The following is a 144179-nucleotide window of genomic DNA, read 5'->3' on the forward strand; positions in this document are numbered from 1 at the left end:
GTGTCTCTTTGGGGAAAGGTTGAGAGAAAGATTTACAAATACTTTTGATGTTATCACAAGATCTTCTCTCAAAGATACCTAGTGTACTCTGTATTCAAGAGCCTCTGGGTCTGCAAACTTCCCAGGACTAGGAAATAAGTGAAGGCTGATACTCTTAGCAGTGTCTCTAATCAGGCCTCTGTTTTTCCAACCAACAATTTGTTCAGTTACATAAATATTTTAAGTCCTTAGTGAGCTACCCATCTATTTTAGTACTAGAAACTCTATGATCAATTAACCACCAAAAATCTCTGTAGTTCAAACATTTCAATTACCACTCTGATACCACTTTGCTTTGGTAATTGTGCCCACTATGTCTATGGTAGTCATGTTCTGCTGTCTGGCCTCTGCCATCTCAGGGTCCATCATCTTTATTGAAATTAGAAATCCCATTTTAATGGCAACACATGCAACCTTTTTCCAGAGAGAACAGCCATTACATTAATGTTTAGGGATGCTTGCACTATTCTCATCAATCTTTCTTCATGCTATACAATGATGAAAAGGTGTGCTCTAGGCACTTAGGGGGAACATTGGAGTGGAGAATCCAATACAAGTAACAACCCTCTTCAGTGTTTCTTTCCTCACAAACCTTTGGGACTTGTCTTCAACATCTACATTATATGGAGAAATGTATGGCAACCCAACTTGATTTACTTTCATTCGCCAGTTGAGTCGTTTCTAACTAACCACCTGAGCATAATCAGACCATTCCTAGATACCTAAACTCCTATGTTGACTCCAAAACATCTGGTACGTGTTCTTATCAATAAATTCTTCTTTCCTTGGTCTTACACCATCAGAATCTATTCCTATACATCCCCCAGCTTTTTGGTAATGCATTTGAGCAAAATCTTTTCGTTTTTCTGGCATATAATCCTTTTTCCTCCAGATTTACTTTGTGATTGGTCCCCTAAAGCATGCCAGGACCTGACTCTATAGGTTTGGAGTTAGTAAGAGGAGCCAAGGGGGGAAAGGAGAAAAATTGATAACCCTGTGCAAAATGAGACCTGCATTATTTATTATTGTATAACTGCCCCAAACTTAGCAGCTAAAAATGACAAGCATTTCAGATAGATTCTGTAGACCAGAAATCTGGAAATTGTATAGCTGGGTGGTTCTGGCTCAATTTCTCTCATGAGCTTGGTATCAAGATGTCAGCTGAGGTCACAGTTATCTTAAGGCTTGATGAAATTGTAGAATCTACTTCTAAGATGGCTCACTCACATCCCAGGCAAGTTAGTTCTAGTTATTGGCTGAAGATCTCAATTCCCCATCATGTGGGATTTTCTATGGTACTGCTTGAGTGGCCTCACAACATGGCATCTGGCTTTCCCTGGACCTAAAGTAGCAAAGTACAAAGTACAATATATTTTATGACCTAGCCTCAGCAGTCACACACCATCGTTTCTACAGTGTTCTGTAGGTTAAACAAGTCAGCCCTATTCATTGTAGGAGGGTACTGCATGGGGGCATTTAATACTAAGAGATGTGAATCACTAGGGCCCTCTTAGAGACTAGTTGCCATAAGGTCTCTGGGGTTTTCAGGAAAGGTAAGACCAGACTCACAAGGAAAATGAGGGAGCTGCTTCTGCTGAGTTTGGCAGCACAGGATACCATTTCTGTAGTATCATTCTTTTGTAGTCAGTATCTTCATATCCACATCAGAGATCAAATGAAGCTGTTAATTCTACCTCTAATAATTCATTGTTTTACTTAAGATTCTACTTCTAGTTTTTGGTGTGTTGGACTTGTGGCTACAAGATAGGCTTTTAGGGCAGTAATAGAAAATTCCTGGTTTTCTAAAATTGTCCTGTATTAAAAATTTGCAACCTTGAGTCTATAAGTTTTCTAGCACAATTAGAAGTAACCAATACAATCCTTGCCCTTATATTCCTTGTGCTATTTATATGGTCTGACTCAGTAACCAGTTGGTTCACCAAAGCCTTCCCTTTAATAGGCACTTCATTCCAGGTTACCCCACATAAAAAAAATTTAAACAAAAATTAGTTATTTCTCATGTAACTGAAAAGTCAATGGACAGACCTGGATCCAAAGACACAACACATGTAAATAAGAGTCCATTCCTTGCTATTTCTTGGCTCTGCCTTCCTCTGTTGTCTTTATTCCTAGGAGGACTCTCCGTGTGATAGCAGAGATGGTCTCTGGGTTACATTTTACTAATTTAGGAGTTTACAGGTGATGATTTAAATACTGCTTCTCCAATAAGTATCATGGGCTACCAATCTCTACTAATAGTAACCAGATCTTCATTTCCTTTAGATATATATCCAGGTCAGATAATTCATCCCACATTCTCATCTCCTGGAAAGACAGTTGTTTACAACGTTTCTTATTACTGCATCAGTAAGTGTTCAGTTGGGTAACAAAATCCCGTCTAGTTTAGGTTAAAATATTTAAAATAAGGAATCAAATGCTTACAAAATTATCAAAATGACTAGAGGAGCAAGCTATAGGTCCAACTTTTTGGAACCACCTCCAGCCCTCACAACCACTCTATTTCTGCCATGATTAGAAACGTTCCCACACCATTGCTGCTGGAAGTTGCTGCCATTGTTGGCCACCACAGAACCACATTCCTGTTGCTGCTGCCACTGTTACAGAAAACTGCTAGCTCCAGAATCTCACACATCACCTCTGCCAAATCCATGCAAGCTAATTGGGTACCATATATCTTTCCTAGCTCTTCACATGGCTCTGTTCTGAATTCATTTCTCACAAGATCCATCAAACTGAATTATGTCTAGAGTCCTAACTGAAAAAGAAGTCTGGAAAATGTCACTGTTAGCCTTGTAACTCTCAGATTAGAAAAGGTTTTAGCCTCAACCAACAGTTCCCATATCATTTTGTTCACATCAAACATTATACTATAGAATTTAGTTGTATCTGCTATATTAGATTGAGAGTTCTTTAAGAACAGGGACAAAATTTTATTCATGTTTAGGCTATATGGCATTCATTAAAGCATTAAAATGTCTTCTCTTACCTCATACTGTGACTTTGGAGTTGGAAGCATTATCTACTCCAGCTCTCTAATACTTATAAATATGCTAAAGCAAAAAGAAGTGAAGTTTTACATCTGCTTCTATCTACTGCAGCTCCTCATGGCTCAACCTGCTCATCTGTTTGTTGACATAATTGTACCTTAGATTCCTGCTAGATACTTGATTGGATTTTTATCTTCCCTGTAAACCTTAATATGGAATTATCTTCCCTGATCAATTGGCCCAGAAATAGTTATCTATTTCCTGATCATTGGACATTTAGCCTCAAGGACAACTCACCCCTTATGTCTCATACTAAAAGGGAAGTTTTTGCCTGGCATTTTTTAAGTCCAAGAATCTCCTTCCAGATACCAAATATATAGTAATCTTGATGCCAACCATTTTTCTTATCATTAGTGTAGATTGACCCATCTTTGGCTGCTGAATCTCCCCTATATGGCTGAACCTTCCTCTGCATCAGCTAGGCTCAACATAGTGGCAGGGTGTAATGCAGTGGTTCTCAACCAACGGGTGATTTTTGCCTCTCAGGGGACAATTGGTAATAGCAGGAAACATTTTTGGTTGTCACAATTGGGGAGTTTTGCAATGGGATGTAGTGGATAGAGAAGCCAGGGATGCTGCTAAATATGCACAAGATGGCCTCCTACAACAAAGAATTTTTTGGCCCAAGATGTCAATAGTGATGAAGTTGATAAATCCTGATCTAAGTTTAAATCCTAGTCTTGTACACTAAGCCCTGTGTTGGGGTGTCATAACTCACCAATAAATTCCAAAATAGGACATCATCATGACACCATCCCTTATCGTTCCTGCATATAACAACTTCTTCCTATGCCTTCTCTAAGGCTTTATTCATTTATAGACTCCTAACAGCCCTCTTTTCTTCTGTTTATATGTTACCTCTCCAGGACTATGAGTTCTTCAGGACAATAGCTCCATATCCCACATACTGTAATCCTGCTGTGTATAACAATTTTCATTAATCCCTAAAAATAATAAAAGAGCCTGGATGCAGACCAATTTTTCAGAATATTCCCACTCTCTGGACAAAGGCTGAGAAAAAAAAAGTATAGAGTTCTTACCTAACTGAAATATTCAACCTAGTTGAAGTTAAGTAAATAAAATCTTGGATTCACAATCTCCATCTATTTCCACTCATTCTTGAGAGTTCTTAGTTTTTATCTTGGCTTTTTATTGTTTATGTCTAATTGCTCTTTCCAATAATAACCAAGGCAACTTGCACTTCCTCTTTCATTACACATCCAGTTTTAATCACTTTTTCAATGTCTATTCTTCCCCCCACAAAAATTTTAGTTAAAAGAAAACAGAGACCATTTCTGACTTACTCATTACAATACCCCCAGCACCATATCACAATGCCAGGCACATAGTAGGTAATTTCCCTTGTCATTAGTGCATATGACTTTTTTTTTCCAAAGTGAGTTTTATTCAAACATAATTGGGGACTCCCAGTAAGGATACTGGTGTAGGCAAACATAGCTCACCTCTTCAAAACCACATCAAAATTACTACTAAAAAATAGAACAGCCTTTACTCAGAACTGTCAGAAATTGAGTTGAATGGAAGTCTGACAATTTTGGAATTAAAGAAACCACATCTACCCAGACTGGTAGGAAGGGTAGAGATGTGGAATGGGCTGGTCCCACACCCACATGTGGTGGATAGAAATTTGGGAGAGATATCTTGGGAACTAGGAGTCCCAGCCTCACACTAGGGTCCCCAGCCCCAGGGTTCCAGTGCCAGGAAGATAAGTCCCACAACTTCTGGCTGCAAAAACCAGTAGAAATTGAGTTGGTGGAAGAAACTTCTGGAGCCCCAAGCAGTTCCTCCTAAAGAACCCACACATGGACTCACCTACTCAGACTCACTCCCTCTGAGCTCCAGCACTGGGGTAGCAGCTTGAAAGTCACCAGTGGTATATACAGAGAAACTGAAGTGTGTGGCATCAAGGTAAGCAGAGGCCATTGTCCCTTTTTTAAACCCTCCCCCCCAACAGAGCCACTGAGCCAGCATGCCGGTACCATATCTGAGACTCCATGAACCTAACATGGTTTGCCCTATACTTGAATACCCCATGAGACTCCACCCCACCCAATTTATGAGCCCACCCAAGCTGCTCTCCCGTACGAATGGCTGCTCTTCGCTTGTGCTTCACAACTTCCTAAATCCTCTCAAATCAGCAAAAGCCAGTCTCAGGTCCAGCACTAGCAGCAGCCAGCCTAGATTTGCAGCTTGGCTTCACCAGGAATCTCCAAGCCCAGCACAAGCAGCGGGCATCTGAGGTTGCTTTATAGTTTAGGCAGGGTGGCCCAGGGTGGCCCACAGGTGGGGACTGACTTTGGCCTGCACCACCCAGAAAACCCCAGGACCAGAGCATCCAGTGGAAAGCTACAGAATACATCAGAGCACCACCACACTGCCCCTGCATAGCTGATTCTCCATGGAGGGGGGAGATTGTTAGTAAGTGGTCACAGCCAATCCTTGCATCTGACTGCCTTGGGTAAATCCATCTTATTGATTTGCCAACAACAACCAAGACTCAACTGCAAAAGAAGAGTGTACTCAGCCTACACAAAGGCATAACTCAAGTACCCAGCTTGGGTGATATCAGAGGCTGTGTCACCAGACCCTACAGGACATCTATTACATTAGGCCACACTACCAAGACATGGAGTCAAAAGCAACTCTACTTAATACACAGAAACAAACACAGGGAGGCTGCCAAAATGAGGAGACAAAGAAGCATGGCCCAAATGAAAGAACAGATCAAAATCCCAGAAAACTTTACGAAGAGCTAAACAAAATGGAGGTAAGCAATCTATTAGATGTAGAGTTAAAAAACACTGCAAGGATGCTCATACAACTCAGTGAGGATCTCAATTGCATAAAAAACATCCAGTCAGAAGTGAATGATAATTGAAATAAAGAATAATTTATAGGGAAACGACAGTAGAGTAGACGAAGCTGAGAAATCAGTGATTTGGTACATAAGGAACCAAAAACAACCAATCCGAACAACAAGAAGAAAAAAATTTTAATGAGAATAGTATAAGCAGCCTCTGGGACAATTTCAAAAGGTTCAACATTTATATCATAGGGATTCCAGAAGGAGAAGAGAAAGAGCAAGAACTTGGGAATCTATTTGAAAAGATAGTGAAAGAAAACTTCCCTAATTTGGTGAAGGAAATAGACATGCACGTCCAGGAAGCACAGAGAATCCCAAACAAGAGAAATGGAAAGAAGCCTACTCTAAGACACATCACTAGTTAAAATTCCAAAGGTTAAAGATGAAGAGAGAATTTTAAAAGCAGTAACAGAAAGGCAGTTAATTACAGGCAAGTTCCCATAAGACTGTCAACTGATTTCTCAAAGGAACTGTGCAGGCTAGAAAGGATTGGCAAGAAATATTCAGTCATCCAAAGGAGACACCAACAGCCAAGATTGCTCTACCACTCAAAGCTATCATTTAGAAGGAAAAACTAAAGGAGTTCATCCTCACCAAACCATTATTATATGAAATGTTAAAGGGATTTATTTAAGAAAAAGATCAAAACTATGAAAAATAGAATGGTAATAAATACATGTCTATCAACAATTAACTCTAAAAACAAACTACGCAGCCCTGGCAGGTGTGGCTCAGTGGATTAAGTGCCAGCCTATAAACCAATAGGTCACCAGCTCAATTCCCAGTCTAGGACACATGCCTTGGTAGTGGGTCAGGCCCCCTGTAGTGGGCATGCAAAAGACAACTGCATATTAATGTTTCTCTCCCTCTCTTTCTCCCTCCCCCTCTCCAAAAATAAACAAATAAAATCTTTAAAAATAAAAAAAAAAGAAGCAAACAAGAAGAACAGAGACAGAAACATAGACATAGAAAAACTGTTGATGGTTGCCAGATGGGAGGGTAGTGGGGAAGAATGGGTGAAGAGGTAAGAGGATTAAGAAGTACAAATAGGTAGTTAGCAGAATAGCCATGGGGATGTACACTACAGTATAGGAAATGGGGTAGCCAAAGAACTTATACACATGACCTATGGACATGAACAATAGTTTGGGAATTGTGTGTGGGAGTGGGAGTGCTAGGTAGAGCGGGGGAAAGGGGGAAAAATCAGGACAACTGTAATAACATAATCAATAGATTACAATGAAAAAAAATAGGTTCCAAAAAAGTTCTTTTGAAAAAATTCCAAAGAAACTACAAAAAAGAAAATTCAAATTAAGAAACCATCCTTCTGTTCTTACACAGGCTAATTGATACCCAGGCTCATAAGATCTTTTCAAAATCCTACTTGAGAGTGCCACTCACTTAAAGTGACTCCTAGGTGCCACTCCCTTCATTTGTGCCCTTCTTTGAGGTGTCTGACATATAAGCTCTGGGGAGAACCACACATCAATGGTATAACAGACCATTTTGGATAAACTGCTGCTCTTACTCTTTGCTTGATGCCTATCAGCAGTTTATCTGTGCATCTACATGTGTCAATGGGACCAAGAGTGATGGCAGCCTCTTCCATCATTGAGAAAAAATACTGTGTTCTACTCTTGTGTACCTATGCTCTTTCTTCCTAATTGTCTCCCTTAGAGTGTTATGCTGTATAGAAACAAAAACTCCATTTAAGTCAAACTAAATTCCATATATCATTTCCCCTTATAGCCTTTCTGTCATAAAGGGTTGAATTAACAGAAGTGGTTTTTGTAAAAAAAAAAATGTTCATTATTATTTATTAGCATTTATATTGTTCCTCTAATCGAAAGAAACAAGGCTCTTAAGGAGCAGAATTTGAGAGTGGTGGAATCAAGGGAAATCTATAAAACTCCCTGAGTTCAAGCATGCTTCCACAACAGTGGATTCATCACTTCTGAATCTTGGCCTTCTGAATCCCATGGGGCCAGTTGGCCCCATGCCAGTTTTTGCCCTTAGCCTTTTTTTAAAAGATTTTTATTTATTTATTTTTTTAGAACGAGGAAGGGAGGGAGAAAGAGAGAGAGAGAAACATCAATGTGTGGTTGCCTCTCATGTGTCCCCCACTGGGAACTGGCCTGCAACCCAGGCATGTGCCCTGACTGGGAATCAAACCTGAGACCCTTTGGTTCGCAGCCCGTGCTCAATCCACTGAGCTATGCCAGCCAGGGCCTGTCCTTAGCTTTTAATGCTTCTCTCTCTCTCTCTCTCCCTCTCCCTCCCTCCCTCTCGTTTTGCAATTTCTCCACAACTTAAAGATGCCCAGACAAGAGGTCAAGATGTTCTAAAATCCACTGTTCCACTACACACTAAGAGTGAGTGTGTTTGCCTCACTCTGTTAGCTAGCAGAGGCTTCTTCTGATTCCTGTCAGCCAGCTCCTGATATCTGTAGTAATTGTCTAACCTAGTGGCACACTTCTTGGTTCTTAGGTCAGGCAGACAGGATTCCAGCTCTGGTTTAAAGAGCCTGTGCTCATGAGTGGTTAACCTGAGGCAGTATAAATGGTGGTATGGCCCTGGCTGGTGTAGCTCAGTGGATTGAGCGTGGGCCTGCGAACCAGAGGATCGTGGTTCAGTTCCCAGTCAGGGCACATGCCTGGGTTGCAGGCCAGTTCCCAGCAGGGGACGCATGAGAGGCAACCATACATTGATATTTCTCTCCCTCTCCCCTTCCCTTCCCCTCTAAAAATAAATAAATAAAATCTTTAAAAATAAATAAATAAATAGTGGTATATCTTTTGGGCTCTAGAATCCATACTGTCTAGCCTCAAATCTTAGTTCTGACACATATTTCTCTGTCCCTCATCTTCTGTCTCTGTAAATGAGAAAACAGTATCAAGCACCTCCTTGGGTTGGTGTACATAGGTAAAAAAACATTTAAAGTATAGTAAGCACTTAGTGTTTATTATTATGACTTAACTATGACCTTCTGTTACTTTTGCTATATTGTCAATTCAGCAAATTTTTTGAATGACTACAGTGTACCAGACTCTGTACTAGGATAAGCATAGAGATGACACAGAAACTAATGTTGCATTCATTTTTCAGTGGATTGTCTGTGATCTATAGCCAGTAATGACGGCAAAAGAGTAGCTGTTTATCTAGACAGCCCTCCAGAGTTGTCTTCATGAGTCTCTAATACAACCCGGACTCTTTAATATAAGAAAAAATGAAGCCCTGGCTGGCATAGCTCAGTGGATTGAGCACAGGCCTGCGAACCAGAGGATCGCGGTTCGATTCCCAGTCAGGGCACATTCCTGGGTTGCAGGCCAGTTCCCTGCAGGCCAACTCCCAGCAGGGGATGCGCAAAAGGCAACCATACATTGATGTTTCTCTCCCTCTCTCCTTCCCCTCTAAAGATAAATAAATTTTTAAAAAAAGAAAGAAAAAATGTTTACCCTTTGACTTCTACTATATTATATTCTGGGGCTTCTTTTTCAGAGGTCAGAAACACATTTAATAAATAATAATAATAAATCATGATCCCCTTGCCTCTCTCTTAAATTTACCAGGGGTTGTAAAAATTAGATCTTTTCCCATTTTCCTATAATTAAAAATAAACAATACTTTGTCTCTTGCCCAAATTCTCAGTTCTCTGAATTATCAGAAATCATAACTTTGGACCTTGAAATGATTCTAGTTTTTTTCCCCCTCTGTGGCTTTGATTTGGTAGTATGTCATTATATGGTCATGCATAATTATGTTTCAGTCAGTGTGGACCACATATATGACAGTGGCGTACCATATAGAATAACTGTGGTAGGCTATACCCTCTAGGTTTGTGTGAGTATACTTTATGATGTTCACACAACAATGAAATCACCTAACAATACATTTCTTAGAACATATCCCTGTGGTTAAACAGTGCATGACTGAAGCTAAACAGTGCATATGTGTTTGCCTTTTGGCTATAGTGAGATGTAGAAAGGTGAGTTGTACTATAAAAGGTGACAGTGAGTTTACTATTGAATATATGTAGTACCAATTTAATTCTCTTTCTCACCAGTTATTTCCTAGATCCAGCTGGATTTTATCTCTGTCTCACAGTCATAATGAAAGATGCAGAAAGGAGATAAACTTTTAAAATGTTCTGTCCAGAGAGAATAAGAACCCTTTTAAAACAAAATATGAAGTTCTAGTATAAATGATGCTTGAAAGGGGAAAAGCATATAGTGAATTAACTAAAGGACAATCCTTGGTTCTGGTTTATCATTCTACATTAGAAACCAAGATATTTTATTGATTTGTATACTCTGATAGGTACTTTCTCTTCTACGGGAGGGCAGGAGTTATGGACAGGCTCTGAGCTCAGTGTACAGATGTGAAAATGAAGGTGTGCAGTGCTCTGGGACAAAGATTAAAGTCTCTGAGACAGCATTGGGTATCTGGATTAGCGCTGGTTCACCATGGTATCCTTGCTTTATATATTGAATTCCTTGGTGGTTCATAAATGTTCTCTCTTCACCCTTTATCTAATTGGCCACAATAAAATGTAACGATCAACCAGAGTCCACTTAAAATAAGGAAAAGTAAATATTTGGTACTTCACAGCAAGAAAAACTCTGCCTAAATCTGGAGGAGAATCAGAGATCCCAAATTCTCAGCCCAGGAAACATATGAGACAAATTTAAAAGGAAGGAGGATACTTGGGCAGGGAATTGGTATCCTAGTTTCTATACCCTGCCTTTTGCAACTTCAGGGGCAAGACCCTAATTATAGATCTCAGAGTGCCCCGGCTGCATCATCTGGAATTGTGACACTACTACCTGCACCTTACCATCCCCTCCTAAAGACAGTGTGATCTGACAAGAGAAAGTGTTTTGGACTATTTTATAAAACTCAAAGATTTTATAAAAAAGAAATATATACTCATAAAGCATATCTCTACAAAATTTCTAGAATTCTAATATACAAAATAAGTAACTTACTTAAGTTTTCAAACAAGTTGGTAGACAATCCAGAGCCAGAATTCTATTCCAGTACATATGAGTGTATATACTGGTTGTCAGAGCAACAGCATAAATAACCCATCCCCTGGCATTTTAAACGTGTCCCTTAGTAATTGTATAAATGTCTTGCATACCTGTACTTCTACTTTAAAAATTACTTAAGACAGGCATTCTTTTTAAATGATTGCCTTATTAAATTAAATTTCAACCTTCTGAAGGTAGTGAGAGAATGAGATCAATCCTGATGACAATAGATTTCCAAATAGCTGCTGTATTAGTCAGGGTTCTCCAGAGAATCAGACCCAACAGGATGGATGTATATATGCAGAGAGGTAGAGATAGAGATAGATAGATGATACAAAAATAGATAGATATGGATTTATTTCTTCTAAAGAACTGGCTCACATGATTGTTGAAGTTTGGTGAGTCCCAAATTGAATGGGGTAGGCTTTCATGCTGGAGACTCAGGAAAAAGTTGCAGTTGAGTCCAAAGCCAGCTGCAGAATTCCTTCTTGTTTGACATAAGTCAGCCTTTGTTCTATTAAAGCTTTCAGCTGATTGGATGAGGCCCACCCACATCACAGAGAGTAATCTGCTTTACTCAAAATCCACCAGTTTAAATGTTAATATCATTCTGCATATATGAAAACATTCTTTAAAGTATAAACTGGAGCACTTTACAAATTATTATTAATGCATATAATCTATGCTCTGAACATTTGTACTTTTTGCCCTCCAAAACATGATTAAATACTTTGTTTATTGTACTTAAGTAGCTCTATTTCAGTTCAATAATTTGCATATTCAAGAACAATTATTCTTTTAACTGCTTTGTTGTAAGATATATTTTAAATAAGTATTGTCACTAATATAAGTTACAAAGTATCAAAGTTTGAAAATGATTTTATGTGTAGTAAATTAGAGTAAATGCAATATAATTCCTATAATAATATTCTTTGTAACTTTGTAACATAAATATTCATTTATGCTTTATTATCTTGGAAAGAAAGGAATACTAGGAATTGCACAAAACTAGAAGACAACATCATCTAAGTTGCTGCCAGTAGTTTTGATCACCTTTCAGGAATGTTTTTTGCAGATGAACATTACCCATTCTCTAACTTGTTTTTCTTAAAAATTCTGAAATACAGTGAACCAAAAGTATCATCTGTCCTCCTCTACTTAGGACTCATCTGTACCCTGTCTAGTATAGAAAATTTTTCCCTAAAATGGGCATCCCACTTTAAGAACTTTAAAAACTAAACACTACATTTGATTCAGCAGGAAGGATCTTGATTTGTTTCATTCTGTTGGCCTAACAATATGCATTATGAGTACTGTAAGGTGATCATACATCCTGATTTGCCTGGTATAGTCCTCATTTATGCTTGTGGTCTTAATGTAATTATTAATAGCACCCTCTCTCACCCAAAGCATAAAGTGCTTATAATTGTTTATCAATATATACTCAATTTCTATAACGGTATGCATTAAGTGCTCATGAAATATTTATTAAATGAATGAATGTTGATCCAAATAAAGAGAGAGTGGTCCATTAAGTAGAATTCCAAGAATTTAATTCTGTACTAAGATATCAAGAACAGTGTCGTGGGCTGAATGGTGTCCCCCAAAAGATAATGTACATGTCCTAATCCCCAAAACCTGTGAATATTACTTTATATGGCAAAAGATTAATTAAGGATCTTGAGAGAAGGAGTTTATTCTCACAAGAGAGAGTCAGAGGGAGTTTTGTGACACACACGCAGAGGAGAAGGCAATGTGAGGAAAAAAGAGAGATGCAGTCACAAACCAAGAAATGCCAACGGCCAACAGAAGCTGTGAGACAAGGAATGGTTTTTCCTCTAGAGCATTGGCAGGGATTGTGGCCCTGGTGCCAATACCTTGATTTGGACTTTAGACCCTTAAACCTGTGAGAAAATCAATTTCTGTTGTTTCAAGACACCCACTTTAGGATGATTTGCTATGGCAGTTACAGAAAACAATGGAAGCACATTTAACACTGCAAGCAAAAGTGATTTAGAGGAAAAAAAAGAATACCCACATTATGGTTACTCATGTTACTAATAAAAGGGAGCTTGGCACACTTGGAAAGTAGAAGATTCTGCCACATACTGACTGAATTACTTTAAAAAAGTCAGCTATCTTTCAATTTCCCTATCTGTAAAACGGGAGAAATGACACTGCCCTACTTATCCCCAGACGATTTTCACTGAGACTCAAATCAAAGACTGTATATTTTGTATTCAGTAAATATTTACTGATGACTAATATATACCAAGGAGTGTTCTAAGCACTGTGTTTATGGAATTTAATGGTGAACATTACAGAAAAGCCCTACTATCATTGAGCTTACATCCTAATTCAGTAAGCAGGCAATACACAAGAAGGAATGCAAAAAATCATTTTAGATAGTGATAAAACTATGAAAAAATGATGTGGAGTAATGCAATAAAATACCTGGAAAAGAAGACATTACACAGGATGGTCAGGGAAGGTTTTTCTGAAGTCACAGCTCATAAAGCTGTGACTTAAATTATGAAAAAAAAAACAGTCATGTAAAAAATTATTATAGAATAAGAGCTTTTTGGGGTAGTGGAACTTGAAAAAGAAGTAACCATAGCCTTTTCATCTTCCAGAAACAGAAAGCTTTTCTTGAACTTGATATGTTTAAAGAACAGGAAAAATGGCCAGTGCATCTGAAGTACAGAGGTCAAGGAGGAACATGGTAGGAGATAAGGCCAGCCCTCGGATACCATTACATCATTACCCTACATCATTACCATGTAGGGCACAATAAAAATTTTGGATTTTATTGTGGATATTATGTATATTCATGATCAAAGGGTTTTAAACATGGTAATGATATTATTTGATTTACATTTTTAAAAGATGACTGGCTTCTGTGTAGAGAATGTATTGGAGAGCAAGAAATTAAGTTGAGAGACCAGTTAGGAGGCTATTGCAGTAATACAGGCTAGAGATAATGGTGATTAGACTAAGATGATACCAATATACAGGATGGGGTAAAGTGAATCAGAGATGGAGAAAGGAATTTGGCAATCATCATCATATAAATTGTACTTAAAGTCATAGGATAGATGAATTACCTAGGGGGAAAGTATTCAGAGGGAAGAGAAGAAGGTACACATAAATTTTTGGGTACTTTGATATTTAGAGGTCAAGCATAGAAGGAGAAGCCAGCAAAGATAGCTGAATTGGTAAAAAATCTAATCAAGTAGAAGGAAATCCTGAAAATGTAAAGTAATGGAAGCCAAGAGAAAAATGAATAAATAAATGTCAACAAGATAATGCACACAAATATTTTCTCGGTTCCTGCTGTGTGCAAAGAACTCTACTGGAAACACAAGGGAGGACCTTATGATTTTGGAAGGGAGATAAAAATAATACAGGATATAGCTTTCTAACTGATCTCCCTATCTCCACATTTTTATTTCAATTTACACAAGCCAAAAGGTTAATTTTCCTAAAACAACACTCTAGTCAACTAAAACTATCAGCTTTAAACTACAATTCCTCAGAATTCTGTTCAACTCAAGAACTTTCTCTGCCCTTATAGTCAGTCCCAGATCATCATTCTGGCCCTTAAGGAAGGATGGCCACAGCCTCATCTCCTATTATTCCCTTTATGAAACCTTATAGTATTTTTCTTGGTTGTTCAGTTTAGTTCTAATTCTACCCTTTCCTGCCTTTTTATGTAATTGGTGTGTACATCTTGTCTAGATTGTGAGCTCCTTGAAAACAGAGATTAAACTCAAGCTCCTTGCCTAACTGTTAGTATATTAATTCATCAGCTTTATTTTTTTCTGCCAAGTCTCTGACAAAAACCACCAAATTTTAGTCATATGATATAGAACATTGGTATTATAAGACAGCACATTTTGAGTACTGTAGAGCTAGATTATGGATAAGTAGGACTGGAGGCGGTATGTACCTAGGAACAGGGAAGTATTGTGAAACAAAATTGCAAAGGGCCAGACTAAGGAGTTCTGATGTTGTCAGGGGAGACCTGGCATTTTTGAGTAGGGCACTTTTGAGTACTGGCATTTTTGAGTAGGGCGCTTATATATTCGTGTCTGTGCTTCAGGAATAAATAGGTAGAAGGGATAAATGAGGATGGTTTCAAAATTGCAAGCAATAATAGCACACTAGTGGGAGTGAATTCTTTGAGGCAGCAGTACCAGCCTAACTGGCTCTATGAGACAAGATTTGGTGTCTGGGAGTGGTGAAAAATAAGACCAACAGAAGAGGTAGGGTAGGGCCAAAATGTGAAGGACTTTACAGCCAGGCCAAAGTGTATGAGCTAGGATCCTTAAGTTTGAATGCTCGTTTCCCTATTTGAATTTAGTCCCTTTTCTAGAATCCTTTACTAGGGTCTCTCTCTCTCTCTCTCTCTCTCTCTCTGTCTCTGGCTATAATGTTATCATTTTCTATACTATTCTGACTGCCTACTGTGGTTCTCAAACCTTGACTGCACATTGGAATCACTTGGAGAACTTTAAAAGCTGTTGCTGCCTGGATCCCACTCTCAGATATTCAGATTTATCTGTTCTTGGATGTAGCCTAGGCACTCAGAGTTTTAAAAGGTCCCAGGTGATTCTACTGTGCAGCCATGATTGAGATCAACTGATGTAGAAAATAGTGAAGCACTAAGATTCTCAAACATGGCAGTGATATGTTGGGGCAGGGTGGGGGGTGTTTTAAGAACAATATGAGTGGGCAGAGGGGGTGGAGGTGGAAGAGTATGTATATGGGAATATTAATAAAATAAAATTAAAAAAGACTGATATGAGTATCCAGAATAGAGAGTAAGGCTATAGGAGACTACCTATAATTTTTCAATAATCTAGGAGAAAATTTTATACTAAGGCCTAGATTAGCATGCATGCAATGATATTGTAGGGTAAAAGATGAATGTAGGAAGATTATTTAAAGGGAAATAACATCAGGACTCAGTAACTGATTGAATATTAAACTTGATGAAAAGGAAAGAGAAAATGTAGAGTCAAGTTTTTAGTAGAGAATAATGGGATCAACTGTAAAACAGTTGATTAATCAATATTATTGATAATATGGTAATTGACAAATAATTACTGTCAGGGACTATGCTATGTGCTTTACAGACATTATCTTATTTAATCTTTACAACAATTCTATGAATACTATTATTCCTATTTTACAAATATAAGAACTAAGAAGAAAGAGCAGTTACATAACTTGCCCAAAGTTATGTATAAAGAAGATATTTGAACTAACTAGTTTGATTCCTTTTGATTACAATAGGATGATAATCATTTACATATGGAATCTTTTGAATTTGAATAAATAATTCAAAAAAGCAAAATGGCTACTGAGGCCAGATGGGAATGGGAACATAAATGAGTCAAGTGAGATTTAACTATGGTGAAAGAGAAAACATCTAGATGAGGCTGTTGCTACTCAGCTATACTTGAATATCTGTTGCAATTTCAGGCCCTATATTGCCATATTTTAAGATTTTTCCTGAAAAGATGGAAATTTGGATTTCTATGTAAAATTTCTTAAAATTTTAATGTCAACTTTAAAGTTACTCTGTGGCCCAAAGTAATTATGGCTGCAAGTTTGCATCTCTGATCAATAATAGGCTACTAAAAATTCAAAATTGAAGTTAGCTGGAGATGTTCGATTAGGGAATCCTTAAGCACAGAGAAGACAGCAGATGCTCCAGGAGCTGTATATGTTAGAATAATAACCAGCATTTAACATGATTAGTTAAAATAGTGTAAAAATATGAATTAACCAGTCAGGACTCTTAAGAGGCTTTCAATCTTAGAGAAAAATCCCATAAAATGGAAGTGTTAAATCTAGAGGTTTGAAGTGTGTATTATTTAAAATTCAATTTTCTATAAATTGAAAGCTAAATTCCAGACAATGACTTAAATTTTCATACATCCATGATGTGATGAAAGTATATCAAAACTGTGAACCTCTCTCTCTCCCACTAATTGATAGATAATTGAAAGATTATGTTTTATCTATATTTCCACTTTTTCTACCTTGGGTAACTTTCTCCCAGCCCACTTTCTCACATACACTCATACCTGCAAAGCCTATATCAGAAGGATTTACAATTAGCAAAGATTTTTTTAAATTATTTTAAATGTTTTTTAACTTATTGAGTTTCAAGTTCCTCAATTAAAAGTCCACTCAGGTTTTAGGGCTCAGTAAATATTCTAAGTCTAGACTAGAATAGTGTTTTTGAACACTATCTTTCTATCAGATTAATGTATTATTAATCATGGATAATGTAAACCAGCTATGTAAAAATAAAGTATCACATATATGAAAGCATTTTCACAACCCATAAAGCCCTACAGAAAGTATAAAGAAATAGTATTCTGGTATTATTTTGAAAGCTAGAAGGGTCCTGAAGTTATAAAGTGGAAACTTTTGTGTTTGAAACACAGCTTGCACCTTCCCTCCCCCCAAATTTTATTACATGTAGCTAACTCCAAGAGTCAATATCTTTTCCAGTTATTAAAGTTCAAGTGTTGACTTCCAGTTAATAGCAATAACTGGGGTAACATAATGAGGGGGAATAATCAGCCTATATATGGCAAAGATCTAAAGATGCTGGAATTGCGTTTCAAACCTTAAGTCACACCATGCCCTAGGAGTCCTAGGATCAGGTTTAAATATCCTAGGAAAAACTGCAACTTTCTTGAAAATTGTATTAAGGACTAGGTGTTTTCAACTTCAAGAGCTGTTTTGACACGTCAAATAAAAGTTTGGGTCTTTGAGAATTCCGCCCTTTATCTAATGCTTTCTTCAAGTCATGCGTTCTCTCTCTCTCTCTCTCTCACACACACACACACACACACACACGTGCGCGCGCTTTTGATTACACATTATCAAGAACTACATCCAAAATGAAGATGGGGAAATATCTACTGGTTGTTTAGTATATGGAAATATGACTTTTCTGGATTGCTAAAATGTCGATAATCACATAACCCTTCATTTTACAGTATCTATCCCTCTTTTTACCTGAGAAGTATAAATAGTTCATCTTGCCGGCTTTGAAAAGCCTAATCCTATTTGCTACGTCGGACCTTACATAAAATAGAAACACACAGACGAGTCTTTAACGTATTTTGGGGGGGGAAAAACCCAGAAAGTAGCAATTAAAATCCTCCAACGCTCGCGGTCCGCAAACACTTCTTCCAAATTGGCCTGGCATATTCTGTCTGGGTATTCCTCCGTGACCGCCGGCCGGACTTACTCGGGAAAAGATGTTTTTGTGTGGAGTAACAGACAATAGACTTCTCCTTCCAACCCTTTCTCCCTAACTCAGCGGGGGGTGGAATATATAGGGAGCTACATGAAGCTTTCTTTACGTATTGGGGCGTCTTGTCGCCTGAACCTTACTATCCCAGCTCCCCTACCGTAAGGAGCCGAACAGCCGGAGCCCAACAGAGATTCCAGGGGCTGTGCCCCCGGGGCGCCAGGCCCCAATCCTATAGGCCCGTCCCAGGGAAGCTCCGTCTGCGAGGGGCAATCACGGCTCCTTGGAATCGCTAAGAAATCAATGCTGTGACAGGCTACGGATAGGAATCGGATAGGATAGGAAAAGGGCGAGTTTTCCTCCCACAACGCGGTAAGAAATCGAGGTAGAGAGGAAAGAGGGTTTTCTAAGTCCTGCATGGGGTCGGACTCAGGGAACAAAGACAGGAGAAAGATAAGACAGCCACACCAACGCAGACGCAGAAGGGCTCTCGAACTTTACGCAAGTGGCCCGCATCTCGGCAGTGCTCGGTTCCCCTTACGCCACTGGCTTGGCCCCAGAGCCTTCGGGAATACGGATTTGCGCACTGCGGCGGGGCTGCGCCGCAACCGAGCTTGGCCCTAAGGTTCCTCCCCGCCATCCTGCGCGGATTGGTGGCGAATAGCAGTCAGGCTGCTGATTGGGTGGCAAAGGAGCCATTCGGGGCGGCTCCGGTGGGTTCCGCTGCCTTAGAGCGATAAGTTCGGCTTCAGACACGCCTCAGCGCCAGCAGTGAGTCGGAGCTCTATGGAGGTGGCGGCGGGTACCGGGTGGTGGCTGCAGCAGCGACTCCTCTGAGCTGAGAGTTTCCAGCCGTTCCCGACTCCTTCCTCCCCCTTCCCTCCCCCTTTTTTGTTTTCCGTTCCCCTTCCCCCTCCTTTCCCCGTCCCCGACGACCGGATCTCGAAGAGGCAGCTGCAGTGGCAGCTGTTGAGTTCCCGGTGAAGGTGAGTGGAGCCGCCGCTGCTGGCGCCGCCGCCGCGGAGCAGAGCGCTTCAAAATGGCCGCCCTCCACAGGCCACTTCTTCTCGAGTGGTACAAAATGGCGGCCGCAGGCGGACTCGGGCGGGGCGACCCTTTTTAGCGTTTCCTTCGCGCTTCGGGCACCTGGAAATTCTTAGCCTTTGTTCTCCCTTCCTGTTGCCGACGGAGTAGAAGACAGCAACCCTGGTGACCACGGCCGTCCTCGTGGCTGCGGGGTTGGGATCCCGGCCAATCGAGGCGCGGGTGTGTTCGGACCTGGAGAGAGCGTGGCGGGGCCGCACGCGCCGCAGCGGGGAGGGACGCGGGCCGGCGCGAGTTCCCGGCCGTTGGCGCGGGACCATCCGAGCCACAGGCGTCTCGGAGACCGGCCTCCCGGAGGGGAGGTGTGTGAACTCCCGTTGCCGGCCGGGAGCGGCAGGGCCGTTCTTCGTTGGGGTAGTGAAGGACAATCCCCAGCGGGCCATTGCTGAGACAGGAGAGGGGAGAGAGAACAATGATCTGTGTCCTTTTGTCAGTTAGGAAGGGACTGGAGAGGCGACTGTCTGTCCCGTGGGGATTTATGGGGTAGGAGGGAGCCCTTTTGGAGGCTGTGGGTAGTGAGAAGGCCGCCTTCCCTCTGGAGAACAAAGAGACGGTCGCTGCTGGGCCGGCGTGGCCGGCCACCTCGCCTCCCCGAGGCTTGCCCCTGGTGGCTCCGTGGGAAGGCTGTCGGAAACACTTCCCTAACTCAGGCCCGACGGGGAGGAATCCGCTGCTCTTTTGTTCCCAGGAAGGGAAGAAATGGGGCGGAGGTTCTTGCTGCCATGTTGCGGCCCTCGTCTTCCGCCTGTTTAGTGCCAGTACTGTACACCGTTGCCCCTCTCGCCTATCTCCCCTGATGCCCTGTGTGCCGAGGAGTTAAAAATACGGACAGTGAAGAAAACTGCTAGAAAAGCAACAGTCTGGTTGTCCCTGATCTAGTCTGTTTCACTTGTCACTGAGACCTTTTCCACATAATTTGCCCTTTGTTGATAGTTAAAATAGTTAAATTTTCTATATTATTGATTTCATTACTCAGTTTTAAAGGAGGTAGAATGTGGCTTTTTCAAAGATTCGTTCTTAGCAGTTAAGAGATCTCCATGAAAGTTCTTTTTGCATCCTTGAGGAGAGGGGGGTTTCCAGGTAGCTAGACAAAAAAGTATTTTACTGACCGTTTGTTTACTGTATTTTAGTCTTATGAGATCTGCAGTGCAGTGAAAGTTTGGGCAACTGCAGTGCTATGATCTGAAATATAGTTGAAGGAGGGTTTATATATAGATTTGTATGTTAGCAGTGTCTAATTTTGGCATTCCTTTTTTATTCTAGGTTTTTCATTTCTCCCATCCCCATCCCTCCCCACCCCATCCATTAATATTATTCTTTTGAAGACTCTTCATTGTCAAGCCGCCAAAGTGGAGAGTGCGATTGCAGAAGGGGGTGCTTCTCGTTTCAGGTATGCACTGATTTATTTGGGGCGGTCGTTAGAGACCAGTAACAATCAAAAGAATCACCACACCAAATAATTCTGAATAAATGTGCTGTACATTTAATTTTATAATGTGTCGTGGTTGTTTTTATTAAAGCCCTCCAATTTTGACTACTTACTGCTATATAAAAAATAATATGATCAATTATTTGGCTTTTCGTTTGGCCCAAGTTCAGTCTTCATGTGTGGTGTAATTTCTAAAATACAGAATAATTAATGAGATCCTTTCTCTCTCCAAATGGAACATATTTGGGATATAGATTCTTTTAATGTTTCCTTTTAATTAGTGCTTCTTCGGGCGGAGGAGGAAGTAGGGGTGCACCTCAGCACTATCCCAAGACTGCTGGCAACAGGTACTGCAAAGATGTCAAAACCATGAGTTTTTCAAATAACAGACTTGTTTGTCTTTGTCATGTGTAACGATATGGTTATGGCAGTAGACATCAGGAATTCTAACCTTATTGGCATGATTTTCTAGCACATAACCTAAATTTAGGTTAGTCATGCAGCACGGTCATGAGACATTAGAAAATGTTGGTGCCTGAGGTGTGGCAGCATTAGCATCACCTGGGAGTCTATGTTAGAAATGTGAGTTATTGGGCTCTACTCCAGACCCACTGAAGCAGAAGCTGGGAATGGTCCCAGCAATCTGTTCTTTCAAAAGCTCTTGAGGTGATTGAGATGCGCACTATTGTTTGAAAACCACTGATTGTGTGATTAGCTTGTGAGGGAAGTTGGGTGAAATGTCTTTGTTTAGAAGGATTTCTGATCAGTATGACATTTGATTTGTGAGACTGGATGCTGTGTTTTAAATGGTCTTAATTCATTTTTACTAGCGAGTTCCTGGGGAAAACCCCAGGGCAAAACGCTCAGAAATGGATTCCTGCACGAAGCACTAGACGAGATGACAACTCCGCAGCAAACAACTCCGCAAATGAAAAAGAACGCCATGATGCAATCTTCAGGAAAGTAAGAGGGTAAGTTTATAGGTCTATTTGATCCTAAACTAAAAGGCGGGAAGAATGGGTTAGTTCTTTTGTGGGTATGCTATATTACTCAGAAGACAATGTTCATGCACAAAGTATGTATTTTAACAAATGCCAGTGTTGACAGTTTTATCTTAAAAGAACAGTACCGTCAGTATTTGGGGGCTTGGAGTTGCTTTTGGCCTGTTGTGCTGGCATTGTCTGTCTGGTGTATAACCCAGTGAAGCACACAATAGGTCTTAGCTCCTACATCTAGCCTTGATAATGAGGAGGCCCTTGTTCTCTGGGTTTTGAGCATGTGCGAAGAAAGCGTACTTGTCAGACACTTAGGGACCCTCCCCAATCAGGTACAGATACTATAACTAAATAACAGTGATGGCTTTGTTTAAACATCCGTTCAGTTACATGGGTAAGGAGAAATGCCTTGATGTTAAAGGGAGATAATAGAAGAAACATTTAAAAGCTGTTTTTCACCTCAGTTCTTTGTTGGCTGACACTTAAAGTGTGATTCCTTTTTTCCCCAGCATACTAAATAAGCTTACTCCTGAAAAGTTTGACAAGCTATGCCTTGAGCTCCTCAATGTGGGTGTAGAGTCTAAACTCATCCTTAAAGGGGTCATACTGCTGGTAAGTGAACTGTTGCCTTAATTAAAAGGGAGAAAAAAATGTTTAACAAACTCAGGTTGGTTTTTTACACTTACATTTATTGCTTAAAACTTGTGAGGTGTAAGCTAGGTAAGTTTTTCTGAATAATGATTTTTAAAAAGACCAACTACATATGAATGGCATCCAGTTTAAAAAGTGAATTTTAAATTGTTTATACTGTGTGTTCCTGAAAAGTTAACAGACTTATCATTAGCAGGCTGTTTGCATTTTTTCATTTTGTGGGAAACACTGTATTTTGATCTTGAGGATGAATTGTGTGATCATTGATAGAGCATTCCAGTGTCTGTTTACAGTTTTGATTTTCAGCATGTTTTCAACTCCAGGGAATGGGGTGGGTTGTGGCTAGTATGAGATCTGTATAACTGGACTTACTCAATATGCTGTAATAGCTAACATTTAAATATTTGTGTTTTCCTACTTCCTATACATTATCTAATTTAGTCTATATACTAATTTTTGCAAAAGAGGTAGTATTATTTCTAAATTATAAATGAGGCATATAGAGAATTGGTAAGAAACTTGAGATCTAAGATTAATTAAGTCTGCGAGAAACTTAATTTATCAAGTTTCTTGAATAAACTTATTTATTATTAAATAATAAATGAAGGATTCTTTCAGTTGTCATGCTTAGTTTTAAAAAATGGTGTTTCCTATAGATTGTGGACAAAGCCCTAGAAGAGCCAAAGTATAGCTCATTGTATGCTCAGCTATGTCTGCGATTGGCAGAAGATGCACCAAACTTTGATGGCCCAGCAGCAGAGGGTCAGCCAGGACAGAAGCAAAGCACAGTAAGTGATAGTGCTTGCTTGGCCTATTTTAAAGTTTATTTGAAAGATTTCATTCATAAAACTTGCCAAATGTTTTTTATTTCTAATAGACATTCAGACGCCTCCTAATTTCCAAATTACAAGATGAATTTGAAAACCGAACCAGAAATGTTGATGGTAAGAATTATATTTGGTGCTAAGTAGTTCTGTACATTTCCAACTTAATTTTGAATGTTGACTTTATTCTTTTCTGGTTTTTCCAGTCTATGATAAACGTGAAAACCCCCTCCTCCCTGAGGAGGAGGAACAGAGAGCCATTGCTAAGATCAAGATGTTGGGGAACATCAAATTCATTGGAGAACTTGGAAAGCTTGATCTTATTCATGAATCTATCCTTCATAAGTGCATCAAAACAGTAAGTGTACTTGGAAATTTAGGCTTAGATAATAACTGGGTATGCATAATTATTTGGGGGAAAAGAGTTATTTTTTGCTATCTGAGAGAGGTAGTAGGCTAACTGAAGTATTTTAGATGGTCAGCAAAACCTATTTCAGTGTTGTGAATATGGAAGTAAGTATGCAGTATACTAAGGTAGGGGTAGAACTGATTACCTACCTATGTAATTGCTTCATGTGGAAGGATTTTTTCAACACAGACCAAATAGAACTATATTAGATACTTTGGGAACCGTGAGTCAGCGCAGACATATAAAACATTTAAATACAAGATTTTCATCATCATGGGGTATTTCCTTTGGTAGCTTTTGGAAAAGAAGAAGAGAGTCCAACTCAAAGATATGGGAGAAGATTTGGAATGCCTCTGTCAGATAATGAGGACAGTGGGACCTAGATTAGACCATGAACGAGCCAAGGTAGGCATGTTACTAACGGATGATTTAAATAGTTTCTTTTTTTTTTTTGTAAAACTTTTTTTAAAATTTATTTATTTATGTATCTTTAGAGGGGAAGGAGAGAGGGAGAGAAACATCAATGTATGGTTGCCTTTTGTGCATCCCCTGCTGGGAGTTGGCCTGCAGGGAACCAGCCTGCAACCCAGGCATGTGCCCTGACGGGGAATCGAACCGAGATCCTCTGGTTCGCAGGCCCGTGCTCAATCCACTGAGCTACACCAGCCAGGGCCAATAGTTTGTCTTAATATTATTCAAATCAGATGGCTTTTGTGATATAAGGGATTGTTGTATTTGATTATAATCTAGAAGTCTTAAAATTCTTTAGTATACATTTGCCATAGTATTTTGTTTTGACTATTTTTCTTTTTCTTAGTCCTTAATGGATCAGTACTTCGCCCGAATGTGCTCCTTGATGCTAAGTAAGGAATTGCCAGCAAGGATTCGTTTCCTGCTGCAGGTAAAACTGGTTTCTTTAATAATCTTGTGAGCTCACTTTTTCTGTTCAGAATACTAAAAGTGAACTTATTATTAAATTTCAGGATACAGTAGAGTTGCGAGAACACCACTGGGTTCCTCGCAAGGCTTTTCTTGACAATGGACCAAAGACGATCAATCAAATCCGTCAAGATGCAGTAAAAGTAAGATGATTTTTTTTTAATCAAGTGTGCTTTAAGATTATAATGGCCAAAAGACCCCTAAAACTTGTTTGAGACTCTCATCTTACCTGGTGGAGCTCAGAAATTATATAAATAGCACTTTGCTACTCTACAAGTTTTTCTGTTTTCTTCCCCTGATGTAAGAATTTTAGTCTTGCACAAAATTATGTTTAAAACAAGTATTTTATTTACTTTGTTTCTAAAGGATCTAGGAGTGTTTATTCCAGCTCCTATGGCTCAAGGGATGAGGAGTGACTTCTTTCTGGAGGGACCTTTCATGCCACCCAGGATGAAAATGGATAGGGACCCACTTGGAGGACTTGCTGATATGTTTGGACAAATGCCAGGTGATTTTGAACAAAGCAGTGGTTTGGTTAAACTAAAAAATCAGCATAGCATAGTAGTAGATGTGTAAAAAGTTGTCCGTGTATATATTTAAAGGTAGTGGAATTGGTACTGGTCCAGGAGTTATCCAGGATAGATTTTCACCCACCATGGGGCGCCATCGTTCAAATCAACTCTTCAATGGCCATGGGGGACACATCATGCCTCCCACACAGTCACAATTTGGAGAGATGGGAGGCAAGTTTATGAAAAGCCAGGTAAGAAGACACTTATCAATGTTCCAGTAACAAGCACTAAATCCTGTAATGTTTGTGATTTAGTTTTGCTTTTTAAAAAATACAGATAACTGTAGGGTTGTGTATGTTTTTCTAAGCCAAATTTATATCTGTGACACTTATTTTAAACTGGGTGGAATTTTAATTCTTAAGGTTAGTAAAGTATTAGTAAAATCACATCGCTTTATTTGATAGTTAGGTTAGATTTTTTTTTCTTCCCTGTTTCATCTTGTACTTTCTCTGGGCAAATTCAGTTAAGCTTTCTTTATGGCTCGGCTCATCCTTTTGGTACTTTATTACCATAATTTGTGGACGCCTTTTTATCTAGACTTTCTCTCTCCCTTTCTGAAATAGGGGCTAAGCCAGCTCTACCATAACCAGAGTCAGGGACTCTTATCCCAGCTGCAAGGACAGTCGAAGGATATGCCACCTCGGTTTTCTAAGAAAGGACAGCTTAATGCAGATGAGGTACATTTGCCTATGTTACTTAATATACAACAGTTTGTCCATTTAGAAATCTACTGCCCGATGATTACAAAAGGATGCGTTAAGAGGACTTAATGCTGGAGTTCTTTACTTTCTCTCCTGTTTCTGTACTACTTTTCTTTCTTTGTATGTCCAGCGTCCTGTGAGCGGCGATTATGAGATATGAGGGCAAGCCTCTAAATAAAGTCTTTAGTGAGAGCAAGGAGAATGTCAAGGTTTTGATTGTGATTTCCCTCCAAATAGAATGACTTAATTAAGAATAAAGCAAGATATTTTCTAAACTAGTAAAATTTTATGGTTATTTAAGTGATGTTAATCCTAGGACAGTTCTGATGCTAATACAAGATTTAACGATATCTCACTCTTGTGTGGATCAGATCTTTTAACTTTTCCTCCCAGAAGTTAAAACTGTTAACATGGAATACTTTTTTGGTTATTAACTCAATTTATATTCCTGTGTGAGATGATCATGTTTGTATAGGCTGACTTAATTTTAGGACTTGGGAACGTTGCATTTAGATCTTACCCAGCTGCATTTTGTTAACTTGGGTCTCTGTTTAATCTGTGTGCACTTCTAGATCAGTCTGCGGCCTGCTCAGTCGTTCCTAATGAATAAAAACCAAGTGCCAAAGCTTCAGCCCCAGATAACTATGATTCCTCCTAGTGCGCAGCCACCGCGCACTCAGACGCCACCTCTGGGACAGGTATTGGACCTCAGTTTGACAACTGGCTCTGTTTCTGAAGTAGTACTTTCTGAAGGTTTTTTAAAAATTTGGTATTGAACATTAATATTTACGTTGCTGTTTTTTTAGACACCTCAGCTTGGTCTCAAAACTAATCCACCACTTATTCAGGAAAAGCCTGCCAAGACCAGTAAAAAGCCGCCACCCTCAAAGGAAGAACTACTTAAACTAACTGTAAGTTTCAAATAATGCCATAGTCTAATTCATGGAGTACTTTTGAGTCTTTAGGAAAAGCATTGAAAACACTTGGATTGTGTTCTTTTCAGGAAACTGTTGTGACTGAATATCTGAACAGTGGAAATGCAAATGAAGCTGTCAGTGGCGTGAGAGAAATGCGGGCTCCTAAACACTTTCTTCCTGAGATGTTAAGCAGAGTAATCATCCTGTCACTAGATAGAAGTGATGAAGACAAAGAAAAAGCCAGTTCTTTGATCAGTTTACTTAAACAGGAAGGAATAGCTACCAGTGACAACTTCATGCAGGTAGAACAACACTTCCCTGATTCTGTGAGAATTCTTTCCATTTATTGAATTTGACAGCTAATAAACTGACCCTGTGTATGTTCCTTTGAAGGCTTTTTTGAACGTATTGGACCAGTGCCCCAAACTGGAGGTTGACATCCCCTTGGTGAAATCATATTTAGCACAGTTCGCAGCTCGTGCCATCATTTCAGAGCTGGTGAGCATTTCCGAACTAGCTCAACCACTGGAAAGTGGCACCCATTTTCCTCTCTTCTTACTTTGTCTTCAGCAACTAGCTAAGTTACAAGATCGAGAATGGTTGACAGAACTTTTCCAACAAAGCAAGGTCAATATGCAGAAAATGCTCCCAGGTAAGAGAATGCTCAGAATTTTGCTACTTAAAGTCTGGGTTCCTTGGCACCTGAGTGGATTTGTGTGGGGTATACAGCGTGATTGTTCTGTCCAGACAGTGACCCGCATGACCTCCCACAAGTAGATTGCACTTTCTTTAAAAGTTACAGTTTTTCCCTGCCTTAATTTGCTTTAAATGTCAAGAGTTTCATGAATCTTGTACATTTGTGGAATTACTACCTGATGATGTGAATGGTTTTGTCTCTTCAGAAATTGATCAAAATAAGGATCGAATGTTGGAGATTCTGGAAGGAAAGGGACTTAGTTTCTTATTCCCACTCCTCAAATTGGAGAAGGAACTGTTGAAGCAAATAAAGTTGGATCCATCCCCTCAGACCATATATAAGTGGATTAAAGACAACATCTCTCCCAAACTTCATGTAGATAAAGGATTTGTGAACATCTTAATGACTAGGTAAGATAAAGTTGGGTCTGCCACAAAAGGGTCTGTAGGGGAAAGGATCAAGATTGTTTCTTAAAGTAGAAAATTGGCTTTTGGGTTCTAATAAGACCTCTTTCTCTAGCTTCCTACAGTATATTTCTAGTGAAGTAAACCCACCCAGTGATGAAACAGATTCTTCCTCTGCTCCTTCCAAAGAACAGTTAGAGCAGGAAAAACAACTGCTTCTTTCTTTCAAGCCAGTAATGCAGAAATTCCTTCACGATCATGTTGATCTCCAAGTCAGTGCCCTGTATGCTCTCCAGGTGCATTGCTACAACAGCAACTTCCCAAAAGGTGAGCTGGCCCGAGTCAGAAAGAGTGGCAAGTGTGGGGTGCTTTTTTAAACACTATACTAAATAGTGACATTGCGTTTTGTCTTTAGGCATGTTACTCCGCTTTTTTGTTCACTTCTATGACATGGAAATTATTGAAGAGGAAGCTTTCTTGGCTTGGAAGGAAGATATAACCCAAGAGTTTCCGGGGAAAGGCAAGGCTTTGTTCCAGGTAAATCTTTTGCGGGAGATACTTGGTCTACTTTTTCCAGTTCACTTGAGATTACTTGAACGAAGAGCCTTTACAACTGAAATACAAGCAAAGTCATCGTAGTGGTTTATACATACCATTCTGCACTGTTATGTACCACGGTAAAGGATGCCGCAACAGAAGAGCGCCAAGCTGTGGATGAAAGGCTTCATCCTAGTGCTAGTTACGTGTGTAAGGCATTCGAGGTGGCTAACATTTTTTGTTAAAGTCATTTACAAATATTGGGTGATGGTGCAAGATTGGGTGTTTCTTATGCCAATGAAAAGGAGATTGCTCCTAGATTTCTCATAGCTTGATTTTCAAATTTATAAAGTGCAATTTTATAAACCCCAGTGGTTTCTAAAATGGCAAAGCAGGTTCCAGTCCTAATCCCAGAGATTCTGATTTGATAGGTCTGTGGTACACCATCCAGGTGGTTATTAAGACCAGTTTTCCAGGGGGTCAGGCTTTGAGAAACACTGATCTAGCAGTATGTCTTGGAGGCTGTTGGCAATTATAAAATGCATAGAACTTGAGTGGGTTGCTAGTTTGGTCCTCAATCAAAGCTTCTGCTTTGAGGTTTTCTCTGTAAATACTACCTATTTTTTAAAATTACAAATCAATTTACAGGTGAATCAGTGGCTAACCTGGCTAGAAACTGCTGAAGAAGAAGAATCAGAGGAAGAAGCTGACTAAAGAACCAGCCAAAGCCTTAAATTGTGCAAAACATACTGTTGATATGATGTAACTGCATTTGACCTAACCACTGCGAAAATTCATTCCGCCGTAATGTTTTCACAATATTTAAAGCAGAAGCACGTCAGTTAGGATTTCCTTCTGCATAAGGTTTTTTGTAGTGTAATGTCTTAATCATAGTCTACCATCAAATATTTTAGGAGTATCTTTAATGTTTAGATAGTATATTAGCAGCATGCAATACTTACATCCTAAGTTCTCAAGCAGAAGGCAGTCTATTGCAAGGATCTTCTTTGCTGCCAGTTATCATAGGCTGTTTTAAGTTAGAAAACTGAATAGCAACACTGAATACTGTAGAAATGCACTTTGCTCAGTAATACTTGAGTTGTTGCAATATTTGATTATCCATTTGGTTGTTACAGAAAAATTCTTAACTGTAATTGATGGTTGTTGCCGTAATAGTATATTGCCTGTATTTCTACCTCTAGTAATGGGCTTTATGTGCTAGATTTTAATATCCTTGAGCCTGGGCAAGTGCACACGTCTTTTTAAAAGAAACATGGTTTACTTGCACAAAACTGATCAGTTTTGAGAGATCGTTTAATGCCCTTGAAGTGGTTTTTGTGGGTGTGAAACAAATGGTGAGAATTTGAATTGGTCCCTCTTATTATAGTATTGAAATTAAGTCTACTTAATTTATCAAGTCATGTTCATGCCCTGATTTTATATACTTGTATCTATCAATAAACATTGTGATACTTGATGTAGCTGAGTGTGACTAAGCTAGCATCCACCAATCTGTGAGCAAACAAGACTTGGAACGTTTAAAATCTTACCTATTCTAATTCCCTTCCCATGAGGAGAGGGAATTTCTCAGGTCTGGTTACTGGAAGTAACCAATGCTGAGATCCCAAGTCTTGTGAATTTGGAGTACATTGCTAATGCATAGCAACAAACCTGGTGACATTTACCTTTTCATTGTCATGCTGAAATACATGGTAGCCTCAGGCTAATAGCCACCTTCATGGCCAAGCATAGCTGCAACCTGCAGGTATTGCCAGCAGCAGCTGCTGTGGAGTCCTAGGTGCCCTCTCGAGGCAGACAGTGATGAACCCCACAGCGTGTGATAAACCACAGTTGCCTACGCACTGCCATGCTGCACTGCTGTGCCCAGTAGAGCTTTGGTGTCCGAAAGGTCTGTTGGGTTAATCTCCAAGAGGGGTAGAGAGTAGAACCAATATGTCGTATTGGTTCAGAAAAGCTAGCCCTCTGTATTTTAGCAGTCTTCCTCTTCATGGAAGTTCTCACACAAGTATCAGATTCATAGTTTTTGGTGGGTTATCCTGAGTAAAATTCAGGCCAAGCAGAGACTGCTGCAAATACTTCAGATAAAAGAGAACTTAAGGGAAACAGCTAGGTTGTGGAGGTGAGCCATAAATTGCATTATTTCTAGGCTGCCCAACCTCCCTGTCGAGGAGGGGAAGAGTTTAACCCAGGAAATGTGGCATGTGGTTAGAAAAGTAGGTCTTTGCTTCTGTTTACAGCCAGAATTCTCCCAATTCAGCTAGGAAATTGGGCCAAAGAGTCTTGGGGCAGATGTGCATTTGTCCCACTGGTTGCAAAAGCTAGGTTTTCACCAGTCCCCACCCCACCCCCAGCTTCAAGAACAACTCGAATATGAACCCTGGAGTAGCACTCTCATCTTGTTTTAGACACAACTGTATTTTACAACCTACCATACTATGGAATGTTTGTATGTACCCGACATGCACTTTGTATAAATAATAATGCCTTTAGCATCACTATGCAAATATGTAGTGACGTGTCTTAAAAGTAAGAGTCCACATGTTCAGTGCCTCTTGGAAGGAGTTGCCTACTCACGTTACCTGTTCTTCTCTTCATTCTCAAACGAACTGCAAGCCAAAGCTTTCTCAAGATCCATACCCAGTGCTGTAGCCACTAGCTTTTCATTCTATTTGACAGTAAATCACTTCTTGAGACTTTTCTCCAGGACAAACTTTGTTTTCATTCCACCTCATTGGCTGTTTTCTTCTCAGTCTCCAGTGGCAAATGCCTCATCTCAAAAAACAAGACACTTTGACAGTTGCAAGTGTTCTGCAATCCAGAATCAACTCCCCCGAAAACAAGTGTCTCATCTCTCCAACTGCCACTCTTGTAGATGCTACCCTGTCCTTGCCTGGGTCCTCTGCTTAGCCCTTGGCTCCCCTTTCAACACAGCAGCCAGAGGAAGGGGAGTCCTCTAAAAAGGGAAGCAACAGCCCCAAACCCACCAAATGGCTTTCCATCTAGTTAGATTTTTAAGAAAATAGCTTGCCATGGCCTGGTGGCTTGGTTGGAGTACCGTCAAAAGGTGGGTTCAAATCCTGTTGGGACACACCTAGGCTGCAGGTTCACTTCCTGGTTGGGGTGTGTGTAGAAAGCAATGGATCAAAGTTTCTCACATCGATACCTCTCCCCCACACCCCCATTTCTGTCTCTAAAATCAATAAATATATCTGGTGAAGATAAAAAGTGAAAAACACTTAAGTTTGGTCTACAGAGCCCTACATGTGATCTAGTCTTCCCCCACTGCCTGTCCTTACTCCACACCCTATTTCTCTGGTCTGCCAGGACTCATTCCCCTCCCACCACACTGGCCTAGCCTCCATTTGGCTCCTGGGATATGCCAAGCATGGGAGGTTTTCTGTTCCTAGCTAACCCCTGGGTAACTAGATGACTGGCCACCTCTGCTCCATCAGGTCCTGGCTCACATGTCAGATTTACTAGTAAGGTCCCCACTGTCCTACTTAAAATGTAACCCTCTTGTTTGCTTTAGGAATCTCCATGCCTACCATTACTACATGACATACTGCAATATTTGTTTCTGACCCCCTACAGAATGGGAAGAGGTTTAACTTTTTTATTGTTTACTACTGTATCCCCAGCACCTAGAATGGTACTTAGCAGACGGTAAACTCAAATATTTGTTAAACCTAATCACAAATTAAAGTTATCCTACATGGCAGGATTTGGACATAGGACAAGGAAGTGGCTGTCGAAAGAACTTGAGTTCCAGATCTAGGATTCATCCCTACCACTTACTAGCAGTGTGACGTTGGGCAACATACTTCAGTGGAGTCTTGATTTGTTGTAAGTGGGACTGGTCGTGAAGGATTGTCAGGAGAACTAAATAAGGCAACATGTGGGTCACTCAGTTTAGTGCCTCGCCTCCAGTATCCTTCAGTGTACAGGGTGGGCAAAAGTAGGTTGACAGTTGTTGGTATGGAAAAGAATACAATTAAAAAGAATAAACTCTGTTTCATGTACTCACAACTGTAAACCTGCGTTTTCCCATTCTAGTATGTAAATTCACAACTTACCTTCTCAGCTGGTTTTCCAAAATGTCTCTCCTAAGAACTTCCATCCTGACCTTCCAATCACCAGCTAAGATCTAATGGGCATTTCTTGGTCTTCCTGTTTGACTTCTCAGGGCTTCTCAGTCTCCTTTGAAGGCTCTTCTCTAGCCTGGCTCACGAATGTTCTACTTTCCTCCTTTGGCTCTTCTCACGTAACTCTTGGAGCTCCGGTCACCGTCTGTATGGTGATGACATCTGTGTCCTGGATCCAAACCTCTTTGCAGAATGTCCAACTTGCACATCCATCCAGGTCCTGGACGTGCTCCGAATGTGCCCCCAGCGCTTTAAACTGAACATGTCTGTCACAAAACGCTCTGCCCCCAAACCATTCCCTCCTCTCCTGGTTTTCAATGATACCTCATCCAAGCCCAAAACATGAGTCCTCCTTGTCCCTCTCAACCAATCACTGCATTCTACCTGTTTTATTTACATTGTAGCTATTGAAGCAACTTGGCTCCATCTCTCCCCTCCCGCACCACCCCGGTCCCAGCACCATCATCTTGTGCCTGAATTACAACAGCACACTTCGAGTTGGTGTCTTGCCTCTCATCTTGCTCTCCTAGTCCATTCTCCACATGGCAATCAGAGTGGCTCTGCCTTTCAGTGGCTCCTGGTTTTCCTCAGAATAAAACTCAAGTTCCTCTAACAAGGCCTCGAGTCACCTGCTGTTTCCCACTTTTTACATTTTACCTTTTCTTCATCTACTCTCTGGGCCTTTGCACAGGCTGTGTCCTCTGCCTGAATCATTGCTCTTCCTCCTCTTCCCACCTCTTCGCCTCACGTCTTCATCTAACGTATTCTTACTCTCCTCCAGATGTTAGCATAGATGTTCTACACACAGAAAGCTTGCCTTCCTCTGCCAAGGTTGAATTAGAAGTTAGTTCCAGTCAGGGTTCTGGTTGCAAAGAAGAGGAGGAACTTATTCTAGGAAAACCAAGTAGAAGGGGAATTTATTGGAACTCCACTTAAGGGATCCACGAGAAGCCCAGAGAACCAGGTTTAGACATGAACGGGGACTAAGAGAAGCCGGATAGCCTAAACCACAGAAATAACCCAGCTGGGACAGTGATGTAACCACCCCATGAAATCCCAGAGCTTCCCCTGAGTGAGCTGTCCAGTGACATCAGGTCCAGGCTCAGAGTCCCAGGCAGAGGCCCACAGTTAGCTTACATCGTCATATGTCCACCCCAGGCTGCCTTGCTTTTCTTCAGCGAGCATGGATCTGGACCTTTGGGCCTTTGCTGCATCAAGCAGGCCCAGGCTCCCACCAAGACTTACAACAAAATAACAAAAAAAATTTGTAAGGGGTCGTCTGGGTGGACGGCCAAAAAAGACAATTGCCCATTGTGAGACTGCTGTACCTCGCTTCCCCATCTAGCACCCCACTGTGCTGTGACCGCCTGCTCACTGCCCGTCTCTCCACAGCACTGAGAAGAGTTGCAAGAAGGTCGGGAATGTCTCTTATTTGTGGCTTTGTTCCCAGCCCCTCGCACAGTGCTGGGCACATGTTAGGGGCCAAGAAACAGTAATCGAGTGCAACAGTTAATCCAGACTTTGTGGAACCTGAATCGGATACCACTGGGGGAAGAAGGCGTGGCTCCTGAAGAACACAAAATTGGGTTCGGGGTCCAGAGAGTCTGCAAAGAGGGTGGCCTTGACACCTTATCGACTTCTTGGTAACTCTGAAAGACTGACCTTAGTAGATACAGTACATTGTAAAAATTTGCGCACCTACCTGCAGCAGTGCACTGGATGGATGCTTGTTGATGTGACTTGAGTCTTTTCATCTGTGCTGCCCCCACCTCCCATTTTCCAGTTTTTCCATTCCAACTCAATCACAAAGCACCCAGTTTCCTACCTCGAGTTCATTTATTCACTTGTACATGAAAACCTGCCAAGGGCTGGGACACAGCAAGGGTAAGACAGTGTCTCTTCTCCCAAGGAGCCCACTGTTCAGCAGGGGAGACAGAAGCAGATCATGTGGACAGGGGGCAGGTGATGGGACACACTGAGGTGTGAGCAAGGTGTCAGCTTTGAGAGAAGGCAACATCCTGGAGAAGCCGAGACTTGAAGGAAGTCTCTCCCAGCAAACATTCAAGGAAGAGCTTTCCAGGCAGAGCTAGGAACCCAGCTTGCCTTTCTCCCGGCTCCACAGAGCTCCTGTCCCCCTTCTGCTGTACACCAGAAGGACAGGGTCCGAATGAGGGGACACCCTTCATCTTCCACTGGAGGAGGCTGTGCAGAGCGGCTTCAGATGCCAGCTCTAATGGGGCCAGGAGGACTTACAAAGTGTTTGTTACCTATCTCACTAGATTTGGAGACAGACTTCCAAGGGTGGCGGTCCTCCAAGGAAACAGGGCTCTGGCCAAGGAGACACCTGAGCACAGGGCAGAGAGGAGCAGAAACAGGACACTGAAGTCAACCCAGGCTGCCCAGACCCGCAGGCTGTCCTCCCTACCTTGCTGGAATTATTCCAAGAGGGTGGCATGGTGTTTCTTTAGCGCCCTCTGCTGAGAACCCAGGAGCAGACACCCCCACCCCTTCTTGGCAGGAGAATACAAGGGTATCTGTCGAATGCATCCCAAGGGAAAAAAGACCAAGACCTACTGGACATGCTCGTCAGTGAGGGGACAGGAAAGTGAGAATTTTGGCTTCAGCTCAATCCCCCTGTCAACTGTGCATGATGCAAAGATGTGATCAGTAAGCAGTGAATGTTTGAGGACTGCTCGGTTCTGCACGGGACATGCCAAGTCACAGACCAGAGCCCGAATCCCAGCTTCCCCACTACTCAGGGTTCCATGAGCTTAGGCCAATTGCTTCACCTGTCTGCACTTCATTGGCCTTATCTGTGCAAGAACCCTTGGTTTGTCTACTTCCCAGTTGCAAGGAGTCAGCCAGACAAGTAATGAAAAAAACAGTGTTGGACAGGTGTGGGATTGCTTTACAAGTCCCCTCATTTCATAACTATTTACTGAGTACCAACTATATGCCAGGCATCATGTCAGCGCTAGGGATGTGGCAGTGAATGAGACAAAGCTTTCTAATGGAGCAAACATTCTGTGTGGTGGGCGGGTGGGAGGGAGGGAAAGAAGGAAAGAGAGGGGAGAGTAACTACACAAATATAGAGTATTAGGTATTAAAAAGTGTCACATAGAGAAATAAAACAATAAGAGAGTAGGAGAGATGTGAATGCCAGTAGAAATGGGGTGTTCACAGACAGCCTTTGGAGGAAGTCTTGAGGAAGAGCCTTGGGGGCAGAGAAGCAGCAGACAGGAACATGTGACTGTCTGAGAACACTCGGGGGGCCAGTGTGGCTGAGCAAAGAAGAGGGCCTCAGGCTGGTGAGTGGCAGGAGCAACAGGTAGAACTAGTTTGACGTAGTAAGGACTCGGGCTTTTAAAATATATATATATTTCATCAATTACGCTATTACTGCTGTCCAATGTTTCCCCCCTTGCATCCCTCCACCCAGCATCCCCCACTCCCTCAGGCAATCCCCCCACCATTGTTCATGTCCATGGGTCATGCATGTAAAGGTCTGTACACTGTAAGTATACTGTACTTTACATCCCATGGCTATTCCGTAACTACCTATTTGTACTTCTTAATCTCCTCACTTGTCCACCCATCCCCTGCGCTCCCTCCCATCTGCCAACCATCAAAACTCTCTTCACGTCCATGATTCTGTCTCTGCTCTTCTTGTTTGCTTAGTTTGTTTTTTAGATTCAAGTTGATGGGTATGTATTTATTGCCATTTTATTGTTCATAGTTTTGATCCTTCTCTTAAATGAGTCCCTTTAACATTTCATATAATGGTTTGGTGATAATGAACTACTTTAGTTTTTTCTTCTCTGGGAAGCTCTTTATCTGCCTTTTGATTCTAAATAATAGCTTTGCTGGATAGAGCAATCTTGGCTGTAGGTTCCTGCTCTTCATGACTTTGAATATTTCTTGCCAGTCTCTTTTAGCCTACAGAGTTTCTTTTGAGAAATAAGCTAATAGTCTTATGGGAACTCGCTGTAGGTAATAATCTGGTTTCTTTTGCTGCTTTTAAGATTCTCTCTTTAACCTTTGGCATTTTAATTATGATGTGTCTTATAGTGGGCCTCTTTGCATCCATCTTGTTTGGGACTCTCTGTGCTTCCAGGATGGGCATATCTATTTTCTTTACCAAATTAGGGAAGCTGAGGCTATTGCTTAGTTGAGAGAATTTAGGAAGTCATGGAGCATGGGCCAAAACCAGTCATTCATATGAAAAAGCCACTATAAACAGCTTGGGTGGGTCTTTTAAGTTGAGTGAGGCAAAGCTTCACAGGATCTCCAGGGCAATGTAAACAGTATTAGCCAGGTTGAGGGAGTCTCAGATATGGTTCTGTCCTACTGGCTCTGTGTCTCTGTGCGGGGAGGATTCAGAAAAGGAACAGTGGTCTCTGCCACCTTTCTGTCCCCCAGCTTCCACCTTGATGCCAGACACTTCACATCTTCCCTGCACACCCTGGTGCTCAAGCTCAGAGGGAGTGAGTCTGAATAAGTCTGTGTGGGGGTTGTTAAGAGGAACTGCTTCGGAAAAAAAAAAACTGCTTGGGACTCCAGAAGTTTCTTCCACTAACTCAATCCCCACTGGTTTTTGCAGCCAGAGTTCTGGGGATTTATCTTCATGGCACTTGAACCTGGGGCCTCATGTAAGGCTGGGACTCCTCACTTCCGAGATATCCCTCCTGAATTTTTATCCACCACATGTGGGTGTGGGACCAGCCTGTTTCATGTCTGCACCCCTCCCACCAGCCTGGATGGATGTGGTTTCTTTAATTCCATAGTTGTCAAGCTTCTATTCAACTTGATTTCTGAAGGTTCTGAGTGATGGTTGTTCTATAGCTTAGCTGTAATTTTGATGTGGTTGTGCAAGGAGTCAACCCATGTTTAGCAGTGTGCATCCATCTTGACCAGAAGTCTCTTGGGTTTTTATTCAAAGTGGACTGAACAGTCTTTGGAGGATTACAATAATTATTTATTAATCATGTTAATCATTCATTTATCCAGTGTTTTGTTATAGCATATTATTATCATTATTCTAGCTAACATCTTCTGAGCATTTAGTACAAGCCAGGCTAGACTAATTACATTAGTTTAGTCGTCTCATTTAATCTCTCCCCTCTTGTGGAGACACGTATGTTATCTCTATTTTACTGATAAGGATGCTGTGACTCAGAGAAGTTAAGTACCTTGCCCAAGATCTTTCCTTTATTCAACAAGTAGTTATGAACACCTTTTGCGTGTTCTTTTGAAGTGGTAGGCACAGGGTTTTAGGTCATGGGGTCATGATTCCGACCCTGCACTGCATCTCAAGGGCCAGCACTCATCGCCACTATGCCAAACTGCATGCTGGGGAGAGAGTAGGAGAGGGAGGGAGGGAGGGAGGCAGGCAGGCAGGCAGGCAGGCAGGCGAGAGAGAAAGAGAAAGACAGACTCAACCCAGAGGCAGTGAGCTCCTCCTTCCAGGAAGTGTGTGATCAGGGCTGGGTGAGGTGGAGGTGCAGGTGCAGGTGCCTCTGAGGGTTGGCCCCTAGGACTTAAGGTGAGGAACAATCCGGCTCAAAGTCCTCCTGTAACGAGTTGACTTGTGTCTCCTCAAAAGATAGGTTGAAGACCTAACTTCTCATATCTGTGAATATGACCTAGTTGGAAAATCAGGTCTTTTCAGATGTAATCAAGTTAAGATGGGGTCATTAGGTGGATCCTAATCCAATATGATGCTGTCCTTATAAGAAGAGACATGTACAGACACATAGGGAGGAGAAACATCAGATGATGACAGAGACAGAGGCTGGAGTGACGCCTTTGGAAGCCAAGGAACACCAAGGATTGTCAGCAACACTGACAGCTAAGAGAAAGGCTTGGAACTGACTCAGCCCTCCTGCCTTTAGAGTCTGACATCTTGATTTTGGACTTCTAGCCTCCAAAACTATGTGAGAATAAGTTTCTGTTGTTTTTGGGCACCCAGTTTCGGGTGCTTTGCTATAGCAGCCCTAGGAATCTAACATACTGCCCCCATCCCACCCCCCCCACCCCCATCCAGGGCTCCCATGCAGCCTTTCAGTCCCTACAGATGCTTCACCACTCAGTTGGGTGCAAAAGATGAGGGAAGGGTTTGGATGAATGGGTGAATGAATGCATAAATGAATGGATGTGTGGCAGGACTCCATTTAGTTCTGAAAAAAATGAACTCTCAAGAAAATGACTGCACTAGTCATCCACTTTAGCACTGGAAAATTAGAAAATAAGTCAAAAGAAAAGATATAAAGTTAATCGTATTTTAAAATTTCATAATTTGAAAAGGAGTGGCCTTTTTAAGCATGATATCAAGGGCAGTTCCAGATTTCATGGGGCCTCAAGTTTACATACGTTGAGGATCCCTTTTAAGAAAGTGAATACAAAACAACAAATACAAAGTTAGGTGTAGGACCTTGGGAAAGGCTGAAGCACATGGCAAGCCCTGAAGCATAAGCTTCTTTAACTTCACAGAAGAAAAAATCCAGAATAAATATCCAAAATAAATAGAGACAAACTAAGAAAAATGTTTGAGATGCCCACAATAAAGGATTCACCACAAGTCTCTTACAAATTAATAGGAAAAAGGGCTAACTTTTTTGAACCCAAGTACGTGCCTGGCCCATGGCACACATTACGGCATTGGACTCCCAAACAGTCCTGGATACAGGCTTGTTATCCCAGTTTGAACAGCAGGAAAGTGGAGCTGAGGCAGATAAAGCCGCCATTCAAATAAAGCCGGAGCCCAAAGTCATATAGTTTGTCATTAAAAGAACTAAGATTTATAGTCTGAGTAGATCTAAAACTCAAATGTCTTTTATCATACATGGAAATTGAGGCCAATTTCCAAAGGTGGGGAAAATGAAAGAAAACATAGCAACCCATACCATAAATACCCCAAATTACCACCCAAAAGGTAGTGGCCTGACATTTTAGCTCTAACAATTTGTTTCCAATCACATAAGGCCCTCTCACCTACTTTTTTGCACAACGATGTACTATTTATTTGGGGATGACAAATGTGAACCCTGAAAAAAGTGATACCTACTAAGAAGGGCTCCTGGTGGCTAACTGGGCTCAAATTGAACAAACAAACAAACAAACAAACAACAACAAAAACCCCAGAGCCTAGCAGCTGTTTCTGCAAAGGGGCCTCTAATGCAGACTGCACTTCACAGAGAAGCCGGCACTGGACTGCCTGCCTCTGAGCTGAACTGCATGCACTATGTTTCTGCCAACTGAACCAGCCCTTTAAAGGAGTTTCTGGAATCCTATCTCAACTGTAGGACTGAAGCTTTCCCCATCCAATCGAAGCTGTGTAGCTTCAGCTAATCAGAGTAACTCTATTCTGGCTAATCAGGACAAAGCCTTTTGGGCCAATCAAACTGTGAGGATTTCGAGTCCTCATTTGCATGAGGACAGACTAATCAGGAGGCAGGGGCAGGGACTTTTGTCCATATAAGCCAGCCAGTTCACCTCTGGCTCCTAGAATGCATTTTCTCTTTCTACTGAAGACTATCTCTTCCTGACTCAGCTTAAACATAAAAGATGCCTCACCAGAGTGGGACAGACAAGCACAGTGCAAAGCAGACCACTGAGGAGCAGAGCTGTCTAGCCCGAAGAGGGGCCTGGCCCCAGGGCTGTCTGGCACTAGGGCTGCCTCACAGCTGTGCTGTTTTTATAACCATGCTGTATCATAATGGAGCTGTTTTGCACGGACTAAAAAGTTTCCTTCTTCTCCACACCCCAAACAGGGGATTCCTGCTGGCACTGAATTGGTTCCAATGGCCATCTGTCAACGCACACTGACCTACATGGTCCAACCAATGTCAGTTGTTTATGTCTATGGAGGCCACCTGGTAGGCCTAGTGCAAAATGAAACAGATAAAAGTGCAAAGAAATTAAACACAGGTTTGACCATTATTCTTGGAGATGATCACACAATCTAGAGAGTGAGAAAAACTTATAAAACAAGCATTGTAAGGATTGCTTTAAATAATTATACACTAACTGGAGAGTGAGAGCACCCACTTACTGTACAAATCAAAGTGCAAAATGACTTGATGTGATCCAGATGAGCACTTGTGGCTCAGTGTCATATTTCGAGCTGAACAAAGACTCTCAGGCTCTCAGAAAACGCCATGAACGGGAAGCAAATGTTCTCTCGAAAACCATGTTAGATGATTTGGAAAGCGGCTCGAGACCAAGACCCTGGTCAAAGATTTTTGTTATGAATTTGAATAGTTATTTTATGAAATACGAATGTTACTTTATATGTGATTTAAAGTGTGCATTTGTAATTAAATTAATAAATTAAATATTATTAGTAGACATTGGACTACTAATTTTGCCTACATCCTAGAGGTTTATCATTTGAAGGTAATCAAAAGCTTCTCGGGCAGTGAGGGAACTTCTATGGTGAGAAGGGGGTTTTTGATGGTGCCATATTCAGGTCACCTCATCGTCAGGCCTGCATGGTATTTGGGGCTGAAAACAGAACCATCAGTTTGTCTTTGGAAATGCTGAGCAGTGGACGCGAAGTCACTAGTGTAATGTAGACACTGCTCTGTTTGACTACAGTGCTTTAAAAAACCAATGTCAATAACATACCGAGGAGAGACGAGGCTGCACCCATGTGCTTCATGCTCCAGGGCCACAGGGTCCTAGAGAAGGAACGGCCCAGCCTCCTGTTCCAGGAGTGACATCACTCCTGTCGTTCTCATGCCCCCTCCCTTCTGCCTCTGAGAAAAGATGCCTGCCAATGGCCCCTCACTGCAGCCTGAACTTGTCACCCACCTTCCCATAATGCCTCACTCCCACCTCAGACCGCCAGAGCCTAAGTCCCTTGGTCATCCACCCTGGGCCCTTACCCCATAACTTCTCCACATCTATGAATCTGGGCCAATTCCCCACCCCCCTGCTCTCTTGACTCCTTCCTCCACACACTGTCCCACAGTCTATCACCAGCAAACATGCCTGTGTCCTTCATCCTTCTCTGAATATTCCTGTCATCTTCTTGCTCTGAAGGAAACCTGGCTGTTCCCTGATGCCAGCACGTGCTCTGCTGTTTTTCCTTTCATGCCGAAGGCCTCGGTGCGGCCAGTGCTCACCTTGCTTCCCACCAGCGCTGTCCAACCACTCCTGCCCTCCTTTCTCCCGAGGACGCAGACCCTCCAAAGTTCTCCCCACCAGACGGTCCTACTTCCCCGGTATGCTCACCTTCCTGTGCTTCAAAATAACCATTTCACATCTCTTTCCTTCGCCTCCTCTGACTCTTCCCTCCTTCCTCCGTGTCTGCACTTCCTTGTCTCCCCTACCTTATGAAATTGCTTTGTCAGGGCTTTCAGCTACATTGGAAAAAAATGTAGGTGTTCTCCCACCAAGGACACATTTACAGTGATATACATACAACCTTGCTACTCAAAGTGTATCTTAAGACTAGTACCGCCTAGGAGCTTGTTAGAAATACAAAATATCTGGTGCCACTCCAGACTCGCTGGCTCAGAACCTAGGCTGTTCCTTAACCCATTAAAGTTTGATGAGCCCTGACATGGGACCCCTTGCTCACCACCAAGGACTGCACTGTGGACCCAGCCACAGTGTCCTGGGACTCAGCTTCTACTTCATCAAGAATTAGTTCTATCCCCTTCATTTCTTCCTACCATTGAAACTACCAGCTTGCCAACAATCACCCTGATGTGTGACTTCCCTCTATTTTCTATGGATGAAAGGTCCTAGCTCTCTCCAAAGACCCCATTCACTGGGACCAAAAAATTGTAAGGCACTTGCCACCCCCACTGCAGGAAACACGGTGCCACTGGCTAGAACATGATGGCCGTTGGGAACACACTGAAAGCTCAAGGGACAACTGAGAGCTTCAAAGTTGCCTTGGATAGGGGCTGTGGTGATCAGCGGCTTGCCATGTGATAGTCCCAGCAGGAAGAATCCCCGAGTCCTCTTGGATGATCAGAGAGCGGAAACTTGATTTCTGTGGAAGGGAACACGTGGTTCCAACGCCAGCGAGTTCAGACTGGATCAGCAAGAGAGTTGCAGGTCGCTGAAGCAAGGTTTCCATACCCATTAAACTTCCGACCCTCACATAATTGCTCAAGGCCAAGGAATATAGCGGGACTCCCTTCTCCCACATCCTCGGCCCCAGAGCAGTCCCTGGCATTGCCTCAGCTGCCACTCCAAGCCGCAGGAGGAGAGATAAGTGAGGAGTGTGTCTGCACGCAGGCACGAGCACACACACGTGGACCAAGACAATCCAGCAGCAGGCCGAGGCAGGAAATGAAGTCTCCACTTCTTTCCAGTCAAGGAAATTGAAGTACCAGCTCCCATTGGAGAAGTCAAAGCAGCATTGTTTCAAAGAACAAAACAGTCAGCAGAGAACAAAGGTGTTGGCATTGATCCCTCTCTGGAGAAGATGCTATCGGAGAGACTCCACCCCACTCAGTTGAATCCAGCCTGTTAGGGACTGAAGACCAATTTGCAAGTTTGTTTATTAGGATCATGCTCAAGAGTAGTGATCCTTTGGTAATTTGAGTAATGCTCAGTGTCTTCACAGTTGTCAAAAGGAGAACAAAATCTGGTGAGTGGCAAGCAACCTGACGATCTGCAGACACATGGGGAGTCTGGCAGCAGCTCTGAGTGTCACCATGCCTGCGACTCACCGAGTGGCTGCACTGACACAAGTGTACCCCTCACTCCGACCAAATGAATTTGCTCGAACACACTGGAGGCGAGAAGGATGGAGCTACCAGAGTCCACAGTGTGGAGAGGCCAATCTTTTCCTGCAACCTCTATTTTCAGATAAGAAATTTGGTGTTAAGAACAAAACACAAATTAACATCCACTTGCTTGCCAAGTCTTATGCTTGGCCATTGGAAAATAAGCGAAAAAGATAGAATTTGTGTCCTTGAGCTCATTGTCTGGTGGGGACAGAGGAATAGATCGCTTCAATCAATCCACAGTCTGGGGCCCCTTAGGGCAGAGGCGGGGAATCTCACACGCCTCACTTTCTGTAGCACACACAGCAACAACCAGGGTCCCAGGTATGACCCGGAACCATCAAAAGAGGGTTAAAAACTTCACTCAGAAGCATCACAGACGGGGACGGAGAGGGGTGCAACTGAGAAAGGGTACACAGGAAGCTTCTAGGGAGTAGGTGTTGCATTATTGTCACATTTTTTAAATTACATTTTAATTAATTATGCTATTGCGGTTGTCCTGTTTTTCCCCCTTGGCTCCCCGCCACTGTCACATTTTATTACACCACCTATTCTCCTATATGCGTGACAAAAGGAAGGAGTGAGCTGAATGTGACAATGCTGAGTCTTCGGACTGAACTGTACCTTCTCTTCCCCAACTGCCCCCCGCCCCTCCATGTCCAGTGCAGGATCTTTCCAAGTTGTTAGCTCAGTTTGAGACAGTTTTCTGTGATTGCCACCCAAAGCATCTTCATTGTAATAGGGCTATAGAATACAGCATTTGTCTAACCCATGGGGCTATCACATTCCTTTTTAAGGAGTATCTTTTGGGACTAATGTTTCATAGACAACACTGGGGAACACTGGGTTAGAGATCTATTCAGGAGATAGAATTGACAAGAATTCAAAACTTAGTGATTTCTTGATAAGGTACTTGAACATCCAGCCCAATGTTTGCACCTTAATATTCTCGTCACTATTTAGCTGTGGATGAAACAACACAGATTTGCCCCCAGAATGTCGTAGCAATGGCAGCCTATAGTCGTTCAGCCAAATCAAGGAAAACACATAAAAAGTTGAGACATTTTCCAAAACTCAATATTCCCCAAATGACAAATGTTACAATAACATTTTCTCTGTAGTAAGCAGAACAAAGATAAGCAAAGGCAAGACTAAATATATATATTTCATGAGCAAAAATGTAACTTACCTATACCTTTAAAATACTGGGCCTCAAATAACAGACACGGTTTTCAATGACCTGCAACAGCAAGACCTCGAGTTACTAATGCAGTTGAGACAGACCAGACAGTCCGTTTAAAATTCTCTGCAACGGAAACAACAGACTAAAACCACAATCCATGCAGGGGAAGCAGGTGCAGAGGACAGAATGACCTCCAGCAGCACTGGAACCAAAGATCCTCCCCGGGTCCACCCATGGAACCAAAAGACTGGCACAGGAATGGAACTTGAGTACCAGACCCTTTCAGAAGCGAAGAGTCTGTTGTCCCAGAAAAATCCAGTGCCGACGCCCCCTACCACGCACGGCTACGTTCCCGAGTCCTGCCGGGAACTCCCACAGCACCTGGGCGCACCTGCTCCTCCTAACCCCTTAAAAACCCTGAACCCAATCCAACGAGCAAGATGGGGTTGAGGCACCCTCTTCTCGGTTGGTGCCTTCTTGATCAATAAACCTTTTCTTGCTCCCCGCAAATAAATAAGTAAAATAAATAAAATAAAACTCTGCAATGACCCTGAAATGTATAACTTAAAAGCATCTCAAACAACCTTGTTTTATACACAAGGATACTGAGGCTGAACCGTGAAGCGTTTCGTCACTTCAGTGCAAGTGTCGGAGGCCAGGGCAGCCTTCCTGTCATCAGGGCCTGTTGCAAAGTGAGGCTCTGACAACAGGCTGCAGCCTGCTGCCTTGCCCCGCTCAAATCCGAGGACACACTGAGACCTGCACGAACTTGATTCACCTGCGGCGCATACCCTTTCCCGTGTTCCTAATATATGGGGCAAGCACCACAACTGAGGTGAATTACTGCTCTAACGCATCCAAGAAACCAGAGCATCAGACACCTCCTTTAGGAAAAATCTGCACTGGCCTGAGCTCCAAGTTCTACTTTTAGGAGCTCATACTGGTCTCCTTCAAAAGGTCTTTCTTGCCTCTACTGGCTACTTGCTCCCCCAGGGAAGAAATTGTTCATTAGTGGAATCAAAACAAGGGATAAAGAGCCCCAGGAAAGTCATGTTGCCTGGAGATTAAAAATATTCTTCTCAAGTCCTGGCAGAATAGCTCAGTTGGTTAGAGCATTGCCCCCGAAACGCCAAGGTTGCGGGTTTGACCTCCCGTTGGGGCACGCAAAAGAAGCAACCAGTAAATGCATAAATAAGTGGAATCAAATCGATGTTTCTCTCTCCCCCCCTTCCTCTCTCTCTCTCTAAAATCAATCAGTAAATTTTTTTTTCTTAAGAGGAAACAGGAAGAAGCAAGGATGTTTAAAAGAATGACCTATGAAAGAGTAACCGACCCAGTCCTCGGTTGTTCTGAACAAGACTCAGTGAGCTGGCCGACTACTGCCAGACATTCAGAACCGATCTGATCCTGGAGAGGACTTTTCTGGGAACTCACCGTACGCTCCCCACTGAGTCTACCTTCACAATCCTTGCAACAACCCTATGAATTAGGTAGAGACTTCTGCTATAATGGAATAGTCACTCACTTAGGAAAACTTATGTTATAAAAATAGTTTAATGTCAGCGGAGGAAATGATTTAGTTAGAGTCAGAATAACAATGTGGTTTTTCTTGCCTAAATTTAGGCGAAATTTATTTTAGAATTTAATAGTTCTAATTATGCTTGTGGTACATGGTCTAGATCTGAATTAACATCAAAGCCAATGCAATTCACATCCTCTAATTGTGACAGATCCAACTGAGGCTTTCAATACTCACAGTGCAGGGCTCTTCTCAGCACAAATACAAAAACTGGAATGACATAAGAAGATTAGCATGGTCCCTGTGCAAGGAAGACACGCAAATTCATCGTGTTCCATGTTTTTAGTAAGAAACACAAATTGGTAGTTACAAAATAGCCATGGGGAAGTATGTAAAGCATAGGAAATATAGTCAATAATACTGCAGTAAATATATACAGTGCCTGTAGGGGTACTGGAAGTACCAGGGGAACACCACGTATATGATTGTCTAAGCGCTAAGCTGTACACCTGAAACCAGTACAGAATAAAAGGGAAAAAAACGTACAGTGTAGGAGAAATGGCTTGTTTTAGATGAGGAGGTGACTTGTCCAAGGTCACATTGATGCAGCGAGATCTGACCAGGTTATGCGGAGAAGTAGGGAGGGGCCACAGTAGGATTTTGCCTGAGCCAATGGCGAACACTCTAGGATGGGATTGGCTGAGAGCTCAATGCCTCCAGAACACATGGAAATAAAAAGAGGGCTGGCTCTCTGGCTCTCTTCAGTGTGAATGATTGTGCTACAGCTGCCTGCATTTCCCAGAGGGTAGTATTTTGGGTGGGAAGGAACTCCAGGTGCAGCCTAGGATTGGGCTGGCCTGGCAGAGGGTGGCACGGTTATTCTTCTCTGGGTGTCCTAGAGGGGCAAACTCTGAGGCAGAAGCCTGCTGTTTTTCTAAAATTGTGTAGCATTTGTATCTTATGTTGTTTTAATGTGTAAGCTAACCCTATAGAAATAAGATAATTAAAACTAAGAAGGGGAAATGCTAGAACAACTCAGGTGTTAAAGCATTTAGCTTTAATCAATAGGTTTAAGTGATTAAAGCTGTAACTAAAGAGTTACAGAGTTTAGCCTTAATTCATAAGCTTAAGTGATTAATGCCTATGGAGAGCAGTTATTCCAAAATTGTGAAGCTTTTGAATAAAGATGCCTTTATCACCAAAACTTTGCCTCCGGAACTTTGCCTAGAGGGTGGTGGTGGGCAGCAGGCCCCCAACTGTGTTCAGTAACAACAGGGCTTATAGGCATCATGAAGTGAGATTTGGGGACGATTCCAGGGATTTCTGGATTCCAGTGTGTCTGCTCTGAACCAGCTAGTCAGGTGTGGCCACCTTCTCCTGCTCACACCAACTGCACGAGAAGGGGGAGGCTGAGTTTCTGAGTCGAAATGGTGACGTAAGATCCTGGACTCAAGTCCTTGGAGGAGGCACTAACACTACAGCTGTGTATGGAACAATTGCCCCTGACAAAAAAATAAATAAACAAACAAACAAACAAAAACAGCCCTAAAAACTGACTCCTTCAGTTCAGGCAAGTGAGGGGAAAAAAACACATCAAAGGGGGGTAGGAAAGACTGGCATAACCTTCCCATAACCCCACTCCCACCCACAATCAGGAAGCAACTCACACACAGCCCAGAGCTTCTCCGAGGAGCGAAGGGTTTATACCCCACATAGGACACCCCAACTTTTAAGACTTGCACCTGAAAGACAAGCCCCCAAAACATGTAGCTGTGAGAACCAATGGAGCTGGTGCCCAAAGACCCTCGAGCCGTGGCGAACTGAGAAACAGGCTTGCAGGCACTCGCTCACCCAAGGTGCAGCGCAGAAGCAGCCTCTGAAAAGTGCTGGCTCTAGCCCTGACCTGCGTGGCTCAGTTAGCTGAGTGCGCCCCACAAAGCGAAAGGTCACCTGTTGGATCCCAGTCAGGGCAACATGCCTGGCCCTGGGCTGGGTCCAGGGGATTCGTAGGGTTGTTCTCTTTCCCTGTACTCCCCTCTCTGAAATAAATAAATAAACAAACAAACAAATAAATAGCATCTTTTTAAAAAAGGAAAGAAAAGTGCTGACTTGAAGTGAAACAGGCTCACTTGCTAACTTTAAAAATTCGGAGGAGGGGCAGGAGCCTGAGGGGAGACTGTCCTGCAAGCTGGCCCACGGGTGCCGTCTTTATCTCCTGGGGCTGCTGTCTTCACGCTCCAGCCAGCTGGTGCCACCTTCCTGCTCTCTGCCTTTCTGAAGCCAAAAGGTTTTTCTTTTTGCCTTTTGGGGTGGGTGCCATTTTTGCCTTCACCATGTTCATGTGCCCCCAGCCCATCACTGCCCTCCGGAGCCCCAGTATCTTCCAGATGGGAGCTTCTCTATGGCTGGTGCCCTGGTTCTTACGTCTGATGGCCCAGTTTTTGTGGTTGCTGCGCAGGGGACACCCCCGATCCCCTGGCTCCGAGAGAGGGGCTGTTTTCCTTGGTCCCACGAAGCTGTAATGTCAGAGACAGTTCTTGGCCACTAGCAACCCCTGGGCACTGCATGGACAGCAGGACCCCTCACCCCGCCCCAACCCCTTCTTCCTGTGAAAGAGGCCTGTTTGCTTGTCTGGGAGCCTTGACCTGAGGGGGAGGCTTCTGGTTTGGCACGCCTCTAGGGATCCACGGAGCTGGTCTCTGAGAAGAGGCTGGTGCATGAAATCTCTGCATCCTCCCTGACTTGACCCAGGGGTGTCTCACATAGGTGTCACTCTTAGGGCACAGCAAGGGGTATTAGGCCAGGACCTCAGTCTTCCTGTGAAAAAAGCCTATTAGCTTATCACCATAACTGCTGCATGAGAGTTTGCCTGCCGATATGTCTCATGTTTTCTTTAGCCAGACCACTGCCCACAGGCATTTAGGTTTCCATTATTTAGATTGTAAACAATGCTGCAGTAAACACAAGGGTGTAGATAACTTTTTGAGTTAGTGTTTTCTTTCTGACAAACCCCCAGAAGGGGACTTGCTGGGTCGTATGGTAGTTGTTTTTAATTTTTGGAGGAAACTCCATACTGTTTTCCATTTTCGTAACTGGTGACAGATGTTAATTAGACTTAACGTGGTGATCATTCTGCATTATATACAAATATCAAATCATATTGTATAACCTGAAACTGTTATACATCAGTTACACTTAAAAAATCAAGGAGGGCTAACCCTGGCATGCAGGCTCCAGGGCAACGAAGCTGCTCTGAGTTCCTGAGGGCTAGTGGCAGCAGAGCTAACAGGTCAGGTTTCCTTAGCCAGACAAGGGACCTTCCCCTTCCTTAGCGGGTGGGACATTGCCCATATCCGTGGCATCTGCCATCTTGTTTGCCAAACTCAGGCCAGAGGGGAGCTGCACCTGAGGAAATGGCAGGGGCTTCTGACGGGGGCAAGCACGTGACTGGGGAAGACTACTGCTGTTCTGCTAACTTGAGGGCACACCTAGGAGAAATACCCATAGTGACGTGGAATTGCCTCCAAAGTTGCAAATGAGGACATGCACTCAAAAGCACCTTTGTAACCCAAACCTGCAGCAGGCAGTGAAACATTAAATTACTATTAGCATCAGGTTAAATCTCTCCGTAAGTATCTCTCTAAGGGACCATCTACCGGTGAACTTTTGTTTAGAAAAGAACTTTTGTTCAAAAGAACTCAGTTCAAAAACACTTTTTAACTTTGATAGATTTTTGTTATTTGGGTATGAACTTGTAGAGGACCAGTTTGCCTTGGCCTGGCAAACGCGACTCAGCTCTGTATGGAAATCCCACAGATGAGACGTGGTGGGCAGAACCCAGACTCGCAAACCGAGTTCTCCCGTGGGAATCAGGCCTAGAAAATGCATACAAATTGTCATGGCTTGCTCTTGCTAAAACTCCATCACCCTGGTCTGAAACAACAAATGTGTATTGTCTATCTTCAAGGTAATTTCCAAAGCCTGTGTGAGCTCTCCCAAGGACAGAGCTAATCATCTCATTGCCATCCCCCTCTGCATGTTATTTTTATTTCCTTGATTGTACCTAGAATGTAGACAATAATGTTCTATGTGATAGATAATACATCTTTCTTTGATGTAGGACCCCAGGAAAATAATACAAGCCTGTCTAGGCAAGGGTCAGGGCGCTCCCCTCTTGAGGGAGTCGCTGAGGTACCCATGGGCACTCTCCCCTGGAGAGAGCAGCCGTGCAGTTCCCTTTTCCACACAGGATTGTTGTCACCTGTGCATTCATTCTCACCTGTGCATTGATTCTCGTCGTCAGCCCCAGCAGGTGGACTCTGCTGGACAGAGTCAGCCACATGAACTAATTTATGTGTGACACTGAAAAAAGCAGGCTGTTTGAACCTCACCTTTCACAGCTGCATGAACTTCTGAATCTCAGGCTCTTCCCCTCTCAAAGCCTTGCTTCCCTGTTATTCCAGTTCCTAGAGCCGCACACACAACTACCAGGGCCTGTAACACCTCCCTTAATTCTCCAGGTGGCCAGTCCTTTGAGTCATCTCAGGACTCCCATCCCTCAGGAAACCTGGCCTTGACCTCATCCTCCCTTGTGCTCCCACAACCTGTGCGAACATTACCCTATTTTTCACACCAGAGGGACAATGCACTTATCATCCCCATAAGATTTTTCAGGACAGAAAAGATTTTTTATCTCTCCATTCTCAATACCTAATGTATTCAATACTTATTAACTACATTAATTATAGCTTTTACAAGTTGTACAGTGCTACACATGAATTTTGCTCCTAAATTGTTAATGACTAAATTATTGAAAATAAAACTCATACTAGTACCTTTGTTTTCTTGTATCTTCTAAAAAACTCCACAAATCTACAAAGAATTACAAATGTTTTGAGTAAACAACCTTTAGCATAGTTCAGTTTCTTCCAAATATTTGCTTGGTTTATTTATTTATTTATTGCTTAGGTTATTTATGCTAAATTTTCATATACAAATGTACTGAGGGGAAAAAAAGGACATAGTTACCCATAAAAGTTGGTAAAAGAACTTTATTATGTAGCTTAGGTAGCTTTTTGCATTCTACTAACAGAAAAGCACTTTTCTACATCTTATTCAACCTAGTGAAGGGTGTATTTGTGATTTTATCTCCATGGCTGCAGTACTACCCGACTGAAGAAAACCTTCCTTTCATTTGTACTTTGGTACAATTATACAGTAGATACCGCTTCCTCCAGAAAATAAAATTCTCTCAATCTAAGATTAAAATGCTACACAGACATCAATGCCAAGTTTCTTGCACCACTTGGGAAAAGATTGCAACGAAAGTCAAAACTGGATGCTGCCTAATACACGAAGAAGTTGAGACTTCTGCCACAGTTTCAAACCTTTGTAGGAATGACTTAGCAGCTGGGTTTATTTTTACTGCAGTTTTCACATATGACAGGTGGAACTGTACCACAACGAAGAAGAGTCACATTCTTTATCTGCACAAGAGATTCAAATATTGGATTCTAGCACAGGAAATGTCTCCTGGGGGCTCAGTAATATACAAACGGATAGAAAAAAATTGCCTTAGGAAAAATTTCACAACTGTTTGACTAAACATTTGAAACGTTTATCACAGCTTTCATATATTAAAAAAGTTTCCTCCAGAGATGAGACTTACGTATGAAATACAGCCTAGTCACTATCCTCGGAGCCGCGCTCTGAGCCCCGATCGGAGGCCTCATTGTTGGACCCCTCTGGCTCTGACTCGTTCCCAGAGCCTGGCCCAGAGCCCTCATTATCAGACCCTCTCTCCGACTCTCGATCCGACTCGGCGCTCGGGGAGGCCGGCCGGGAGTCAGCCTCAGAGCCGCCCGAGTGGCTCCGCCCGGACCGCAGCGACTCGTTGTCGGACTGCTCGGAACCCGAGGGCCTTCTCTTCCCGGACGCCTGGTCACTGTCCGAATCCTCATCCGACCCCTGTCTCCGGGGCGTCCCCGGACTGCCGGCCTCGCTGCCAGACTTGTTCTGGTTGTCATCCGAATCGCTCTCGGAAGAGGCTCGTTTCTCCCGCGGTTCGCCCTCATCGGAGTCGCTGTTGCTGTGGCGGGGGTGTCTGGGGAAAAGACGGACACTGGTTAGACGCCCGGGCTCCGGCCAAGGGCCAGCCCGACAAGCAGAGAATGTGCTTGTAAGAAATAAGGGCATTTAATGTTCTATTTCTTGACCCGAATGTTCATTTTGTGATATTTGTTTTGTGTATTTTTTTAAATAAATGTGATGTAGTTCATAATAAAAAAGGATTAAAAAGAGAAAAAGTATAAGGCACTTCAGCTATAACACAATTAAACAGTGAAGGGCGATTCTCATTAGGCTTTATCAGGTATCTTTCAAGAGAACGAAGCATATTTCAATTTTACATGTAGAATTATGAAAAAGAAGGGATGTTTTCACTTATCTTCATAAACAAATTCACAGCAGCAAGGGTGAAACCCGGATCTCACTTGGCTGTGGAAACTGCGAGGGCGCCACTCGCTCAAGCTCGGCTCAGAGCTCTGCAGCTGCTTCCCTTTGCTCTGGGCCCCTCCGCTCCTCTCAGTGGTGAGACGGGAGGGAAGGGGCCGTGCTTACGCCTGCAATGGGAACCCTGGCTCCCTGGATGCTCTGGAGGAAAGAATAGTCCTTTAACCACTCACCCCTCAGCTTCGGAGAGGAGGACATACTTCTCCTCCAGCATATTCTACAGTTTTGGTTCTCAAGACAGATATTCCAGGAAAGGAATACTGAATCCTGTAGGGTTCAGTCTCAGAAGGGTGAGGGGGTAAACATATGACTTTCTTCTGAAACCTACATTACGACCTAACTCAGCTCACTCTGAGAGAATACGAAGAGTGACTAAGAAGACGACACTGTATATTCATTCTGTGTATATATACTAAAGGCCAGTGGACCCCCTGGGATCCAATTCTCTCCAATCCATCTGGCCAAATAAGCAAGTACTTCACAAATGTCAGAACAAAGTTTAACTGATGCAACGGGCTCAAATCGACTTGGCCTTGGCCTCGGGAGTAGGTTCTGCAGCAGCTTAGGCTCTCACAGCGGACCTTTCTGGCTACACATACCAACCATGCCCATTCTACACCCACACATTTCACTGCTCCGATCACACACGCCTCTAACCAATGGACCAGGGCAACACTGGGCAAGGGCAAAACAGTGCTGCAGGGAAGAGCAACCTCGCGTTGTGCTAGCCAGTGCCTTCAGAGAAAAAGGGAACTGCAAGTCTTCACACGGCTCCCCAGAGCTCCACCCTGGGTGGCCAGCCTCTCACCACACCCTGGCCCCTCAGCGTGCTAACCTCTCGCTTCTGCTTCACCTCCAACCGACCAGGACTATCTATTCTTTTTGTAACGCTCAACTCAAAGAGCCACTCCCTCATAGAGACACCTCCTACAACTTCCCCACCCAGCCAACCTCAGATTAGATGGTCCCTAGGAACAATAAATATAAAATCTAAATGATAAAACTTAAACTACCATAATATGTTTTTTAGTTTGTCCATGATTTCCACTGCTTCTAAAGCATACATTCCTTGGAGGCAGGGCCTATGTCTTTTTCCTCTTTATTCCAAGCCCTTCACACACTACCTCCTACAATGGCTGTTCAAATGTCTGTTGGATGAATGAGTGAAATGATCGCCTTCAGAAGGACAGGGTGTAGTGTAGCATTATGAGTCCTGTTCTTATGATTCCAAATAGGGCACACCTCAAGCCTGATCAAACACTGGCGGGCTGTGAGGAGAGTACTGGACAAGTGGACAGCGAGCCCTTCACAAAGCAGGCAGAGCTGAGTCGCCCCTGCCCAACTCAGGAGGAAAGGTCAAGCAAGGCCCTAGCTCCAAGTGACGAGGATCGGGATACTCATAATACTTTCAGCCAGTCAACACGAGTGTAGCAAAATAGCATATTTAGGAGAGTGCCACGCAGAAGCTTTCAGGTAATATTCACAAAGAAATAAGGTTACAAAATAGGTTTTCTTCCTTAGGGTACACATAACGGGACAAAAGCACAGGGTTGGAATAAGGTGGGTGTGAAGGTTTCTTCCAGTTAGAAGATTCCAAGAAGAGAAGACATCTGGCAGTGAGCCCTCACTTCTTGTTCCCTCCCTCCCTCCTCCCTTCCCTTCCAGCCTTTTTATTACTTAAACAAGCTGCATTTTTAAAATTAGTTTTCTGACTCTGTGCTCATGCCTACAACACCGTCACACAATTTCCTGCTCCTCAATGAGGAAAGCACGCCTGACCCGGTCATGGGCAGCGCTCAGCACACACGGCCGCACGGGCCCCGCCAACGCGGGTTTCCTTTCAGACAACAACCTCATCAGAGCTTCAGGCCTCACAGCGCGGACTGGGCTGCGTGCCTGGGCACACACCGCATATGGATTTTGGTGTTTTTCCATTCTTTTTGGATAAAGATAAACAACTCTCTCACCAGGGGTCTGGACCAGCCTGCAACGGTGTGTCAGACACTGGCCCATTCCGAGTGCCTGCAGACAGCACCCCTGGAAGACTCTGGTTATCTTTCACTCGAAGAATCCACCGAGGGAAAATTACCTACCCTTCATCAGCAATCTTCAGTTTATCCTCATCCGAAGAATCATCACTCGATGATATTATGGCTTTGGATTTTATTTTTCCCTTCATTGAAGGAGGCAGACGTTCCGGCTTGGGCTGAAGAAAGAAGATCAAACTGAGATTAGTCAAGACTCTCGTGTCAGAAGAGCTAGTTCAGCTGGGTGTGCCCTATGAGGATACAGTCGAACAGCAACAAATAAATTTCAAAACCAGAACCTGTGCTTGAAGAAACTACAGGGAAAGAAGTTATTCTAGCGTATGCGACCTTTTACGTGGTCACCAAAGACCGTGTGTAGGGGACAAAACACCCACAGTACTACAAACGTACCGCCTTCTTCTTCTCCGCTCTTGGTGGACGGCGCTTTTTCGGTTTGGGACCATTTTCTGTTTCTTCATCATCGGACCCTTCTTCTCCCTTTGGAGGTCTTAAGTAGTGAACACCAAAGAAACGTTTTGTCAAGATTCATTTATACACATAAAGTCTAAGGCTACCTGCCATCAAAATGCTATTCCTTCCGAATATCCTTTACAGGTGCTGCCCTCACCCATAACAGAAGCCGTAACTTACTCTGCCGCACATGGGTCAGCGTCTGCAAAACCTGTGTACTTACGCAGCGTCTGCTAACGCAGTTGTAGGCCCTCTCACTACTCGAAAGTAAGTCTGAACCTTGCACAGTGATACAAGGGTGTGAGAAAAGGCCCAGGTTTCAGACCTCAACACCACCTCCTCTTTCTTCCTTCCCAACTACTCTCTGCAGGTGTCCTATTAGCTTCATTCTACAGGTTTGTATTTGAATAAATTCATCAGGTTCTTTCTCAAGTACAGTCGTCCAAGGGTCGGGAAGAACAGGTCCAGGTAAGATAGCCCCCTGTAGGTTCCCGGACAGGGAAACACCCTGGGGAGGGAACAGCTTATGGGCGCTTCCAGCTGAAAGATGCGCAGGGCACCACTTATCTTAATGGCCGGATGGCACTGGGAAGATTAAAAAGTCCCTCTTTCACACAACTCACTTTGCAAACAGCCAGCAAACCCATGAAGTGGGTGTCACCGTTACCAGTACAGAGAGGAAGCAGGCGTAGTGACTCACTGTAGAACCATACACGGACCGGCAGAATGGACAGACCGGATTTTCTCACTCTAAACTGCACACCTCTTCCAATATACATTACAGTTTTAAATATACATATTACAATTTTAAAGACATGAGAAACACAATTAGTTCTGACTAACTCTCAGGAGGAAAGCTGTGGATATCCATGGTGATTCCAGTGTGCAGGGGACCTTGTAGTGGGGTCTATCTTAAGATTAAAGCAGGAAGTGGGGTATCAAGGGGCTTTACTGTCTGGAAGAGCAAGTGATCTGCACGCGTTTGCAAATTCTAAACATAAGCGAGGTTCAGAAAACGAAAGGTCTTCTGCCACCTTTCTAAGGCTATATAGGACACATTTATGATACCTTCTCCTCTTCTTCTTCTTTCTCTCACCACCCTCTTCTTCTTCGCCTTCTTGCTCACTACCACTGCCCTTTCTTCTTTTCTTCTTTTTGGATATTGGCAGGTCTTCATCAGAGTCGTCATTGACGAATTCATCAAACTCTCCTCCCTTCTTAGAACGCTGAAATCCAAATAAGACCACAGTCAGCTCTCTCCTGGCTGATGCAGTGTGGCTGGAATTCTAAGGTGTAGAAGGAGGCCATACCCTCTCAGCCAAGTGACGAATGGAGGATCTTATAATATACCAAGTCACACGGAAGAGGTGCTTGGTGAGGCCCATATTTTAAAGACTTTTAATTAGGATAAATGTCTCAAAAGGCAAAAAACATCAACCATAATACTTAGGTGCCCACAAGGTCAACTGCACTGAACCAACACTGAGACGCATTTCTAAACACAGGATGCTGTTTAAAGCATCCGTCCTCAAAGACTGTCTTTAGCTAAGGACTAAGTGCAGAGAGAATACAATCATCTCTGTCTTTACTTCTGAAAGTCAAAGACAGGGCCTGAAGCCCACAGTGTCAGTGGGAGGCGTTTCTTACCCGCCCACCACCTCCACCTCGTTTCTTTTCTTTTGTTGCTTCAGTCTCTCCAGTAAACATAAGAATGTTTTTGGTCTTCTCAACATACTGGGCCCGCTGTTCTAGAAGTTTCTTTTGCTCTTCCTTCTCTTTGAGACGTTTCTCTTCCTATGAGAAAAGGGCAGAAAAAACCCTCGTCAGAGTGTTCTCACCATGAAACAGATCACAACAACCGTCAGGTCTTCTTTCTGTCACCACACAGAGCACAGGTGCGCACATACCGTGATTCTTTCATTCTCGCGGACATGAACAGACAATGAATACCTGTTCTTTGAGAAGTTTTTGCCTTAACAGTTCTTTTTCTTGCTCTTGCTTGGCTCGTAACTCCCTCTCTTCTTCATCCTGCTTGCGTGCCCGGGCCACATGGTACTGAGCCTGGCTCAGTAAGTCAGAGCACTGCCTAGAACATTTCAGATCGCAGAGAAACATGAATGCAGCCAGTGCACTTTCCGTTCAGAAACACAGAGCACCTGGTTTCCTTACACGCACTGAAAAGTCTGAAGCAGGATCATTAGCTGATATCTATGGGAAGTGTTACTTAGCAAAATTAACTTCATTTCTCACAAGCCAGTGCTGTCAACAATGCTGTTCCCAAATTAAAGATGCCTGCCCAAGGCAAAGCTATAAGGTTTCCAACATTATCTTCACATGTGACTCAAAAAGTCAGTAATCATATCTTGGTTCTGGTGACACAGCTCACGTAGTTTCCTAAACAATCTGAAGAGGACCCTCAAGGAACCCTCTGCAAAAGGCCTTGGTCCAGGCTGGATGTGTGAGCGAGGAGTGAGAAAGACTGACCCCTGGGGGACCGGGGCCCCACTCACCACTGCGTCCCCCTTCCAGCCCACATCGCTGCCGCTGCCTCACCCCAAGTCGCCATTCGCAAACGGTAATTACCTGGCTTCTGTGGCAGCAAGGGCCAAATCAAATCTCATTTTATCTCCCACTTTACTCAAGTAACTGAAGTATCTAAAGAAAATGAAAAGATAAAATACTTAAAACATTTTCCATAAAATAGGCCCTTTAGATTTGTTATCTGTTGTACAAAAACAGTTTGAGAAAGGCTTATATATTAACTGACTTGCATGCACATATTTAATACATGAAGGGCCAGCATCTCAAGAGGAAAATTATATATGCAACTCACTTAAAAAAACTCTCATCAATATGCCACTCAATCTGTTTAGTAAAAAACGAGTTCATTAAGAAAAGCCAAGTTACATTTAGTTTTATCAGTAAATTAACAAATAACCAAAAACCAGTTCAAGCAACGAATACTTACTAAACACTAAATTTACCAACTATGTCAGCATGGAGGTTAGGAGGTTCAGGCCATAAAAGCACTTGTAATCTACCAAGCAAGGCAAGTAACACTTAAGGTCTCAAGTAAGGCTAGACAAAGCCTGAAGAGATGTCAGGTTTTAATTTGACTACACACAGAATTACTGTAAAATTATATAAATTTTAAGCTAAATAAACCTATTCATTACTTAAGAGGGAAGGCCTTAATCTTAGCACAATGAAAATTAGTATCACATAAAAAGAGGCACTGGCATAGCAAATGAAACCAACAAAAGTGGAATCTAAATGTTTTAAGTGTCTAAAATGCTGGGTCATATTATTGTCAGGTTAATGAAAAATCCAGGGCAAGCTTGCAAAACTTCTTAGGATGGGGATCCATGATGCAAATCTGCAGGTCCTTGCTACAGTTTGGCGCCACCTGGTGGCAACTATCTGCTCTGGTTTAAAAATCGAGGGAATGATTAGAATAGATTCCCTTTTGGGATTCCCTTTTTCTAATAAATTCACGAGAGAAGTGATTTTTGGCATCGTTTGAGACATGAGTCTAAAGAAACAAAGCACTTCAAAGGCTGTTCCGATAAAATCTTTACCTATGTGCAAGTTCCAGTTCTTTCACAGCATTAAGTACTTCCTTCAGATTGCTCTTCTCATCTTTCAGGACAGAGGTAGCTAATCTTTGCAGGACCAAAGCCACATTAAACATAAGCACCGTATCACTGGGTGCCACATGTCTAGCCTATAAGTAAAAAACAAGGTGAATACTGCATATGATCTAATGACATAGAAAGGATTTTAGTTAAATAGAGTAGCAAGTTTGGGAACATGCATAAATCAGAATAAAAGATATATGTAATGGAGCACAGAATTAAATGTGAAAAATAACAAATTCTTCTACCTTCAGCAACGTCTGCTTGCACTCCTGCAGCTTGCCACACTTGAAGAGGGCGCGGGCCAGATAGAGCACAACTTCAGTGTTCTGATGCTTATAGAACTTTCTGAGGCAGTTTTCATACTACAATAAAGGAGAAAGTCCCATCTAAAATCAACTATTGACAACTCATTGGAAGTCATGTACTTAGCTCCTTTGGGTTATACTCTCTACCACTTCTTTTAAGGACTGGTGGAACCTCCTGGAAAAGGGCATGAGAAGCCTCATACACTGGCTGTTAACTTTTTGGTAAAACCAGTAATATAGCAATACTCATGTTAATTCTACCATGAACACGTTACTTTTTGACCATGAAACATATCTTGCACAGGAAAGATCTTTTTCATTAGACAGTTTCCCCTTGAATATCACTAGTAATTAATTTGCATTTTAAAGGCCACATTATTATTGTGTGGCTTAGGAAGGCTCCCCTGCAAAAATACAACTCTGAGACTGTCATATGGAACTTGGGTCCTGTAAGCCCTTGTGACTAGTGCCTTTCTTAATATTCTATGATACAGTAATAATATCTACCTTTCGCAGAAAAAAGTAACTCATCTACCTTTAGTAAGAAACTTGCTTTTTCTGACCCTAATATTTGTTATAGAGCCCCAAAGTCTTTTAACTTTTTATAGTAGTAAGACTATTTTACTTCAAGTTCAAGCACTCCACAAATATGAGGTAATTACTGGTGGACCCAGGACCCGTATCTCTAAACACCAAAGACAGGCCTTAACATTATATAATTATAAACCTCTGAATAGACAGAGTAAGTATTATAAGAGACAGCCTATCACTCCATGACAGGGCCACAAGGGTTAAGAGAATATCTGCTCAACAATAAACAAGGTATACGAATATCTTGAAAGACAACACATTACCATCTGAACAGCACTGATATACTGCTTCTGCTCCACATAGATGTGCGCCAGGTTCAACCACACATCACTGATATCTGCTGTCGCTTCTCTCACTTGGGCAAATACATCACGAGCTTCACGGAAATACCCTTTGTGGGCCAAAACAGCTCCTAAAGTTAGAAAAAGGTTTGCAGTGAAGAATTTTCTAACTGTGGCCAGAAAAACAAAAGTCCTATTTGAAAACAACTGACTTCATTACATTGAAGGGAAAATTCTGATCTACAAACATCCTTCCAAAAGCATCCACTTCACAAATTACAGATACTCAAAGCTTATAATCACCTATTCCATTAGCAGCATACAGATTCTTGGCATCATTTCTGAGTACTTGCTTGTAGATGGCCAGAGCACGATCTTGATGACGCTTTTCCTATTAAAAAAAACCCAAACATTATTTAAAAAATTCAAACAAGAATAGAACGAGTACCAGTTTTGTGTTACAGAGACAAGAAGAAATTACCTTTTCTCGGTCCCGAGTGGGCTGGTGCAAAGTTTGGAGCCAGACGTTGCCAAGGGCCAGCATAGAGTAAGTGTCGCTCTGCGTAGACGGTTGTTTCAATATCCTCTCAAATTTCTTCTGGCCTGGACCCCATTCCTGCTTCGCCAAATGAAGATTACCAATCAAAGACCACGCGTCTGGATGGTCCTGGAAACACACACACACAAAGAAGCGAAATCTGTAATTTAGAATCAGAAACCAATCGTCTTTCCACAATAGCTGATTACTGAAGAGGTTTACAAGATACATTTATTTACAAGTGTTGTTCAAACTGAGAGTTGAGATGGACTAGTGAGTTGTAAAATCAATTTCGTGTGTAATTGTCAGCACAAGTAATGCAATAGTGGGATACAACAAAAATATCAGTATCATTCATATGGCAGGAGCACACAATGGTTTGTAAAACTTTCATTTCAGTTGTTTATACATACACACGTGCATGTACTAAGCAATGATGTGAAACCTATTTCTTTTATTTATTGTTGTTCAGTTACAGTTGTCCCGCCTTTTCCCTCACTGCTCTCCCCTGCCCCATCCCCACCCACCCAGTCAATCCCCCCACTGAAACCTATTTCTTACTGTAATAATCAAAAAGTATGAATGAATTCTGTACTCTTTAATATCTTTAACAAATAAATGAAAAAAAACCAGGGAGATGCCGATATATTAGAAATAGGATAGCCATTGAAAGGAAAAACTGATTTACTGGGGGGGAAAAGATGCAATAATGATTTTTCTTTTAAAAAATATTTTCTTGTTTAGGCTATTACAGTTGTCCCAATTTTTCCCCTTTTTCCCTACCTCCACCCTGCACTGCCCCCCCATAGTCAGTCCCCACACCATTGTCCGTATCCGTGTGCCCTTCATACATGTTCTTTGACTCACCCCTTCCCCTTCTTTTCACCATTACCTCCCTCCCCCGCCCCCGACAGCTGTCAGTCTGTTCCATGCTCCCATGCCTCTGGTTCTACTTTGCTCATCAGTTTACTTTGTTCATTAGATTCCTCTTATAAGTGAGATCATATGGTATTTGTTTTTCAAACCTAAGAGTTAATATTACCAACCTGATTGATCTGAAGAGCTTCCTTAAACCAATCAGAAGCCTCGTAAAAGTTTCCTTTATCTCTAGCCATGGCTCCTAGGCGCAGATAGCCTGAAAATACACATTTAAGAGTTTTTGTTTAAAATATTAGCTACAAAGGTCATAATTTTCAAGTCATACTTTGACACAATTGTTTTTTGTTAATACATATATACAATGAACAGAGAAAAGTTCCACCAGTGAAAACATATTGAGCATCAATATAAATAACTAATAGTCTAACAAGTACGGGAACTCGGTCACCCTCAGTCTCACTGCTGGGGATCTCGGCTGCATGCCTTCCACTCCACCCCGGTGCCAGCACCCTCTTCCCAGTCCTCATGTCACGCTGCATTATTTTAAATAGCTCATGGCTATTCTGTTTCCAGTTTCTCTCTGATGCATAGCACTGTCAAGTTACTTTTTCTTAAAAATCTGTTTGTCATACGGCAAAGTACATGGACTACTAAAGAATGCTTGTCAGAAAACCTGGGCTCTCACTATGGCCTTTTCACTCAAATAATAATTAAAAAGTGCCAAATAAATGTAAGTTACTTTCTCCAGAAAATGTCACTCCTCAAGAAACCAACCCTGGCTTACTACTGCCTATCGAATCAATTCAAGTTCAGTCTGGCATTCAACTAAACTCTTATTGTATCTATTACATCATGTCTGTCAGGGGCCAAGTTTATAGCTCTATATTTGACCTGAGTCAAAACACCAGTTTTAGATTCTTTTAAGGGATGTACAGTAAGCAAACAATTTTTAATGAAAAACTTTCCAAACTGTACAATGTTTAGGTTGTAAAAATTCGTGGTGGAACATTTTTAGTAAAGATTATTTCAAGAAAAAAACACCGCTCTTTGTCACTACTATAAATATTGCAAATATATATATATATATATGATATGAAAGCAGGACCATCATAAAGGTAAGGAGCAGGACTCCATCACCAAGGCATTGTTAAACGTCTAATAAAGGTAGCGCACCTACTTCAGGTAGCTTTATCTATGAAGTATGGTCTAATTAATTTTTAGTTGTTTTAGTTTCTAGCATAAATTTAAGTAAAGCTGCATCTTTTTTTTTTTTAAGGCCACAAATTTGCCTTAAAGAAAAGGGGACATGATGACCTTCAAAACTTTTTACTATTGGTTCTAAGAAAGATTTTTTTAGGCTGTATTTTTGTTGCTGTTGTGGGAATTTTAATACATTAAAAAAGTTTTAAAATCTTACAGTCAACATAGTTAGGGTGTTCTCGTAAGATGTTTTTATAAAGTTTTTCTGCTTCATGGAATTCACACATTGCCTCATACAGCCTGGCTAAATTGTATGATGTTGTAACAGAAATGGCATTATAATAATGTTCGTCATGCTCAGCTTCTGCCTTTGCACGATCCAAAGATGCCAAAAAATATTTCTGTAAGAAAAGGAAATTATTTTGTTAAAGGACTCAGTTGATACATCTAAAAACATGTGCATTCAACTCAACAGTGTAAAAGATGGGAACTTCTATTTTCCTACCTTTGCCTCTCCTAGATTTCCAAGTCTAAAATGGAGGGCACCCACATTGTTCAGGATCTCTGGGGGGACATCAGCCTGTACTTTTTCCTGAAGGATCCGTGTTGCTGTTCCATAGGCTGAAAGGGCACCCTGTGGTTACAAGGCGGACAGAATAAGGCATAAGTGAAAGTGAGAGAGACACACAGGGCACCAGGCTTACAAAAAACATATTAAGCAGGAGATGAAAAACATTGCGGAAATACCTGTATATCAGTCTGTTCTAAGATTTGTGCCAGTTCAATCCAAGCTTCAACATCATCGGGATACTGTTCTGTGACCTTTTTCAAATGGCCCTGGGGAAAAAGAGATCATTAGACTAAAGCATGCCAACCACAGGCCGTCAGAGTAGAAGGTGGTGGCTACTCCACCCTGTTTAATAAGTCAACTGTTATTTCAACTGAAGCTAGCTGGGCTAACAAAAACCGCTTTCATCATATCTCTACTAGCAATAACAAGAAATAAGGAATGAGAGTCTAGGTAGGAAAGATTTTTTTTAAAGTACCTTGGCAATATCTCGTTTTTCTTGATCTTCTGAGGCAGCATAGAGCGAGCCAAGAATTTTCATAGTTTCATAATTATTAGGATAAGCTTTCAAAACTTTCTCAAAGCACTGAGATGCATTTTCTTTGTCACCTCGATAAATGTACATTTGTCCCAAACCAAAAAATGGCAACACAAAAGAGGATGAGGCAAACTGTGTGGCTTGATAGTAGTATTGGAAAGCTTGGTCATAATCTTCCTAAAAAATGAAAATCAAACAAGACCAACAATACATACGAAGGTGTTCAAAGACTTGAAAAACTATAAAATGAAAAGGACCCAACATTTAGAGAAGGCTGACAATGAACTTACCTGAACATGGAATGACCTAGCCAGCTGGTAGCAACTTTCGGCTTGCATGGCCTCCACTTCTGTGTTATGGAACGCGTGCAGGGCCAGGTGCTGGACCTTACTATAGTCCTGAGCAATGAGGATCAGAACTCAGTTGAATGGATTCAGACAACCCCAACAGTCCCCACTCCAAGGCTTCTTTTAAAATGTTAACTGAATAAACAATAACAGCTCTGTATCCAGAATTACTAATCGTTTTTCTCATTTCCCTTGATGATAAATTTGGGGCAGATAGGAACTAACATTTACCCAGTATTTAACATTTACCCATTATATCTATTACTTTGTTAAATCTCTATGACAATCCTTTCCAGTGATCAGCCCCATTTTTGTGATAAGGAGACCTAATAGAGGTCCAGTTCCTTATTCACAGGAATGGGAGCAGTTAGAAATTACTGAGAACTACCAAATGCCAAGCCTACAGTGGGTATGATACTTACATTAGTTCCAAGTATATCCAAAACCCTCCAAAGATGATCGTTATTACTCTTTTATTGATGGGGAAGTGGAGGCTTAAAGAGATAAAGTGTGTTGTCTCAAGTGGAAGTTAGAATCTGAATTCAGGTATTTCTGACTCCAAGGAAATGTTGTATCACAAGAGAATAGCCACTGCCCAAGTTGGATTTGAATTCAGCTCTATTTGAATGCACGGCACAATCTTTCTTTCTGAAAGTTGACAGAGCCAACTTTCATCTGGATTACCCAACTAATCTCCTGAAGAGTCCCGGAGCCAGACTTGCTAAAAACAACCTTCTGCTTTTAATAGAAATGTATTTTATTCATCCAACTAGAAATCTAGTCTAAGTACAGCTTTTGTTTGATCAATGGTCAGTTTTGACCTTTTTTAAACATTAGGAATAATAATGTGATTGAAGTCTTTAATAGTAACTGAGTGCTTCCTATTAGATAAGTATTTAATGTGCATATTACATTTAATTCTAACTACCATCCCTCAAATGCTACAAAGTATTATTACTGTTTTAGAAATGAGAAAATTAAAGTTTAAGGAAGTTAATTTACTCCTCCAAAGCCACATTAACTATATAATGGTGATGCCTGAATTTGAACCAAGTGATTCAAATGCTACACTTTAATTACATTATGTAGTCTTTTAGCTAAATGTATACATTTGTTGTTCAACTGAAACAAGAGTATGGGCTAAATGTCGGGTTTGTCTTGCTATGGAATCTACTATAATTTTCCTATTTTTATTATTCCACAACTCATGACTCATTTTTAGAGAATAAAATAGTTCTATATGAACTATTAAAGATCAGATTCTATTTTAAATCCTTATTCATATCTTTTTTTGCACAACTGATACTTCTCTTTCTCAGTGTCCCCCCCCCCCCATTTTTGTCCATAATCCATTTTGTATTCGGGCTGTTTCTCTTTCCAATCAAAAGATCAAGCTCAAGGCTCAGCTCTTTCTGGAGGTCTGTGTTAACTGCTCCAGGAGTCACGCTAGCTCTCATCTCTAAACCCAATTGACCATTCAATTATTGACATGTCTGTGATGTTAGTTAACAACATTTTTTCTTTCCAGCTAAATTATTCTTCTGTATGGGAGGCAATGTAGTGTGATAGGCAGAGAAGTAAAAGTAAAAGTAACATCTCAACTTCAGTATCTGCTAGCTGAGTAAATTTTGGCAAGTGATATTATTTTACTTTGCAGAGCTCTATCTTCTTATCTATAGAAAAAATACAAATAGCCTGCCTACCTCCTAAGTCTGCTAAAATGACAAACTGAGAAAACATACATTAATATGCTCTGTAAACCTTCAAGAAATACATTCAATACAAGATGACCTCACATCACCTTGCACAGTGTTGATCACAGATCAAGGATCCAGTAACACCGGGACTGGCTTGATTTACTTATTTTACTTAGGAAATCTATGAGGTTATGTATATACTGACTGTGTTAAATATAAGCAATTTTTTTTAGTCCTCACCTGAGGATATGGTTTAATTGATTTTTTAAAAGAGAAATGGAGAGGGAGAGGGAGAGGGAGAGGGAGAGAGAAAGAAAGAAACACCCACGAGTTGCCTCCTATACACGCCCTGACTGGGGATCGAACCCACAACTTTTTGGCGTACAGGAAGATATTCCAACCAACTGGGCTACCAGGCCAGGGTCAAATACACGCAATTCTTTATCTTCAGCAGTGGAGGGTGACTAGCAATGAGATCAAAAACTGAATATTCTCTTTTGGTTCAAGGAACCTGTCCTAACAGCCGAGAGCACTGATTATTAGATACGCACGCAAATATTTAGCATCTATCCTTTGTTTTTTTCCAGTAAAAACCAAACTAACATGTATAATTGTTTTATATTAAATAGTATACTTCATTTGTTTATAAGATACATTTCCATTTTCTCCCTAAATAGTTGCCTTTTAGTACCATTACAATGATGGCATAAAGCTTAATTAATAATTCATTATGAAAGCAGAGTATGCTTCCATAGCCAGAGGAAGTAAAGCATCATGGTTAATAGCTATGTGACCTTAGGTTATTAACTGTCTCAATTATTTATCCATTAAATGGGGATGATGCTACCCTACACTTCATAGAATTGTTGTGACTATGATATAAATAAAAGGAATGCACTTTTAACAGTGTTTGGCATTTAGTGAGCCTTGAATGCCTATTAACAGCAACAATAACAGTAACATAGTATTTACTAATGAGGAGCAATACAGTTTTATAAACTTTTACCTAAACTGCTATTTAACTAGCTCAAAGTCCTGAGTATACTTTAGTACCTGGTTTCCATATGGCAGGGTAAACTTTCATGCTTATGGTATAACTTTGCCGATGAAATCTTGGCTTTAGTACCTAAGAAACCTAAACTACTACTGTTTCTATTGTCTTAGTGGCAACTCTAAAAACTGTATCATAATCAATATGCAAAAATTCCAATGACTCTTTGTTGCCTACATAAGGAGGTCCGGACTCCTCACATCACACAAGTGCCCCACTCTCAATCCCACGCATCACCTAGCGTGCGCCCGCCGTATGCTTATGCAGTTACAAACCGAACTGCTAGGACTACTTCACAGATCTGCGCCTCTCCTCTTTCAGCTTCCTAGTGACCTCCTTGTAAAAACCCAGGTCAAGAGATTCTCCTTCTTGGTGAAAACCCTCTTTTAACCAGGTGATCGCTTCTCTCAGTTCTCTGCCCTAGTAGGGTAAACACCTTCAGTTCTACATTTACATTTCTTCACACGTCAGTCTTCTACAAAACTGAACTCCTTGAGTGCAGAAACCATGTCTTACTGACTTCTACAACCCTATCAGAGTAGGGTACCATATAAACAGGCAATAAATGATAAATGAATAAATAAATGAACAAATGTACCCACCCCAGATACAAATTCTAACCTGAAGCAACTACTATGGAAAACAGCATGGAGGTTCCTCAAAAATTAAAATAGAATTACATACGACCCAGCAATCCCACTTCTGAATATTTATCTGAAGAAATCCAAAACACTAATGCAAAAAAATACATGCACTCCTACGTTCATTACAGCATTATTTACAATAGCCAGGATATGAAAGCAATTTAAGTGTCTACCAATAGACAACTGGATAAAGAAGATGTGCGACATATATGCAATGTAATATTACGTGGCCCTAAAAAATAAAATCATACCACTGTGACAACATGGATGAACCTACAGGGTATTATGCTAAGTGAGAAGTCAGACAGAAAACAAAAAAATACCATTTAGATTTCACTTATATGTATAATCTAAAAAAACAAATCAACAAACAAAACAGAAATAAACTTGTAAGTACAGAAATTTCACAAGCTAATGGTTGTCAGATGGGAGGGGCCCTGGGGAGTTGGGTGGAAAAGATGACGGGATTAAGAAATACAAATTGCAGTTGCAAAATAGTCATGGAGATGTAAAGTACAGCATATAGAATACAGTCAATGATGTTGTAACTATGTATTGTGTCAGGTGGGTATGAGACTTATGGGGAATTATTTTGTAAGTCATATAAATGTCCAACCACAATGCTGTACACCTGAAACTAATGCAATATTGAATGTCAACTGAAATTTAAATTTTAAATTTTAAATTTAAATGTTTTTAACTTAAAAAAAAATTAAATGTATTGGGGTGACATTGGTTAATAAAATTATATGGGTTTCAAGTGAGTAATTCTGTAATATATCATCTGTATGTTACATTGCGTGTTTATCAGCCAACATCCAATCTCCTCTTCTTGCCATATATTTGACCCTTTTACCCTTCACTGTCTCCCCACCCCCTTTCCCTCTGGTAACAACCATACTGTTGTCTATGTCTCTAAGTTAAACAAAAATTTTTTAATGTAAAGAACTTGAGAAATAACTTCTCTTACCTTTTTGAAGAAAAAGTGATTTGCCAAGTGGTTCAATACCATAGGGTTGCTAGGATCAATAGTATAGGCTCTGGAAAGAAGCTGGACCCCATTTTTGATGGAATCAGCCTAAAAGAAAACCAATGATGACAGGGTTGAGTGAAAATATTACTTAATTAGACTTTTTCTGTTTTCTTTATAATCTGAAGAAATAAGGTTATACAAATCCAAGTTTAGTACCAAAATATAGCTCTTATTTTAGTTGACCTTCACCAGGGATAAAACATTTCAAATAGTGAGTTAAATTCTGAGAATTTAGTTTTCTTAAAATTAACTGCATAAGCACCTCCACTGGAAACCCTGCCTAGGCAATCACACACAGGGGAAGCATGACGGAGAGCTTCATTCTCAGTGCAGGACAGAACTTCTCTAATAGGAAGTGCTTTATTCTCTCCATTTTCTCCTCCTTACAAGGCTGATATAATGAAATACCTGGAGATGTGGCAGCTATCTTGCAACTATGAGGTGACAGACATGAGGACGAAAGGCCATGTATTAAGAGAGGAGAGAAATATAAAACCCTGGGTTTGATGACACTGGGGTGCCAAATCCAAGTTTAGCTGGTGTAGTATACTAAGTTGCTTATAGCGTGTGCTTTTTGTTACTTGCAGTAGAAAGCATCCCAAACTGATACACATTCTACAATTCCCTATCTGAGATTCTGAAATCCGAAACTCTCTAATAAATAAGTTTTTTTTGTTGTTGTTATCTTGGAGCAAGCTCACTTGGTGGCAAACTTTACCTGAATTGTGGGTAAAGTTTCCTATTAGTGTGAACAGTCACTCATTTTGCCACAGAAATATAAGTTTGCATTGGGTTTATGTCCTAATAACTGAGTGTTTTACATCAGGCAGTGCAGGCATCACATTACATTTCTGTAACCTGAAATCTTGAGTTCGAAAACACTCTGGCCTCAAGAGTTTTAGATAAGGGACTGTGAGCCTGACAAATCAGCCAGGATTATTTCACTCACATACCTCTTTATTGTTGAGCTCTAGAACAGCCAGTCCAACCAACGCTCCCACACATTTGGAGTTGAGTTCCAGTGCTCTGCTGAATGCGAGACGAGCTTTCTCCAGTTTGTTAAGTTTCACAAAGCAATGGCCCATTCCTAAACGAACTTCCGCTAAAAAAACAAAATCAAACTTGAGCATTTTTAGGATTTAAAATTTTTTAAAATGCTGTGCTTAAACATCCTCCAATATGAGATGCAAAAATCCCAAAACTAACCTCAGTATAACTACATTGTGAATCTTGTAGTATATTATAAACTTGATTTCACTGAAGGTTACTACTCTCACTGTCTCCCCAAACTTGACCTTTCTTCATGTATACACCCTTATCACCATAGAACAAAACATCTATAACACAGGTATTTTTCTTGTCTTCCAACACTCTTGGCTACCCTGGATCTTCAATATCCTAATTTTTGAAGAGTAGTTTTAAAATAGAGAACAAAAAAACTTTCTTAAGACCTTAAATAGTGTGACAAACTACATGCACATACTATCATTCCCTTCACAGCTATAATACATGCTACCCAAATTCAAGGCTGTGCCAAAACACATGTGCCAACCCATGGAACCTCTCCTCTGGTCATCAGATCCTACCCCTTCTCATCTATTTAAGGACACTGCTCCAGCAACCTTCCCCTATTTTTTCCTTCATCACCAAATTTCCCTTCTCTACTAGATCATCCTGACAAACATCCACCCATCTTTAAAAAAATCCTTTCTTGATTCTGTTTCCCCTCCAGTTGTCAACCCTCTCCTTTCCTATTCTTCCCTCAATAGCAAAACTTCAGATCTATCTACCGTGCTACCTCTAATTCCTTTCCTTCCATTTTTTCTTGAATCTACTCTGAGGTCTCACTCCTACCATTCCAGTAAAAGTGTTCCTTTTTTAAAATTTTATTTAATTACTGTTCAAGTACAGTTTTCTGTCTTTTATTCCCATCCCAGCCCACTCCCCCAGTGCTCCCCACCTCCCTCCCATTTCCACCCCCCCTTAGTTTTTGTCCATGTGTCCTTTATACTTGTTCCTGTAAATCCTTCCCCTTTTCTCCTGAAATTCCCTCCTCTCTCCCCTCTGGTCCCTGTCAGCCTGTTTTCTATTTCAGTGTCTTTGGTTATTTTTTGCTTGCTTATTTGTTTTGTTGTTTAGGTTCCTGTTAAAGGTGAGATCATATGGTATTTGTCTTTCACCATCTGGCTCATTTCACTAAAAGTGCTCTTACCAAGGTCACTAATAATTTGTATGCAGCAAAATCCAATGATCAATTCTCAATCTCTATTTTACTTTGCCTAACATCAAAATTTGACACTGCCTGACACGTTCTTCTTCTGAAAACATTTAAAAAAATCTCTCTATTTTTGGCCCTGACCACCATGGTTCAGTGAGCAAACCGAATGGTTGCCAGTTCAATCCCCAGTCAGGGCATATGCCTGGGTTACAGACCAGGTCTCCGGTTGGGGGAGTGTGACAGGCAACCAATCGATGTTTCTCTTTCATGCTGATGATTCTCTCCCTCTTTTTCTCCCTCCTTTTCCCTCTCTCTAAAAATAAATAAAATCTTTTAAAAATAACTTATTTCAGAAGTTTTTACTTTTCAATTAAGCGGACATTAAATATTATATTAGTTCCAGGTACACAGCACACTGATAGACATTTACATAACTTGCCAAGTGATCACCCTGATAAGCCTACTACCCATCTGGCAACATACATAGTTATTACATTATTATTTACTCCCTATGCTGTGCTTTACATCCCTGTCACTAACATCAACTGCCAATTTGTACTTTTTAAAAAAATTTATTTAATTTTAGAGAGAATGGAAGGGAGAAAGAGAGGTAGAGAAACATCAATGTGTGAGAGAAAAATTGATGGGTTGCCTCTTGGCCTGCACCCCTGCACCCCAACCCCGCACTGGGATTCAAACCAGCAGCCCCTTAGTTCATAGGCCAGTACTCAATTCACTGAGCCACACCAGCCAGGGCCAATTTGTACTTCTTAATCCCTTCACCCCTTTCACCTAGTGCCCCAGTCTCCTTCCCCTCTGGCAACCATCAGTTTTGTTTTCTGTACCTATGAGTTTATTTCTGTACCTATGAGTTTATTTCTGCTTTGTTTGTTCATTTATTTTGATCTTTAGAGTCCACATATAACTGAAACTATATGGTATTTGCCTTTCTGTCTGACTTATTTCACTTAGCATAATATACTGGTAGATCCAACTATGCTGTTGCAAATGGTAAGATTTTATCCATTTTTGTGGCCAGTACTCCATTATAAGTCTCATTTATTTTTTTCTTGTTTCCCTTGCCTGATGAAACATATCAGAAAAAATATTGCTAGAGAAATGTCAGAGAGTTTACTGCCTATATTTTCTTCTAGGAATTTTATGGTTTCAAGTCTTACATTTAAGTTTTTAATCCATTTTGAGTTTATTCTTGCAAATGGTATAAGAAGGTGGTCTAGTTTCATTTTTTTGCATGTGTGTTACTTTTAAGTTTTTAATTCATTTTGAATTTATTGTAAATGGTATAAGAAGGTGGTTTCAAAAAAAAGGTGGTTTCATTTTTTGCATGTCTGTCCAAATTTCTTAATACTATTTATTGAATTAACTATCTTTACCCCATTGTATATTCTTGCTTCCTCTGTCATATATTAATTGTCCATACAGAAGTGGGTTTATTTCTGGACTCTTTATTTGTTCCACTGACCTATATATTTGTTTTTATGACAGTACCATGTTTTGACTACTATAGTCTTATATTTTGATATTAGGTAGTGTTGACACCTCCAACTTTGTTCTGCTTTCTCAAGATTGCTGTGGCTATTCGGGGTCTTTTGTGGTTCCATATAAATAGTTAATTTTAATCTTCACCTGAGGATATGTTTATTGATTTTACACAGAGAAAGAGAAACATCTACATAAAAGAGAAACACTGATCAGTGGCTTCCCCTATGCACCCCAACCAGGGATTGAACCTGCAACCTTTTGGTGTATGGGACAATGCTCCAAGCAACCCAGCCAGGGCTTAGTTTTTGGATTACTTGTTCTAGTCCTGTGAAGGACACCACTGCTATTTTATTAGGAATTGTAGTGAACCTATAGGTTGCTTTGGGTAGTATGGACATTTCACAGAGTCAATTCTTACTATACTTGAGCATGGTAAATGCTTCCATTTATTTGTATCTTCTTCAATGTCTTACAATTTTGCAAGCATAGGTCTTTCACCTCCTTGGTTAAACTTACAGTTTTGTTGTTGTTTGGTGCAACTGTAAATGGAATTGTTTTCTTAGTTTCTCTTTCTAATACTTCATTATTGCTGTATAAAAATGCAACTGATTTCTCAGTATTTATTTTGTATCCTGCTACTTGACTGAATTCATTTATCTGTTCTAGCAATTTTTCAGTGGAATCTTTAGGGTTCTTTCCATATATTATCATGTCATTGGCAAATAATGATGATTTTACTTCTTCCTTTCCATTCGGATGCCTTTTCTTTATACAGAATTCTTTGGACTTCTTCATCTTGTTTGTTGTTGCTAGGACTTCAAACACTGCATTGAATAAGAGTGGTGAAAGTGGACATCCCTGTCTTATCCCCGATCTTAAGAAAAACATTTAGTTTTTCCCAGCTGAGTATGATAGCTGTGGGTTTACCATATATAGCCCTTCTCATATTGAGATATGTTCTCTCTATTCCCACTTTATTGAGTTTTTATCATAAATGGGTGCTAGATTTTGTCAAATTCATTTTCTGCATCTATTGATGCAATCATATAATTTTTATCCTTCATTTTGTTTAAATGTGGTATATATATCATGGTGATTTCCAGATATTAAACTAAACTTGGATAGCAGGAATAAATCCCACCTGATCATAGTGTGTGATCTCTTTTTTTTTTAAATATATTTTATTGATTATACCATTACAGTTGTTCTATTCCCCCCCTTCATTCCCCTCCACCCGCACCCTCCCTCGCCCACCATTCTGCCCCCCTTAGTTTATAACCACGTGTCTCAAGTTCTTTGGATTCTATATTTCCCCCACTATTCTCGCCCTCCCCCCTATCTATTTTCTACCTACCCTCTATGCTATTTTCTCTGCCTTCTCCCCCCTTCTCCCCCTCCCACCCCCCTGTTTCTAACCCTCCATGTGTTCTTCATTTCTATGGTTCCACTCCTGATCTAGCTGTCCTCTTGGTTTGCTTTTGTTTTAGGTGTGGTTGTTAATAGCTGTGTGTTTGCTGTCCTTTCACTGTTAATATTTTTCATCTTCTTTTTCTTATATAAGTCCCTTTAGCATTTCATATAATAAGGGCTTGGTAATAATGAACTCCTTGAACTTGACCTTATCTGAGAAGCACTTTATCTGTCCTTCCATTCTAAATGAAAGCTTTGCTGGATAAAGCAATCTTGGCTGTAGGTCTTTGGATTTCATGACTTGGAATACTTCTTTCCAGCCCCTTCTTGCCTGTAAGGTCTCTTTTGGGAAATTAGCTGACAGTCTGATGGGTACTCCTTTGTAGGTGACTGTCCCCTTATCCCTTGATGCTTCTAGGATTCTCTCCTTCATTTTGGTCTTGGCTAATGTAATTATGATGTGCCTTGGTGTGTTCCTTCTTGGGTCCAACTTCTTTGGCACTCTCTGAGCTTCCTGGATTTCCTGGAAGTCTATTTCCTTTGCCAGACTGGGGAAGTTCTCCTTTATTATTTGTTCAAATATGTTTTCCACTCGTGGCTGTTTCTTTCCCCCTTCTGGTACCCCTATAATTCGGATGTTGGAACGTTTAAAGATGTCCTGGAGGTTCCTAAGCCTCTCCTCATTTTTTTGAATTCTCATTTCTTCATTCCTTTCTGGTTGGATGTTTTGTTCTTCCTTCTGGTCCATTCCATTGATTTGAGTCCCCGTTTCCTTTCCATCACTATTGGTTTCCTGTGCATCTCCCTTCATTTCAATTAGTTTAGCCATATATTCCACTAATTTGTGACTTTGTTCCTCTAATTTGTGACTATAATCTACCAGTTCTGTGAGCATCCTGATAAATAGTGTCCTGAATTGTGCTTCTGAGAGGCTGGCAATTTCTTGGTCGCTGAGAGTTATTGGCTCTTGGACTTTGAGTTCTTCTTGTGCCATCTTTCGGGTTGTTCTTGCCTGTTCCATAGCAGGATCAGAGCCCTAAAATGTTCACTAGAACAGGGCAACTAAGCCGCTGGGTTGTGACGCTGTATGTGGGGGCGGGGTCAAAGAGGGACTATGGCGTCCAGTCCGCCGCCTGCAGCCACGGCCCTCACCGGTGCTGCAGTTGCTGCCGTCACCGGGCCCACGCGTTTCGTCCCACTGCTCGTGAGTGTGCCACCGCCGTCAGCCCTTGCCCCCTGGGGCCTGTGTGGTCTGTCTCACTGTGCGCGAATATGCGCCCGCGGTCTGCCCCGCACCCCAACTGGTTCCCATCTGCCTGCGCGGCTGGGTCGGGGGCCCTGTCCTGCCCAACCCTGCTCGCTGCTGGCTCCGCCCCTCTTACCGTCCCCGTTGAATGGTTAGATGTAGTCAGACTTCCGTATAATTCAATTTTCTGTCCTTTGGTTGTGTCTTTGTTTCTCCAAACCTTTGTTTTATTCAAACTTGGTTGTGGGAGAAGGCACAGTGTTTCCACCTATGCCTCCATCTTGGCGGAACTGTGATCTCTTTAATGTGCTGCTGAATCTGGTTTGCTTATATTTTGTTCAGGATTTTAGCATGTATGTTAATTAGGAATGTTGGCCTGTCATTTTCTTTTTTGTAATGTTTTTGTCAGGTTTTGGAATCAGGATACTGCTGGACTCACAAAATGAGCTCAGGAGTCTTCCTTCCTCTTGATTTTCCCAGATATAGTGTGAGAAAGACAGGTGTCAGTTATTCTTTGAATGCTTGGTAAAATATATCTGTGAACCCATCCAGTCCAGGACTTTTGTTTGTTGGAGTTTTTTGATTACCGAATCAGTTTTATCGGTTATCATCAGTCTATGCAGATTTTGTTTCTTCTTGATTCAGTCTTGGAAAGTTGGATGTTTCTAGGAATTCATCCATTCTTCCAGACTGTCCAACCTGATTGCATATAATTGTTCATAGTACTATCTTATACTACTTTGTTTTTCTGTGGTGTCAGTTGCTAATTCACTTTCTTTTCTGATTTTATTTATTTGTGTCCTCTTTTTTCTTGAGGAATCTGGTTAAAGGTTTATCGATTTAGTTTATCTGTTCAAAGAACCAGCTCTTGGTTTGATATTTTGTATGTTTTTTAGACTCTATTTTATTTTCACTCTGATCTTTATTATTTCCTTCCTTCTATTCACTTGGGGCTTTGTTTATTGTTCTCTCTCTAGCTCCTTTAGGCATTAAGGTTGTCGAGATTTTTCCTGTTTCTTGAGGTATCCTGACTGCTATGAATTCCTCCTCAGGACTACTTTCACAGTGTCCCATAGGTTTTAGGTTGTTTTGTTTACATTTTCATTTGTCTCAAGAAATCTTTTGATTTCTTCCTTGATCTCAGTTAATCCACTCATTGTTTAGTAATGTTATTTAGTCTCCATGTGTTCATGCATTTTTCAGTTTTTTCCTTCTAATTGACTTCTAATTTTGTAACACTGTGTTCAAAGATGCTTAGATATGATTTTGATCTTCTTAAATTTATTGAAACTTGTTTTGTGGCTCAACATGTGGTCCATCCTGGAAAATGATCCATGTGTACTTGAAAAGAATGTATATTCTGCTGCTTTAAGATGTGAAATGCTCTAAAAACCTATCCAGTGTTTTCTTCGGGGTGTTAAAGTTCCCTACTCTAACTGTATCACTGTCACTCTCTCCCTTTATGTCCATAAATATTTCCTTTGTATGTTTAGGTGTTCCTATGATGGGTGCATAAATGTTTACAAGAGTTATATCACCCTGGCTGGTGTGGCTCAGTGGAATGAATGCCGGCCTGCAAACCCAAAGGTCGCAAGTTTGATTCCTGGTTAGGTCCCATGCCTAGGTTGCAGGCCAGGTCCTCAGCTGGGGGCATGCAAGAAGCAACCAATCAATGTACCTCTCACACATGAATGTTTCTCTCCTCTCTTTCTCCTTCCCTTCCACTCTCTAAAAATAAAAAAAAAAATCTTTTAAAAAAAGAGTTAACTTTAAAAAAATAGGTAGTTTATTTTGTCTAACAATTGCTACCCAAGCTTTTTTCCTGTTTCCATTTGCATGAAATATCTTTTTCCCATCCCTTTTCTTTCAGTCTGTGCTTTTCAGTCTGAAGTGGATCTCTTGTAGACAGCATATATATGGGTCTTGTTTTCTTATCCATTCAGCTGCCCTATGTCTTTTGAATGGATCATTTAATATAGTTACATTTAAAGTGATTTTTGATAGGTACATAGTTATTGCCATTTTAATATTCATATTTATGTTCCTTTCCCCCCACTTCTCCTTAATAAAAGTTCCTTTAACAGTCTTCACAATATTGGTTTGGTAGTGAAAAATTCCTTTACTTTTTTCTTGTCTGTTCTATGAAGCTCTTTATATGTCTCCTTCAATTTTAAATGTCATCTTTACTGGATAGAGTAGTCTTGGTTATAAGTCCTTGCTTTTCCTCACTTCGAGCATTTCATACCAGTTCCTTCTAGCCTGCAAAGTTTCTGTTGAGAAATCAGCCGTCAGTCTTATGGGAGCTCCCTTGTAGGTAGGTACCTGTCTTTCTCTCACCACTTTTAAGATTCTCTCTTTGTCTTTAACCTTCAGTATTGTAGTTACAATGTGTCTTGGTGTGGGCCTGTTTGGGACTCTGCACTTCCTGGACTTGTGCACCTTTTTTTTTCATCAGGTTAGGGAAGTTTTCGGTAATAATTTCTTCAAATAGGTTCTCAATCCCTTTCTCTTACTCCTCTCCTTCTGGTACCCCAAAGATGCTAACATTGTTATATCTGATGTTGTCCCAGTGGTCCTTTGAACTATCCTCATTTTTTAAAATTCTTTTTTCGCTTCATCTATCTGCTATTGATTCTTTCTAGAGTATTCTTCATTTGTTCTTGTATCCTTCATTTCTGACTGGTTCTTTTTTATGGCTTCTGTGTCCTTTTTTATGCTTACTATCTTTCTGTTGAAGTTGAGTTCATCGACTCTCCCCATAAGTTCCATGAGCATCCTTATAACCAATATCTTGAACTGTGTATCTGATAGAACACTTGCATCCATTTCGTTTAGTTTTTTTCTGGACATTTCTCCTGTTCTTTTTAGGGCATATTTTTTGTCCCCACATTTAGGGCATGCTTTTTTGTCTCCCATTTAGGTTGCCTCTTTGTGTTTGTTTCAGGTAGGTCTGCTATGTCTTCCAGTCCTCACAGAGGAGGCCTAAGTAGTGTCCTGTGAGGCCTAGTGGCATTCTCCCTGATCACCTGAGCTGGATGCCCTGGGAGTATACCTGCTGTGAGTTATGTGTACCCTCCTGCTGTAGTTGAGACTTGATCACTGTTGGCACATCCACAAGTGCAACTGACCCTCAGGCTGGCTTTAAGAATTGGCCATGCCCACAGTGAATGGGCTGCTATTTGGGGGCTTATCCCATGTAGTGGAATTTGCCCCAACAGGGTCTGGGGTCTGCCAAGATTTCCCTTTGGGTGTGCCACTTATGAAACTAATCAGTTTGTGCTCTGTGGTTGTCTAAAGCCAGCCCCCTGGCATGTTTTTTCTGGGGTCTCTTGTGAGGGACTCGGTGCAAATCAATGTCAGATGCTGCATGTAACTGGCCTTGGGCTACATGACAGGAGCTATTGAGTCAGAATTAGTGACTGCCTCTGCTGGGTCTTGATGCGTACAAGAGAATCCAATCTGTGAACCAAGGCTGGCTGCTGTCAGTATTGGGCCTGGGGCAAGAGAACAAAAGACCCGAGGCACACTAAGACTTAATAAACACATCCAGCTGCCAATTAGTATTGCCACTCAAAGAGCCTCAGGGAATAGGTGAGTAAGGGCAAGTGGTGTTTATCAGGTTAATAAAGTTTCAAACTTGGCACCAGCACTGTGTCTGAAGTCATTCAACCAAGGTCTCAGAGTACATACAATGAAGCCAGCTGCCATCTGACTAGAGCCTTTGAGGTGGTGGTGGTGGTTGGGGGTGGGGGGCAGGGTTCGCAGGGAGTCATCATGGTGGACCTAGCAGAGTTCATCAGGCTAAAGTGGATTAAGATCTGACCCATAAAGGGAGGGTCCTGCACAGGAAAGGAGGTGCCTGCTGGCCATGTGGAAAGATGACACTTGCCCTAAAGTCACACAACTTAGTTTCTCCCTGTGTGTCTCTGGAACCCCATGAACTTGACTGGCATTTCTGGAGAGCTTTTCAGGAAAGACTGCAACACAGTACCAGGCTGGCTGCCTCTGACAAAGCCCCCAGCCATGAAGGAGTTGGTCAGGGCGGGGCCCAGGGTGAAGCTAGTGTGGTTCACCAGGCTAATGCTATGTGAGCGGAGTGCTTAACCCAGGAAATAAGGTGCCCATGGACCATGTGGTAGGGCTCAACACAGGGGCATTAGAGGCTGTCCCTCTAAGCCTAACCCTAAAGCCACACAATTCAGTCTCTCCCTGTGTGACTATGGCACTCCCCGAGCCACCATCCCTCCAATCAGGGTGAAACTCAGGGTAAAATGGCTGAGAGAATGAGTTCGTGCATTGTCCCTTTAAGAGTACACCTGAGTTTCTGGAAACATTTTCATTTGATTTCAAGGATATTGTACTTACTCTCTTTTCCTTCTCTATTTCTGGCTGTTCCTTCTCAGGCTCCTTTGCCGAGTCTTCCTCATTTCCACAACCTCTGAATGTCAGAGTGCCCTAGGGCTCCATCCTTAGACCTCTTTTCAAGCTATTATCACTCCTCTGGGTACTGTTTCAATGATGCATTTCACTGGGTAACCTTGCTGCACAACCCACCCTCAATGCTTCTCGTATTCCTTTTCTGCTTTATTTTTCTCCTTAGCCCTTACCAATATCTCATACAGTATGTATTTTACTCATGTTATATTCCTCACTGGAAAAGAAATCCTATGAGTACAAGGACTTCTGTCTCTTTGGTTCTTTGCTATATTCCCTAGGTCTAGAATAGTGCCTGGCACATACTTGGCACTCAATAAAATTCGCTAAAATAACAAGATTTTAGAAAGAAAAGTAGTATAGGGCAAAAAGAGTATAATATGATATACTATTCAGCTTTTAAATCAAATATAATATGTGTTTAAAGTCTCAATTCTGCCATTTCAACAAACTCACAAGTATCCTATCACAACTAACTTTAAAAGCAATTGCCAAATCCTTAATATTTTAAGTCTAAAAACATTATTTTAGACATAAGACTTTTTCTTACCTGGACATCCTGGGTTAGTACGCAATGCTTTCTTATAGTAAGCAAGAGCTCCTCTGTAATCCTTCTTGTTGAATGAAATGCAAGCTTTACCTGTAACAATTTTTAAACATAAACATGTACTAATTAAAGAACACAAGTCTTATATGCTCTATACTCACCTAAATGAAATACATGTCATTAAAAAATACTTGCAAACAGTGAAAGTGACTTCCTATCAAAACTTGTTTGCCACAAGGGTATATTAATTTATGCCTATAAACAGAAGTTTTGTCTTTATATTAAATGTTAATCATTAAAATAGCTTAGAGTTGTCCAAATAGAGAATGTTTACTGATGCTTTAGAAGTAAATAACAAATTGCTCTTAACTGGTATAATTTTATTTCTGTAATTTCAACAGAAACAACGATCTATTACAGATGGTTACATTTTTAATAAGGTAAAAGCTCTTCCACTTTGGTGCCCAGCCCATTACTTAAGGAGCTATTTATTGCGAAGAGATATATTTCAGGCTGAAAAACATAGGTTTATAAGGTGGTTGCTGAAAATGACTCACCGAGAAGGGCTGGAATGTTATTTGGAGACTGGTTGAGCACAAAGTGAAACTGTGCATCAGCCTGATCCATTTTGTCACCTTCAAGAAGGCAGAAGCAGGCTCTTCCCAGCAAGTGGTTCTGAAAAAGTAACATGTTGTCTTAGACTTGACTTTATCAGGGACTAACCATGATTTAACATGAATGCATAACACTAAAATGAAAAGCATAGAGAAATGAGGTACAGTATCACCAAAATTTCTCTACCAACTGTAAAGTATTTGAAATAGTAATACGCAATTCTTAATAACAAACTGAGAAATTATCCTAAAGTGCAACAAGACTTCTGTGCCAGGAACAATGACAAAAAGAAAAGTTCAAATTCCTTAAAATATGTTTGAAATTCACCTGAAAGTAGTGAAATTACTGACTAAACACGTGAATAAGAATTATCTGCTAAATTACTTCCACAGTACAGGGACCAAAGAAATTCCAATTTTAACAAGGAACCCTCTTCATCTGAACTATTTGTATCAAGCATGCTGTTTTAAGAAAAAATCTTTCAAAAAAATTATTGCCTACCGCACACATTTTACTTTCACGTGGTATTTTTTCCTTTCATTAATTCAAAGAAATATGACTTATTTTACCTGATCATACATAATAATTTTATCAGCCATTGTGTACAACAGGGTTGCCTGTGTAATAAGATCTTTCTTATTGTCCTTATTCTTTTCTTTCCGAGCCTGTTGTACATAGTAGGCTGCCAATGTATCCAAGCAAGTCATCTGGTCTTTTTCATGGTCTCTATAGTCCAAATTGCCATCTATACGTGCTGCTTCCAACAACTTTACAAACTCTTCTGTTTTTCCTTGCTTGTAGTATTCCAGCTATAAGGTGAAAGAATCAAATCAGAATTACTAAATCATCTGTCCGTAGAAGAAGTGTACATAAATCTTTATAGCAGTTTTATTTTTAATAGTCAAAAACTGGACATAACACAATTATTGATCAATAAGTGAATGGACAAATAAGCTGTGGCTTATCTGTACAATGGCTACTGCTCACCAATACAAAGGAAGGAACTGTTGATATATACTACAACATAAATAAATCTCAAAATAATTCTTTTGCAGAAAGAAGCCAGGCATACATACAGGAGTACATACTATATGATTCCATTTATATAAAACTCTATAAAATGCAAACTATTCTTTAGCAACAAAAAGTAAATCAGTGGTTACCTGGGCACTGTTGGGGGCAAGGGAGAGTTTAGAAAATTTTAGAGGCGAGGGTATATTCATTACCTTGACCGTGATAAAGATTTCACAAGTGTTAGCATACGCTAAAACTTCTCAAGTAGTACACAAAAAGTATGTGGAGGTTATTATCAGTTAATTATATCCAATTAAGCTGTTAAAATTTTAAATCATTGCAAATGCTTCCAACTTCTTACCTAGCAATAGTTGATTTCAAACTAAATCAGAGCCCAAGAAAGAAAGCAGTAATGAGAGATATAAAGAACTCCAAACAGAAAACTTGGGTTTTATAACTTTGGGCTTGTTGGATAACTTCTCTGGGCATGTGTAATTTATTAATAATAAAAGGAATATCAATCATTTATTAACCACCTACTTTGGGCCACATGCTATGCTAGGAGCTTCATATACTTTATACCTAATCTATACAACCACCCTTAAAGAGAATACTAACATCCTCATATTTCAGTTTTCAAGCCGAAGCTCAATCCACTGAGCCACACCAGCCAGGTTAATACCCTCATATTTAAATGAGGAAACAGCCTCAGAGGGTAGATTATTTGTCTAAGGTCACATGGCTAGTTAGCAGCCATGTTGGAATTTGAACAAAGGATTCTATAACCCCAAACCTACATACTTTTCTACGTAACAATCTATAGCCCACAATGTTTCACCAATTTATTTTATCACAACGCCATGCTAATCCCCCAACACTCAAGTGTTTGTGTGAGTGCTATTAAAGAAAACACTTGTACTATAAAAAAAATCAAAGTCACCTTCTGGTTTTAAAAAATGTATGGCAAGCATTAATGATTTATCCCGTATAGAGTAGGAAAACAGCACTTCAAGGCAGAAAGTCACTGTTTATCACTGCAAGTACTTCTCTGTAAATCCAAGTCTAAAAAACTCTTAGAGTTAGGCTTGGGCACTGGATACAAGTCCAATCCCAGACCAACCTCTCTGAGCCTTTAAGGCAATATTAGGAGCCTATGTATCTTTACATAAAAGTGACCTGTGGCACACTTGCTTGGGGATAACGATTATAGTGTTTACTACATTATGATAATCATTTACTATAATGATTCCATAAAAAGGAAACATTATTACACAGCTGGTGCTAGAGAGGTTGGAGGGTGGTAAAATTTTAGGCCCTCCACGGTGATTTTTCCTGAGAATTTCCAGTGGCAAATTCTAATTTTATGGCAAATTCTTCTCTAATTTCCAGTGGCAAATTTCCAGTGGCAAATTCTAATTTATGGCAAATTCTTCTCTAATTTATTTATTCTAATTTGAATTTATTAAATTCAAATTCTTCTCTAATTTATGTTAGAGAAGAGACCAAACAGGACAACTAACTTAAGCCTGAGATAAACTTCATCTACAAGGGCTTTTGTGAGTTAGCCTGAAACCTAATGACCTTCTAGAATATTTTATGAGAAATATTTTATTGTTATGGGATACAATGTTAAGTAGTAATGTTTACATCCTGGCATTCACAAATGTTTAACTAAAGCCTTAAACATTAAGCCAGTCTTCAATGAGCAATCAATCACTAAATAATCAAATACTTAATATAGAATATTATTTAACTGAAATGAATTTGCCTTTACCAACAACAAACACTAATTTAGCAGTGGAGTAGCACATCATTTAGGAAACTGACCTTTCTGTTGCATAAACAGTAATACAATTAACTTCCACATACAATACAATTAACTTATCGTGCATCCAAACTGGTTTTTACTGTATGTGAAAACAGAAACCACACAGTTTTCCCAGTCAACATATAAAAAATAATTGTTTCATGAATACTGACCGCCAAAGCAATCCATATGTGTAGTTGTGTGTGTTCCTGTTTCAAAATACTGATAACTTCATCTCCCTCCGGTAACTGATCGAAGTCAAGTTCAATGACCTAAAACAAAAATACAGGCTTTTAACTTTTTTCTTTTCTTTTTAAAGATTTTATTTATTTATTTTTATAGAGAGGGGAGGGAAGGAGAAAGAGAGGGGGAGAAACATCAATGTGTGGTTGCCTCTCACGCGCCCCCTACTGGGGACCTGTCTGCAACCCAGGCATGTGCCATGGAATGGGAATTGAACTAGTGACCCTTTGGTTTGCAGGCCAGTGCTCAATCCACTGAGCTACACCACCCAGGGAACTTTTTCACTTTGAAAAATATTTTTTATTTACTTTTAAAGAGAGGGGAAAGGAGGGAGGGAGAAAGAAAGAGAGAGAAACATCGATGTGTGAAGAGAAACATCAATCGGCTGCCTCTTCCACGCCCCCAACTAGGGACCTGGCCTGCAGGATGTGCCCTGACTGGGAATAAACCGGCAACCTTTTGGTCCGCAGGCGCTCAATCCACTGAACCACACCAGTCACGGCCTTTTTTCTTTTTTAAATTCACATTTCTTTGCTGCTTTTTTAAAAATATAAATCAATATGGATATACATAGTGTTTGTGTTCACTCTCAGAAGAGCTGAGTGACTGTACATATTAAGCTCAAGTAGCACATGATAAGTAGGTTATATGGTAACATGAAAGAAAATGCACAGAGAAGCAAACAAATCCTGTTAGTTGTCTTCAAATCACCAGAAGTATAAAATACCTAAAAACGCTTTGCTCACTCAAAAATAACAAAACAAAACCCTGCTTAACACATAATGCGGGCAAAGTGCAGATAAGCCTTCTAGATGGGCTGATGTCATAGGTCTGACATTCCTAGGGGCAATGCAAAATTGAATGCCGTTGTCTTGAAGGCAGCAATTGTGTGTCACAGACACTTCTGAATATGTGTTCAAAAATAGTATGAAGATGTTCAGAATTAAATAATGATGAATATTATTAATATTCACATAACTTTGTGAATATTATTATAAAAAAACCCACTGGACCTTATAGTAGGTGAATTACATCTCAACCAACCAGATGAACAAAAATAAGAGTATGAAATATCCGGTAAGAGAACATCAATGCCGAAAGCTTTACTCTTCATACAAGCCACAGGCCACCATGAATGAGGCGTCGGGAAGGGAAAAGAGATGAATTCTATCAGTACATAGAACAGGCTGTATCTTGAGGTCTCTATTTCGCTGATGGAGCCTGTGTGACGAACACAGTGCACCATGACAGAATCTAGTTTCTAAGGAAGAAAAGGACGACATCCTATATATTTCCAGGGAAAGATAGAGCACTTAGTTTGAGCGGCAGAGCGACCACGGTGACATCAGCACCCACCTCTGTGAACTGGGAGGTGCTTTACAGTTTATTAAGCACTCTCACACCCCTGTGCCCGTGAATTAGGAAAAAAGCAAGTGTCCTGTCAAATGAACATGGAACTTTCAAGAACTCCTTCTCCTGTGGTCCCTAGGCTGCAAGAACACAACGTTCTCAACCTGGAAGGACGATGGGGCTGGGGAAGGAGGTAAACACGGGTTCTGCTGGTGATTTCTACCTGGGCTCTTGGGGGAGTACGTTCTCTCTCTTCTGAAACGGGCTGAGAGAAAGCGGGAAGAGGGGATCATGCAAGTTCACCACCCCAACCCTTCCCCCCAAAGCGACACTTACCTCGTCAGTGTCCCGGAGGGGAATCTCGATGGAGCCCCGCGACATGATTAGATCAGAAGGCAAGCGGGTGCCTAGCCCCGCCGTTCCGCAGCTGGCACTCCTGGCTTCTGGCTCGTCCAGAGGTTAGCAGCAGTTCGAGGTCCAGACTACCGCTCTGTGGAGCTGCCAAAGGTGTGGTCTCCCCTTCCCTCAGCCGCTTAAACAAGGAGCAGAAGACGACTCCCACCACTTCCGATAGCCCCGCCCCCTGCCCCGGAAGCAGTCTTGCGGGAGGGCCTACCGGCCCCCAGACTCGGTAGCTTTCTTTAACCAGAACGCCCCGCCCCTCCACTGGCCAGCAGGTTCTGAATCTGAACCCCTCACTGGGGTAGCCCAGACTATACACGCCGAAGGTGGACTGCCCCGCCCTAAGGTGGGCGGGGCGATGAATGCGGCGGGGTTCAAGGCCTGGCTACTGATGACGTGTGACCTCCAGCGAACGCTCTAAGGATCCTCTCCTCAGAGTCCAAGACTGTGCTCTGTGAAATGGGCGTGGCCAGTCTTGTTTTCCTCTTCAGGTTGCTGCGAATATTTCAATCATTCATTCTCAACTCAATGTTTGGTTCCTCGCTTAGCAGCTATTATGAGCGAGTCATGCCTGTAGTACCTTTGTAATCAGTTTGAAAATATGTTACATGAATTCTGCAGTCATTGTGATAGATCTTTTGTGGGACTTTTTTTTGTATAATGCTTTGAAGCATATGAAAATCTGCTAGATTTGTGACTTTAATAAAATTGTTGAAGAATTTGATTAAACTTGTACAATGTTTTGATTAAATTATGTTTTAATTACCGTTTTTATTAGTTATGGAACACGATTAAATTAGTCCGTAATCAATGTTTTGATTAAACCAGAGAAGAATCTGATTAAATAAATTTGTAAACAGTTTAGTTTTACTTCCCAAACTGTCTCTGGATGTATATATTCTCTTCACCTCCACCATCTCCATTCTAGCCCCCAGGAGTAGGATCATCATCACTTTCCTGTCTGTATTACTGCAATACTTCATTCATTCTGCCCTCAAACTCCAATCCAGCTTCATGTTACACATTTATCTTTAAACAATAGCATTTTGATGTTTATTTTTTCTTCCACCTCCCTCAAATCCTTTAAGTGGAAACTTTACTAAATTTATCTTTTGATTAGTTGCATAACTATTTCAATGTTTGGAGCTGTGCTGTCCAATACAAATGTAATGCTAGCCATGTGGGTAATTTCAAATTTACCAGTGGCCACATTGAAAAAGTTAAAAGAAATAGACAATTTTAGTAATATGTTTTATTTACCTCAATATATCCAAAATATAATTTCAACATGTAATCAATACAAAAACTAAGAGAATTTAAATTTTTTTAATACTGAGTTTTGGAAATCCAGTATATACTTATATACTTAATTCAGTTGTTTAATTTTACTTGGGAATACTGGATCTGTATTAAGATTTCATAAAATTTACATTTGGAAAAAGAGATTCACGTACTTGAGTTTTCCCAAACATATTTGAAAGTTTTCCAATAACTGAATCAACTACCAGTTTAAAATTTAAAAATAAATAAAATTTAAAAATCCATTACTCAGTTCCTTTAAGTATGTTTCAAGTGCTCAATAGCTATATATGTTTAGTGGATACTGTATCGGATAGCACAGTAATCCTAGGAAATACTGTTTAATGCATTTTAAAGCTTATAAAGTGAGCACTAGACAAAGGTACACATAGTGATGAATGTTATTCATGCCCAAAGCCCCTGGGCCCCAAACCCCCATGCCTTACAGACCCTAGCAATACCTTTGAGCTAGTCTTTCAATTATCAGAAACTGAAGGCATCCTAACTGATAATACTGCAAAATACTGTGATTGAATAACAGGAGAACTCAATTTAGAGAAAGTGACATAAAAGTTTCAACTGGGAAGACAAGTGAAATTTGGCTAAGTAAGGGCTATAGGGGAGTATGTACCAGACAGGGATAGCACACTGGGGAAAGCTTTGTGAACCTGAAAGAAGGTGTTCTATGTTCCATGTGGCTACAACATAAAAAATGAATGGGAGAGAAGCATGAGTTGAGGCTAAAGACATAAGAAATAGCCAAATCATGCAGATTTATCCATATGAAGCAAAACTGGCACCTTTGCCCTGCTTCCGATATGAGTAAATATACACATTCTGCAGTAAGAAAACACAAAATTCTTAGCACTCTGAGGTAAACCAAAAAAAAGAACAATGTCATACTACCCGTAGTTTCCAAAGTGAACAAAATCTTCAGCATATCCCAAGTTACTGACTCCTTAACAAAAAAATTTTTTTTGTTTTGTAATGACTTTTGCAATGCTAACTTTTGTTAAGTCTGAAGATATGCAATAATTTGGAGGAATATGGAGTTATATGATAAAATTGCTCTTTTTCCATCATGAACGAACAAACTATAAACCTTATAACCTTGGTGGGGGGGTATATTTGATGAACCAGTACTTCTAAGGTGTGAAATTTTGCAAGTATTTTTCTAAGGAAAACTTTTTCAAAATGCTTTTGTCTCTGAGACTTCTTTCGACACAAGATATGTTAAGGAGTTTTGATTTTATCTTAGGTGCTATGTAAATAAAAAGTTTGAAATGATATGTATGTATATCAATGAGTATATGAGAGAAAGAGAATTGGTTTTGTCATTTTAAAAGATTTTTCTGATTACAGTGTGAAGAACAGATTGAGAGTGTTTGAGAGGAAGTGGGGAGACGATTTAGGAAACTACAGGTGACACATGATAAATAGCTAGGAATAAGTTTGGAGTATATATCATATATCCCTCCACTTCCACTACCATATATAAAACTATATATGATACACACAATATATTTTTTATATTTTAAGTATATAGAGAAGCTTTCAGTCAAGATGGTGACATAGGCAAATATGACTTGCCTCTTTGCACAGCCATATCAAAATTACAACCAAAATATAAACCAACCATCACTCGGGAACATCAGAAATTTAGTTGAATGGAAGAGTGGCAACTAGAAAATCGAGTTAAATGGAAGTCTAACAACTACGGAATTGAAGAAACAACATCCATCCAGACTGGTAGGAGGGGCGTGGACATGGAATGGGCTGGCCCCACACCCACATGGATAAAAATTCAAGAAGAATATCTCAGGAGTGAGGAGTCCCAGACCCACACCAGGACCCCTACCTAGCTCAGAATTCCAGCGACAGGAAGATAAGTTCCCCGCAACATCTGGCTGTGAAAACCATTGGAGATTGAGTCAGTGGAGGAGGCTGCTGGAGCCCTAAGCATTTCCTCTTGGGAACCCACACACAGACTCACCTACTCAGACTTGCACCCTTTGAGCTCCAGCACTGAAGAGCACCAGTGATATACAGGGAGAGACCGAAGTGTCTGGCATCAGGGTGAGCAGAAGCCATTGCCCCAGTAGGCTAGTGTCATATTTGAGACTACATCAACCTGGCTAACAGTGTGTGACCCACCTTGGAGATCCACAGAGGCTCTTCCCCACCTAACTTACAGGCCCACCCAAGCTACTTTTCCATAAAATGGCTCATCTTGGCTCCAAAATCCTGTCAAACAAGCAACAGCTGCTTCAGTGAGCCCTAATGGCAGACAGCTTATCTTCACCTGGGAATCTCCAAGCTCAGCACAAGTAGCAGCCATCCCAGATTACTTTATAGTTCAGGCAGGGTGCCCCAGGGCAAAACACTGCTAGGGGCTGACCTTGGCCTGCACAACCTGGGAAACCCCAGGGCCAGGACACCCATCAGAGAGCTGCGGACCATGTTGAAGCACCACTACCCTGCCCCTGCACAGCTGATCCTCCACAGAAGATGGAGGTTGGTGGTTAGTGGTCACAGCCAATCCTTGCAGCTGATTGGCTTTGATAAATTCCTCCCATTGACTTGCCAACAGCAACCAAGGCTCAACTATAACAGGAGGGTATACTTGGCTCACACAAAGAGCATACCTCAAGTACCCAGCTTGGGTGATGGGGTAGCTGTGCCACTGGACACCTACTACATTAGGCCATGCTACCAAGACAGGAAGTCATAGCAGCTCTACCTAATATATAGAAACAAACACAGGGAGGCTGCCAAAATGAGGAGAGAAAGAAACATGGCCCAAATGAAAGAACAGATCAGAACTCCAGGAAAAGAGCTAAACAAAGTGGAAATAAGCAATCTACCAGATGCAGAGTTCAAAACACTGGATATAAGGATGTTCCAGAAACTTAGTGAGGACCTCAGCAGCATAAAACAGACCCACTCAGACACAAAGGATGCACTAATTGGAATAAAGAACAACTTACAGGGAAACAACAATAGAATGGATGAAGCTGAGAATCAAATCAATGATTTGGAACATGAGGAAGCAAAAACAAACAAATAAACAAACAAACAAAAACCCATGCAGAACAATAAGAAGAAAAAGAGTCCAAAAAAAATGAGCATAGTATAAACAGCCAAGAGGGGAAAAGAAAGAGCAAGAAATTGGAAGTCTATCTGAAAAAATAGTAAAAGAAAACTTCCCTAATTTGGTGAAGGAAGTAGACATGCAAGCCCAGGAAGCACAGATAGTCCCAATTATGATGGATGCAAAGAGGCCCACTCCAAGACAGAGCACTATTAAAAGGCCAAAGTTTAAAGATAAAGAGAGACTCTTAAAAGCAAGAGAAAATATGTTACTGAAATGTTGCCAGATAGGAGGGGGGAGGGGGATAATGGGTGGAGAAGTGAGGGGATTAAGGAATACAAATAACTACTTCATGGCCCCATGGACATGAAAAATGGTAGGGGGATTTCCTGAGGGAGTGGGAGGCACTGGGTAAAAGAGGGGAAAGGAAGAAAAATCAGGACAACTGTAATAGCATAATCAGTAAAAAATGATTTTAAAAATGTATTAAATATATATTATAAACTATAAAAATATATTCTTAACATACTACACATATATTATGTATAATATAAATATATAATATAAAATATAAATATACATATTAATCACTAGGACCTGTTCATGTATCAAAAAAGGAGCACCAAGGACTCCCAGGTTTCTGGCACGAACAACTGGGTGAATGGAGTGTCATTTTCTAAGACAGGAAGGATTAGTGGCTGAGTACATCAGGTAGATCTGGAGCTCAGAAGAGAGTTTCTGAGCTGAATGAGTAAGTCTGAGAGCCACTGGCATATAGATGGAATTTTAAACTATGACATTGGATGAGAGAGAAAGAATGTAGAGTGACAAAAGAAAGGCGTAGGACAGAGCTCTGAGGGGTTCTAGCATGTGCGGGCAGACAAGGGAGGAGGGTCTACAAGGAATCAGAGGAAAGAATGGGGAAAAAATCATCTGGCAACAACTGGGACTTAAACTGCACCTCTTGACACAAGTAGCTACAAGCAGATTTTCGTTTTTCCTTACCTGTAGCAAATAGTGGTTCTAAGAGACAGTTTTAAGATATAGATCCTACTAGGACAAAAGCTACTTTCTCAGGCCCTCTTTCCCAGAACTAGCTGGATGCCTTAAAGCATGACTGACCCTAATCGTTTTATGAGTCTTTATCCTCAGGACTAGAAAATTACCCTGAATGTGCAAAGGCTCCAAGAACTTACGGAACAGAACATACCAGACCACAAGGACCACTGGATCCTGCACCCAAAGATAACACCGAAACAAGCTGCAGCCTAACTGAAACATCCTGCTCTACAACCACCCCATTACCCCATCAAAGCCCTAACCCCTCAGCGCTGGTGCTGGTGCATACCTCTGCACCTAGCCCTTTCCCTCCCTCGGGAAAGTAAAGATAAAACCTTTACTCTCTGCACCTTCTTCTCTTTATGCATTCTTTTGAAATAGGAACAGCCAGCATTCACGCTGCCTATCACTACCAGACCCAGTAAGCATAGACAGGGATTGAATCTTTATGGGTGCTTTATTCAGATGGCCAGGGATCTGAGAAGCAGGATCTGAGAAGCACTCTAACAGACCATCTTAAATTCCATTTCAAACAGACACTTTTTGTAAGAAGAAAAGTGTAGGTAAGGAGATTGGAATTCAGGGAAAATGTTACTCAGATAAAAGCTGTAGCATTTTTTCATCTTTGCCCTGGGCAGTGGGCCTCTCAGCCCTGGAGCACAACAGCTCAGATCCCATCCTGAGATGCTTGCAGTCCCCTTGAGGCGCAAAGGTGAAATGCTTCTGGTCTCCTGGAGTCAGGGTGGGTCATATTTTCAGTTCCTGGGACAATAGCTTTTACATACATTGATTATTAAGTTTATAAGCTATTACCTGAAACTAAAACTTTTCCAACATCTGTGTCCCCCATCATCCCCCCACTGTTAGTTTAAACTATCTTACTTCTATAAGATCAGTTTCATGAGGAAGTACTCATTATGTCTTAAGCACGTATTTTGGCATTAGACCATCTGGTAGGGGCCTTGGGAATACACTTAATTGCAGATCCATGTACAATAAAACACAAAACAGTTTTTGGCACAGTTGACAAAAGTTGCACTCTCTCCAGCTGAGGCTACATTACTGACTTTTAGGGAAAACATTTCCCTGTCCTTTAGAATTTCCACAGGCCCCCAATTATAAATATCAGAGTAGGGTATTTTCTTTTTTTTTTAAATAATTTTTATTTAATTCTTGTTCAAGTACAGGTTTCTGTCTTAGGGTATTTTCTTATTGATATGCTGAAACAAAGTACAATTTTGAAGGCTTTCCAAGGGAGTACAAACACCTATAAGACATGTAGTGAGAGTTTGTTCAATGTAAGTTCCTCCTGAAAGACAAAATTCAGACATATTTAGAACATTTTTGCTCAATATATCCAAATATTTTATTTCGTTTGAAAGAAACTAGTTCCCTATAACATGGGGTTAAACAAAAAGTAGTGAAAATAGTATAAATCATTGTTTTCAAAAGATGACTTTCAGGTCTTCTTGAGGTTTGGTCGTCCATTGCTCCCCCAGTGCTTCCTTGACTCTGGTGTGATGCATCCAAGGTTTTGTTGCTGCAGCTTCACTGCAGTGGGGGTGGTGAGGAGTACATCCCAAGGTTCAGTCCACTTTTCTTCCAGTTGGCTTTCTGGAGACGTTGTCATCCATGTCTTGAGTAGCTTATCTGCAGGCTCAAAGGAATGTAGCCAAACCTGTGGGGGAGAAGTCTCTCATACTAGTATATTCATTCATTACAGCTAAGGTCTGACTTACATGTACATTTTCTTTACCTTCACTTCTTGATCTTTACACATATCTCCCACCCCAGTCATAGCCTGAAAGAGTCACCTGTACACAATTTCATGAGGACTCACCTGAATCCCACTTCAAGGAGCCACCCTCATCTTGAGCCGGGCAACAGGTAAAGCCTGATCCCAATGGAGATGACTTTCTTGACACAGCGTGGCTATATTTTTCTTCAAGGTGCGATTCATCTCTACCTTCCTAGAGGTCTGAGGTCTCCATGCCATGTGGAGTATCTACTTGATTCCTACAAATTACTGACATTCTTTGTAATTCCTGCAACAAAAGCAGATCCATTATTGCTGTGGATGCTGCTGGGGAGGCCAAAGCGAGGAATTACTTCCTTCGTGAAGCCTTTCACTACCTCAAGGACTTCTGTGTTCTGGTCGGGTGGGCTTCTCCCCATCCTGAAAAGGTGGCTTTCTTCTTGTGTGTCCATATCCTAATTTCCTTTTCTTATAAGGATACCAGTCATATTAGATTAAGCCCCACCCTAATGACCTCAATTTAACTTTTTTATTTATCTCACAAATGCAAATTAGTTTAATATTCAAATATTAATCACTGACTTTTACCATTTTAATAAAATAAAGAAGAAAATAGTCATCTCAATAGATGAAGAAAAAGCATTTGAACATATGAAACAACCAATCATGATTTTTAAAAATCTCAGAAAATTAACAATTCCTTAACCTAACAAAGGGTATCTAAAAAAAAAAAAGCTTCAGTTACTATCACACCTAACACCAAAACACTAACGTCTTCTCCCTAAGATTGGAAAAAGACGCCTGCTGTACCATTTCTATTTTTTTATTGTTGTTTTCAAGTACAGTTGTCTCCATTCTTACCTCGTTTTAACTTAATTACTCCTTTTAAGACCTGTCTCACATTCTGAGGGACTGGGGCATTAGGACTATAACATAAGAATTTTGGGAGGACACAATTCAGCCCTAAAAGAGCCCATCAGTAGGATAAGTCTGTGCAGGTGCATTTCCAAATTATATTTTTCTCTGTCAATTGTTAAAATAAAGCTTGTTTGTGAAATTAGGACATAGGATCATCAGTAAAACATTTCATGCTTATAACTTCCCATGACTTTTGTCTAAGGAGTTGCTTTATCATGTACCACAGTTTCTTCTAGGTTTTCAATAAAAATTCATCTCTAAAACATGAGTCTATTCTCAGAAATTTGAAACTACATAAAATACTCCCTTAGCTAAGAACCAGGAAGGTAGAGTTTAAAAGGCCTAATTTGGTTGTCAGTAGCACTGTGATTGGAATCCTTGTTTTGGCAAATCAAAGTAACCAGAAAATCCTCCTGCTATAAACACCTAGATATGCTAGGCCAGGGTAAAAAACAACGAGAACTATACAGTAAACATCCTCGTAAATGCACAGCTACGAGAGCTAGTAATCTGAGCAGCAGGAATTCAAGCCTGTGCTGTAACCACCCATGTAGTGGTGGGTACGAGCAGGATGCTTTTTTCCATTACTTCAGGGACTTGAGTTTTAAGGCTCACGCGAGACAGAATTGGCACCTTTGGGCCCATGCTGGAAAACTGAAAAGACTACATTCTAAGTTAGAGTGGGTGGGACTAAAGTAAAATCCCACCAGTACATATTATAGTCTAGCCTGTGGTTATAAAAGTTGCAGATGGGGGTGGTAGTGGTGACGGGAGCAGACTGTGAAAGGTGGGCGAGTCGTTGCTGAGAACCTGCAGCCATGAGACTGCACCTCGGGTAGAGTTGGTGTTTGGCATTACCCACTTGGTCTGGAAATTCCCAAGGCAAGAAATCAACATAGGAGTTATTCCTAAGTGTGTGGTATCAGTGAGATGCCTGGCAAAATTCCTTAATCTTTTGGATTGATCCTTATTTCCTCTAATGAGATTAAATCAGGGTAACAGGCATTGAAATTTACTTGTGTCAGCACTTTACACGCTGAAACTTATTTAGTCTTCAGACCAGCTCTATGACATGGGTACAGTCACGTGTCAGTGGCGTGGGTCATTGGGGATGGGTATATATGTCTTCCAGGATTGATGTGAAATAAAATGAAGTATAATGTGATAGGTCAATGCTTACGTGAATGTGTTTTGGAAACTGTGACCATATGCTTTATCCCTTGGGATTTTCTCAATTCAAGTAGGACGCAGACTCTCATAGTCTTTTCTTCCTCCTTCTTCTTTTCCCCAAAGATAAGGGACACAAAATCCCTTCTTGTTTTAAGGATTTTAGTATTAATCCTTACTGAAGAAAGGAAGGAAGGAAAGAAGATGGAATTCGAGGTGGCTTTGAAAGATGGATACAATTTGAACAGGCAGAATGTGGGAAGAGTGTTTCAAGCAGAGAAGATATTGAGCAAAATCTTAGTGGTAAGAATAACAGTCTTCACAGTTCAGTGAAGAACAGGCAGGTACCAAGAATAGGCAAGTAACCACGTCTCAGTGTTAAAACTGAGCAACTCTTGCACATGCATCGTGGCCCCATCTTCCCCAAGAAGACTTCCTTGCTAACATCCTTCAAGGATCTGTCTCCTTCCTATTTTTCCTATTGCCTCCAAAAATAGCTTGGTACTGAACTATATTCACCTAGAAGAATGGCATATATCACAGTATATTTAAAATACATTTTAAAAATGTAGTCTCTTCTTCTCTCTGACTTTGACCTTCCTGAAAGTCAGAATACTTTTTGAATAGTCCCTTCCCCCAGTGCAAGGAAACTAGAGGATGTTAAATACATTCATAGATTTTGAATTGCTTTATGAAAACTGCAGTTGGAAGCACAGCAAAGGGTACTGGTTCCAAAAGCAAAGGTACACATAGAATTTGCATGTTACTGCTTTGTGTAGATGAAGATCTCTGCTTGTTTATTTTTTAAAGAATTTTATTTATTTACTTCTTTAGAGAGAAAGGAAAGGAAAAAGAGAGGGAGAGAAACAGCAGTGTGCAGGAGATACATGGATTGGTTGCCTCTTGCACACCCCCAAGCAGGGCCCAGGCCTGTGCCCTGATGGAGAATCAAACCAGCAACCCTTAGGTTCACAGGCCAGTGCTCAATCCACTGAGCCACACCAGCCAGGGCTCTGTTTAAGTGTTTATGTAAGTATATGGAAAATATTTTCACATCCTTGAAGAGCAAAAATTGTTTTTCAAATTCCTTCCTAAAAATAATGACAAGCATTTCAAATTCAAGAAAAGATGGATTGTTTTGATTGACTTATCATAGGTTTTGTATATTAAAGGATCTTTGTTTAAAATAAGTTTAGAACTGTTCAAAAATACTTTTACCTAATTCTTTGTGTATCTTTATGTAAGTTATAACCACTTCACTGTGTTCTGAGACTTCTTAATGCAGAGGAAAAAAATGAATGTGCACGCCAGTGAGAATTCTTTGTCCCTGCATGACTAACACACTAAGAAGTGTGTTATAACAGTTTTAGAAATTCTTTCCCAACTACCCTCTCCACGTGGTGGCATTGGAAGTCAGGGGCCCTGGCTTAGAGAGGAGGCCTTTGGAGCACGTGGGCTACTTGCAGGCTCAAGCTTTTGTGGAGAAGACTATGGAAAGGTTATTGGCGAGCTGACACGCTGCAGGGTTATGGAGGGTCAGGGTTCTGGACTGTGGCTGGGGCGGGCTCCAGCAAGTGTCCTCCTACATACCCGAGAAAATGGCAAAGTCTCTTCCTCCAGCAGCGTCCCTCCAGTGCCTTCGACTGAGAATGCTTCACATCTTCACTTTAAGGGAGACCTGCTTAAAGGAATTCTGTTGTTTAGCACTGAGCCTACATTGAAAGGTGCATTTAGAGCTGAGAATCCATGATTGACTAACAAAGAGTTGAGTGCCAAGTTTCAAAGAGATAGTAAGCTCTGGCTGTTGTGGCTCAGTGGATCAAATGCTGGCCTGTGAACCAGAAGGTCACTGGTTCGATTCCCAGTCAGGGCACGTGCCATGGGTTGTCAGCCAGCTCCCTGGTTGGGGGCACATGAAGAGGCAACCAGTTAATATATCTCTTAAACATTGCTATTTCTCTCTTTCTCCCTCCATTCCCATCTCTCTAAAAATAAATAAATAAAATATTTAAAAAAATCGTAAAAATATTATAAGTCCAAAGTAAAAATTCCTTCAACTTTACTCCAGAAAAATACAAAATATAAAGGGAGAATGAATGTTGCTCCTGATAGGTAGTCGAGGTGGGCTTTTATTAGAGGGGAGACACTGTGATCAGGTGGGCTGAGCCCAAGGAGACTTCAGCCCCAAGGGAAAGTGTAGAGGGGTTTTTAAGGGCATAGAACAGACCCCCAGAGGGGTGGGTCACTTTGCTGGTCTGTTCCACTGTCCAGAGTGTAGGTGCTTGCAAAACAACAGTGTCCTCAGGGCAGGGATGGCTGATTTGGCATCAGAAAGTCCGGCAGGTTTGTGGGCCTTGTTTCTGGGGAACGCTCAAAGGAAAGGGCAGTGGGCGTCCAACCGGTTTTCAGCAGGACGCCAGCGGCTATGCCTCAGTTGCCTCTGATAACAGGGAACCTCGTGATCAGGTAGCCAGCGGTGGCCAGTACCTTCTTTGTTTCAGCACAGGCAGTGGCTCAGGTCCTCCAGGTCCCAGTACATTCTCACATACCAAGCTCTTTTCTATTGGATTTAAGAAGGGGCTGCCAAATTTCTTCTGTAGCTACCTCAATGCTGGCAGAGGTCATGGTGACATCTTTAGATTATATCTGGAAGTTGAACCTGGGCCTATACAGGATGGGATTCTGATCCTGCAAGTAGAGAATAATTCCGGCTTTTTTTTTTCCGGCTTATTTTTTTGAACTGGTCTCATCTGGAAGACATAAACATGGAACACTGTGGCTCAGACACTGCCTCAATTGCTTACTTTCTCTTCTGGGGCACAAAGGTCAATTGTTTGAGGTCTGGAGTCAGTGTGGGCCATACCTGCAGTTTGTGAAACAATAGCTTTTTACATGCATTAATTACATGTATCAATTAACTATTATGTAACACTAAATTTCCCAGCATTTGAGTTACCCATCATCCCCTACTGTTAGCATTAAACTATCTTAGTTCTATAAGATCAGTTCCATAAGGAAGTACTCATTTTGCTGTTAGCACATATCTTAGCATTAGACCATCTGGTAGGGGGCTTAGGAATACACTTCATTGCAGATCCATGTATAATAAAACATAAAAGTTTTTAGCACAGTTGACAAAAGTTGCACCCTCTCCAGCTGGGGCTACGTTAGTGACTTTTAGGGAAAACATTTCCCTGTCCTTTAGAATTTCCACAGGCCCCCAATTATAAATATCAGAGTAGGGTATTTTCTTATTGATATGCTGAAACAAAGTACAATTTTGAAGGCTTTCCAAGGGGAGTACAAACACCTATAAGACATGTAGTGAGAGTTTGTTCAATGTAAGTTCCTCCTGAAAGACAAAATTCAGAGATATTTAGGATATTTTTGCTCAATATATCCAAATATTTTGATCTCAATTTAAAGGAACAAGTTCTCTATAACATGGGGTTAAACAAAAAGTAGTGAAAATAGTATAAATCATTGTTTTCAAAAGATGACTTTCAGGTCTTCTTGAGGTTCGGTCGTCCATTGTTCCCCCAGTGCTTCCTTGACTCTGGTGTGATGCATCCAGGGTTTTGTTGCTGCAGCTTCACTGCAGTGGGGGTGGTGAGGAGTACATCCCAAGGTTCAGTCCACTTTTCTTCCAGTTGGCTTTCTGGAGACGTTGTCATCCATGTCTTGAGTAGCTTATCTGCAGGCTCAAAGGAATGTAGCCAAACCTGTGGGGGAGAAGTCTCTCATACTAGTATATTCATTCATTACAGCTAAGGTCTGACTTACATGTACATTTTCTTTACCTTCACTTCTTGATTTATACACATATCTCCCACCCCAGTCATAGCGTGAAAGAGTCACCTGTATACAATTTCATGAGGACTCACCTGAATCCCACTTCAAGGAGCCACCCTCATCTTGAGCCGGGCAACAGGTAAAGCCTGATCCCAATGGAGATGAGTTTCTTGACACAGCGTGGCTATACTTTTCTTCAAGGTGCGATTCATCTCTACCTTCCCAGAGGCCTGAGGTCTCCATGCCGCGTGGAGTCTCCAGTTGATTCCTAGCAATTTACTGACATTCTGTAATTCCTGCAACAAAAGCAGGTCCATTATTGATGCTGCCGGGGAGGCAAAAGCGAGAAATTGTTTCCTTCAGTAGAGCTTTCACTGTGTCCGAAGATCTCCCAGTTCTACCCTCGGACCTTTGGCATCTGGGTAAATTCTATTTGCCAGCCCTCAGATGGGCGCTGTCATTGGTCTTGTTTTCCTTCTTTCTTTTGATGGAGATCTGTCCCGGGGTTGTTCTTCTGGCACACAGCCCATCTAGCAATTACCTTTGGTACAGCTTTAGAAATTTCAGGACCTGTGAACTACGGTTTAATACATGGGGTTAATGAGCCCCCTACACAGTGAGTGGCCTCATGCAAATGCTTCATGACCGGCTCTACTAAATGTTCAGGAAGCGGTATAATAACTCCTTTCCTACCCTTTTCCCACCCACTATCAGCCCCTTCCTCATCAAAACCCCAGTTCTCAGCTTTCTCTAATGCTCCAGTCAAAATATTCAGGGTCAAGTTGTGATACGTGTAGAACAGGTACCAGAGGCATTTGTAAATATTCCTTTCACAGCCTCTTTTGCTGCCTGATCAGCCAGATTGCTTCCTCTAGTCGCTTCAGTGCCCTCCTTCTGATGCCCCGGGCAGTGCATACCTGCCACCTGTAAAGGTACCTGAACAGCCTCTAATAATTTCAGAATTTCTACTGCATGCTTATTCTCCTATTTATTGGAGGTTGAAGATTCTTTTTCCTTCCAGATGGAACCATGTGCATGCCAATTAGGAAAGCTTACCTTGAGTCAATACACACATTCACTCTCCTTTTTGTGCAACAATGCCAGTGCCCTTGTCAATGCAATCAGTTCAGTTTTCTGAGCAGAGGTTCCTGGTGGCAGACCTTGACCTCTACTATTCTTTCAAGTATCACACCTGTATAGCCCGCCTTCCCTTGTCTGTATAATTTCTTCCACCTGCATGTAGAGTCTAGTCTGCCTCTTCTAGAGGATGGTCCTGTAAATCAACTCTGCTAGAATAAACCTCATCCATTATCTCAACATAGTGATGTATTAGCACAGCCAAGTCAGGCTCTGGAAGAAGTGAGGTTGGATTTAACTTACAATTTCAAGGGAGATGTTGGGACTATCAAGAAGAATGGCTTGGTACCCGCCTGTTCTTCCAGCAGTGAGCCCCAAATTTCCCTTTTGCTTCAGCAGCAGGCTCAACACTTGGTGGGGTGCTAGGCTGTCCCAAGGAAAAGAAGAATTAGTGTGTTCTATATATCTTTCTCCATCAACACATCCAGACCTTCTTTATTCTCTCTAGCTTCTTTATGATATTGTGTCACGTGGATGATGAATAATTTATATACTTTTTTATGTATTTATTTTTAGAGAGGAGAAGGGAAGGAGAAGGAGAAGGGAAGGAGAGAAGGACAGAAACATCAATGTGTGGTTGCCTCTCATGTGCCCCCAACTGGGGACCTGGCCCGCAATCCAGGCATGTGCCCTGACTGGGAATTAAACTGGTGACCCTTTGGTTTGCTGGCCAGTGCTCAATCCACAGAGCCACGTCAGTCAGGGCAAATTTATATACTTTTAATGGACACTTTGGGTTTTGTTTATATAAAAATTCTGCTAAGAAGCTTCCTGTACATATTTATGCCTACATTTTCATTGGTATAACCATTTATAAATTCTTTGATATAGAGAAAGACAGGTGCCTTTTCAAGTTTGGTATTTATCAAGTTAACCTGCAGTAAGCATGCATTATTTGTACCCCTCCCATCGAAGTGGGTAACAGTATTAATTACCTCGTCTCTACCAGCATCAGGGAAGCCTTGTGCCAGTGTGATAAGTGAAAAGAAAGTTTTCTCACTCTTTGGATGTGCGTTTCTTTAATTTTACACAAAGTAGAGCATCTTTCTATAGTTTTATCATCTTTTGAATTTGTTTTTCTATAAAGTATTTCTACCTTTTGCACAGTTTTCTCTCTGGCTATTTTTTTCTTATTCAGTTCTATGTAAGTTACAAAAAAGAGTTCTTTAGCAAGTGTCTTAAATATGTTTTCTTTGTTTTGGAACTTAGTTGTTTGACTTACGCTTTAGTTGTTATTTTTTTCTTTCTTTTCACATACCAAAGTTACACTACTACTTAGACAAATTTATTAACTTTTCCCTTTACAGCTTCTGGATTTCATAGCCTTTCAGAAATATAGAGATATAATAGCCTTATCTTTCTTATACTGGTACTAAATTAACTCACATTTTTAGGTAATTTGTGATTTATTTTTACATTAAATATTTGATCCCCGGGGACTGATCTGGTTGTCAGGAGTGAGACAGAAACCCAACTCTGCTCTTTGCAGCAGCACTGACCGGTCAGGCTGTCTCTACTTATTTATTAACCTCTCTTTTCCCCAGTGATCTGAAATCTCACCTTTACAAGTTTACAATATGTTATATTCCCTTGTGCATTAGAGTCCAATTTTCAATTTCAGATTTTTCTTTGGTTGCATTAATTTCTTCTCTTATATCAAGCTACTTTACTGATTGAAGTTTCCAAATACATTTTGTTACTAGATAGACTTAGAAGTGGACATGCTTTGGCTGGGGTTGGTGACATTTAAGCTGTAATTTGAAGAATGAGAAGTAAACCACTTCAGGCCTAGCTGGTGAGGCTCAGTGGATTGAATGCTGGCCTTTGAACCAGAAGGTCACCAGTTCGATTCCCAGTCAGGCAGGGCACATACCTGGGTTGTGGGCCAGGTCCCCAGCTGAGGCATGAAAGAGGCAACCAATCAATGTATCTCTCTTACACTGATGTTTCTCACCCTCTCTTTCTCATTTCCTGCCCCCTGCAAATAAACAAACAAATAAATAAATAAATAAAATCCTAAAAAAAAAAAAAAGAAGTAACCCGCTACATAAACATGGAGGCAGGAATATTCCAGGTACAGGAAGCTATTTATCCAAAGGTTGGGAGGCAGAAAACAGTTTTTTTGTTCCTTGTTTGAAGGAACTGAAAAAAGATCAGTATTGTGAGTAGAATGGACATGGGAGAGAAGAAAATGAGATGGCGGATTTTGCCAGGAGAGCTTGGTTTGTGTTGAGTACAGAGGGAAACAGTTGGTAGATATAAAGTAGGGAAGTGACACGCTCAAATAGACTATAGCATCATCCATCACTCTGGCAGTTTTGTGGAGAATGGGCGGGCAGAGAGCAGAAGTTGCAGTGAGGAAGGCAGTTAGGGCCCTGGCTGGTGTAGCTCAGTGGATTGAGTGCGGGCCTGCGAACCAGAGGATTATGCTTCGATTCCCAGTCAGGGCACATGCCTGGGTTGCAGGCCAGTTCCCAGTAGGGGACTCAAGAGAGGCAACCATACATCAATATTTCTCTCCCTCTCTCCTTCCCTTCCCCTCTAAAAATAAATAAATAAAATCTTTTAAAAAAAGAGAAGGCAGTTAGGAGGTTGTTGCAGTGTTCCAGGCCAGAGGTGGTGGTGGAGCGACCCACCACCCTCCAGGTGGAGGCTAGAGCGTGGGCAGTGCTGGTGGGGAGAAAGGGGCAAATCTGAGGCACATTCTGGAAGTAGAATTAGTAAGACTTGTTGACAGTGAGGATATAGGATGAGTAATAGAAAGGACTCTCCCAGGGAACTTCTCTTAATTTTGTACCTTTCTCGATCATTTACGTTTACCCACCTTATGAATGTATAAATTTTAAAATGGAAAAATGGCAATGATTGGGGAACGGTTGAGGAACTTCTAAAAAATATCATATTCTGGCATATTTACACTGTTGTCTCAGTAAGTGGTACCATTTGCTGAGATGGAGAAGATTTAGCAGAGAAATAGATTTAGGAGTGAAGAGGAGGGAGTTAGGATTATATCAAGACCGTAAGGCTGAGATGTTGAATTTGAGACATTAGCAAAACCCAAAAGCAGGTAGCAAGTAGGCAGTTTGTCACATGGACCTGGAGCCAGAAGGAGAGCTGCAAGGGAAGACGCGTACCGGCATATGTATGGTATTTAGAATCATAAGAATGGATGAGATGATGGAGGGAGGGCAGAAGAAAAGAGAGCCCAGAACTGAGTCATGAGAAACACCAGCAGTCGGAGATGGGTGGAGAAGTAGCAGCGAGGGACTGGGGAGCAGGCAGAGGCTGGCAGGAAGGATGAGAGGGTGCGATCCCAGAAACCCACTGTCCAAGCCTCTATGGTTTCCACTCACTACGAGTGAAGTCTTCCCACTCTGTCCAAGGCTCTGCCCTCTCTGGTCAGTGTCTACCCCTAGCCCCGTCCAGGTCAGTTCTGGCTACTCTCAATGTGAGTCACTTTCTTTCGGACTTTCATAATGGTCTTCTTGCCTCTCTGCTTGGAAGACTCAGTCCCGGAACACTAATCCTGTTCTGGGTATGACTCCTATTCTGCTCAAGTTTTACTTGCTCCTCATCCAAGTAGCTTTTCTTGTTATAGTAAGTCCAAGCATCTTACCATTCTTATAGAAGATAGTGTTTTAGAATTCCTTCATGCCAACAAGGTGTCTAGCAAACAGTAGGTATGCAATAAACATTTGACTCATGAATGAAAAAGCCCTCGTAATCTTCACCTTGAGGGGAGGATTTTAAATCTCTTCCACATTTAATACTTTTTTATTTTATAATTGAGCACCTGAGTGGCAATGGGTGGGTTAAAATATTGTTCGAGCAGCCATATTGAGGGGAACTCTGAAGGACTTGGGGAAGAGGGCCCCCACCCTGGTCCTCAGTTGCTGGTGAACTGCAGGGCTGTTTAAGCAAGGCACCACCAGAGGGCAGCAGAGGGCAGCAGAAGGCTGCACAGGACTGATTGTGTGTGTGTGTGTGTGTGTGTGTGTGTGTGTGTGTGTGTGTGCGCGCGCGCGCATAGAAAGGAGGGCCTGAGCTGCTCACCAGGCAACTAGAACCAGCACTAGACTAGGGTGACCTTCTGTCTAGTAGACCCTTTGTAAGAGTGTAAAATGCTTTGATGGAGAGCGTGAGGTCATCTTTCTATTCATGTTTAGACTGTGCTGATTCTTACCGCACAGAGTAGAACGGAGCCGTTTTACCGTGAGTCTCTAGTTGGGAAGGGCTGAGAGTCTCCTGGAACAGTGATGAGGGCAGGGGGAAGTCCAAGGTGAAATGGTGAGCACAGACAGGATTTTTGGTCTTGGCTGCAAGAGACAAGTCTCTTGGAGACTGTTCTGCAGAACAGGGAGTAAGGCAGTGTTGGTCAGTTAAAGCCAGGCAGGAGCTGGGAAGGCTCAAAGGCAAGAAAGCACTTCAGGGAAGGTAGGAGGTAATTATTGGTTCAGCGACATATATGGTCAGCAGTAACCTAGTATGTTTCTTACGCTCTCTGAATTGATATCATTTCTGTTTCCTTTTGTTAGTCAAGTTGTTTTTAAAATTCCCAACTTATATGTGCTTAGGACAAGAGGAATTTTGTACACACATTACCTAGACTAGAGGGTCAAAGAGGGAGCAGCAGGGGTCAAGGTGAGAGGCTCCAACTGGAAGGGACATTAGTTTGGGCACATGGTCTTCTCAACTAACACATACACAATACACACAGCACACACACACTTATATACATACATCTCCCATACAACATATACACATATCTCACATACATGCTCACACACATATATCACATACATATGCCATACACACATATGCACACACCTCACACATAACACATCGCACATACACACACTGATACACACAACATACCCACATTGATAAAGAGGTTTTGTAATGGATATTAGTCTAGGAGCAAATCAACTCTTGGCTTCAGGGGGAGGTCCCAACCGACCCAAGTCATCAACATAGTTCCAACCCCCTAGGCATTCCCTTGGCCACTGCGACTGCTTTGGGAGTGGCCTGCATGAGTCTATCATATGTGAATGAGGAAGGTGTAGCTCTGGGAGCTGTGAGCAGCCATCCTTACCACAAGAAAAGGACTGTTTACAAAAAGCTAATGGCGGGGGGGGGGAGGTGAGATATTCCCAGCTGTGGCCCCCCAAACACAGACACCCTCCAAACACTCTGTGCCAGAGAAGCCCACACCATCTCTGAACTTCAGATTTTGTGAAACAATGAATTGTCTTAGCTGTTTAAGGCCTCAGGTTGGGTTTCTTAAGTCAGAAAACCTTATCAGATCAAAGGCAGAACTCCTTGGGTGGCCTGGGAGGCACCCAGCCTCTCCTGTGGTAGGGAGGGCTGTTCCTTCCCAGCCCTCCTTCAGCCTCTCGGTTCTCAAAATGACCACAGTAGACCTGGCACAGTGCTCAAACTGTGACATATATAACAGAGAAGAAGAAAACAATATTTAAAACCCAGACCAACTATAGCCCTTTTGCCTAATAAGGAAAGTGACCCAATTCCAATCTGCAGAGGAGTGAATCTCTAAATGGATCTTGTCCCTTGCAGAGGCTGAGATGAGATTGGAGCCTGTGGCTTTAAATTTCAAAAGGCAGGCGACCTTGGCTGACATGGGAATTTTATACCTATACAGTTGACCCTTGCATGACATGGATTTGAACTGTATAAGTCCACTTGCACACAGATTTTTTTCAATAAATACAACCATGGATGGAAAAGAGTATTTTTCATTCTCAACCACGGATTCCCAGTGGAGAATCGATAGCACTGTTTGCAATTCAGGACTGGTTAAATCTGTGGGTGCAAAGGGCCAACTGTAGAGTCAAAAGTTATATGCAGATTTTCAACTTAAGAGGGGGTTGGCACCCCTAACCCTTGCCGTTCAAGGATCAACTGTGTATCTCATTTAATGGTGAGGGGTAAGCATTACTTACCCCTTTTCCCAGACAATGAAAGAGGCTCAGAGAAGCATCACCTGCTCATTGTCAGACAGCGCCAGGGTGAGTTTGGTCCCCCACTCTGGGCTCTTTGGCTCTCATGCTCATTCACGGACTCCCTTCTGGGATAGCTCGCCTCCTTCCGCATCCATGGCTGCTTCTTGGGTGTGATTCAGTCTGGCTGGGTTTTTTGGGACGGGGGTGGGGAAGAGGCATAAAGTTTTCTTTGTATGTGTACTTAACATTTCATGGGGGTAGAGAGAGGAATGGGGAGGACAGAGAACCCCTTACCGCAGAGTTCTGATTGGGGTAGAAAGAAGCAGCTAGGTGTACTTTCAGAAGTCAGCCCCTGACAGTGGGGGGAGGGTGGCACAGTGGCTGGCACATGGCCTCAGAGCTCAACTGCACCTGGCCAGGTTCAGGTCCCAGGGCCACACTGCAGTAGCTCTGTGACCTCAGGCAAGTTACTTAACCTCTTGAAGCCTGAGTTTCATATTAATGAATGACACCTACTTCCTGTGGTCTTCATGTAGGTTAAATAAGAAACTACTAAAGAACTTAGCACAGGGCCTGCGTCCCCCCAGGGGGTAGTTGTTATCACACTACATCCAAACACACGGTGCTCCGGTGTTCCGAAGACTCCTGGGAGACATTCTGAAGGCCCCCTCAGGTCCAAGTGGCAATGCTCAAGCGCGACGTCATACTGAGACAGCAGGGCTCGGCGGTTTATGCCCAGTGCTTTTCTTTTGGTAAAATTTGTAATTGTGGTAAGATACACATAATGAAATCTATCACTTTAATTATTTTAAAGTGTAGTGTTCAGTAATGTTAAGCACATTCACAGTGTTGTGTAACCAATCTCCAGAACTCTTTTCTTCTTGTCAAACTGAAATTTTATACCCATTGAACTCCCTATTTGTCCCTCCTCAGCCCCTGGAAGACACCATTTTACTCTCTGTCTCCATGAATTTGACTACTCTAGGTAAGGGGAATCAGTATTTGTTTTTTTGTGGCTGGCTTAGTTTACTCAGCGTGATGTCCTCAAATGTCATCCATGTGATGTGTCAGAATTTCCTTCCTGTTTTAAGGATGAATACTCTTTCATTGTTATGTATAGACCACACTTTGTTTGTCCATTCATCCACCAATGGCGACTTGGGTTGCTCTCACCTTTTGGCTATTCTGAGGAATGCTGCTGTGAACACGAATATCTGCTGGGGTACGAATATCTCTTCAAGACCCCGCTTTCAATTCTTTTGCATATATACCCAGATGTACAATTTCTAGGTCATATGGTAATTCTACTTTTAATATTTTGAGAAACCATCATCTTGTTTTACATAACAGCTGTACCACTTTACATTCCACCAGCTGTGTACAGGGTTCCAATTTCTTCACATCCTTGACAACCCTTATTGTTCTCCATTCTTTAAAAAACCACGAGCCACCCCAGTGGGTATGAGTGGTATTTCAACCTCATGGTGGTTTTGATTTGCATTTCCCTAATGATGAGTAATGTTGAGCATCTTTACATGTGCTTGTGGGCCATTTGTATTTCCTCTTTGAAGAAATGCCTATTCCAGTCCTTTGCCCATTGTTTTTTAACGAGAGTTTTTTGTCTGTTAATTTGTGTGAGTCTTTTATATATTCTGTATATTAACTCTGTAGTATATATATGATCTACAAATATTTTCTTCCATTATATGTGTTGCCTTTCACTCTGTTGACTATGTCCTTTGATGTCCAGAAGTTTTACATTTTGATATCCTCATAGTCCAATTTATTTTTACCACAATGCTTTTGTCCCTCTTTTCTCCCTTGGGAGCAAGTCAGTAGGAACTAGGGTGAGCTTAGCCATGGTCTGCCTCTGTCATTGCCTACTGGTGTGAAAAAGGAGAAGGAGCTCCTTATTACACAAGACAAAAGACCAGCGTCCTTCATGAAGATATCAGGCCAGAGGGATTTGAATACATCTACTTACTGAAGACTCTAGAACTGAGAAAACCTGGCATAGAAGGATTGGCTCTCAGAGAGCCTGGTGTCACCTCTGACATCTGGCCCAAGAATCAAGCTGGAGGTGGCAGAAGATCTGACTACTGTGGCTGTTCAGGACCTGCTTCCAGTTTGTGAAAGCTGTCCAGGACCTGTTTCCGATGCAAGGGAGTTCTGCCCTGGGAGCTGATTAGAACTCAGATGAGAAAAGCAAGGCACCGAGGGCACAACATTGAAGGAGGCATTCACTCTCAGGGGCCAACCCTGCACTTTCAGGAGCTAGAGAGGGAGTGCCTCCTGTAGTTTTGTGCCTCCAGCACCTCCCTTTTTTCACTGCAGCCCTGGCTCTGCCTGGGGCCGAGGAGAGGGGCCTAGCACCACTGCTTCTGTTTCAGAGTGAGGGAGACAGCTGTGGTGACAAAGGGCACCCAGTGTGTATGAACCACATCACAGGGATCAGCGCTTAAGCTAGAGTCCACACCTGACGAGCAGGCCTGGTGGATCCCAACTGTGACAAACGCTCAGATTTCTTCTCTTGATGGATGATCAGACCTCAAGTTTTGGTGCAAAAGAGAGTGTGTTCCTTTCTTCTCTTGTTGATATACTCATAGTCCAATTTATTTTCAGAACAAGCTTTGGCCCCGTGATACTGTATTCTTTATCTATGCCAAAACTTAGTTGCTCAAAACAACAGCATATATTATTGCACAATTTCTATAGACCAAGAATCCAGGCACAGCTTGCCTGAGTCCTCTGTTTCGGGATCTCTCACAGGCTGAAATTGAGGTATCACCTGGGCTATTGTCATGTCAAGCCTTGACTGGGAAAGATCCTCTTCTCAAGTTCATGTTTCTGCCACTAGGACTCATTTCCTTCCCAGCTGTTGGCTGAAGGCCTCTCTCAGTTCCTTGATGTGGGTTCCTCCAACATGACATCTTGCTTCAGCAGAGCCAGGATGCTGAGAAGGATGCTGAGAAGCCAAGAGAGTGAGAGGATGCAAGCAAGATGCAAGTCATGTTCTTTTGTAGCCTAATCTTGGAAGTGACACGTCATCACCTTTGCCATACTCTGTTTGTGAGAAGCAACCTACTAGAACTAGTTTACACATGCACTACACAACCCACACACATAAACACAGACACATGACACATGCATAAACACGCATACATAAACACACACAGAGGAGATTACAGTAGGGTGTGAGTGCCAGAGACCAGACCATAGGGAGCCATTGCAGAAGTGGCCTACCTCAGGTAGGAGTAGAATTAAACAACTAGCGTTTATTGAGTCCAAACATGTGTCTGGACAGCTCATAACGATCCCATAAAGTCCTCGCAATAGCTTTGTGAAACAACTGGATTCAGTTATTCTCTGCACAGAAGAGTAGCAAAAGTAGCAAGGAAGGTCTCTGAGGCGTGGAAGGCCAGTGGCACACCCATCGATGCATTACTCTGGGGAAGACGGGTCTGAGTGCTGTGAGACACTGCATGGGGGTTGGATCCCCGAGGCTGGAACTCAGAGATTAGTCAAGTTTGCAGTGTAGCAGGACCCGACAGACAAGCAGACAGCAGAACCCAAAGCCATCATTTGAATGGGAAAGGTGGAGAACCCTCTTGTGACAAATGAATGGGGCACAATGATGAGGTCACCAAGACAAGTCCTCAGAGGCTGTGGTTGGGACTGGCTTTACAAAGCAGCTGCACAATGGATATTGCAGAATTGTTGACAATATTGGAAGAAATAGTGAAAGACTCTTACAAGAGGAAGGCACCTAAGAAACAGCCTGTTTGCCTCCAGAAGGGCGGCAGTGGGTATATCAGCTCAGCAAACATCACTCTGGAAGACAGTCTCAGGCAGAAGCTGGCAGATGTGGTGGTTCCTGAGGTAATCAGTGGAAGAGAATGTGGGACAAAATAGAAGGATCCTGTGTACAGAGGATGCTGAACTAGAGACCATGCAGACTATTTGGAATTTCTAATGAATGAACCTATCCATTTAGTTTTCTTTGTATGAGAGTAGGGGTGGGGTATCTGTCCTGATATGAATGGGGCAAACAACTTACCCAACGTAAGCCTTAGTTCCCATACCTTTAATATGGTGATAATACTTATGCATGGTGTATTGTAGGAATTAAATAAATCATGGATATAAATACCTAGTGTATAATAGGTGCTTAATAAAAGTTAGCTCTTTTCTCCACTCACCTTCCTTCCTCTCTTCCTTCATTTAAATAATATGATGAGGTGTATACCCGGTAGGTTGGCACCCACCTTCACTCTGTCTACTTTGTAGTAGACCTGTGCAGTACTGCAAAGGCTGCAAAGCTAAAAACTACATTTCCCAGGCTCCTATGCAATCGGGGTCTAGAGGTGATTAAGGACCAACCATGAGATGTACTTGTGGGAGATCTGGGAAGCCAGGCAGAAACTATGCTTCTGCTGCTCTGCTGTTTCTGTTGGTCCTGCAGTTGAGGGTCTGGTTGAGCTTTCCCTGGTCACATGAGGAGACGTCCTAGTATTCTGTCACTAGTCTCATGGATATTGGAGGCCAGAGTCATCCATTTAGCTGGTGGCCTTGTGGCTGGAGAGGTGCTGGTTCTGGGGCAAACAGCTTCTTTGGTGGCCTAGGTTTCCTTTGGGAAGTTTTTCTGAAGGCTCATCCTGAAAGTCTTTTCTAATCTATCCAAGTAGTTCTTTGACATATCCTGTCATAAATTCTTTTTTGTTTAATCTAGCCAGAGTGGATTTTATTCCCTTCCTCCAACCAATACAAATGGGATGGAGAGACTTTTACTGCCAAATTCCTCTTAGAGAAAGCACAGTGTGTGTGTGTGTGTGTTGGAAGGATGCTTTGACAAGTGCTTAGAGAGAGGGTAGTGCCCCTCGCACANGGTTTCCTTTGGGAAGTTTTTCTGAAGGCTCATCCTGAAAGTCTTTTCTAATCTATCCAAGTAGTTCTTTGACATATCCTGTCATAAATTCTTTTTTGTTTAATCTAGCCAGAGTGGATTTTATTCCCTTCCTCCAACCAATACAAATGGGATGGAGAGACTTTTACTGCCAAATTCCTCTTAGAGAAAGCACAGTGTGTGTGTGTGTGTGTGTGTGTGTGTGTGTGTGTGTGTGTGTGTTGGAAGGATGCTTTGACAAGTGCTTAGAGAGAGGGTAGTGCCCCTCCCACAACAGTCCTCCCCTCATCTTCACCCCAGGCCTAGGTGTCAGCTGGCACTAAAGATCAGGAACTTTAAGGGTTGCTCCTGAAGAAGAATGGGGAGGGTCGAAAGTGTGACGAGACGGCAGGACTCCGTGGGTGGCAAAAGACCAGGTGCTGTACGACATGATCCTTTTCCGGGCTACCCTCTTCCGTATTTTGTAAAACCTGTATAAATGCTTGATGTGACTAATTTTGTTGTTGTGGTGGTAACCAAAGGGGTGGCTGAATTTCATGTTGGCAAAGGTATAGTATGGGGACAGAAGTGGTATGTAAAGAAGCCAGAAATTTGAGAGGTGGAAGGGCCAGGAGGCCAAGGTCCCCACAGTGAACCAGCAGAAGCACTGGAGAGGGTGCTCAATCCCTAGTCCCTGGGACTCAGGAGTCCAAGGCCACCTCACTTGGATAGCAAGGAGCAGAGCTCCTCAGCAGACATCTGCAGTGCATGTGAATAGCCTTTAGGACGGCTTCCTTCACCTTTTGCTTGTCTCCTTACCTTGTAACTTTTACTCTCTCTTCCCCGTGAACTCTCAAAATACTTGAATACTGCTATACTTCAGAGTTCTAGCCATTTTCTCATTTATATTTATGTGTATTTTTATTTTTTGTTTGTCTTCTCCGTAAGACTGTTAGCTCTGGAAAGGCAAAGGCCTGGGTCTAATTTTGCTTTAACCTCTGAAGTTACTACATGCACAGAATTGTGTGTTTGTGCCTGTGTGCATATTTCTGGGGAGAGTACCCTGAGCTTTAATCATATTCTGCAGGGAGTCCACGACCTAGAAAATATTTAGAAGATACATGAGGGGCATTTTGGGTGGACATCTGGTGACTGTGTCTTAACTGCTGTTCAAAAAACAGTCATCTTTCAAAAGTCAACTCCATCTCATCCTCATGCTTGTTGTCCATTGAGGGTGTGCACTCATGGAGCACTAAGGCCTATGGGTTAGGCAGGAAACCTAGAGTAGGTTTCTGGTTTCACAATGCTTTCAATTAGGAGCTCAGCCAAGCAGTGCATGTTTATGGCCTCTTCCCCAGGACGCCTTGCCCTATCCTCAGAAGGATTTACAAGCTAAGCTGACACCAGGCAAGTCCCACTGTGGGTGGGATCCATGGTGGTTGTGTGCTTTCCAGCCTGCCATCTTTTAAGCTATAAATATTTATCAAGTGAGTGTGGGGATGTCAGTCTCCAAAGAGTGTCTGGAGGTGGAGGGTATGTTGGGAGGGCAGGGAGCACTGGGAGAATGAGAGTCCCACAGAGGCTGGCATGTGATGTTGATGCATGAGCAACCGAAGATAAGGGCAAATAAAAACCCCATTAAGAGGAGCCAGTGTCTCCACAGCCCAGGGCTGGTGGGGGTAAGCCCTGCCCTGCCTGCACATCTCAGCCCAGAAAGCACGGGCAAACATCAGTGCAGCAAAGCGGGGTTCTTCACAACTGCTGAGTTTATAAACTTTCTAAAGTTCCCATATTTATCTCCTAAATGAATCCAGTGACACTTCCATTTGGCTGACAGCTCCGGCTGTGGGTGTGTGGATGGGTTCAGTGAGGGAGACAGGAAAAGACTGGAGAGAGCAAGATTAATTTTTTGTTGGCATTTTGTGGTTTTTAACTTGGGATAATTGCTTGTGAAAATGAAACTGCTTTGTTCTGTGTTGCAGCTAAAGTTCCAAGATCCTGCACTTTCCAAAGTAAGATCATCTTTGGGGGCAGAGGTAGGGGGTGTTCACTCAGTTCAGGGAAAAGAGCTGAGGGGGAACAGACACAGGAGGGAGAATTTGAGGGAAGGTGTCCATGCACCCCCAGTCTTTCTTCCCCAGCTCTAGAAGAGGCGGTAGAAGGCCTGCACATTTTCTGCTCTCAGGAAGCCACTCACCAATTGGCATAGCTACAACACCAGTCACATAGCCTCACTAGCAAAAGGATGTCCCACTTTTTCTCTGGACACCATGGACCAGTGTCTGAACACTGGGGCCATTTCTGCTGGTGCTGCAGAAAAGCAAATACTTCCAGGGCAGCCTTGTCAGCAGAAACAGCAGAAGGGATAGGAGCTTGACCCACGCCTGACTTCTGCCTTCAAAATCTTACTTTTGTGCTTCTTGCTGGCAGAACCTAAATCCTTCCCAGGGCACTGCCTGCAAGGGAGTCTGGGAAATATAGTTTTATCTTACCAGCTTCTGCAGACCAGGAAGGTGCACCACACGGAGGTTGGAATGGGTGCTGAACATCAGTTCATCTTATCTAACACGCTCTTATTCCACGCCAAGGCCCACATCAAATGCTACTTCCTGTCAGAGACTCCTCTCCCACGGTGTCCCCTCCCCCAGTAGAAAGCGTTCTCTGTTCCCAGAGCTTGTGTCATCCAGTATAACATGCCAGTCTCCTTCATTTACCTGCAAGATTCTTAAGGGCAGGGATTTTGTATGACTCCTGTCTGCGTTTCTTGCACCCATACAAGTCCTGATAGGTAATAACTAGAGATTTTAAAATATGCCCACAAACTCTTTGATACTTCTCTCTTTAAAAAGTGGAGCCTAATTGCCCTCCTTTTGAGTCTGCACTGGACTTACTGACTCACATTTAGTAAATAGAATGTGGCAGAAGTGATGTGTGACTTCTGAGACTAGGTCATAGGAGACATGGCTTTTTCATTCTTGAATCACTGGCTCTGGAGGAAGCCAGCTGCCATGTTTTGAGGACACTAGCCACCCGATGGAGAGGTCCATGTGGTGAGGAACTGAGGCCTCCTGTCGACAACCAACAGTAACTTGCTAGGGTTTTTTTTTCTCCCAGCAGGAAAACGCCCATCTGACCTGGGAGGACATTTAAGGCTCTTGCCTCCCTTGATCTATTACAGTGGTTAAAAACTACAGCCTGTTGACTCATCCTCTTCATTTCCTGTGACCTGAAGCATGGTGGACAAGAGGAGAAGGAATTGAGGATGGATAAGACAGAACTGAGGCTGGGACTTCCCTGTACTCTTTCAGGGTTATCGAGTGGTTTTGGCCAAACCTGTCTGACTAATCACGCCACGAAAGGCGATAAGGCCACCAGCAGCTTAGAATCCCCTTGCCTCTTCTTGTGGAAGAGGAGCGTGAGGTCCCGGTGAGCCCTGTGGTTTCCTGCATGGCTGAAGCCAGAGGAAGAAGAGCCTATCAAGGTGGACTCCTTCTGACCCAGACTACCCTGGTGCCCTGCAGACAGGTGAGTGGTCTGGAAAGCTGCTATATATCTGGAGAGAAAAAAGTTGTCACCCAGCAGTGATGCAAGAGCACTAAGGCAGGCTTTGCAAGCAAGGTCTCTGGCAGGAGGGCCCGCCCTTTCTCAGCTTCTTGAGGCATTTGGGGGTAGATGAGCAGCTGGCCTCAACAAACCAACTCAGGGTAACAATTTGCTTCTCCAAGAAGGCGGTGCTTTGGTGATTCTTGGCCTTTCTCCATGCTGGAATCCTACACCTATTTTTCTTACTTACACAATTAATACATTTTCATTGTAAAATAAGCAAACTTCAAACAACTCTGTTATATGGAGTGAGAGAGCAAATGTTCTTCTTCATAGCCTACCCCCAATCCCATTTTCACCCCACAGGTAACTACCATTAAAAGTTTGATATATAGCCTGCGGGGCCTCATGGATACATAGGTATCACACTTTACACATTTCCCTGCAACTTGTGTGTGTGTGTGTGTGTGTGTGTGTTTAATGCGATGATAGATCATTGGCATCTTTTTGCATGTCAGCCCATAAAGATCTAACCCACTTCTCTCTACCCAATAGTTAATATTGCATAGTATATGTGAAAGGAAGAAAAAAACTGTTAAAAATAACCACTTTTCACTGCTTTCTGTGAAGTGAGGAGTAAGAATATTGAATGGAGCTTCTGGGGGGATAGGGAGAGTTCAGATAAGGAAGGAGTTATGGAGAGCTGTGTTACTCTTTATAATACAGGGGGAGGAATTCAGAGCCTCCCTCCAAGGCAATCTGGGGTGAAGAAATGAAAGGGGACAGGGGAAATGGGGGGAATAAGAGTTTGCTGATAAGATGGGATATGAGGACTCTGCAAGTGACTCCTCTGTACAACCCTCACATCTTTAGTAAGTTCACTAAATTAATGAATGTATTCCCCACCTCTTGAGTGTTTCCTTAGAATAACAAAGCAAGGATGGTATTACTGAGGCAAAAGGTTAGAATTTCTTTGTGGTTTTTGTGACATTGTTAAGTTGTATCTCAATATAATTATCTATAGTGATATAATACACTATAATTATCTCATATTCTATAAGAATTATGCTGTTATTTATAATGTTTCCCTGTGTGGGGTGATTGAAAGGAACTCCAGTTTAAGAGGTGTATTTCTAGAATCTGACAGTTGAAATGATCTTTACAAAGTCTGGCAGATCCACAGATGAATGTGGATGCCTGCTATGTTGTGGTCCCTAAGCTACATTCTGATGACAAGGACATGGGGCTGGCTCGGGTATCTGCCTCAGCTCCCTACCTTACAGTGCTGACAATTTGGGGGCCAGGGCATGCATACAGAGAGTGGTCACGAATAGTACAGACACCATAGGCCAGAAGAAGTGAGTGTGTGGCATCTGTGGCTCACTCTCTACATCCACACATTTGTCTGTGTGTTGATCACAGAACTCTTCCCTGCTGAGCCCAGAAGCTTCTTCAGAATTCTTCTCAACACAGTGCTCCAGACAGCTACTACCCATCAATCAAAATTGGATTGAATGAAACATATTTGCAGTCTCTTCTACAGGCTTAATCTAAGATAGGATTCTAAAATTTTGCCTTTTCTAGAAAATTTAGTTTTCAAAATACACATTAGAATATACAACTAATGACACTTAAAATGCTTATCCATGTACCACCGAGGCTAGGTGTGTACACTTGAGAAAATCCTGGAATGGTGGCAAGGTAGGTGAGCAGAGCTCAGAGGGGAAATAGGTCCGTTATCACCTTCTTGAAGGCTGGCCTTGGTCCCATCTGGTGAGCCTGTAAGCTCATATCTGAGGTCCCAGCCCCTTGGGGAAGCAGGGGTACCCAGCTGATAGTGGCTGGGAGATACTCGCAAAGCGTTTGGGCACATCTTCTGGGACCATTAACACGCTATCTGATAGCAAGTCAGGATCTGGAATCAGAAGAGAAACGAGAAAGGCCTATTCTGCTTAGCGCTGTTAAAGGCCTTTAATGTCTCTCAACAGCAGGGTCTACAGTAAGTTAGTGATGCATTTCAAGTGTTGGACATGAGGACAGGGGTGCTCAAGTCAGTAACAGCTAGAATTTCAGGCAGAATATTGACTCATTGTGCAGTTTTGACTGGGAACTTTCTCCATTCTGTTCCATATTCAGGCCTTCTGGTCAGATCAAGTCAAGTTCTAAGCTACTTTGTTTTCCAAACTCTAGTACCTTGTTTAGGTACTGGAGTCCAAGAACTGTGAATTTTATCCTCCAGCCTGATTCCTGTAGCCAAAGCTTCTTCCCCAGATCCTCCCATATTTTTTAAGGCCCAGGCTTCAGCTGCAAGAAAGATTTGAAAGTATCAGCAGGTTCTGTGCCCTTTGGGGTCTACTGTTATCCCCTAGAAATACTTCTTGGGTCTCTTTTAACACTTCTGTTTTTCTTCCCATGAAATATCAGGAAGGGGAGTGATGGGCAAATTTGGACAACTCAGCAGCCCCCCACCATTACATCCCAGATACAAGGTCTAGGCCAATGTTGCACTTCCAATTGACCAGGCCAGAGTAAGAGGACAATGACTAACCCCTCCCCCACAGTCACACTTACTAGATTATTCCCTCATGGCTCTTCAGGAATGGCCCTACATGTATTTAGTAGGTCTAGCTACTCTATTTCTTAGGACTCCTTCATTCTTCAAAAGTTGTACGTTGGATCAAGTTGTTTTACTTTTTTCCTTCCCACTCTCTGGGATTTTTGCACCTCTACTGATGATCTGTAATATAGAGAACCCTTGATTAAGCCTTTGGCCTACTCCTCAAACAGGGTGCCAAGCTGGCCCCTATAAGCTAGTTGTCATCTGGGGCCTTCTTAGTATTTGAGCTCTGGGAAAGATTGCTCCCACTCTCCAATTCCAAAGACCAAGGAAGTCCATAACATTCTCCAAGTCTACTGAAAATTCTCCTGGGCTTCTGTTTCTAGGCTGTTGCAACTGTGTAAGCCATCCTGATTCAAATGTCAACCTGAACACAATTCAGCCCTTCACTGGTATGCACAAGAGATATACTCACAGTGAGTATTTGTGAACCAAGAGAGGGAGATGGGTCATATCACACACCCCAGAGCCTTCTTGTTGACTTTTCTCTCCTATTTCTGTCACGTCTTCCTCTAGAGTATTCAGAAGTTTCCTTTCTCCTCTACTGTGCAGAGCACTCCCCCATCTGACACCTCTTTTCCAGCTAACACTCAGATCTTTAAAGCTCCAGTTTCTACCCCAACAATTTCAGGGCCACTTAGCAGGGCTCAAAGAGAAGCTCCTGATGCAAGGGGCAGAGTCCTGTGCCAGAGAGGGTAAGCAACACAAGCCTTTTCGAAATGTCTCTCTGGCTGCTCTGAAGGGATTGAATTGGACTGAGGAAAGAGTAGAGGCAAGGACACTAGTTAGGAGGAAGTAGAAAAGATACCTGTTTATTGAATGAGTAAGTAAATACATATTAAGCTGTGGATAGTTAGCTGTGGCTTTGGGTCTCTGCTCTGGCCAGAGGTTATTCTCTGCAACATGTGCCGTGTTCCTTAAGGTCTCTGGTGGGTCTTCAGACTTCTGGAAGAGTAAAACCCTTTCCTTCCTGCTTACCTCCACTGACCCACCAGATCCCTATCCTCTCCCTTCCTGGCAAGCCCCTTTGGCTGTAGCTCCTGAGATCCTATCCTGTTTTTCTCTTCGCTCTCTGATGTTTGGAGGGCTTGGTCACAAGGCGGTACCAAGTCTGGTTCTGTTCTTTGGTGAACTTTACTTTTTCACTTTTTGTAGTCTGAGCTATCTTACTTAATAGAATGTACTATCTTTTTTCAAAGCCTTTCTGGTTCACATCACATATTTAGCTCACTAAGATCCCCAGGCCAACCCCCTAAATCCAAATTTAAACTACAAACAAGTTCCTGTGGGCCATTGGGTGACAGTTGACACGAAGAGCCAACATGGCTGCCAAAGTCACTCGCCTTGGAGAGGGTACTCTCTCTATTTAAGCCCTTGTAGTTCTTGGGGAACCCATCACCCATGTGTCCCACCCTTAGAATCATGACTTGTAGTTTTTCATTCCCAGAGTGCTCTCACCATTCAGGGAAAAGAAAAATAACAGGCCTTGTTCCCAGCCAGGAAAGACAAGGGAGGTCCCTCGCATCCCTCAACTCTAGCTTTTGGAGAATCCCAAACAGGCCTCAGTGCTTTAAGATGTCTTTTCCTTTCAATCTAGATGAAGGCAGAAAGACCACAAAAGAAGGCTTATGTCCAAAGTGAATTCTTTTGTCTAGTACATGGTTTATTTTAAATGTGAAAGTTCAAGGTTATGAAAACAAGTGGATTGAACAGGGCATTTTTGAATTCTGAAGCATAGACATCTCTCCATGTTTGGAGGATATGCTCAGAAATTTGTTTGTGCAAATTAGTCATTGTTGAGACAAAAGAGGTACCAAGGCTGTGGAAATTGCACATGATGTGAAAAATAAATAAATGATAGTACAGGGCCCAGAATGCCAAAGTGGGAAAGGAAAGAAAAGATGGTTGGTGTTATCCTCATGTGGCCCCAGGACACCTAGTTGAAAAACCTCTTTCTGACATAAACCAAAAGGTGAATGAATTTACTCATTGAATGGAATAAATTGGGCAGGCAAACTGCTCTCAAGAAGACTGATCTACAGATGTGTTCTTTCTGCTTTTTTTTCATTCTTACTTACCTGATTTTGTTAAGATCTCTTTTTATGAACTTGACCTGAGAATGCATTGGCTTGATTGGGCAGCTTTGAGAAAGACATGCCCCATGGGGAAAAAAGAGGCATTTCATTCCTCTAAGCTTCATTCTCTTAACTGAAAATAATCACTGATTCTTTTTGAAAACATGGTTTGAGAGTAAGTGATGCAAACAGATTGCCATGTGTGGTACCCATTGCAAAGTAAGATATGGTCTAACTTATAATTGAAAAGAATTACTCTGCCTTCTTTGCAGGGGCAGGAGAGAAGTTAGGAGGTAACTACATTGATAACATGACAAGAGATTATAGTAGCCTAAACCAGGGTAGCTGTGGTAAAAGCAGTGAGAAACTGATTCTGGACACACTATGAAGAGAGAGCCAACAGGATTTTCTTATGGATTCCCTTTGGGGCACGTGGGGAGCAAGAGGGGAATCATGAATGACTCATGCTTGAGCAGCTTGAAGGATGGACTTGCTATTTACTGAGATGGAGAGGACTGAGAGAAGAGATGGTATTGGGGGTTGTACAAGTGAACTTGGAGTTGTCTATAAGACATCAATAGAGAGGAGGTGTTGAGTAGGCAGTTGGATACATGACTTTGGAGTTTGGGGGAGAGGCCCCAGCTGGACATAAAGCGTTTGAGAGTGTTCAGAATGTAGATGGTATTTAACATCATGAGGTCAGATAAGATTCTCTTAGAAATGAGTGCAGGTTGAAAAATATCTAGATCTGAGAGCTAAGCCTTAGAGCAGCCCAGTGTTAACACATCAGGGAAATGAGGAGGAACAAATGCATCCCCCCACCTCCTCTTCTCCCTTCCTGTCTTTCTCCCCCCTCTTTTTTCTTCTTTTATCATTATGAAAGGGGACTGTTCTATTTAATTCAGTTAGCCTTCACTTGAACAAAGCTGCTTACAAAACTTTTGGGGGTTTGCTTTTAAAAAGTGATATATGCTCTTTGAAACTTCAAAGTCTTTTAAAAAGAAAAAATACCCAACTTTGGGCTGTAGAAGAGGCCTCGTGGTGCAGGCATCAAACCAGCAAGTTGAGTGCATCTGGAGATCAAGTTCCTTTCGGGATTAGTGAAATCGAGCTTTTGTTAGCATTAATTTAATGGTGGAATGTCAACTTGCAAACCTCAAAAATCCTTTTCTGCTTTGCATCTCTTTTCCTTTTTCATCCAAAAGAAAAACCACGTGAAGCCAGAAGGGAGAATCTGAGAAAGGTCTGACTCTTCCTTTGGTGAGATAAACAATCTGTTGTTTCATGGCACCAGCACAGAAATCCTGTGTTTGAAGAACAAGCTGAGTCTACAGTGTTACTCAGGATAGTTTAGGGGAGGGCAAGGTAGGAATAGCTCAATTCTTGTAATAAGGATCTGGGAGTCTCAGTGGACCATGGGATTTCTGCGAGCCAAGTAAATGACATGGTTGTTACAAGAGCCACCACAATTGTGGATTGGGTTCAAAGAGATCTAATGTCCTGGCCATAGGAAGTCAGAATTCACTGAATAGAGAGACTTCCAGTTGGATGACACCAGCATCTGGGGTTAGCGGGCCCCAACTAAGACTGTTAGATAAGAAGGAGATACCTTCACCTAAGGTAGCTAGTGACTCTGGAGACCCGGCCTGAACAGACTAGCTAAGCCAGATGCTTTTGAAAATCTGAAATAATATAGTTGTCAGGTGATTGAGGGGAGAAGAGGGCTACAGAAGAGAGGTCATCTGAAATATAACAAGGTGGTGTCCAGAAAAAGCAGGAGTAGAAAGGAATAGGAGGAGGAGGCACAAAGGAGGAGGCAGCAGATGCACAGAAAGAGACAGAGAACGACATGGCCTTTGGGAAACTGATAGTAGGACAAATACAACTGGGAGCCTCAAGTCCTGCTGGCTCTCTGCTCCCTGAGTCTGGATGTACTTTGTTTCCTGTCCTTGGGTTCTGTGGGGGGTCATTTATCACGGACACAAGCCCTCTCTCCCATTCAGCCAGCCAGGGTGGGTTTCTGTTTTTCACAACTAAAAGTGTTCTGCACTTTCCCCATCCCTTCTGGCCATTGGGTTCTGCCCATGCCAGTCCAACCTGGAATTCCTTCCTCTTCCCTTGGCTTTCCCTGTTCTACTTTGCACTCAAAGCCCAGCTGAAGTTCCTACCTCTCCTACAAAGCCCTTCCTGACGAGCCCAGGTCCCAAAGGCCTCTTTTCCCCCTGAGCTTCTAAAGCTTTTCTGGCCTTCCCAGCTGGCTCCATCTTTCCATGGGCAGATGAGTTAGTGGTCCTTTTGGGGGCACACCCATACCCCATTTCATCCTCTGTTTGGCCTGATCTGTGCTTGGAACTGAGCATATCTCAGAAGGCACATGGCATTGGCTTATCTACTGAGCCTCCCTAACTGGCTGCATCCAGGCCTCTGCTCTTTCTTAGCAGGGATGTGGTTCCCAGCAGACTAGTGTTCTTAGGCTTCTTCTCTCGATTCATTCACTTCCTTTATCCACAAATCAGCTCAAATATCCTCTCAAAAACCAAGATGCTATCTTCCTACACTCCATCACTAGTTCTTTCCTTCTTGCCAGGTTAATTCGCCCATCATTTTTGGAACATCTAACATGTCTCAGATGTTAAACTGGACACTAAGGCCATTGTACAAGAGGCAACATAGGGTAATAGTTCTAGAGTGTGACTGAATTAAAACCCAAGCCTGCTGTCTGATAACTGGTAACCTTGGTCAAGTTACCTAGCATCTCCAGTCTTTATTTTCCTCATGTTTAGGATGGGTTGATGTTGATAATAATCGTATGCCTACCTCATGGGGCTTTAGCAGGGATTGAATGAGATTATTCATATGAGGTTAGCACAGTGGCTGACACATGATAGATATTTAGTGCATTGCTGTTGCCATTGCTGTTATTACTGGTATTGAGATGCATTGCCTAGGGGTCCTGTCTTTAAGGACCTGACAACTAGATAGGAGAGGCAAAAAAAGTCCCATCATCAAGTGACAGATGCCTACTCTGGAGTTTCATTTTGGTGTGTTCCGGCCTTCTGGTGGGCGATGAATGGAATGCTGTTAGGCTGGGATACTGATTTCCCTCAGCTCCTGGGGTGGTTGGTGGGGTTCAGGGCTGCCAGAATTCCCAAATGACCACCAGCAGCTACAAATAGCCTTATCCATTTGCCCCATATGCAGGTATGTGCGCCATGAAAAGCTCTTTTCTGAAGGGTGTGTGAGCACAGGGTGCAGGGAAGCCCAGAGGAGGGGAAAACTCATCCAGACTTCTTCAAAGAACAGTACTGCATTCTTTGAAATCCCCTTCTGACCACTATCCCCTTATGGGACTTCTAAGATCATCCTGGTATCAGTCCATCCTTGCATCCTCCTACCCTCTTCCTACACACTATTTCCCATATATGGTTGCTGAGTAATGAAAGATTGAGCTTTATTACCATCACATGTAAGACCTGCCTCATTAAAATCCATAACTAAACCCTTGAAAATTGATGTTTGATGCCTTCAGTCTATTTAAACAGCCTTTTCAAAGGTCCAATAGTTTGTTCACAGTCTTCAAGATCTCCTAGAGATCTATCTTACTAAAATATATTTCACCAGTCTGGATGTCTGGACCTCTGTCAAGCAACAATTTTTGCAGTCCTGTATTTCTAACCATCTTCTGGGTAACTCCATTTGGGTATTCCACCAGTGGCCCAAACTGAACTCATATCTTCCTTTATTAAAGCACTCTTGCTCCTGGCTTCCATATGGCATTAACATTCTCTGTACCTACCTAGGGATCAAAACTTTGGAATCATCTGATCTCTTGTTTCCATCCCAACCCCCCCAACACATGCAGATTAGGCACAAATTTATTGAGTCTGTCTCTTCCTCCACACCCTCATTGCTGCTGTTACCACTTCTCTGCAGAGCTCCACATGTCAGTCTCTACTGGGATGTTTCATAGTCACCTAAAACCTAACATATCCAAAACAGAATTCCTGAGTCCTGTCCCCTCAGATCACTTTCTTACCTCTGTAAATGACTTCATTATATGCTCAGTTTTTCAACCTTGTCATCCTTGACATGTTTTTCTACCTTGAGAGCCACATTTTTTATACAGTATTTCAGGAGCACTCAGGCTAATGTTCAACCCAACCAACCCACTGTGGCCATGTATTGTTAAAATATTGGGGTACATTCTGATAAGGCCCTTGACTGCCCTCCTCATCACCCTAGTTGGCCTGGACCCTTCCCAGGATTCTCAGGATCTCTGCATGATCTGACAACTGAAGGGTTGATGCCCAGCATTGCAGGAGACCTCCAGGAACCAGGTACGCTTGCAGGACAGTCACTGCTGTCCATTCGAATTGACCAGTGCCTAGGCCACAACAGTTAAAGTTAACTACTTTGAAGACAATCCCCAATGTGACCCATTTTAAGGAAGAGGAAACTGACACTGGAGAAATTAAGTAATTTCCCCTGTGGTTTCTTGGAATCTATCTCCAAAACCCACTTTGTCTTTCTAGGACATTTGGCAATAATCCCTTGACTTGTTTCCCTGACTTAGAACAATCTTCCCAAACCCCAGCTCTCAGTATGCACTGTCTCTGCTTAGAAACCTCCTTGGGCTCCCAGCCCCCATGAAGGTTATGTCCAAACTCTTTAGCCTGGGTTTTGAGGCTCCTTTGCAGTCTGACCTACTCAGATCAGCCCCTTGACAGAACCTCTGCCACTGCATTCCCAAACGCTTCCCATTGCCACTCTTGGGCTTACACCACTTTTTCCTCTAGGAATACCCTCCCAGATCCACTCTCCACCTCTTGAAACCTTGACCTGTTTGGATTCATGACTGCCTCAAATGCCAACTTCTCCAGAAAACAAACCTTTCTTAATGGCCCCACTTTGTTGGAATTCCTGCAGCACTTGGTTCAATTCAGTGATCCAACTCCAACCCACCTGTGAAACTAACTATGTTCTTCCTTACAGAATAGTTTAACTAATAAAACCTCACCCAAGCTTACTGACAGACAGCTTGCAAATCAGTTTCACACTCTTTGTGTCATACATACTACTTTCTTTCTTGAGTCTTATACCATAAACTCTGGGAGGGCAGGGGTCATGTTTTGCTTATACAACGAGACACTTTATTCAGGTAAACAGGTTGCAAACTTGGGAAAAGCAATCTCCTGAGGGTAACCTCAAGTGTGCTCTCTGAAGACAAAGGCGAAGCCTGCTTATAAGGAGAAGGTGCACCCTGGTCCCCAATTGGTCAATTTTTATGCAAATGAGGAACTCACATTTGCATAGTTTGGTCCAAATAGCACTGACCTGATTAGTTGGAATTATAAATTCAGTTGGTTATAATGGAGCATCTCTGATTAATCAGTAAAAATGCAAATGAGGATATAACTGCAGCTCCAGTGGATGAGCAGGTCTCAATCCACTGGTAGAAATATGGTTCTAGGAACTTTGTTATAAGGTTCAGCTCAGAAGGCAGGAACTCAGCAGCTCAGTCTGTGACTTCTCCCTGATACGCAGTGTGTGTGAAAGACCTCTGTTAACAAGGGTGGCTAGACTTTGACTATGAATGTGGGTGCAATTAACTACACGGGCTCCTTTTCCATAGGTATGTTTCTTCTCAGGGTAAACATGGATAAGTCAGCATCTTGAGGCAGAGCGGGGAGAGTGGGTCACAGTGTTCCCAGTAGTTGTTCCTGCCGGGCTGGCCTAAAAGCAGGTCAGGATGCCAGGATGCTCTCTCTTCCCAGCCCATGCTCGGACCATGCATGGATTCTCATTGTATTCGTGGATTATAATTCTTTACTATCACTAGATGCTTTGATGCTCATATTGTCTTGAATGTGGCGATGAGAACACCTTCAAGTTGTCCTGTGTCCTTTTGACATGATGCCATCATTTTTCTTGAAGAAGTTCCCTACTTTTTTGGCACAATAAGATGTTCCAGACTAGTCTTGTACTTTCTGAATCCCAGCCCTAGAAGTACCCATTTCTCAGAAAAGGGCTAGATCTTTTCACTGGGGAAGGGTGCTTATAAACCAAAATCTGGGTGCAAAGTGTGCTCACTACAACTTGAACATCATTATTTCCTGGACCTCCCAGTTGACTAAGCTGGGGAGGAGATGAATGCTTATGTACATACACAGGTCTGTCTGTATGTATATAAATATATACATATCCATCCATCCATCTATTCATCCAGTTCATTCTAATACTGCAATTTCAACACAGCACTGCATAGCTTAATCTAGTTTTTCTCCTTTCCATATTTTTAACTCTCCCCTTTGATGGGGAAGAAACTTGACTCTCATTATTAACAATATATTTACCAATTTACTCAATCCTAGAACTCACAGAAAGTATTTTCAGAATTGCTAATCCCTATGTCTATTTTAAAAATCTACTCAATATTCATTTGCAGTTCTTTAATTCCTTCAGCCTGAAGACATTTAATCCAAATGCTGCATACAAAATCTACTTGAGGTAGTTTCTTTTCAGCCCTTTCTGTCCACACACTTCCAACTGTACCCTCTGTGTTTGCTCCGTATCTCATTTCTGTCCCTGACCCACCTGGCTTTTAAGTTCAGGGCCTCTCTGAGGCACCAGAGCATCTGAGACCCCTTCTCCATGGTTGTCTAGGGCTAGGCTGGGGCTTCCTCCTTCTCCTGGCTCCATTAGGCACCATTCCTCTGTCTTCTGGCCAGTTCCAGAAATGTGTTCACTCATGCCTCCTCCCAGTCTGTTTGTGGTTAAGGAATTGTTCATTATTAAGGGGTCCTTTGGTATCATTTTAATGGAATCCTGGGGGAGAAAAGAGATGCCTTATGCTCCAGTCTCTTGTCTTGAACCTAATACACAAACATTCTGGCATCAGAAAGATCTGGGTTCATAAACCGAGACACCGGTCAGCTCCTTGAGTTCTCCAAATCTCAGATTCCTCGTTTAAGACACAGAGGTGAGGAGCTCTACATCACATGGATTTGGTGAGAACTGAGCAAGACCTTGTATGTAAAGTGGCTGACACAGTGTCTAGCACCATGTTCAGTAAATGACATCTGTCACTATCCCCGGGATGCAATTCCCACCAGTTTAGCCACTGATTTATCCATTTACTCCTCCAGGGCACAATAAATGCTGGGCATCTCACAGAGTCCCTAAGTATAAAAGGGGCAGGGAAGTCAAGACTCTGAGTGCAGTTATCTCAGCAGTCAGTCCCTGAGCCAGCAGTGTTCTTGGCAAGATTCTGCTTCTCCTGGCCTGGCTTCCCTTGGTCTTAGGATGTGCTTATGGACTGGGACTTTGAACTTCCTTTCCTGTCCTAGAGGCAAATGCCTATGGGGAGAGCCTCCCCGAGCTGTGTGCCAGTGGGCCTCCACCAGCCCACTGTTCTCATGCTGAGGAAACATAATTGTCTCTGATGGGCCTGAGCGATGAGCTGAGGATTTTGGTAGAGTGAGGCCAAATCCCTGTGTGGCTCCAGGAATGAGGATAAATATAGCCCAAGTAATTGCTCATGCTCTTTTAAGGACTAAAAGCCAGCTTCAGGCAAGCTGTGAAGCTCCATGACCAGGACAGCAAGGGACACAGTTCCTTTTTTTAGAGCTGTGGTCAGCACTCCTTGTGCACTGCTGGGTCCTGGGCTCTGTGACACTGTCCCCACTGAGTCAAGGAGTCACCTTCACTGGTCTATACCCTGTGAGGGCAGAGATGGTCTGAGGTGTCCCTACCACACCCCATTATCCAACCCAAAGTCTGGCATACTAAAGGGACTCAGTAAACATTTTAAATGAATAAGCAAGCAGTGGGAGGGCTGTACTTTAAAAATAACACTTAGAATAAGCTCTATAGCCATGTTAACAGTAACGTACCAATGTCAACGTTCTGGTTTTGCTATTACACAACAGTCATATGAGATGTCACCACTGGGGGGAAGCTGGGTGAGGGGTACGTGGGACTGGACTCTTTGTACTATTTTTGCAACCTCCCATGTGTCTGTAACCATTCCAAAATAAAAAGTAAAAAAAAGAAATAACCTTTAGTCAGGCTTATACCCATACTCTTTGACATTTGGAGGAGGCAGTGCTGAAAGATGAATTGATGAAATCCCTGTCCAGGGCAATGTTTATGTTTCGTTATTTATCTTCAATGTAAACACATGATTTATTCTTACAATTCAAAACTTTGTAAATAAGGTAGACGGTGGATACTCTTTCCTTCCTCTAGGCTCCCTCCCCATGGGCAACTAAGGTGCATGTTATTTGTTTCTTGTGCTAATTTTAGTGACATTGTGTATATACACACATATATATATACTTGTAAGTGTGCATGTGTGAATATAAGAATATTTGTGTGCATATTTATGTACTATTATATTCTTACTTTTCCATTTAACCATGGATCTTGGCGGATTTTAATATCACTACACAAAGAGCTTCCTTATCCTTTGTCATGGCTATACCCCATCATCTTTTATGGTCCCAAATCGTTGGACATTTATGTTGTTTCCATTTTTTTTTGCTTTTATAGCAAAGTTGCAATGAATAAGCTTGCTCATTTGTCATTTCCCAAGTGTGGGAGTGTGTTTGCAGAATAAATTTTTGGAAGTGGAACTGGGTCAAAGTGCATCAGCCTTATAATCTTGATAATGCTAAATTGCTTTCTCTAGAGTTTGTTCCATTCTACACACCCACCAATAAGGTTTTTTAATGAAATGCTTGTGTCAACGAAGTGATTTTAGAAGTTATTTGGTGACCTCTTTGTGAGTCTGGTGAAAGCTATGGACCTACACACAAGAGAAACACAAGTCACACAGTGTTTTGCATACAATCTCGGTTGGCTCAAAGATCCTTGAAGGCTCTCTATGAACCCTTGTTTAAGAAACCCTGGCTGAATGGGAGGAAATATGGTGCAGGGGAAAGAGCTTTAGGGTCAAGTGATGTAAGTTCACATCTTAGTTCTACAGCTTATGGGCTATAAAACATCAGGCAAGTTGTTTCACCTCTTGAAGTCTCAGTTTCCTTTTTGATGGAAACACACAATAATTCTATTTAATAGGGCAACTGTGAGGACAAATACATACAAACATGTAGAGCATCTAATACAGTGGTTGGAACAAAGCAGGAGCGCAATACACAGTTGTACACACAGACATGCATGCATGCACCCTCCCTCACATGCGCACAAACCAGGTGGCTCCATTTCAACCTGTGTTTCTAGCTGTCTCTGTAGTGACTCCCGCTGGATTCACAAGATCAGTCTTGGGAGCATTGTTCCCAAAGTGGAGTCCTTGGACCAATAGTGTAGTAAGTAAGCATCACCTGAGGGCCTGAATTAAAGAGCAGATTCCCGGGTCCCACTTTAGATACGGGGCGTTAGCATTTCTGGAAGAGTGGCCCAAGCACCTTCACACTGGGGATTCTAATGCACAATGAAGTTGGAGCAACAGTGCTGAAGAGTTTGGTAAATTCCTTCTAGTATCTGCACCTGCAATAGGAGTCATCGCCATGTAGCTTTGCCAGTGGGAGCCTGTACTCAGTCAATGGTAGGAGTAGACATCAGAGAAAAAGCATGATTAGTATCCAGGACAGTCTCTTCTGGTTCCATCTATAAAAATACAATTATTCATGAGTATGACAAGCAGCATGCACTGCATTCCCATCAGGAATGTCTCTCATAATAACCAGGGAGGAGAGATAGTCCAGGACCACATGCCTGTGGGCCAAGATCAGTGCCTGTCACGGCTGGGTTGACTGATCCATGGCCAGGAGCGAGGATGAGAACTGTGCACAGCCAAGCAGCATCACTAGATTGTGCTTGCAAGAAGCACAATCCCCAGAGCTCTCAGCATGACTGGTGAGTACATTCTAGGAGATGCTGATGGCCCAGGGCTAGAGTTGTCAGATTTAGCAAATGAAATATAAAATGCAAAGTTAAATTTGAATTTAAGACTAAAAAATCCATATTTTTTAGTATAAGTATGTCTCATGCAATGTTTGGGACATACTTATGCTAAAAAAGTTATGTGTTGTTTATCTGAAATTCAAATTGAAGTGGGCATCCTTGTTTGCTCTGGCAGCCCTACCCAGGGCCTCTCCGAGCTGCCTCTAACCTCAGAAGAAGGCTGGAGCCCCCATGCGACTGTGCACTGCACTCAAGGTCACTGAGGAAAAAGTAAGGACAGGGTGTGGACCTCCAGAGGGGGAGCCCTTCTTCGCCTGTGCCTAGGAAGGAGCAGGAAACCAATGTGTGCTGATTGGCATCTGTGAGATGATAGTACTGTGCTAAGCCTTTCAGTATTTTTTCATTCAATTCTCCTGCAACCCTGTGAGTCAGGTGTAATCACTACTATTCCCACTTCAGAGATGAGGAGACTGAGGCTCTTTGATGTTAAGACGACAGGGCTGTTGAGCAGAGGAGCAGGGATTGAAGCTCCTGGGGATGATGCCAGGTCTTGGATTAGCTGACTCTCCCAGACCTTTCTCTCTGGTAATCCCAAGTATTTAAGGTGGGAGCAGCCCCCACCCCCAAGTCCCCAGGACAGGAAATGTTCCCAGTTTTTCCTGGCTCTGGACCAGGGTCTTGTCCAGGCTCACAGGCTTGCTGAGGATTCCAGGCCAGGAGGCAGATCTGCAGAGTACCCTTGGTCCCAGTCTGGCCAGGACAGTGCCTGGTGGCATGAGCTACCCATGGACATAGCCATGCACTGTGTGGGTGCTCATGGGAGGGACCCAGGGTGAGTTGCTGCCTCGAAGGCCCAGTTTGCCCTGAGCCCTGGGCCAGCCTGGTCAGCTTCCCTGCCTTTAGTCCCCGAGCAGGGCCGGAGGGTGCTCCCGTAGGAGCTCTGGGCTCTAAGTCCCAGCCCCTTGGAGGAGGCGGGCGGCTGAAGCTCCGCAGCCAGAGGCTTCTCAGCTCTGAGCTCCGGAGCCAGATGTAACATTGACCTTAAATGGTAAAAGCTCCCCAGAGTGAAGAGAGGCTGGCCAGAGGAGGAAAGGGGGAATAACTCAGTTTTAGGTAAGTCGTGTTATATCCAAGAATAACCTGCCTCTTCAGCTGGGAAGTGGAAGGAAACTTCTCCTCCTTATTAAAGGTACAGGGTGCTGGGATGGGGGGTGCCTGACTTTAACTTTCCAGGGGTGTTGGCTTTGTTGGGTGACATTTCTACTGACTATTTTTATGCCCTAATTTTTAAATAAGTGAATTTTGCCAGTCCTAACTTAACTAATTTGTGCTCCTTTAGCTTGCTGTTGGAAAGAGCACGCAGGGTAGGGTGGAATGTGGGTTCTGACAGGACATCCCCACTCCCGGGTTTCCGATGGGCCCTGTGGGACCATACAGTGTCCCCAGATCATGCGAGCCTGCACTGCCTGCTCTCCCTTTCCAAGCCCTGCTCTGCTTACTATGCTTCTCTCTGCACCCCCAACCACCCACCCCATTGTGCTCTCTGTCCCCCTTGGTCCCTGTGCTGCTCCAGCCCTGTCTCCGTCCTTGACCTGACCTGGTTCTGTTCCTGCCCCTCCTGTCCCGAGCCCCTGTTTTTACCTCTGTTCCCACGTCTCCTTCTGTGTCCAGCTTTGCCCCCCTGAGCCCTTTTTCTGCTTCCCAGACAGGATGTGTGCCCCAAGCTCCACTCATTTCCAGGAGCTCGGTGTCAAATCTGTTCCTGGAGTGAGTGGCACTCCACCTGGCTTTCTCCAGAAGAAAGGCCAGTGGGAGCCAGAGGGACAGCCAGCTGTCTTGTTCCCTCCTGCCCAGTAATCAGCTGCAAAGTTGAAAGACGCTCTGCAGCCTGAGTAACTGTGTGGGGTCTGGCATCCTGGCAGCCACTCCCGCCTCCCAGAGCTTCGCAGTTGCTGTCCTCTTAGCACTCTTCGGGCTGCTCTGTGGGGGTCTCAGTAGGAAGTAAAGCAGCCCCGGGTTTGTCTGAGCTGGGTCTCTTGCAGGAAAAAGGAGTGCTTTCCAAAACTGTGAGGCTGGGAACACTAGGAAGTCACAGCCTGCTAGGGGCTACGTCATCCCCACCAGGGGGCAATGACAGGCTGGTGTAACAGGTGGAGTTATCTCCTCAACCTCACCCCAACACTTTTATGGGGAGGAAGCTCAGGTTAAGTGACTTGCCTCTCGGGTCAGAGTGCTAAGGTCAGAGCTAGGGCTCTAACCCAAGTCTGTAGGATTTGAACTCCAGTGCTCCTGCCCCGTTACTGATGCGAGTGAGCACCCTTGTGCTTTGAACATGTCTTGTGAGCTTTGACCTAATGGACAAAACAGCTGTCATCGTTACATTTGTTCGGTCCATGACTTAGTGCTGTGTGTGTGTGCACTCAAGTGCCTGTGTGCGCATATGTGCGTGTGTCCACAGCAGATGTACCTTCCTGTGCACTGGGTAGTAAAGAGGACACTCCTGCTTTCTCTCTAAGAGCATCTGTCACCTAGGGGTATAATCATGTGTCAGTTGCTACAACGTGATCAATGATTCCCATTAACATGTTTCTGGAACAAAGAAAACAAGTGAACACGCTGTTCTTACTATACATCAAACACTGTTCTAAGTACATTTCATGTAGTAACTCAAGACTTCCACAGCTCTACCAAGCAGGGGTCCCTATTCCTACTCTCATCTTGTAGAAAGGGACATTTTAGCACAGAGATGCTGCACAGCTGGCCTTTGATCCCTGGCTGCCCGGGGTCTCTGGAGGCTTTCCTCTTAAGCACCATGCTCTGTTCCCCTCTGCTTGGTACCAGGGCAGTGGGGGAGGCATCGTCTCTTCCAACACTCTACCTGAGTGAGGTTTTCTCTGTGTGGTGTCATGGGCTCTTTCCAGTAATGCTATGAGGGATGTAGCTTCACTTCAGATTTACAGGTGAAAATGAAAGTTAAATGACTTACCCAAGGCCACTCGGCCACCAAGGGACAGAACAGGGGATAATTAAGACTATGTAATATCTTCTGCTTGAAACTAATTCCCAGTGGGGCATATAGTTTCAGAGTGAGGTGCTCCATTTGTCTCTGTAAGAGGAAGCTGGATTCTGTGCCTGATGGGCCGAACTACATGTATTATAATTCTCAGCTCCCAAACAGTCCCCACCTCTTTCCTCTAAGTGTGGGTAATAAAGGCAGATAGAGGCAGCCCACCCCTCCACCAGGAGTACAGACTGAGACCAGTGAGGGCGCAGACCCGTCTCGTTCCCCAGTGTGCATCCTGCACCCAGAATGATGTCGGGAGAGTACCATGCTCAAGCTCTTTTTTTTTTTCTTATAAAGAAATGGACAGACATAAGGCCTATGAAGTGTGTTCTGGCTAAACAGGCTCTGGGGTTACAATATATTGGGTTGGCCAAAAAGTTCACTTGGTTTTTTTCTGTAAGATGGCTCTGGTAGCATTTAATTGTCTTTAACTTCATTCAAGACAATTTTGTTAGATTGTATTGTGACAGCTGCCATCTAAGCGTGCATTTAAAAAATACTTATCAAAATTGATGAATTTTTGTGTAGTCATTTCAACATTAAAGATGAAAGAAAATATGCAACATTTTGGTATATTATGCTTTATTATTTTAAGAAAAGTAAAAACACAACTGAAATGCCAAAAAAAAGATTTGGGCAGAATATGGAGAAGGTGCTGTGCCTGATACAACGTGGTTTGCGAAGTTTCGTACTGGAGATCTCTCATTAGATGACGTTCCATGGTCAGGTAGACCAGTTGAAGTTGGTAATAATCAAATTGAGACATTAATTGAGAACAATCAACATTATACTACATGGGAGATAGCCGACATACTCAAAATATTTAAATCAATAAAGTTACTGGTGAAATTGAAAAATGTGTCTTTCATTTTATGGAAAAAAACTAAATGGACTTTTTGGCCAACACAATATGCAAGCCTGAGGTTTGCTAGAAGATGAGGTTCTTCTAGCCTGGCTGGACTGAATGTAAGGTGGGGGTCTCAAGTAGTCCACCCCCTCCCTTCCCCACCACCTCCCCTCAGCCATCTATGGGGGGGCCCTCAGCCATCCTCTCCCTGGCTTGGCAGTCAGCAGAGGGATTGGTGTGCTTACCGAAGAGGAGCAGAGGCGTGGCTGGGTGGGGAAGACAGATCTGGGAGGCCCGGGCTCTGCCCCTGCCCCTTGGGGAGGTCTGTGAGTCAGGGGAGGGACAGGAGACCTGAGTTCTTGTGTAGTAAATGTGAAAGGAAGGAGGAGAGAAAATCAATATAAATTGAGTTCATACCTTGTGCCAGGATCTGTGCTGGAACCGTTATTTCATTTCATTCTCGTATCAGAAACTGCTGCTGAAAGAGGTGGCATGACACGACCAAGGGCACGCAGCTGGTAGGTGGTGAGCTCGGGTTTTGAGCTCAGGCTGCCTCTATCCAAAGCAGGTGCTTCCCGTGTTAGATGCCACCCGGCCTCCAGTTAGTAATCTGGCTCTCAGGGCAGTTATCAAGTGCCACAGTCCAAATGATGGAAAACTCGGGAAAAGAGGGGAAGGGGATATTGTGCTTGCTCTGTGGACCTTGGCGGCCAGACTCTGAGTCCGGCGCACCCTCACTGGATGGGCCTTCAGACCCAGAGCCTTAGAAGAGGCCGAGTGGGAGTGGATGAGCCCTGTGCTCTCTGTGAGAACCTTCTCCAGTGGGGGAAGGAAAACAGGTGACAGTCAGCCAGGCAGAAAACCTCTCTCCCAGTCAGCCATGCACGTGAAAATCAGTTTGTGAAGGCTGGGCTTAATCAGCTCTGGTTAGTTTCTTCCCAGTATTTTTTATTTATAATTTTTATTCAAAAATGTTCCTGATAATAAAAGTAATGAATGTATTAAATGTTCTTGGAAAATATGAAGATTACTGTAAATAAGACATTTGGAAATAAATATAAAGAAATAAAACAATCCCTCCAGAATCTTTATACTCTGAGATGAATATTAATAATGTGGTGTGTTCCTATCTTTCTGTACCTCTATATTCTATAAAACTAGGGTCTTGCTATATGTAGTTTTATAGCCTGCTGTTTAAAGGTTTTTAAAGACTTAGTTTTTTTAGAGCAGTTTTAAGTTCACAACAACATTGAGCAGAAGGCACAGAGGTTTGGTACACAGCCCCTGCCTCTGCACGTGCAGAGCCCCCCACCCCCATCCACACCCCCCATCCACACCCCCGCCCCCCCGACCAGAATGGCACACGGGTCAGTTACAGTGGATGAACCCAGTCTGGCACATCGTTATTATCCAGAGTCCAGAGTCCATTAGGGCTCATTCTCGGAGTCGTGCCTTCTGTGAATGGAGATAAATGTTATGATGGCGTGTGTGTCGCCACTACAGACAGCATTGCAGAGTAGTTGTGTTGCCTTAAAACCCTCTGTGCTCCACCTAGTCATCCCTCTTCCTTTCCTAACCCGTAGCAAGCACTGATCTTTTTACTGACTCCATAGTTTTGCCTTTTCTAAAATGTCATGTCATTGGAATCATATAGTAGGTGGCCTTTTCAGATTGGCTTCTTTCACTCAGTAGTATGCACTTAAGAATCCTTCATGTCTTCTCATGGCTTGATAGCACATGTCTTTTTAACATTAAATAATATTCCATGGTCTGATGGACCATAGTTTATTTATCCACTCATCTAATGAAGGACATCATAGTCTACTTTTTTAAGTGAGCCTTTTACCATGATCATTTTTTCTGTCATTAAAGACGCTTCAATGCATGATTTTTCAGTGGTTGTCTAATATAGAATCATTTTAGCTGTGCAATAGTTTAATCACCATTCCTCTCATTAGGCCTTTACAAATGTAGCTTTCTTTGGGGACCATCTGAGTGGCACACGCATGATGGCCTTTCCGTAAGTTTATGGAATTTGGAAACTTGGCTTGTTGGGCACGGCCCACAGCGCGGGCCACGAGATGATGTTCAGTGGCATACTGACTCAGCCTGAACACGCAAACTCACGTCAGGAGAACGTGGATCCCTTTTAAGTTCTTTTCAGGCCTTCGGATGGAGGAGAAAGCCTCCCTCTGAGGGAGCCCAGGAAGGAGGGGTGCTGCGGAACTCTGAGTGCCAAAACAGGAAGCTTCGGGCTTCCAGTTGGGACAAGCTGTTCACCTGGTCCAAGCCCAGAGTGCTTTCTGCATCTCTGGACACTTGCTTGTCTCCCTCCCTGACAAAAAAGAGAGTGAGCCTGAGGCCTGGAGCCTTTGTCAGGCAATAGCTAGAATTTAATAACTGTTTCCATTTACCTCACTTTTACAACCCTTCTCTATTTGTGAGAGGTGTAAGTGGTACTGATTTTTCCACTTACAGCAGGAATATAAAGTTTCCCTTTTAAATAAACAGAAGCTAACACTTACTGAGCGTTTACTATGTGCTAGGTGCTGTTTTAATGCTTTGGCTGCAGTATCTCATTTAGTCCTCACAGCAACCCCTGAAGCAGTTACTATTATTATCCCTGTTACATGGATGGGGAAACTGAGGCAAAGGCAGGGTAAGCAACTGTCCCAACAACACAAAGCTGATAAATGGCACAGCTAGAATTTCAACCCTGGTTTTTAGGCTCACTGTTAGTTAAATTAAAGAATAGGAAACCGGTAAACGCATAGGTGGTACAGAGATGTGGCAGAAATGGTGAGGGTGCTATGCAGATGATTCAAGTCTAGGAAACGCTGGCTTGGAGGACACTGAGTGCTGTGATCAGGGGTACCAGGAGTGCAGGTGTTGGGGACGCTGAATCACTCCAGCAAAATCAGGCAAAGTCAGGAAGCTGTGGGCTGGCAGGAGAGGCTGAGAGGACAAGGAGACACACTGCTCACAGTGGCTGTAGGTCTGGGATGGGGTGCGGAGGGCATGGTGGCTGCCCCTGGAAGGGACACACGGAGGCCACGGGGAGTTCTGCCACTGATAGGCTAACGGGGAGGATGTTTCCAGCCAGTCCAAGTCTCCTGATTCATCAGAAAGAAAAGAAAACCTGAAGACATTCTTGACTTTGCTCACGCAGGTGTAGGCAAAAGAGCACTGGCCCCGAAGTGGGAGGTGAGTTCAGCGCCGAGCAGCTCTTCCCTCGTTGTCATAGCGGGAGATGGTGCCTCATGCTGGAGGTGGCACGGTGCCACTGCTGGCCTGCTGTGCCCCTCGAGCTACACCTCCTCTCTCCCAGCCTCAGCTTCCTCCCTGGAAACGGAGATAATGATGGTGCCCACTTTGCAAGGTTAAGTTCCTTAGCCCAGTGCCTATTCTCAGCACCCAGTGAAATGTTAGCTAATATTTTTCTAGCCTCTATCTGTCCGCCTTGAGAGATTTCATCAAGGACACTTTTGCACTGGGTTTGAGGCTCTGACTGCCCATAATTCTGGGTCCCATTCTCATGTCCATGAATGCCGAAAAGGGAGTAACCAACTTATTCTCTGGATGATTGGCCACTGGTTTCTTGTGGGGTCTTTAAGGATGCCCAGTAAAAATCACCTCCTTCCTTTAATTAAGATCCAAGGCTTGTTGAAAGTCAGTCTAGTATCTTCCTTATGTCAGAACGCTGGTCTAGGAGAATGTGGTTTTTATGGGCAGGCAAGTAGCCTTTCTAATATTGAACGGAGCAGACTCACCCCAGCCCTATGCAGTGCTCTCTGGGGGAGGCAGGCCCCTTTCGGTCTGGGAGCGCGAGGAGCTGGTACGGCAGAATGTGTGATCCCTGCAGGCAGCTCTTTCCTAAGAGAAAGGGAAGAGGAAAGACGCTTAAAGTGTTCCAACATCCATCCATGTGCCACTTTCTAAGCTGAAACGAAGACAGCATATAAGCAGGGGCTCCAGGATCTAAGCTTGGCTCTGTCCCCTAGCTGTCATGCCCTTGGGCAGATAGATCCCTTCTGCCTGCTCAGGCTTGGGTTTTCTCATCTGGGAACTGTTCATCTCTCCTCCTCCCAAAACCCTCTGAACCACCCCAGTGGTCACATGATTGAAGCCATCCCAGAGCAGTCATTGTGTCAGACACCGCATCTGTGACAAGGAGGGTTACAGGTGTGTTAGAAGAGTCAGCTATTATTGTTCATTCTCTAAAAGCCCCATGCAGTGCCTTTAGGGGCAATGAGAACTGATGTCAGCTCTAAGTAAATGGAAGGCTGTGTCTTTAAGAAAACATTCACTGCTAAAGGGAATGTCTATTCATTCTCCTGTTAACAAGGCATTTGGCTCATGCTTTGGGCATTTGCTGCTCTGATCAGGGACACAGTCTTATGTTTGTCCCTAACAAAAGTGGCTTCTGGAGCCTGGTCCTGCCTCCCTCCCACCATAGGGCCAGCTGCTCCAGGCTCTCCAGCTCTGGGAGGGAGCAGGCGGGCATGTCCTATGGAGGGAGGGGACAAAAAAACTGGACTTCAGTCCTTTGTAAGAGATGAACTTCACAGGCACCAGAATTTGGGGGACCTTCAGGACACACTGGGTCCCTCCTAAGAGCTCCCTAAGTGGAGAAGTCCTGGAGAACTTGAGGAGACCCCGGCAAATGGTTCTAGCCACTAACTACCATCTGCCCCAAAGGCCCTCCGACTGGATCTCATGTGGTCTCCCCAGGGGACCATGGAGCCACACTATCTGTGTAACCTTTCACGATCAGCTTTGTGCACCCCGCCCCACCTCCAGGGACATATGAGGATTTTTAGAGGCCCTAGGCACTTTCGCCTTCACGAATTCTTTCTTACATAAGACATTTATAACTTTGTTGGTGTAGATAAATATATCAATGTTATCTATTAAAACATTTTTCTTTGACCAAACAGTTTATTTTGTCTTCTGATTTTAAAGAAAATGAGGACGTTTTCATGGGCACTAGGCCCATGAAACCATACTTTCTGGATAAGTCAGCCCTGCCCCATCACCTTACCATCCAGAGCACGGTCTAGGGACCCCCAGCACCAGTATCACCTGGGAGCTTGTTGGAAATGCAGACTTGTGAGTGCTGCCGCAGACCTACTGAGTCAGAATCTGCAGCTTAGTATGACTCCGGGTAATCTGTGTTCACACTGTAGTCTGAGATGTGCTGCCTAGCACAGTGCGCCATGGTACTCCTGGAGATACTGGAATCACAGTCCCACTGGTACCCCAAATTACAGCAGATCCCAGAAGGGATATGGAAGCTATATCTGGGATTAAATGGTCATGTAAATGCCAACAACTCCTGGAGGCTCTGTCTGCTAAAGACATTCTCTCTTACCCAANGGAAATGCAGACTTGTGAGTGCTGCCGCAGACCTACTGAGTCAGAATCTGCAGCTTAGTATGACTCCGGGTAATCTGTGTTCACACTGTAGTCTGAGATGTGCTGCCTAGCACAGTGCGCCATGGTACTCCTGGAGATACTGGAATCACAGTCCCACTGGTACCCCAAATTACAGCAGATCCCAGAAGGGATATGGAAGCTATATCTGGGATTAAATGGTCATGTAAATGCCAACACATCCTGGAGGCTCTGTCTGCTAAAGACGTTCTCTCTTACCCAAACCCATGCTTTCTCCACCACCCAATGAAGAAGGGAGACCGTGGAAAGGGGTGGCATTTGCTTCTGAGTTATTTCTCCCAGTTTTCCCATGAGCACTTGGCCTCCAGAGCCATCTCAGCCGAGGAAGAGATGGATGTAGGAGGCAGGTGGCTGTCTGCCTCAACCCAGAGGTGGCACACAGTGTGTTGGGCAGAGCTAGTCACACGGCCCCAGTCAACTGCAAGGGCATCTGGGGAATGCAGAAAAGCAATATTTAGGGAATGATAACCATCTCTGCCACAGGCAGAGAATTAGTAAGGCAAAGTCTCCCAGAGGCAAGGAATTAAGGAAGTGTAATTCAGGCAAGGGGAGACTCAGATCTTGCAGAGAAGTCCTAGAAAAACTGGGAAAATTAATTCAGAAGCAAAAGCACACCCTCCTCCAGGGTCTTACTTCTTCGATAAGGGGAGGGAAGCATCAGTTGGGCAACAAAGGAAAAGGACTTTGTAACCAGGGTCAACAAACTACTGCTAAGTACCCTCATTTACCATCCAAACCCCCTTACCATGGGCACCTTCTCCTATTTCCCCCACAGGGGTGGATACTTACCACCTGGCATGGGTGCTGTTGGCTCCCTGCTGCTTCGTCATCCAGCTTTTCTGCCCGCTTAGTGCTCTAACCCCTCCCCTCTCTGTGCCATGTCCCTGGATTGCAGGCCTGTTACATTCTATGCTATAGGGAAGGAAACTCGAGATTCTACTAGAAAGGGAGGAACTTGGATTTAGAATTTTGGTCTCCGACTTTTAGGTGCCTGTCTGGGAGGAGGAGAAAATGAAGTAGAAGTCCTTCCGAGCCATCAAGGGTAGGAAGGGTTATTCCTGGGGAACCATGGACATCTTTTAATGGGTTTCACTCTACCTTCACAGAGAGGGTTTATTAAATGGAAGGCTGCTGTGGCCCGGGGGCGGGAGTGCCAGGTGCAGAGTGCGCCCCAATGGGTGTGGGAAAGCCCCTTCAGCAAGGCTCGGAGAGGACACAGAACGCCAGCTAACATTTGGGGAGCACCAATTATGTGCCAAACGTTGTGCTCAGAAGTGTCTGTGTCTTACGTAATCTGCATGAACATCCTTATTTATAATTTACAAGTGAGGAAACCGAGTCACAGACGATAAAGTAACTTACGCCGGGCCACACAGATATCCATGTGGCCAGGTTGGGACATGATCCCAGGCAGCCTGGCCCCAGAGCCTAGGTGCCCAACCACTCTGCTCTCTCACCTCTAGACACTCACTAATCTGACAGGGTCTCGCACTAGGGCTTTCAGGAGGACACCTTGAGATAGGCCTTGAGAAAGCATTCCCTGGTCAAATAAGTTTGGGAAACATTGTATGCTTTCTCTCCCTCTTGGAGATTTATACTGCATAGTCTCCTTCCCCTTCCCCTTTCCCTTCCCCTCCCCCTACCCACCCCCCTCTGCCCCACCTCCTCCTTTTTGCATAGTTGTTTCTTAAAGGCTAGAAAGTCTCGCAGGACAGAAACCTGTCTCATGCTGATATCCTCAAATGCACTNAGACACTCACTAATCTGACAGGGTCTCGCACTAGGGCTTTCAGGAGGACACCTTGAGATAGGCCTTGAGAAAGCATTCCCTGGTCAAATAAGTTTGGGAAACATTCTATGCTTTCTCTCCCTCTTGGAGATTTATACTGCATAGTCTCCTTCCCCTTCCCCTTTCCCTTCCCCTCCCCTTACCCACCCCCCTCTGCCCCACCTCCTCCTTTTTGCATAGTTGTTTCTTAAAGGCTAGAAAGTCTCGCAGGACAGAAACCTGTCTCATGCTGATATCCTCAAATGCACTGAGACACAGAAACCTGTATTGTCACAGCTCTTAACAGTATCACCAAGAATGAGGGTTGCAGAGAAGAGATTCTTGGAAAAGTTGGCTAGGGGCAATCTTGTTCCAGTGGATGCAAGGTGGGTTATGTGGCATCTGGAAGCATCTCCCAGTACTTGCTTGCAGAACTGCCAAGGCAGGTGCTGGCTGGAACAGGTCAGCCCCGAAAGCTTCTCCCTGGGAGGCAAACAGTGGCCAGAGTGGGACAGCAGGGGTTCTTCTGGTTTCCAATCTGGCTTGGCTACCCATCAGCTGCTACTCTGGGAAAGTTGCAACACCATGCTGAGCCTTACTCTCCTTATTTGCAAGCTAACATTCACCTCCTAGTACAGTTAGGGGATTGGGTGAATGAATATGCCTAAAGTGTCAGGGACACGGTGTGCCTTTGATGAAAAAGGAACATTGTCATTGCTATCTGTTGCCTATTTTGCTTGCTTTAGTTTTTAGTCTCCAACATGTTCCACGTGGAAGTAGGAAATACTAAGGTTGAGGCTTCCAAGGGGCTGGCTGGGCTCAGTTCCACTGTGTCTGACTGGAGGTCATTGTGCCTCTTCTCTGCCCCAAAGAGGTCAGGGGACTCCCCAGTCCAGGACATAGTTTCCCCCTGCAAAGGGAAAGGAAGTGCTCTTGGGTTAAACTTCGGTGAACAAAAGAATAGGGCAGAAATTTCAAGAGCTGAGGTTCACACTCAGCTCTTTGGGGCCACACTCAGACTTGGATTCATATCAACATCAAAAAGCAGCACTAACCCAGGATTCCAGAAGGCCCTGGAGGACCCGGAAAAGGCAAAAGCACAGGCAGAATCTTCCCTAGAAAAAAGTTCTGGTTATAAACGTGGTCCTAACTGGCAGAGTGTGTGCAGAAGTCTGTGCCAGCTCTGAGCAGTCACCCAGGAAGGGGAATTTCTAAATAATGGTGAATCTGATAATAAATTTTAGGTTATCACTTTTTTAAAAAAGAAGGCCTTAGGCAGAGAGGCACATTGGAGAGAGGGCCACTGTGGTGATGTGGAAAGGGCACTGGGCTGGGAGTCCGTCTCAGCCAGGCCCTAATGGCTATGACCTTGTCAAGTTACTTCATCCCACTGAGTCTCAGCATCTTCATCTGAGAAACAGACATAATAGTACCTCTTTTAGTGTATTGCTGGGAGGGACAAATTAAATAGTGGATCTGAAGTAGCTTACTCCATGGAAAGCACTAAACAGCAAGAGGCTGATATTAAAAACTAGGAACAGCCTTTAAGCCTCGCCATCAGAAGACAACAGTCGAGATAAATAGGTCCCTTCTTCAAAGCCGTGGGTGGAGTCAGCCAAGCAGGCACAGGATGCTGGAGAGGACTGGAGATGGCAAGTAAGTGGAAGAGTCTTCTCTGTAACCAGAGAATCATGACCCAACCATTCTACTCCTCGGTATGCACCGAGAAGAACTGAAAACAGGTGTTTAAACAAAAACATGGACAGTAATGTTTATAGCGGCTCTATTTCCAAAAGTCAAAAGGTAGAAACAACCCAAATATCCATTAACAGATGAATGGATAAAAAAATGTGGCATATCTATGCAGTGGAATATTATTCAGTCATAAGAAGGAATGAAGTATTTATACATGCTACAAACACAGATGAATCTTGAAAACATTATGCTAAGTGAAAGAAGTCAGACACAAAGACCACCATGTATTGTATGATTCCACGTATATGAAATGTCCAGAATAAGCGAGTCCATTGAGAAAGAAAGCAGATTCGTGACTTCCAGGACCTTGAGGGTGGGGGGAAGGGAGGAGTGGGAAGCAACTGCTTAATGTGGATGAGGTTTCCCTTCAGGGCGATGAGAAAGTTTTGGAACTAGAGAGTGATGTTAGGTCCACAACATCACGGATGTACTTAATGTCATTGAACTGTACTCTTTTAAATGGTTAAAATCATACATTTTGTGTGATATGTATTTTATCACAATTTTTTTTAAAGTTTCCTGATGAAGGTCAGAATCCACTCCCCCAGAGTGTGGTCGAGGGGAGGGGCAGGGGATTCAGAGTCTGTCACTGAAAGCTGAGGTCTTGTGCCAAGACACTGGCCAAGGCCTGTGCAGGCAAACCTTGTGCAAGGGTCCCAGGGGGATTCACGATTGGGTAAGGCATGCTGTCTGCTGCCAGAGCGTCTATACAGTGCATTGTTCCCGCATGAGGACAAAGTGACAGGTACTGTATATAACAAGGGAGCAAAGTCAGGGAAGTGAGACATTTATCCTGCTTTGCCATTTGTGAAGCCTTCTTGGGAAAGAAGGTAGTTGAGTAGGTGGGGTTTGGGCAGGTAGGTGAGAAGTGGAATGTTTTCCTGCATAGGCTGGAAGAGTCAGGGAGCATTTCGGAGTGGGGCATGGGTTGGTGGGACTCAGGCACAGTGTGGGTGGAGCCATGGAAGAGGATCTTGAGAGATAAGTGTAAAATGGAGTTAGGTTTGCTAACAGAGTAGATCTTAAAAGTTCTTATCACAAGAAAAAAAATTTTGGTAAGTATATATGGTGCTGATGGTAACTAATCAATAATTGTACACCAAAAAGTAATGTTTTATGTCAATTATGTCTCAATTTTTAAAGAGAGGGGAAAATGGGAATTGGGGTCACATTGCAGAATGCTTTGAAGGTGGAGCTGAGGAAGTGGGGACTTGGTTTCCAGGTAGTAGGGAGTCAAGGAGTCCCCTAAGATGAGGAGTGCAATGACTGAGCCTGTACAGTTTGAGACCACCAGTGTGGTGGAAGACGGACTGAAGGAAGAGAGACTGGGGAGAAGGTGAGCTGTGGCACCGTCTCTGCAGGGGTCAAGGAGGTCCCCCCAGAGCAATGTCAGTGGGAAGGGGAAGCCAAATCTAGTGAGGTTCACATTAGCCAAGATTCTTGTCTGCTTGGAACAGAAACGTATTCAAATTTGATTACACAATAGCCAGGATTTCCTGGATCACATAAATGAGAAGTCTAGGGCAGTTTCAGACGTGGCTGGATCCATGGGACTCATTCCCTCTATCTTTTTTTTTTAATTGTATTATTTTCCATTGCCATTTGGCCTCCTTATGCCCCTCTCCCCACCAGAATCACACACTGTTGTCCATGTCCACGAGTCCTTTTTACCTTTTTGCTTGATCCCTCTAACCCTGAACTCCCCACCCAGAGCTGTCAGCCTGCTCTCTGTCTGTGAGTCTGTCTCTCTTTGGTTTGTTAGTTCAGTTTGCTCCTTAGATTCCACATATGAGTGAAATCATTAGGTACTTGTCTTTCTCTGACTGGTTTATTTCACTTAACATAGTGTTCTCCAGGTCCATCCATGCTGTTGTTGCAGGGGTAAAATTTTTTCATTTTGACGGCCCAGAAATATTCCCTTGTGTAAGTGTCTCATAGTTGTCTTATCCACTGTTCTGTTGATGGACACTTGGGCTGCTTCCATGTTTTGGCAATTGTAAATAATGCTGCAGTGAACATAGGGGTGAGTATGTCCTTTCAAATTAGTGTTCTGGGTTTCTTTAGATAAATTCCCAGAAGTGGGATTGCCGGGTCAAAAGGCAGATCCATTTTTAATTTTTTGAGAAGCTTCTTATACTGCTTTCCACAGTGGCTGCACCAGTCTGCATTCCCACAAACAGTGCACAAGGGTTCCCCTTTCTCCACGCCCTTGCCAAAATTTGTTGCTTGTTTATTTATTGATGACAGGTGTGAGGTGATATCTCATTGTGGTTTTAATTTGCATTTCTCTGATGATTAGTGACATTGAGTATCTTTTCATGTGTCTATGGCCATCTGTATGTCCTCTTTGGAGAAGTGTCTATTCAGGTCCCTTGCCCATGTTTTAAATTGGATTGTTTGATTTTTGGTGTTGATTTTTGTAAGTTCTTTATACATTTTGGATATTAACTGCTTATCAGATATATCGGCAAATGTGTTCTCCAGTTCTGTGGATTGTCTTTTTATTTTGTTGATAATTTTCTTTGTTGTACAAAACTTTTTACTTTGATGTAATCCCATTTGTTTATTTTTTCTTTTATTTCTCTTGTCTTAGAGATGTATCAATAAAAATATTGCTACGAGCAATGTCCAAGATTTTACTGCCTATGTTTGCTTCTAGGATTTTTATGGTTTCAGGTCCCTCTATCTTTCAACTGTCCTTGTTATTGGATCTCTTCTCAGGTGACATGTCCCTCATAGTGACACTGTGGCACTTGCAGTTCCCAGTTTATATCCTACCCTTTCAGAACCCCCAGTATCAAGAACTCCCCCAATAGTTCCAGAAAAGTCACCAAAGTGAATTTATTGGCCCTGTCTGGGTCATGCATTTTATGCC

The 144179-nt window shown here is 42.5% G+C and overlaps 2 protein-coding genes, 2 long non-coding RNA genes, 1 other non-coding gene and 1 pseudogene across 5 annotated transcripts; 4 read left to right on the forward strand and 2 right to left on the reverse strand.

The window, feature by feature from the left end:
- Nucleotides 1–18396: 18396 nt before the first annotated feature.
- EIF4G2 (eukaryotic translation initiation factor 4 gamma 2) lies at nt 18397–30094 on the forward strand. Its single transcript, XM_037050164.1, has 24 exons — nt 18397–18461; nt 18734–19013; nt 19461–19758; nt 20668–20794; nt 21115–21180; nt 21664–21804; nt 22338–22440; nt 23136–23267; nt 23357–23423; nt 23510–23661; nt 24007–24117; nt 24530–24613; nt 24696–24794; nt 25018–25159; nt 25254–25414; nt 25787–25900; nt 26497–26622; nt 26731–26835; nt 26928–27143; nt 27235–27493; nt 27744–27948; nt 28058–28269; nt 28358–28479; nt 29128–30094. Exons 1-24 carry the CDS (start codon nt 18397–18399, stop codon nt 29191–29193), a joined length of 3453 nt encoding a protein of 1150 aa, XP_036906059.1. The 3' UTR covers nt 29194–30094.
- Nucleotides 25954–26090, forward strand: LOC118989839 (small nucleolar RNA SNORD97). The gene has a single exon (XR_005067107.1). It is a non-coding gene; the product is annotated as a small nucleolar RNA SNORD97 (small nucleolar RNA).
- A 14328-nt stretch (nt 30095–44422) lies between the features above and the next one.
- LOC118989813 (uncharacterized) lies at nt 44423–47995 on the reverse strand. The gene is made up of 3 exons (XR_005067089.1): nt 47941–47995; nt 47761–47831; nt 44423–44627 (listed from the first exon to the last, which is right to left on the reverse strand). It is a non-coding gene; the product is annotated as an uncharacterized LOC118989813 (long non-coding RNA).
- On the forward strand, nt 46333–46433 carry LOC118989826 (uncharacterized; annotated as a pseudogene).
- A 3127-nt stretch (nt 47996–51122) lies between the features above and the next one.
- Nucleotides 51123–85382, reverse strand: CTR9 (CTR9 component of Paf1/RNA polymerase II complex). Its single transcript, XM_037050068.1, has 25 exons — nt 85131–85382; nt 83375–83473; nt 80950–81189; nt 80323–80440; nt 79769–79858; nt 69361–69509; nt 68345–68452; nt 63926–64033; nt 63576–63812; nt 63277–63366; nt 63035–63163; nt 62747–62930; nt 61497–61585; nt 60394–60579; nt 60216–60303; nt 59895–60043; nt 58981–59097; nt 58676–58821; nt 57681–57752; nt 57048–57183; nt 56745–56891; nt 56166–56323; nt 55038–55134; nt 54693–54805; nt 51123–52192 (listed from the first exon to the last, which is right to left on the reverse strand). The coding sequence occupies exons 1-25, from the start codon at nt 85173–85175 to the stop codon at nt 51772–51774; spliced, it is 3516 nt and encodes a 1171-aa protein (XP_036905963.1). The 5' UTR covers nt 85176–85382; the 3' UTR covers nt 51123–51771.
- A 6261-nt stretch (nt 85383–91643) lies between these two features.
- Nucleotides 91644–97766, forward strand: LOC118989814 (uncharacterized). Its single transcript, XR_005067090.1, has 3 exons — nt 91644–91655; nt 91833–91838; nt 97613–97766. It is a non-coding gene; the product is annotated as an uncharacterized LOC118989814 (long non-coding RNA).
- The last annotated feature ends 46413 nt before the right edge of the window (nt 97767–144179 follow it).

The sequence above is a fragment of the Sturnira hondurensis genome, unplaced genomic scaffold (genome assembly GCF_014824575.4).
Source record: "Sturnira hondurensis isolate 20B ecotype Veracruz unplaced genomic scaffold, ASM1482457v3 Scaffold0006505, whole genome shotgun sequence".
In the NCBI taxonomy this organism is placed as follows: Eukaryota; Metazoa; Chordata; class Mammalia; order Chiroptera; family Phyllostomidae; genus Sturnira; species Sturnira hondurensis.

Coding starts and splice junctions, on each gene's coding strand:
- EIF4G2 (XM_037050164.1), top strand. CDS start 18,397: ATGAAGCTTTCTTTACGTATTGGGGCGTCTTGTCGCCTGAACCTTACT. Junction 18,462..18,733: donor ACTATCCCAGCTCCCCTACC/GTAAGGAGCCGA, acceptor GGTCGGACTCAG/GGAACAAAGACAGGAGAAAG. Junction 27,144..27,234: donor CCAGTGACAACTTCATGCAG/GTAGAACAACAC, acceptor GTTCCTTTGAAG/GCTTTTTTGAACGTATTGGA.
- CTR9 (XM_037050068.1), bottom strand. CDS start 85,175: ATGTCGCGGGGCTCCATCGAGATTCCCCTCCGGGACACTGACGAG. Junction 83,474..85,130: donor CCCTCCGGGACACTGACGAG/GTAAGTGTCGCT, acceptor TTTTTGTTTTAG/GTCATTGAACTTGACTTCGA. Junction 60,044..60,215: donor GTATGCTGCTAATGGAATAG/GTGATTATAAGC, acceptor TTCTAACTTTAG/GAGCTGTTTTGGCCCACAAA.